This window comes from Achroia grisella, unplaced genomic scaffold, assembly GCF_030625045.1.
Source record: "Achroia grisella isolate CSIRO2021 unplaced genomic scaffold, CSIRO_AGI_Agris_v1 utg5850, whole genome shotgun sequence".
NCBI lineage: Eukaryota > Metazoa > Arthropoda > Insecta > Lepidoptera > Pyralidae > Achroia > Achroia grisella.
In genome coordinates this window covers 58,257-180,152 of record NW_026712951.1, presented here as the reverse complement: position 1 = coordinate 180,152, position 121,896 = coordinate 58,257, and the positions used below count along the sequence as shown (strand labels likewise).

The 121,896-nt window shown below is 37.4% G+C and overlaps 8 protein-coding genes across 8 annotated transcripts in view; 5 read left to right on the top strand and 3 right to left on the bottom strand.

Moving 5' to 3' along the window:
* The first annotated feature begins 495 nt into the window (after positions 1-495).
* Positions 496-3,992, top strand: LOC131848743 (delta-1-pyrroline-5-carboxylate dehydrogenase, mitochondrial). Its single transcript, XM_059198678.1, has one exon. It carries the CDS (start codon positions 948-950, stop codon positions 2,646-2,648), a length of 1,701 nt encoding a protein of 566 aa, XP_059054661.1. The 5' UTR covers positions 496-947; the 3' UTR covers positions 2,649-3,992.
* A 7,398-nt stretch (positions 3,993-11,390) lies between these two features.
* LOC131848745 (protein OPI10 homolog) lies at positions 11,391-16,166 on the top strand. The gene is made up of 4 exons (XM_059198680.1): positions 11,391-11,575; positions 11,671-11,923; positions 12,926-13,035; positions 15,496-16,166. The coding sequence occupies exons 1-4, from the start codon at positions 11,537-11,539 to the stop codon at positions 15,694-15,696; spliced, it is 603 nt and encodes a 200-aa protein (XP_059054663.1). The 5' UTR covers positions 11,391-11,536; the 3' UTR covers positions 15,697-16,166.
* A 5,093-nt stretch (positions 16,167-21,259) lies between these two features.
* On the bottom strand, positions 21,260-33,725 carry LOC131848744 (cell division cycle 7-related protein kinase-like). Its single transcript, XM_059198679.1, has 8 exons — positions 33,401-33,725; positions 32,648-32,873; positions 32,022-32,115; positions 31,025-31,167; positions 25,837-25,969; positions 24,211-24,580; positions 22,622-22,812; positions 21,260-21,824 (listed from the first exon to the last, which is right to left on the bottom strand). The coding sequence occupies exons 1-8, from the start codon at positions 33,525-33,527 to the stop codon at positions 21,681-21,683; spliced, it is 1,428 nt and encodes a 475-aa protein (XP_059054662.1). The 5' UTR covers positions 33,528-33,725; the 3' UTR covers positions 21,260-21,680.
* Positions 33,726-33,892: 167 nt separating this feature from the next.
* LOC131848746 (CDGSH iron-sulfur domain-containing protein 3, mitochondrial) lies at positions 33,893-35,009 on the top strand. Its single transcript, XM_059198681.1, has 3 exons — positions 33,893-34,022; positions 34,152-34,378; positions 34,774-35,009. The coding sequence occupies exons 1-3, from the start codon at positions 33,960-33,962 to the stop codon at positions 34,904-34,906; spliced, it is 423 nt and encodes a 140-aa protein (XP_059054664.1). The 5' UTR covers positions 33,893-33,959; the 3' UTR covers positions 34,907-35,009.
* Positions 35,010-35,533: 524 nt separating this feature from the next.
* Positions 35,534-56,915, top strand: LOC131848747 (cytochrome b5-like). The gene is made up of 4 exons (XM_059198682.1): positions 35,534-35,924; positions 46,581-46,669; positions 49,812-49,919; positions 56,768-56,915. The coding sequence occupies exons 1-4, from the start codon at positions 35,808-35,810 to the stop codon at positions 56,841-56,843; spliced, it is 390 nt and encodes a 129-aa protein (XP_059054665.1). The 5' UTR covers positions 35,534-35,807; the 3' UTR covers positions 56,844-56,915.
* A 7,214-nt stretch (positions 56,916-64,129) lies between these two features.
* Positions 64,130-67,123, bottom strand: LOC131848754 (apoptosis regulatory protein Siva-like). The gene is made up of 4 exons (XM_059198688.1): positions 66,859-67,123; positions 66,633-66,778; positions 65,691-65,842; positions 64,130-64,400 (listed from the first exon to the last, which is right to left on the bottom strand). The coding sequence occupies exons 1-4, from the start codon at positions 66,965-66,967 to the stop codon at positions 64,361-64,363; spliced, it is 447 nt and encodes a 148-aa protein (XP_059054671.1). The 5' UTR covers positions 66,968-67,123; the 3' UTR covers positions 64,130-64,360.
* Positions 67,124-67,438: 315 nt separating this feature from the next.
* On the top strand, positions 67,439-115,666 carry LOC131848756 (uncharacterized). The gene is made up of 31 exons (XM_059198689.1): positions 67,439-67,828; positions 68,774-71,403; positions 72,581-72,882; positions 74,222-74,602; positions 76,557-76,721; positions 77,186-77,273; positions 80,513-80,569; positions 84,936-85,035; positions 86,404-86,557; positions 86,900-87,027; positions 88,458-88,548; positions 89,672-89,794; positions 90,914-91,006; positions 91,685-91,854; positions 92,714-92,764; positions 93,471-93,776; positions 94,384-95,051; positions 95,132-95,410; positions 95,476-95,619; positions 95,689-96,109; positions 96,157-96,482; positions 96,574-96,702; positions 97,079-97,214; positions 98,484-98,612; positions 99,803-100,030; positions 109,169-109,297; positions 110,970-111,143; positions 112,590-112,708; positions 113,643-113,740; positions 114,454-114,602; positions 115,585-115,666. The coding sequence occupies exons 1-31, from the start codon at positions 67,736-67,738 to the stop codon at positions 115,639-115,641; spliced, it is 8,118 nt and encodes a 2,705-aa protein (XP_059054672.1). The 5' UTR covers positions 67,439-67,735; the 3' UTR covers positions 115,642-115,666.
* A 5,114-nt stretch (positions 115,667-120,780) lies between these two features.
* The window catches only part of LOC131848752 (trypsin, alkaline C-like), a 2,177-nt gene continuing 1,061 nt past the window's right edge, over positions 120,781-121,896 (bottom strand). The window contains exon 2 of the mRNA XM_059198686.1: positions 120,781-121,054. Coding sequence (XP_059054669.1) covers positions 120,781-121,054 — 274 coding nt within the window. The remainder of the gene's footprint in view (positions 121,055-121,896) is intronic.

The following is a 121,896-nucleotide window of genomic DNA, read 5'->3' as shown; positions in this document are numbered from 1 at the left end:
CATTTATAGTATTTATAGCATCGACTGTAACAATTACAGTTTTTAACCATTATCCTGAGAATATACTAATAAATGAAATGAAAATTACCTACCTACTTCGATATAGTATCAATAATAATTATTGTCAATTATACCAAGAAATGTTTAATATCTTCATGAATTAGGGCATAATGAAAATTTTTATAATGTGTAGTTCCCGAATGAAGAGAAAGAGTCTGCAATTACGTAGTCTGTCCAATTTCATAAATACAGTAGACAAAATCACAATTAGATAAAATGCGAATCTCTTTATTACCTGTAAAGTAATAGTTTTTTATGCAATCATTGTCATATAGAGATTAGAGATAGCATGACTAGTACGTAATCTAATTATATTTAATTTAAACATTACGTAGAAAAGTCTGCGACAGTCAGTTACGTGAGATCGTTTTAAGAGAACTGCATCTTAAAGTGTCTATGGTTCATTTGGAGGTGATCAAGTGACGAAACAAAATGACAGACGTCAGTCAGCTGAGCGGAGCCAATATAGATTCTGAAAAAAATAGCCTACCTGCACCGAGGTCACAGTAAAAATACATCAAAACAAAGAAATTTACGTAATTCTGACCCGCCGTGAGTTGGATTATTGATAAAATTATTATGTGCTGCGTCAAGTAGCGGAAAGAACACGATCAGAAATAATTTAAATCTCTGAGACATTGCGTTGGGCAGTTTTTTCGCTTCGATTCAACAGAAAATGTGAACAAGTGTGAAGGTCATTGTTTGTCGCTTTGTTGCCAATTATTACTAATACTAGCCACTGGTGCGAGTGTCTCGCTCGCTCTAGCGGTCGACGTCGGTAGGGTCGCCCGTTTACGTAACACAATTCACGAACAGCTGTTCCTTGCAACAGTGAAATCCAATAGAGTTATATTCTTGCGAACGAAACTTGTCAAGCATCCAGCGACATGTTGAACGCGTGCACCATGTCGTTGCGCAGCGCGCGCTCCCTCGAGCGCTGCATGTCCAGTGTAGTGGAACTTCCCAAGTTCCAGGACTTCGGCGTCAAGAATGAACCGATCCTCGGGTACAAACAAGGCAGCAAGGAGCGCACCGAGCTCGCCAACGAGCTGCAGCGCGCCTCCGGAGTCACCGAGGAAGTGCCGATCGTTATTGGAGATGAGAACATCAGAGATGGTGAGCCGCGCTTTCAGGTGATGCCCCATGATCACTCCCGTAAAATCGCCAAGTATTACTACGCTAGTGAGAGCACAATCAAGAAGGCCATTGATGTGTCGGTCCGGGCCCAAAAAACTTGGGACAAAACACCATTTGAAGAAAGGGTTCGCATTTGGAACAAGGCTGCCGACTTGATGGCAGGAGCGTACCGCCAGTCTCTTAATGCTGCAACAATGCTGGGCCAGTCCAAGTCAGTGATACAGGCTGAGATAGATTCGGCAGCAGAGCTCATTGATTTTTACCGATTCAACATATTCTTTTTGAAAGAAAATAGCAAGTATCAGCCAATTTCTGAGGACCCCTCGGTGACCCGCAACTCTCTTAGATTCCGTGGCATAGATGGCTTCATCGCGGCCATCAGTCCATTCAACTTTACTGCTATTGGTGGTAACTTAGCATACACCCCTGCTCTAATGGGAAATGGAGTACTGTGGAAACCATCAGATACTGCAGTTCTGTCCAACTGGCGTATCTTCAACATTATGCGAGAAGCTGGACTGCCTCCTGGCATTGTTAACTTTGTTCCTGCAGATGGCCCTACTTTTGGACGTACAATCACAGCTTCTCCCCATTTGGCAGGAGTAAACTTCACCGGCTCCGTTCCTACATTTAATTGGATTTGGAATGAAGTAGGTAAAAATCTGCAAGTGTACCGTAACTACCCCAGATTAATTGGAGAATGTGGAGGCAAGAATTATCATTTCATTCATCCATCAGCAGATGTGGAATCAGTTGTATCGGGAACTATTCGATCAGCATTTGAATACTGTGGACAAAAATGCTCTGCATGCTCCAGAATGTATGTTCCTAAATCTTTGTATGAACCCATCAAGGAAGGTTTGCTGCGAGAAAGGGCAAAACTTAAAATTGGTGACCCATCCGACTTTAGCATCTTTACAGGTGCTGTGATTGATGACAAAGCATTTGCTAGAATAACAGGATACATCAAGAACGCTAAAAATAATCCCAAGAACACAATCATTGGTGGAGGAGACTTTGATGGCAGCAAGGGGTACTTCGTTCAGCCCACTATCATTGTGACAACGGATCCTCTTGACAAACTGATGACAGAAGAAATTTTTGGACCCGTTCTCACTATTTACGTGTATGAAGACAAAGACCTGCAGGAAACCCTATCTCTTGTAGGCTCATCTACTAAGTTTGCTTTGACAGGAGCTGTGTTTGCCCAAGACAAAGCTTTCCTTAAAACAGCACTGGAAGAACTAAAATCGACTGCGGGCAACTTCTACCTCAATGACAAGTCGACAGGCTCTGTTGTGGGCCAGCAGCCATTCGGAGGCGGCCGAATGTCGGGAACCAATGACAAAGCGGGTGGTCCCATCTATGTGATGAGATGGACCACACCGCAGTCCATCAAAGAGACCTTCGTCCCACTAAGAGACATCGACTACCCTTACATGAGGGAATAAACACCCGACATGTGCGGGACTGGTGACGAAAATTACAAGATCATATCTAATTATCCAGTTATTGGCAGTTGCATTGGAAACATCACTTCATAAATTTATGAGTACAATAATAGTTAATTAGTAAATAGTATACTATAAGTTATTATAAATTATTGTAGTACATATTTGCTTGTTTGTCTAGAATGTTGTGTTGTGTTGGTAGAGAGATGACAGTAGTCAGTGTGGACACAATACCATTGTTTATCTGGATTGTAAAGTTAATTCACTGCTACACTAAATGTATATCTGTCACAGAAATGTTTACTATTTCAGTTTATGAAATAAGCTATAAACATTGTGAGACAATCTGTTTTTGTACACAATAATGTCAATGTATGATTATCTAACCATATTGTCGAATATTATTTCCACTACAACTTGTAACAACATTTATTATTTAATAATCTGACACTGACTACTTTCGGATGTAACGCAGTTGAAAATTTTAAAATAATATTTAAGTGACGAAGATGTCAAAATTATTAGTATAATTGAAACTCGTACCTACATGCTAAAGTGATATGGATATGTTATGTAGATTGATTAATAAAATGATAAATATTGTTCACCTGCCCCGGCGGTGCAGTGCTGTAGTCGTTTTGTGCCCGTTATATTGCATAGATTTTCATTTTGTATTTATATAAGTGGATATCACTGCGCTGACCCGCGGCCCGTACCAATGGTTCATTCGGACTGGTTTATGTCAACTCGTTGCGTATTTGCTTTCCTCTTATCATTAAAACGGAATTCATATCTAACGCGGGTACGTTTATCTATTTATAGTTGGTTGGTTATCGCGCTGCTCTCTGAGTAATTGACTGCATTTATGCTTTTATTTATATACACTAGCAACTGCAAATGACACAATGTCTCATTCGAAATAGCCTAAGGCAAGAAGTGAGAAGAAAAATATGTACTATCTTAAAAGACATGTGTCGATATAATTATAAGTAAAACGTTTGATTTGACCTCATAAATGTGAAGCGACTGGTCGCTCTGTTCTCCTCCGCTCAAGATGTTCAGTTTTATAAACACGCTAGATTCCTTATCATTATAAGGACCTCTTCGGTACCTGTATGTCTTTACAGAGTTGGGCCTCGTGTTACATGCTCTTAGATAATAATTACTAAAACAATATACCTATTTTGATTTATATTTCGCTTTTTACACACATACATTGTTATTAACCATTTTTATGTTTTACTAATTTATTATGTTCCTGTTTACTGTTGTTAATCATTACACTTTATAGTAACTATTGGTGTAAAGATTTAAATTTAATTATAACTATATTTCAGCAGTCTACTTGTTGTGTGATTGCCGTTTACGGTGTGACCTCTGTTAGGTGTCCTGTTATCTTTAATCTTATCTATTGACGAGCTCGCCCCGATTTCGTCTTGGTAGTCAAGGATTATCGTAATATTAAATTTTACTAGCTACCCCTGGCTTCAGGTATACATGTATTATACTTTTTTTTTTATTTTATTTCCACGCTTACAGATACAGGTCTTAGCAGTCAGTACAGTAGTGTAGAAAACATTATTTTTTTAATTAGTTGTATTATAGATATAGTGACAGTATATAATTTTTTTCTAAATATATACTTTCAGTATGTTATCTTTTTTTTTATCTGTATTTATTAAAAAAAATATATAATATGAACGTGGATGGAGAGAAAGGGAGAGAACGCTCTAAAAAAAGATGGATGGATTGTGTGAAAGATGATATGAATAAAAGGAGAGTATGCTCAGATATGACGACCGATAGAGAGCAGTGGAAGAGAATGACATACTGCGCCGACCACAAGTAATGGGATAAAGGCAAGGCAATGCTGATGAATAGATTAAGCGATATTCGTGAACTCATTCAGAGAACAAGAAAACAGATCTATTTTCTCCGCTGTATGGTTTAATTTGCGATGCTTTGTCGTAAGAATCATAAACCTTCCTCTTCATCACTTTATCTGTTGCTAAAAACTACATTAAAATCCGTTTCGTAGTTTAAAATATCTAAGCGAACAGACAACGGAAGTTATTTTTTATTTTATACTTCGTAAAGAAAATATAGTAAGATTCTTATAGATCATACACCTTCACGGCTATTTACCCAAACGTTGTAGTCATAGGTAGGATTGTTATCGGTGCTTCCGTCAGTCGAAAATAAAATCGACGAAGTTTCTAATTTCGCCCTGATCGAACTTATTACTGAGAGCGTGAGACCACTACTTATGGTCTGATGGGACACTAGTGATGAATGATAGGATAAACATGAAGATAAGGGAACTGATTGCTAGTAATGTGGACTGTTAACCCTATTGCTGACAATGTAAGGTTTATCTCCATGCTGTTCCTCCTGGAAACCATCATGATAAATTCCTGATGAATTTGTCGCGATAACTGATCCGACGTCATGTTCATTTTATCATCCTCGGCTGATGCCCCGCCCGCGCCTATTGTTACTGTGTTATTGAACAGCATTCCATATGATCCATTAAAAAACACAAAATTGGTCAGTTTGCCCATAGGGGCGAATTCGCCAGAAAATATCCAGGATAATTCCCTAACATGATACAAAAATTATCATTGGGGATTCGGGTTGTCAGATGCACCTGTTTTCCCATTATAACCTTACGTAGTGTTTATAATTTAACCTATATGAAATCAAACATATAATTCAAGCATGTAAGACCTTTCGGCCTCTCAGGCATATAATGTTTTTTATTATCATCCTTATCGTACATTAGCTTAGGTACTTCAGTCAGTACAGAAAACTGAATACAGTATAAAAAATCTCGGTGTGCGTGATCGATTGCAGCTTACATTTTTTTGTAGTTTTATCTTGACGTTAGCATAGCACAAATCAGCAAGATTTTTTTTTAATAATGCTTTATTCATGACCACGGACAGAAGTCCTTCAGTCGAATACATTTTTTATATGCATAACATAAAAATTTAAACAAATTTAGAAATAAAGTATATAAACTTAGACAGTACAATTTGAGTAATAATACGTTAATATTATTTTTCCACAGTATGTACAATGTAGTTTTTTTTTTTTTTTTTTTTTTTTTTTTTTCTCTTCTTTGGCAAGAGGCTAGTGTTGCCTATTATGCCACTAAAAACAGGAAACGAGACGGGATAATGGAAAGGAACGGGTTAAATTTTGAATATACTCGGAATTAGTGATCATGGGTTTTAAAGTTTAATGTTATTATGGGAAATAAAAGACGCAAGAGATTTATAAATTATAGGATTAGGATGAGCTAATAGGCATACAATGGATGAAGGAAAAGGAATTTCTAATGAGATGAGTGTCTCTATAAATGAAGAACGATCGTAAGAGGAGCAGGAAAACACAATATGATTTAGATCACCCACATCTTCTCCACATTCACAGATATTATTGTCTTTTATACGTAGTTTTGTTAAATGTTCAGGGCTGCAAACATGACCAATTCGCATACGAATCAAAACACTAGTTGATCTTTTATCAAGATGTAATTTGAAAAACCACGGTTTAAGAGCTATAAACGGTTGGACTAAACAGTACTGTTTCCCTTTAATTTTGCTACTTATTGTCCAATCTTGACTCCATGAATCATGAAGACAAGACTTAGACAAGGCAGTCAGATCATGGCAAAAGTTTTTATAAGGAAATAGATCTCCAGATAATATAGCTTCATTCGCAAGCAAATCTGCTTTTTCGTTGCCCCGAATGCCACAGTGACCCGGAATCCAAACAAAAGATACAATATGTCCTTTGAGACGAATGCTATTCAACATATCTCGGATATCAAAAATTAGAGGATACTGTTTAGATGATTTGAATGGACATTTAATTAGAGCTTGAAGAGCACTTTTAGAGTCCGTAAATATAACAGTTTGCTTAAGATTAAAAATTTTAATATATTCTACTGCTTTAAAAATTCCATAGCATTCACCAGTAAAAACAGAGGTCTCTGGTGGAAATTTAATTTTCTGAATTATATGATATTGTGAGTGGTAAATTCCTACACCAACATTTCCTGTATGTGAGTGTTTCGATGCGTCACAATAAATTTGATGATGGCTTTCCCATTTAGAGTTTACTACTTGATTAAACATTGCATTTACATTAGGATGTTCTTTTTCTATGTTAATATCAAAATGAACATCAGGGGTAAAAGTTAAAGATTCATATGCTGAACTAAATAATGGAAGACAGGGAGATCGATGAGTGGGAGCTCGGATGGCAGTAAAAGTTCTGTAACTTTTTACTAAGCAAGGTAGAGATTTATGAGACCAATAGGATGACGAAGAAACAAGATCAGAGAGCGATTGCAATTTAGGGATCAGAGGATGATTAGAAAACTGTAAAATACGAAATAAAAATTTATCAGATAAATACTGACGCCTTAAATACAATGGAGGATCACAACATTCTACTTGCATCGCATTAATGGGACTAGATTTCATGGCGCCCAATATAATCCTTAGAGCTTTAGCTTGAATATTATCCAATTTTTTTAGGGCTGTAGCATTAGCAGGTTCCAAAATAAATGTACCATAATCCATAACACTCCTTATGAGAGCATTATATATTAGTTTTAATTGAAATGGATGGGATCCCCACCACACACCCGTAAGGCATCTTAGAATATTAAGAAGTCGTTCACATTTAGCTGAAACGTATTCACAATGTGGTAAACCAGATAATTTAGAATCGAGAATTATGCCTAAAAATTTTATTTTTGTCTTTACTGGGATACACTGATTATTGTAACAGATATTTATAGGGGTGGAACTCGCATTCTAGAAAACAGAACAACTGCACTCTTAGCCGCAGACAATTCAAGACCGTTACAATCCATCCAAAATTTTAATTTTTCTAAAGAAGTAAATTAAAGAACACGCTTTTTGAACAGAATGATCAATAAAATACATCAATAAATCATCCGCATATTGAAGTACAACGACTTTCTCACTGTTTTGATTTACATATGACTCTAAGTCGTATGTATAGATGTTATATAAAAGAGGACTGAGTGGTGATCCCTGCGGGAGACCTTCCATACAACTCGAGACAAAATATTAGAATCAGACAATATAACGCTAATGGATCTTTCCGTCAAAATATTAATAATAAAGTTAGAAAGTATGGGAGGAACATTCAAATCGCAAAGCTTTTTCCATAATATGTTAATATTGACATTGTCATACGCAGAGTTAATATCTAAGAAAACTGAAACTACCGACTGATTTTTAGAGAATGCCAAACGTATATCTGAAACGAACAGACTGATTCCATCTAATGTACTTTTACCCCTTCTAAACCCATACTGACTTTCAGCTAATAGTTTTTTACTTTCGACATACCACTCTAAACGAGTTTTTACTAAATTTTCAGCAATTTTTAAAAGAACTGTGGAAAGAGCTATAGGACGATATGAACTACTGTCATCGGAAGGTTTGTTGGGTTTTTTAACTGGCAATACCGTGTGATGTTTCCATGACGACGGAATATTCCCAGTTAACATTACTGAATTTATGAGATTAAGGTAATACAACATACATTCATCATTAATATTCGCTAAAAATGAATATGGAATGTGGTCATTTCCTGGAGATGAATCTTTCGTATGAGACAGAACGGTTTTAAGTTCCGTAAATGTAAAAGGACTGTCAAGAGCTGAAGAGTTTATATTTTTATTGGTGGAAAGTGGCCGCGTTATGGGATCCATATGAGATACGTAGGGTGGTGCTAAACGATCTAGAAACTCGTTAGCTGTAGTCTCTGATAATGTAAAAAAAGGAGAATCTTGGAAAGCAGATCTGTATCTTTTTATATTACGCCATACAAGGGAAGGATGAGTATGAGGCGAAATAGAAGAACAGAAACGTTTCCATCCTTCTGACTTCTTTTTCTTTAAAAGTTTCCGGGTGGAGGCTAGTAGGGCAGATAGATTGGTGAAGTTTTCTGAACTCATATCATTACAATATAATCTTTCTGCCAGTTTCCTGGATTTAATAGCTGTAGTACATTCATGGTCCCACCAAGGTGGAGAAGGAATTTTATTATTATTATGTTTGTTTACAGGAAAAACTTCATCAGCAACTTGTATCAAAATTTTGCTGAGGGCTTCAGAACAGTCCGATTCATTACCAGAAGTAATAGGAGGGAGAGATGATAATTTATTTTGTACACCAATTTGGAATTTATCCCAATTATTATTATTATTTAACTTATGTTTGTAAAAATAATTTCTTTTTCGAGGATGTTTTTTATGAATTGGTAATGAAATGATAATAGGAAAATGGTCACTCCCATATGCAGATGAAAGGATAGACCATGATAGAGAGGAAGATAAATTGGAAGAACAAATAGAGAGATCTACAGCACTATTTCTTTCAGTGGGAGCAGTAATACGAGTAGGTACTGGGTCATTTAAAACACACAGATTATGGGAATCAAGAAGGCCTAACAATTGCTCACCATGGTAATTAGAATAGGAGCTGCCCCAAGCTTGATGATGGCAATTAAAATCACCCATAATTAAAAAAGGTTTAGGAAGAATTGAAAATAACTCATTTAAATATGCAATAATTGAAGAGGAAGGACGAGGTATATAAAGGGAGACTAAACAAATATCGCTGACAACAGCAGCAACCATAGAAATATTGTTTTTGTCAAAAAGAGGTAAAGAAATAGAAGAAAAATGAGTAGCTTTATTGATGAGTAAGGCAGCCCCACCATACCCATCTGGCCTATCATCTCGAATACAAGAGTATTCTGATAATTTGAAATTATAATCAGGTTTAAGCCAAGTTTCAGTTAGTGCAATAACAAGTGGTTGTTGATATTTATTGATTAAATGAATTAAATCACTTTTTTTGCTAAGTACACTTCTGCAATTCCATTGGACTACTTGATCCATTATGGAGTAGATTTTTGAATATTTCTATAAATGGGGCAACGTGGGACGGTATTATATTAGAACTTACAAGTAAGTTGATTAATGAAATAATAACTTCTTTAATATTAGATTGACTTTCATTTTTATACTGACTGTTAAGCGCACAGCCATTAGAAGGGGAGGGCATATTAAAATCTTTTATAATATTCTCATGGGCAACTTTATCATACCCAACATAGGATGGATGAGGAGATTTAGGTTTTAAGAATACGGTTTTTTTATAAGATTGTTTAAAAGCAGTATCATTATAAGTTTTTGATTCAGATATATTTTTTAAAGTGCTGAATGATGTTCCATGTGCTGATGGCGTGGAAAGGACTTCAGCAAAAGACTTTGTAACAGCAGGGTGCAATTTTGAGGCCTCAGCATATGAAATACAATTTTCAGCCATATATAACTTTATTTGTTTTTGTCTATTGAATTCTGGACAAGATTTGCTAGTAGAAAAATGATTTCCTGAACATAAACAGCAAAAAGCATCTTCAACATCACATGTTTCTCCTGTATGATTTTGACCACATTTAAAACAACGTGGCTTTGACCTGCATTGAATTTTAGTGTGACCATAACGACAGCAATTGAAACATTGTATAGTTGGATAAGTGTATAATTCCACTGGTAATGCATTATAACACATGAATATTCTTTTTGGTAGTACCTGACCATCAAATGTGACTACTACTGTCTGAGAAGGTTTCCAAGTGGGAGAGCCATCAACAACAACTTTGTAATTTAGCCGTCTTACTTTAAGTATATTGCCACAACCAATAGGAACAGAAATATTTTATAATATCTCCTCTGGACTTCAATCACTCGGAACACCTCGTATCAAACCCATACGTGTAATATTAAATGTTGGTATAAAAGCCTGTAATTTGTGACCATTTAAACTGTAGTGGTTAATGAATGTATTAGCATCATGGTAAACTGAGAAAGATAATGCAATTTTATTTCGTCCAATGCGTTTTACACTTCCATTAATAATGTTTTTAAAATACTGTTTTTTGAGGAATTTACCAAATGTCACAGGGTGAAGTGTAGTACCGTCATTTGGAGACTTTTCTTGTCTTACTACATGAACTAAGTATGGGGCATGGTCTGTGGGTTCATACATTTTCCTTGCTACTGGTTCAGAAATATTATTATTTTCATTTGTTTCTTTAGATGTGGATGGATGAGGGGGATCTAAATTTACAGATTGTGGAGTGAAAATCACTTCCGTGAGAGGTTTTTGTGTTTCAATGCCATCATTTATGTCATCTGTACAGTGGCAATCTGTAATTTTATCTGAAGAATTTTTTCTTCTCCGTTTATTACAACTTTTACAAAATCTTTGTAACCGACTGCGTTTTATCGATCGGTTTGAACAAGACGTATCGGTTTCCATACCCGATTCGCATGAAATTGTAACATAGTTAGAAGCCGGAGGGACAAATCCCCCCGGGTCGGGGGGATCGTCCATAGAAATGAAAAAACGAAAAACTTACCAATAAAACAGCTAACTATTTATACTAACTACAATAAACAAACTAAATAATAGATATTAAAGAACTAAATACAGTATCACAATCACTAAATAATGAAAAATATGTATAAAATTTAAATCAAAAGAAAAAACGCGCCCGCCAAGTTTAACGTTTCCCGCCTTTTTTCTACAATGTAGTTATATACTGTCAGATTTTAATAAGAGTTGCCATCTTCGTCAAAAAATTAATTAGTCTGTGGTCGTTTACTAAGAGAACAGATAATAAATAAAATAAATAGGTTATGTTATGTTTATTTTGATTTGAACATTTTGTTGATTCTTTCAATAAGATATAATTATCTATAATTTAGTGTGATACATCTTGTATTCTTGTTCAAATTGTGATAATATTGTTAAGAATATATCTGTATAATGTCGAACGTGTTTGGATTAATAGTATCAGGCAGACTGGTAAGTAAATATAAGCATTTTCTTGAATATTCCATATTGCCCAATGGCCTATACTTGAGTTGTGATTACGAGAAGCCGGTGTGTTGGTCGCGCAGGTGCAAACAGACTTTACACCGTTGTCAGAGACGAGGTACCTCATAGTGATACCGGAGGTGGACTCTATTAACCATGCTGTGGTGTTCCTCACCGGCCTGGCGCCGTTGCCTCTCGGTACCGCCGCGATGGTCTACTGGAGCTGGCCGGACCCTGCCGCGCCGCCCAACTGGCAACTCCTCGGCCACATATCAAACAGCAAACCATCAGCTATTTTTAAAATATCCAATCTTAAGAAATTGCATGAATTATCAGGTAAGTTCTAGAACATTCTAATTCTATCAAAATAAAAAAAAGCCATTAACAACATAGTTTAATTGAGATTATTATTATATTAAAGTTAGGTTTCTAACCGACTATCAAACTTAAATGTAATTTTCTTATACTTTTCTCCACCATTTCGACAGTTAGGAATTTCACTTTTGTACTAAACATCAGATGTATTTATTAATGGATGAAAATAGTAAAACTGTTGTATTGTGCACCTGATTGTGCTAATGGTATAGCAGGGCACCAGTGGTGGGTGATAGGATGAGCAGAAGTCAACCAGTCAGCCAATTGCATGATTCCGTAATCGTTGTAGGTGCAACCACCTGGAGGTCAACCATACATTCTACATTGTGTGCCCATCGATCACTACTCCCATTACTAATAATCCCCTACTCTCATCATTATTATATTCCAATAATCTTATATAATTTATGATCATTTTGTCCTATTTATATTTCACTCCTGGGGCTGGTGGGTCATAGAAACAGGATAGCAGTATACGATATTATTTTGTATTTATTGAGTTCTGTTACTACTACTTATTCTCTTCCTTTCTCCCCTGATTACTACATTTCCAATAATCTTATATAATTTATGATCATTTTGTCCTATTTATATTTCATTCCTGTGTGACATAAAGACAGGATAGGAATCCATGTGGAATTAAACTTTAATTTTCTAAACTTAAAGTAGCTTAAGTTACTCCTTATTACATTAGCTACCTGTCAAAAAAAGTCACGTTAAAATCAGTCCAGCCATTTCAGAGATTAGCAGGAACAAACAGATAAAAATTGTAAAAATATTATTTCGGTGTATGTACCATATTCATATGCATGTAGTAAAAAACGGTTATCTCAATATTACAAACAGACACTCCAATTTTATTTATATATATAGATTTATTGAGTTCTGTTATTATTAGTTATCTCCCACCCTATACTAAATATGAAGTTAAGGAAATCTTAAAAAAATTGTTCTTGTTTTCAGATGAAAATAAGTTTATGAGTGCCTTTGGTCAGCAGAAGATCTGTCACGATGCTCAGCTCGGTATATCAATTGAACCGGAAACCAATATCCAGTTGCTTGCATCGTCAGTTGTAAGTATACACTGACTAGTTTGGTGGCACTAATAATAATATTTATTTACTGACTGATCCACATAACACACACACACACACACACACACATATTTGACATTTCGTCATAGTCGTAGAATACTGACTGATCTGACTATTAAATTAATAGTCAGATCCGTCAGTATTCTATGACTATGACGATATATCTTTATATGTCGCCTAATTTCCTTAATATCTTATTGAATTATAGCCTATATGTTATTCTGATATATAAGCTGTATTACTGACTTAATGACGACCTCGGTGGTCTAGCGGTCTAGCACACCGCTTTACGATGGTCGCGGGTTCGATTCCTCGCACGGCACAAGTATTTGTATTCATGACTTTGATTGTTTGTATCGGTCTGGTTGTTTTCTATGTATAATATGTATGTATTTACAAACAAAATATCTATGTATGTGTATCAGTTATCTAGTATTCATAACACAAGCTTTAGTTAGCTTAACTTGGGTCTAGATGGCGCTGTGTTAATTTTCCTGAGATTATTATTATTATTACTGTAAAGTTTCATCAAAATCCATTCAGTAGCTTTTGTATGAAAGATTAATAAACATCCATCCATACTTACAAACTTTCATGTTTATAATATAAACAAGATTTTAGGTGTTTTTTCCCATTTACAAAAATACAATTTTCTTACATTTAAAAGTTCTAAATGCTATCTGGTTACATCATCTCCAGATGATGCAAAATGGGGAAGAGGTGATAAGATTACTAAGATAAGCATCTATTTATATGCTATAAGAAGATTAAACTAATCTGTCCATAGGATGTAACTGATAGCAGATGCTGAGTACAAAATTAACACACTTTGATTCAAAATTCAAATTCAAAAATCATTTATTCATGTTGGACATTTTAGCCGCTTAAGAACGTCAAGTTTTTACAGTATCTTTTTTTTTTATTTTCCCTACCGACCAGTTCTGTATATAGATCCAATTGAGAACCGATTAACACTAGACTAGGTCACTTTCTCCCTACAAATGTAGGTGCAGTTAGATAGATGGATATTCACTTTATTTATACACATAGACACATATACCATCACATTTGTCAACATAATAATTTCTATGGTAAAAAGGATTTTAAAAAAAATTATAAGAAAGATCTTTAACATTTATATATGTTGTCATGATTAATGTACCAGAAACTAATATAGTTTTATATATATTATTCAAGATTATAGCTATTTTTTTAGTGTAAGTGAATGTAATATAATAAAGGTCTGACGACCTCGGTGGTCTAGCGGTCTAGTACACTGCTTTACGTCCGATGGTCGCGGGTTCGGATTCCTCGCACGGCACAAACATTTGTATTCATGAGTATGATTGTTTTTATCGGTCTGGGTGTTTTCTATGTATAATATGTATGTATTTACAAAAAAGAAAAAATATATCTATATATATGTGTCAGCTATCTAGTATCCATAACACAAGCTTTAGCTTAACTTGGGACTTGATGGCGCTGTGTGAATTGTCCTGAGATTAGTATTATTATTATTTTTTCTCTCGACTTTCGCCGGTAATCTTGGTATGTATGGGCCTAAACCAAGTACATAACAATGTTCTATTTTTAGGTGAATATACTATAATATAAATGTTGGCCTAATCTGTTTATTATTATTATTATTTAATATGTCTTATACATGTAGCAATATTTAGTGCATGATATCCCCTCCAATCGATCCCCCGTCCAATTCAAACGGGGATCGATATGACGACGGCCTAAGCCGAAGTTCGAACCCCAAGCGGTGCCCTTAGACTAAACTCGTATCCGTCAGGCAGGAGTTCTGAAACGAATCGGGCTGAAATGGCATGCAGGTAGATGTTATGACGTAGGCATCCGCTAAGAAAGGATTTTGATTAATTCTATCCCCAAGGGTATAAAATAGGGGATGAAAGTTTGTATGAAACTTTGTCAATTGCAAACCTTTCAGACTTTGCATGCATAATGTTACTATGACGTAGGCATCCCCTAAGAAATGATTTTGATAAATTCCACCCCTAAGTGGATAAATTAACACGAGCGAAGCCGCGGGCAAAAACTAGTATTACATGAAAACTAAAATATGTCATTTATATATTCGCTTACATTATAATTAGGGTTGCCAGTTTTTTTTCAACCTATAAGGAGCATACGCTTAAATAAGCAAAAGAATACCGGAATTTAGTATTTTACCCGTGACGAATTATTAATAGACAAATTGTCTAGAGTAGATCGATGGATTTAGTAATAAAAAACGGAGCACGATTCGAATATGGGACAGAGTCAGTCCCGCCGGGACATTTTATTTTACGCTAATTATAACACTGTTTTTAATATCCTTTATAAATATTTTATATTTATAAATACACTATTCTTATTCCAAATCCTTATAGAAGTTGTTACATAAATAAAAATACTTATTTATAATCGTTTCAGGCAGATCAAGCTAGTGATTATGTGACATTTGCTCAAAAAATGTTAGACAATTTAGTGAACTTTGTGGCGTCATTCTCGCTGACACAGGAACAAATGACGCCCACCCCGGGCATCTCGTACATCCCCCTCAACACCCTGCACACGTGGTATCAAAACTTCGAGCGGCGGCTACAGCAGAACCCTAACTTTTGGAGAAACTAACGCAAATTATACATTAGACTCAATTAATTGTTCTAAGTGACATATTTTCATAATGAAATACTATGATGTTATATTAAACCAATTTATATGATATATATAAAACATAAATGCAGTTCACATACAGTCTTTGTCTGGATATTCATAAATCAAAATCAATAATATCTGGATATTTGATATTAAGTATTATTAGTGCAAATTTCAATGCAAGTACTTCCTTCTAGAAGACAATGCGAGTATTTTGATAATGGTTTAGGTTGGTTTATTTTACTGTTAAAATTAACCAGAAGTATAGCAAATTGTCTCAATGTTGTGAATTAAATAATTTTACACTTGGGAATTTATTAATATTACAACGACCGTTGTAAAATATTCTTTATAATAGCGCTATTCATGTATACAGGTCAGATTGCAACGCATCAGAACCAATACCGGCACAGTTATACCTTGTAATTTCACTGCTATAATATATATATCTTTACTGGTACACCTGACCACGCGTTGCTGTGTCTAAGGTTCTTGAGTAAAATAATATTGCGACTATAAATTGAGATGTAAGCTATCCTTTCAAGTTGGATCAAATTTGCAATCGGTTCAGTAGTTTAGCGGACAAACTACGTGACACGTAATTTTTATATATAAAGATATATCCATGTTAAAATCAAATCAATAATTTGTAATATAAAGCTGCTGGCGGCAGTCGTAGGTTAGCTAAACTTAATATAATTGTGACAAAGTAGTAGCATTGTACATTGTGACTATATCATAGCTGACTTCGTGTACGGCACTCCTTTCTATATGTCGTCGGTTAAATAGAAAAATGGCATTCAAAATGTACATGTTTTACATCACAAGCATTTAAATTTATTTAAATTATTTTTTCCTTTAACGTTTTAAATTTACACAGAAGTAATTATATATCATTTTAAATGTATTTAGATAATGATTAAGACGGCGTGGTTAATTTAATTGACTTATATAAAAGGAGGCAATTCTAGCCTCTGAATTTTGAAAAATTACATTTTTCTATTTAATTGACTATGTGTAAAATGTTATGTTGTTGTTAAAGATTACATAATGGGTATACTCAGGAAGTTTTCACTAACTGTTGCAGGCTCTTACAGCTCGATGCTGTAACAAACGAAAAAGAATATTTGACAGATTGACTTTAAAGAAAAAAACTAGCAATAATAACTTAGCCTAACATAAGATCAATCTTTCAATCATTTTTTTTTTCATTCAAAGTTCTAATTGCTATATTTGCAAGTCTTAGCTTTTTTTGCCGCTTTTATGATACGGATGTAGCTCCATTCGATTGTACTATATATTTTAGTAGCAGACCCGCCACTCGTTGCTGTGGCTAAGGTTCTTGAATAAAATAATATTGCGACTATAAATTGAGACGTAAGCTATCCTACCTTTGGGACCGTTCAAGTATTACGTAAGCACTATTTGGGGGGGAGGGGGGGGGGTGGTCTTTGTTTTGCTTATTTTGGATGACATGGGGGGTGGGGGAGTCCAGATGATGAATACGTCATCGCTAGTTATTTACTTTTTTTTACACGAATGGCAACCCTCACATTGTCTTTGCTAAAAGAACAATACATTAATTGAAAAATGTTTACGTAAGCATGGGGGGAGGGGGTAAGAGTTTGCTTACTTTTGCTGACAAGGGGGATGGGGGGTAAATAATTGTAATAAGTCTGCTCACGTAACGTACTTGAACGGCCCCTTTCAAGTTGGATCAAATTGGACAGTGTGCAATTTTGCAATCGGTTCAGTAATTTAGGAATCCATCGCGAACAAACAACGTGACAGATAATTTTTATATAGAAGAATTATCTATGGTTAGGAGTGGCGCGCATGAAATTAAAAAGCTATATTACATAGTTACAGCTTTTATTGGTACACAACAGCTACGAAAGACTGCTTAATAAGAATATTTTTTAATAAAATAAAATTTAATTAAACTGTTGTATTATTTAATCGAATTAGGTGTTATATTGCGGAATTCCATTTCTTTTCGGAGTCGCGGTGGAATACTAAGGCGGCAATGCGTTCACAGTTACAGTGTGGTTGTTTAGTGCATAAGAATTCCACACATCCACTTGACACAAAATGACTTATTTAAAATTAGTGACGAGCACAAATTTTAAATAAGTCATCCTTCTGGAAAGAGGACGGTTTAGAAGATTTTCCACACGATAAAAGGTTTATTTATTTTTACAGTCGTGTGTGTACACGCTCTTTTAGGGTTAGGTATGTATTGTATGTGGCAACACTAGCAGTTTATTATATATCGTCTCGAGCCGAGCGTACACGGGCCACCGTGCTCAAGATGGGAGGGATTCCCTGCACAAGTGCCGCGGAGTAAAGACGTGTAGCTATGGCTAACGAGCCGATATTATGTCGATAACAACTTACATACTAGAAGACATAAATAACAAATAAGTGAACACTATAAGGTATATGACCTACTTGTTGAGAATTTGGGTATATGGTTTGACTTATTATTGTAAATAGTTTTTAGTAATCACACAATTTTTAACGATTATAGTAATTAATAGACTAAATAATTGAAAGACATATAGTAATATAATTTTAATAGTAATAAAATTACGGTATATTAGCTAAAAATATCCATTTGCAGGTATTTGGTCCGGCGATGTGCAATTTCTAAATTTATTTATTATTTAACATATAAACTTTTTCATTATCGAACATTTAAAAAAATTACACAATAGTAGTCACTTCAGTTTCTACGGTACAGGCCTACGAGTCTAATGTGTGTTTTAATTATCGTTACATAATATAAAATGAAGTCACTTCCGCTGTATCTTCGCTTAGATCTTTTAAACTACGCCATGGATTTTAATGGACATTTTAGCAATACTCGTAGGTAGAGTGATTCAAGAGGAAGGTTTATATGTATAATACATGGATACCCAATGACTCGACGGACAGAATAGAAGTGTGTTTTATTGTAAAAATTTTCGGGCCTTATATACCATTTTACACGTGTTGCTTTTAACCGTAGCTACAGGTAACAACGTACACATGCCGTGAGATAAGGATTCTAGGAAGTGGATGGTGGCACGTGTAGAAACTGTGTTGCTACATATTAATTAAAGAAAATCATACCTAATATTATAAATGTGAAATTATCTCGTCTGACACTAAGTCAAGATTTATATGAAATTTGGTATACATAGGTTTTTTAATTCGAAAAAAGGGTTGTAAGAAGAAATGAAATGCCCTAGCCCTACGAAAACTTCTGCTGTATCAAATCGCAGCTGAAGACAATATGTTAATAAAAACGAATAATGTCAGTGAAACAAATAAAGTAAAATAAAAAAAAGTGCAGCTGGTTTATATAACAAACGACGCTTAGTGCATGTGAACACGCACCTCGCGGACCTCGCTCCAACTCTACAAACAAATAACAATAAATTCTTGTAATTACTTCATTACATTAGCAACGTAGCTATTCAAAGAAAAGAAAATATAAATAAAACAATTATTTTGTTCGAACATTTCATTTAATTAACAACTAGGTAACAGAAAACATTGAACACATATAAAGGCACTTGTATGTTCTTAAAGATCTTGGTCTTCGGAAACCGTCCGTTTAGCCAACGTTTGAGATTCGTCGGTGGCGGCTCCTACTTCTACATATGAATTAAAACTAAATGCGGGGCCGGATTGTAAAGCATTGTAGGCATCGATTAAAGCTTGATGACCTCGATGGGTTACCTAGTAGTTTATACATTACATTATTTTCTATTAGCCCAGTAAAATTTTAAATTAAGCCATGATATGGCCAGTTTGAAGCCACATCTTGACCATAAACAACAGCATATAATGAAAAAGTGGAAAAGATCTGTTTTGTGCAGATTTTCTTACCGTTATCGAGTTGTTTAAAAAAAAAAGCTTTTTCAACCCAATTTTTTAATTTTTCATTCCTTTGCCGTCTACATAAATCAAAATTTCTTTGGGAATATTATTATTCACGTATTTGTATTTGTTTTTATATATTGTGCCAAAACTGTCCACAGCATGGTTTAATTCAAAATTTTACTGGACTGTATCGCTGGTTCGACCACAAACTTTTTAGTGTAGGTCAGTATCAGGGGCGGATCTACTTAAGGGCTTTTTGGGCTGCAGCTTAGGGCCCCGCAAATACAAAGGTGCCCGGTCCCCATTGAAACGATATTTAGAATATAAAAAATATTTAGAATGTTAAAAAAACCTATCATAAGGTTGGCAACCCTGAGATTAATCAACGGGGAATTTCTGGTCGCTTGTTTTTGGTCGGTGTATTTTTTTAGTTCGGTAATATAATTAGGTATGCCCCTTAGTAGATTTAGCCCAGGGCCCCACAAATTCACGATCCGCCCCTGCTCAGAATCAAATATGACCTGTATACAAACCTCTAAGCCACGACGCTTTCTAGTCTATTCCACGAGACTATATGTTTAACCCGGCCCGGCTTCTTTGTACTATACGAGTAACATAAGTATCGCTCTGAGATCCTAGTTGTATTCAGCGAGTCCCGTGGTGCGAGTGACACACACCTCGACAATTTAATTACAATAAAGAATGCAAGAGTGGAAGGCTCTTGGATATATTAAACGTCTACATGAAAAAGATCCATTATTATTTTGCCATTAAAAGCGTTACTATACATACTAGGTAATCCTAGCACTGTATTATTGAAATTAAATTATTCTTGAAATCATTTTTCATTTTCAATCCAATCTTGGTCGTATTACTTCTAGAGATTTGTTTTAAATACGAATAGAAATCAAAAACTATACTTAATATTATAAAGCTGAAGAGTTTGACTTTTTGAACGCGCTAATCTCAGGAACTACTGGTTCGAATTGAAAAATTCTTTATGTGTTGGATAGTCCATTTGTCGATAAGGCTATATAACATTACGTTACGACAAATAGAAGCGAAGCATTAGTAAAAATAGTTGCATAAGTTGCATTAGTAAAAGTAGTTTGCACCAATTATTACCCACTCAGTACCACATATCCCACTGTTTAAGGTTGACTGGAAGAGATCTCTTCTAGGGATAAGTCCACCTTTGCTCACATTGTCTCTAAATTATAATATCTTTTTATTATCTGTGCAATAAAGAATATATAAATAAATAGGGAAAATTATTCATATTTGAGCGCTTCCGTCGCGTGCGCTGCGTAAACGGTTCAAGTTACCCAAAAAATATGTGGACGAAGTCGCGGGCAATTAAAACATAATCGCGATAGTGTTTTTGATTTTGCGAACTGTTAGGCGGCTGACCCCGTTTGGGTTTTAAAAAAAACCTTTTTAAAACACAACACAAAAGTCACTTGATTTCAGATAGTTTATTTCGAAAATGTGTTTTCACAAGTTATTATATTAACAAACTTATCCCAAACTATGTAGGTGCAAGTGCAATGAGTTATCGACGCGGACTGGCTTGACTAACTGTCTAAACTGTTTTTATATAACGATGTAAATCGGGAATTATTCAGGCTCAGCATTTTCTTTGTACTGGGCTCGGGCATAATAGAACGAAGTCGCAGGCACAGTTAGTTCCCTATAAGAGTATAAAGAGGGTTCAAATTTGTTTTACAGATTTCATTGGAATTTTCCTTGCAATTTCTATTCAACGTTAGTAGTGAGCAGTATAATGAATCCTTTCAATGTACATTTACTAAAACATTACTTAATAACTACACAATCGTACGCGCGTCGCAATAATATCTCTTGCATTCTTTTAACAATAACAAAGTATCAACTCTTAAATAAAAAAGGGATTCCAAATAAGGATGCATCCCGTACAAGCATGTATATTCACAGCCGGCATTGGCCCCGGGAAGCGCGCGGTGTGCAATCAAAAAGGCACCTTATAGTCTACTTATTAAAACCTAACATAGCATGTTCTTTGTCACTTAATTTGATACGAACGGTAGAGACGAAAGGGGGTCGGGCTCCGGTCACGGCTCCCTCAGGAAGGGGTGCAGCAGCGCGTCGGAGGCGGAGATGCGGCGGCGCGGGTCGGGCTCCAGTAGCCGCGCCACCAGCGCGAACGCCGCGTCCGGGAACCCCGCCACCACCCGCGACCGCACCACCTCCTCCGCCTGCCACCGACCACACTTGAGGACTTCATGCTATCATATCATATCACAATAACCCCTCGGTGTTGTTATTTCTGTGGTCTATTTTCCCTTCTTTGATAAAAATTTTAAAATTGTAATTAATAATAATAATTTCCGGACAATTCACACAGCGCCATCTAGACCCAATTTAAGCTAGCTAAAAATTATGTTATGGGTACTAGACAACTGATACAAATACATAGATTTTTTTATCGTAAATACATATTATACATAGAAAACATTCAGACCGATACAAACAATCATACTCATGAATACAAATGTTCGTGTCTTGCGAGGAATCGAACCCGCAATCATCGGACGTTAAGCGGTGTGCTAAACCGCTAGACTACCGAGGACAATGTATTAAAAGCTGAAGTGATGTCCATGCTGTTGTTCATATATGTAAGCGACAGTAGCCACTTATACACACAAAATAAATGGTAAAACAAACTTCGTTAGAAGGCAAGTGGGAGAAAAAAATATAACTACTAAAAAATGCTCGACCGTAAAGATTTAATTAAATATAAGAGAATGGATAGAAATAGAAATAATCTTTATTCAAATAAACTCATTACAAGCACTTTTGAATAGTCATATTTTGATTCTACCTCTCATTCGGAATGCAGATTCATTACAAGAGAAAGAACAAAAATGATAACTGCACATACAAAGTGATTCAACTTCACCAACTGTTATGCTTATAAATGTGGAACTTAGTTTGGAGTCGTCGTCGATTCACTAACCTGCAGGTAAATAACATGTACAAATGTGTTCGGTACCTTGAACCCGTCGTCGAGACAGAGGCAGTGGTGCGGCGGCAGTCTGCAGCGCTCGCAAGGGGGCCCCGCGGGCCCCCCGGGCCCCGGCGTGTGAGGGCCCGCGGCCGGGGGCGGGGCCCCGCCGCGCAGTCTGGCGCACAGCTTGCGCAGACACAGGCCTCGTCGCCACGTCGACGTCACCAGTCGCCGCCCTGTGAACAGTCACCATATTTGTTGACGGTCGATTAAATAATTTCTACTACTTACGGTTTTCTCCGCCCAAATACAGTGGACCCTCGGTAGTCCGACAATCATTTTGCAGGGCAGTGTCGGACTATCGAATTTGTCGGATTATAGAGTACTGCCTAAGACCCCTTATAGTCCGAATTTTTTTACAAAAGAGTACCTTGTAATCCGACAAATTATAGATCTAATGATGATTCTTTATATTATATATGTACATATACAGTGGACCCCGGGTTATCCGACAAACGTTTTGCAGGGCAGTGTCGGACCATCGTATTTGTCGGATTATAGAGTGCTGCTTAAGGGTCCCCTGCTTATAGTGCGGAATTTTTTACAAAAGAGTATCTTGTAATCCGACAAATTACAGATCCAGTGACAAGATTGTATGTTATATATGCATGTATATGCACTCTGAAGTATATTGTCAAAGTAATATTCAATGACAAATAATAGACAATGTCGGATTACAAGGGGGGCCGGATTACCGCGGGTCCACTGTAGTAATTTAATTTTATTAAAGTAAAAAATGTTTTTCTATTTTAGAAAGCTATGCTTACAATTTTTTTTATTGGGTTGTTTGAGCTATTGACAGGTGACTGTAGCACCTGTAGCACTGCGACCTACATAGATCTATTGTGCTCGCCCTTTTTCAGAGTTCGCTACCTAGACCCGTCAGGAACAAGAATTGAAAGAATTTACAGTAAGTAACATGGTTTTAATTTTAAAAAAGTAGACGTCTCTACTGTTACCGAAATTAAGAAAAAATGTAATAGGTATAACATTTTTCTTAATTACGGATTAAACAATGTTATTTTTATGTTACTCATACATTATCAAAAATATATGTTCCTATATATATTCTGTATACATTTACAAAACAACATTTATGTATATGTTGATTATATTAAGTTTATTTTTAGTTTTCTTTGGGAGAAATGGAAGTTTTTATTTAATTTTAAATGAAACGACGATATCTCTCTACCGTTGTATTGGGATAACTGACTGAATTATATATAGCCGACCAGCCGTCCCGTATATATATCAGTTATCCAGCCATAACACAAGCTCTGCTTTATCTTGGTACTTGATGGTGTTACATAAATGCCTGTTATTAATCTTATATATAAAATTCTCGTGTCAGTTTTTGTTCCCATACTCCTCCGAAACGGCTCGACCGATTCTCATGAAATTTTGTGAGCGTATTGAGTAGGTCTGAGAATCGGCCTACATCTATTTTTCATCCCCCTAAATGTTAGGGGTGGTCCACCTGTAATTTTTTTTTTATTTTAAGGCAAAACAACGTTTGCCGGGAGAGCTAGTATTACTATAAATATTAAAAATAATGAACATGAACTGGGTGTCACCTAGAGCGGCGGCGGTCCGCTGCAGGGCGTGCGTGCCGAGCAGGTCCGCGAGCTCGGCCAGCGCGGACACGTCGTCCGCGGCGCGGAAGAACGGGTACCGCGCCGTCAGCGCGCTGGCCAGCACCACGCCGCCCGCCCACATGTCCACGGCCGTGGTCTGGTGCGGGTACTTCAGGAGCACCTCCGGCGGACGGAAGCCCTGCGTGCCCGCGCGCGCCGCCCGCGCCGCCGGACGAGCCCCGCACGCCCCGCACACCGCGCCCGCCCCCGCGCACGCGCACGCCGCCCCCACCGCCCCCGGCCCCGCCCCCGCCCGCGCGCCCACCCGCAGGTCCAGCGCCACACGCTTAGCCCCCGGCGGGGACTCGTCCTGTCGGCGAGATCGTCTCTACTCTAGTAGATAGCTTGGCACTTCGCTTCACTTCCGATGCTCGCTTCGTCGGATGATATTTATTTGTTAGCATACAAAACAGATTACAATGAATATAATAATCTAATTTGGAGCGTGTAGTTCGGTACGAAACTGAATTGTAATCCAACACTATGTATGACTAAAAGATAAATTATATAGACGCACACAATATACGCTAGATAAGGTTATATAATAAAAAGTAAACTAAATACAAAATAATATATAACTACGTAATGCTATGAATCATTATGTTAACAGAAATTTATTTATATTAAAAAAAATGATACAGTGTTCAATATAATTTGACTCTGTATGGTAGAAATTTAACTGTCTCCGTAACTGGACCAGTGCAGAATAGAAAATATCTATATATAGATAAATACAAGCATTTGTTTTCTGTGTATATTTTATGAAAATGATAACAGAATGGTGCACCCGCCTGCGGTAACGGTTTACGCTGGCGGGGCACCAGTGGAGGATGATAAAATGAGCATGAGGTCAGATGAGTTAACCCATTTTTGCAAATAACAATTTACCACGATGATTTCCAGGGAGAACCACGTGGCGGGCAACCTGACATTGAACATTGGGCTTATAAATCCCCTTTACTCACAATTCCCATCCCCCCTCTGTGTACATTATGTATGTATTAACAAAAAAATACCTAAATATTTATATCAGTTGTCTAGTACCCATAACACAAGCTCTGCTTAGCTCGGGACTAGATGGAATTGTGTGAATTGTCCAAGGGTATAAATTAAAACAGAAAATATTTATAAAATAGGTGGTGAATACATTTTACAGCATTGGGGACAACAAACTGGAAGTTTTTGAAATGTGATGCTGGAGAAGGATGGGAAGAATTCGCTGGTAAGAAATGAAGAAGTGTTGTAGAGGGTGAAAGAAAAAAGGCAGATATTGAATGCTATAGAAAGTAGAAGAGGAAAAATGTTGGGGCACTTGATACGGCACGATGAATTTATGAAACTAATTATTGAGGGAAAGATAGAAGGAAAGAGGGGGAGAGGAAGACCAAGGCACAGTTACATCAAACAAATTAAAGACAGAATTGGAGTCGTGTCGTATCAAGGCTTAGAGAGTATGACTGAAGATTCTAGAAAGTGGCAAGAGCTCCACAGACAAGAGCGTTGTCTCTATGTTTATGAATGAATGAATGAATGAATGATTACAAACGATCTTTTCGATATACATACCTCACACCTGACTCGTTTGCGGGTATTGTTGGAGTGCGCGGGCGGAGGCCCGAGCGGCGACGCGGGCTCCCGTTGCGGCTCGTCGGGCGGAGGACACAGGCGCTGAGCGAGACCGAAGTCGACTAGAAGATATCTGCAGGAGAATTACAGCTGTTTTATACCATACTAGCTTTTACCCGCGGCTTCGCTCGCATTCAATTTAATTGATTTTAACTTAACGAAATATCAAAATTAGATATTTTATTGATTTTCTTTTTTATAAAAAATATTTGATTTTATTTTTATATATCATACAAATAAAATTGGAGTGTATGTGTTCAAAATCAAAAGTTATATGTCTTCGTATATCTTGTCTTACACAAATGTAGTGTGTATTACAAAAAAATACATTCCTTATTATGTATCTATCGCAAAAAATATATACTGAACATAAGCTATATACTTGGATTATTTCATATATATATAAATAAAAATTGTATACTTGTTTTGCATAAATGTAGTATGTGTATCAAATATGTATATCAGTTATTATATATACTTAGTCAAAAAAATACGGCGATTATAAACTACATTCTTAAAATATTTTATGTGTGTGCTGATAAATACTTTTTACTTGTTCTGCTCAAATATATTAGAAAAATACATTACTTATTGTTCATATTTAGTAAGGAATATGTAGTGAATGTAAGCTATGTACTCGGGATATTTTATGTACGTACAAATAAATATTGCATACTTGTTTTGCATGGTTATAGAATGTATATAATAAAAAAAAAATTATATACATTTGGTAAAGAATGCATGGTGAGTTTAGGCTGTATATTTAAGTTATTTTATGTGTATACTTATGATTGTTTTGTATTTGTTCTGCATAAGTGTATCAGAAAAATATATTACTTACTAGTAATATTTAGTAACAAACATATAGTGAATGTAAGCTATATACTTAGGTTATATTATGTATGTACAAATAAATATTGCGAAAGAATCTCCAATTTTCTAAATAATACTGTATCATGGCATATCAGGTTTATTAAATATCTATCGGTAGTTTTCATAAGTTCCCACAAAAATGAATATTTAAAATATAATAGATTTTTAAATACAATTCTTAACCCTTAATAATTTATCGGTTTATTATCAGAACTGCCGAGGGATAAGAACAAAATTGCATACATTGTACATGAACATTCTATCACAAAATTATGAAGTTATAGTGTTAACCGAAACTTGGTTACATAGTGGAATATCGGATAATGAATTTATTGATTGTAGGTATCAAGTTTTTAGATGTGACCGTAATCGAGAGGTTAGCGGCCGGCGTGATGGTGGCGGCGTACTGATAGCGGTGTTGCGTTCCTTATGCACAAATGTGTTTCTGCCCCCCGCCGCTGACTTAACGTCCCTTCCCCCGCTTGTAGATTATTTAATGGTGCAGATAAATATTGCAAACTTCAAGTATATTATTAGTACTGTTTACATTCCACCGGGACAAAGTAGTGATACGTACAAAGCGTACTTTAATCTTCTTGAGAATGCACTATGTAATTATGATTCCGAATTTCTTATCACAGGAGACTTTAACTTACCGAAACTTCAATGGAAATGTAAAGAATCGTATCAGCAACCAATAATTGATGACATGAATCAATCGCATATAGTTTTATCCAACTTCTTGTCAATGTTGAACTGTTACCAGCATAATTCATACACAAATAAATCTAATAATATTCTTGACTTATGTATTAGTAATAAATTAAATATTGACATATCACTTATATCCTTACTTCTGATTCAACCAGACGATTATCACCCTCCATTACAGGTGAGAATTCCAACTACTAATAATTTTAAGCCGTTCCCAACAAAGTCATATGTTAAATATTGTTATGAGAGAGCAAATTATGTGACAATAAGTAATGAAATCTTAAATATTGAATGGAATAACCTCTTATCAAAATTAAATACAGAAGATGCTGTCAGTATGTTTTACGAAAAAATTTACGACATAATTAAGAAACATGTACCCACAAAAACTGTTAAACCCTTTAAATACCCTGTCTGGTTTACATCTGAACTTATTAGATTATATGAAAAAAAAAATCGTGCTTGGATAACCATGAAAAAATTCAACTCGGAATCTAATCATAATGTTTTTTCAATATACAGGAGACAATTCAAAATGAAGTCAGAACAATGTTATAATAAATATATGAAACATATTGAAGACAATATGAAAGTAAATAGTAAATATCTTTGGACCTATATTCGCAATCGTGAAAATAATTCAGACATACCCAATTCGGTCTTATATAATAACTCAGAGGCAAACACACCTGAAGAGGTATGTGCTTCTTTCTCCACATTTTTTCAATCTACATTTGAAAAGTCTGCTGTTCCTGAAAATTTTGATATGGATGACATCGCCATTGATGAACGTTTAACACCTGATAATGTTATCAACAATCTTGAAATCTTAGAGAAGGATGTACTTGTAGGTTTAAAGAGTATAGATATTAGTAAAGGTGTTGGAATAGATAGTGTTCATGGATATTTCTTAAAAAATACTGCCGCTGTTATTTGTAAACCTGTATGCCACATATTTAATAAATGTTTGCGTGATGGAATGTTCCCTAGGATATGGAAAACAGCTAGAATTGTACCTGTACACAAAGGTGGCTCAAAACAGAATGTAGAAAACTATAGGCCGATTTCCATTCTTCCCACTCTGTCAAAACTTTACGAAAGACTAGTTCATAAAGCAATATATCCCAGTCTCCATAATGTAATTTTGAACCAACAGCATGGTTTTGTTCAACGTCGATCTACAGTAACAAATTTACTTGTTTATACTAACTATTTATTTGATGGGCTGGACAATAACAAACAAATAGACTGCATATATACTGATTTTCGCAAAGCGTTTGACAGAATCGATCACAGAATGTTACTAGAAAAAATAGCCTTTTGTGGTATAAGAGGAAACCTCTGGAGATGGTTCAAGTCTTATATTTCTAATAGAACTCAAAAAGTTGTTATTAAGGGATTTGAATCTCAATGTGTACAAGTTACCTCAGGAGTTCCTCAAGGATCCATTCTTGGCCCCCTTTTATTTATACTATTTATAAATGACATTAATACATGTTTTCATCATTGCAATTTTCTTTTATATGCTGATGACTTAAAATTATATTATACTATTAACAATATAGAAGACCATGTTAAATTTCAAGAAGATTTAAATCGTTTTACAAATTACTGCAATAATAACAAACTTGAACTTAGTGTGAATAAATGTAAAGCCATCACATTTACAAAGAAAATAAAAATTAGCAACTACCCATATTCACTCTGTAATACAATACTAACTAAAGTTAACGACATCAAGGATCTTGGAATAATTCTTGATTCTAAACTACATCTTGATTTACACATAGAGAGTATAATTAATAAGGCTTATAAAATGTACGGGTTCATAATGAGATCAGGTACTAGGTTTAGAAACTGTTCTACATATATTCATCTGTTTCAGTCATTAGTAAGATCACAGTTAGAATACGCAGTGACCGTATGGAATCCCCATTATGATAAATATAAGAACAAATTAGAAATGGTTCAAAAGAAGTTCCTCAGACGTATACATTTTATGTTTTTTCGTAGAAGACTATCCTATAATGATCTACTTAAACATTATAAATTGCTGAGCTTGAGCTTAAGACGCTCTCAATTACAGTGTATGCTGCTTTATGATATCTGTAATAACAAATATGATTGTTTAGATATGTCATCAAGTATATATTACAACATACCCCCCAGAGTTGAAATGAGAACATCACGCCCCCATAGACTCTTTTCGATTAAAGCAAGTCGAACTAATGCAGGTATTCGTAAACCTATTACTCGCATTTTGCAGTCGTACAATGATAACTTTAATGAATTGGATATATTTAAATTGTCATATATAGGTTTTAGAAGGTCAGTAATTAATAAACTTAAAGCCTTATGTATACTATAATCACATAGAATCATAATATAATTCCTTCTTTTTACCTAGTCATACTGATGTACACACATACATACGCGCGCACCAACACACACACACACCCACACTACACTCATATGTACAAACACACATTCGCACATACAAATGATTTTTCCTCGTATCTTTAGTAACACACATATCTCATATCTCTTTTCCTCATTCAACCAACTACATATACACCATCATAATTATAAGTAGAAAATATACTAGCTTGTATGCGTTTAGTATGTATGCGACCCACATATCTTAATACTTTAATATAATTTGTGATCATGCATGTTGGGTTTACAATAACATAGTACGTAGAAAATGTAAAATAATTATAAGTTTCCTAATTGTGAACCTGTTTTTGATCCTAAATAAATAAATAAAAAAAAAAAAAAATCTACCCTGTATCATCGTAAGCACAGATTATTATATTAGATTCCGTTAGTTTGTGTTCCCGCGCTTTCTGTTCCCCTCCCTTACCTAGTACTGAACTGACCGTACAGCGGCCATGACGCGCGCGCGCATTGTCTTGTGAATTAAAATAAATTAGAACTGTGTTAAACCTACTGTGAAACCTATTGTGAAACTGGAAAGCTAGCGAAGATATCTTCGAGACCCTGAAGCCCAAGAAATCCGCAGAACCATACAGGTACGTGACAGACGCTTCCACACATACTTTTCCCTATATATATATACATAGTACTTTCCCTAACATTTTGGTAGCAGAGAGTATTTTCCCTAACAGTGTGTTTGTAATATTTAAATAACCGCTAGTTTATAATATTACTAACGGTATCCGCGACACCCGCGTGGAATTTAACTTTATTTATCTAAAATTAAAGAATTTTTATAAAATAAAAGTAGCCTAAGATACTCCTTATTCATCAGCTATCTGCCAGAAAAAATCCGGTCAAAATCGGTCCAGCCATTGCAGAGATTAGCCAGAACAAACAAACAGATAAACAGACAGACAGACAAAAATTGTAAATGTTATTTTGCTATATGTACTGTATTTATTACATATACATGTAATAAAAAACGGATATTTCAATATTACAAACAGACACTCCAATTTTATTTATATGTATAGATTAAGGAAGTAAGGATGTGGAAAGCAATATATGTAATGAAATTTCTGATCCTGAAACAAACATTTACCTTTGATTCTCTCGATCATAGAGAAAGTTACTTGGCTTTACGTCCCGATGTATCACACCAAACGAGTGGACCCTCTTCAGGGCTATCATTAGAGCGCGCATGTACCTCCGCAGTTCAGCAGCATCCATATCTCCAACATATTCCTGCTCATCAAATAGTTTATAATTACTTGTCGTAAATAATTGAGACCTACATACAGTTTTTTTTTATGATAATGAAATGGTGCACCCACCAGCGCTAACGGTTTACACTGGCGGGGCACCAGTGGAGGATGATAGGATGAACATGAAGTCAGGTCAGTTAGCCCATCGTGACAGATTCACTAGGAATTTATCACGATGGTTTCCAGAGGAAACCGCGTGGAGGTCGACGTAACATGGTACATTGCTAGCAATGCCTACAAACAGTTGGACCACTGTTTCTTCACATTTTTCATAGGAAAAGGCAGATATGTACATAAATCACTTGCAGGCCCCTCTTCCCCACTCGGCAGACAGGGCACGTGCCCAGGGCCCCACGTTGGACTGGGGCCCCCTAGTCTAATGTTATATGTAACCTGTAGCTATGTCATCATTATCATCAATTTGTATTGGAGAAGGACAAAAGTTATTTTTCATCCTGGACAATCATGTTACATAGATAACTAACTTAAATAACTGTACCCGCGACTTCATCCACATGGAATTTAACTTTATTTTTACTAACATAAAAGTAGCCTAAGTTACTTCTTATTATATCAGCTACCTGACATAAAAAGTCCCAACAAAATCGGTGAAGCAATACAGACAAAAAATTTTAAAAATGTTATTTTGGTGTATGTACCGTATTTATATTCATATGCATGTAGTAAAAAATGGTTATTTCAATATTACAAACAGACAGTTTTATTTATATGTATTGTAGATTATACTATATTACAGGTCACTTGTAACATATATTTCTATGTTTTTATCTATAATTCAGACTCATACACTGTGTGTATGACTAGTTAACTTACTGAGAACTTCCTGTGGGGTATGTAGGGCATCACAAACACTATAGTGTCCAAGTGACGCAGACAAAGCTCCACACCAATCACATGGTCTTTACCCCTGAAATGTTACATATTGTGAATTTGTTGTAGTTTTATTTTATACTAGCGGTTCCCGTGACTTCGTCCGCGTGAAATTTATTTTAATACATTATTTCATAAAATAAAAAAAAATCTAAAATAAAGATAGCCTAAGTTACTCCTTATTACATCGGCTACCAAAAATAGTCCCGTTAAAATAGGTCCAACCATTTCATTATTCACTCCATTTTATTTATATGTATAGATGTGACAGTAGGTATGTTTGTTACGCTTTTATGCAAAAACTACTGAACAGATCATCATGATTTCATGAACATTTGTTCTTGGAGGTATTACAATGAACATATGAACTTTTTAGCATCATTGAGGGATGAAATCATTTATCATATTAAGGAGGAACACACAAGTTCCTTGCTCATTCCTCCTGTGATGAGACAGCTATCCAAATGAGCGGTAGATTAAAAAAATTGTTATGACTATTCAGAAGTGCTTAAATTAAGTTTATTTGAATAAAGGATTTTCTATTCTATTTGTGTATATGCAATGCTCACCCCATATCCTGCAGACACCTAAGCTCATGCTCAACCCGTGCTGGGTGTGCGGTGGGCACCAGGTGTTTAATGGCAAACCATCGCTTCTGCGTAGCAGGCAGGTCTGCATGCTGTCGCAACGAGCCAAGGTACACCGAACTGAAAGTACCCTCCCCTATCTTGCGGTGTACTTCAAATATTTTATCCAATTTTGGTAACTTATGTAGCAACTCGTTGATTTGGCGCTCTGAAATACAAGATTTTTTTATGACAACTTTTTGAGACAAACTGGAAGCCTTTGAAATATGGTGTTGGAAAAGGATGGAAACAATTACCTGGAAAGATAAAATAAGGAATAAAGAAGTGTTTGAAAGGGTTAAAGACAAGAGGCAGATCATAGATATTATTGAGAATAGGCAGGGAAAAATATTGGGGCACTTGGAGTCGTGTCGTATCAACAGCTAAAAGGACTGATAGAAGATCGTGAAAGGTGGCGGTAGCTCCACCGACAAATGCCCTTAAATTATGAATGAAGGGCAAAAGACCCAGCAAACTACATAAGCATCACACACAGACAGCACCACGGACATGACGTTATCACATATGGCGTTCTCAAATCAAAGGTATAAAACTCTGTAATTACAATGTCGTATCTCACCATTAAAACAAATTACTTAACAATAGACATAACCTCAAAACGAGTGAATCGTAAACAATTTTTGTCGAAATGGGTAACGATTAAGTTTATTTTAATTCGATATTTCTATTACTCACTCTCATCTTTCGACGTGGTCGTCTGGTCTTCAGTTTTCTTTCTGATGGACCCATTTGTGCTAACATCTAAACGTGACTCTGATATTTTGTTTTGCGCTTTGGTTGCAATTTCCCTAATCCTAGACATTTCTTAGAACAATCTAAACCATTATTCCCATATAAAAAACTATTTTTAATACCCTGTTAATATTTTACTACTGCTGTCATTAAACAAATATATACATAAAATAAATGAAACAGCTGACTTAATCAAAATAAATTAGGTGCATTATCTATGGTTCGGATAGAAAAATGATGAAATTAGAAATATATATATTGAAATATTTACTGTCAAATTATAAGGTCTACATTTGTTTGACTTTTGATGACTTTTTAAATTTTATTTTTACTTTTTTTTTAGCGTATGTATTGAGAATTGTGGCAACACTGAAAGCGAACTGTCATTAAATGCCTGTTGTCAATTGTCCACAGATTAGCACTTTATCGTCCCTTGTTGATCTGTGATTTTATCCTTCAGTAAGAAAACAAGGATATTGTATAGGTTATATTTACAACAAAAATGAATACAGCTATGTTATTCAAAATATACGGCTTCAAAAATGTAACACCTTATGTTAGATCGGTATGTAATGTAAATGATGGATATTATTGACACAAAGTGCATTTACTAATAAAAAAGCTGAAGGCAGTATAAATATTTTTTTTGTCATTATAATGATTTCACACACAGTATTTTTTATTTAATTTTCAGTTGAGATATGTGAGCAAAGGACCTAAGCCTGAAATTCCAAATAACACCTTAGTATCAGTGTATTCTGCAGCACAACAGAAAGAAAATGGTATTGTATATGATAGAAAGCCATTCAAGCTGACCCTGGAAGCTGGCAAAACTTACCATTGGTGTCTGTGTGGACGCTCCAAGTCACAGCCCATGTGTGATGGGGTACATAAAGATGTTTTTTTGAAAATTACACAAAGGTGAATATTGTGATTTTGTATTAAGTTTCAGGTTATATTTTTATGGAAAGCCTATCTGATTTATACACTTTCTGGGTATGCACTTGTTAATGCCACTACAATCTTGAGGATGGAGTGAAATGGAATGAAGGTGGTATCTAAAAGTATTTATGAGGTGAAACGGCTTACTATAGTTGTGTAAAAGATATTAGTGGGAATTCAGTGTCTCGATAAGAGGATGAATATATATTTAGTTTGTGCAGAAACTACTCTCGTTACTAAATATCAAGTATTACATAAAAAATCATATTATGCTTACTTTCCCTTGTTTTATTGCTCTTTAACATAATTTTTATAATTATCCAAATAAATTTCTATTACAAAACATACACCTTAAAATGTATCATTATTTACAGACCCATAAGATTTAAAGTTGAAAAGACAAAAGATTACTGGCTGTGCAATTGCAAGCAGACGAAAAACAGACCATTCTGCGATGGAACACACAAACAAAAGGAAATACAGGAGGCTTCCACAATAAAAGTCTGATAAATTGCGAATAACTTATAATTAATGTTAGTCAACACTGTGTAATATATAAGTAAAATAAATAGTTTGTTAAATTGTAGAAAATAAATTATATTGTATCAAGTTTTTTATTCTTTTTCTTTTATATTCTGTTAATTGCTAATGTAGCAACAAAATGAAAATGTGGTCCAAATCTTGTGTTGTGGTTATTCATTTTATATTTTATCATCTTTCATGCTTGCTGCATGATTATATTAATACCTATTGGGTGTAAGGGATTATTAGTTATGGGACTATTGCCCAATAACTCTGAATTTATCCTTTCAGGTTGACCTCCACACGGTTCCCTCAGGAAACAATAGCGGTTACATCCAAATGAGTTCACTATGATGAGCTGACTGACCTCATTCTCAGTTTAATATCCTCTGCTAGTCCCTGATAGTATATAATGTTAGCACAGGCATGAGCACTGTCCATTTATCAATCATTAAAAAAATACTATTTATTATTAAATAATAATTTAGGTATAGGAATTGCTTCAATTCTTATTGCAGGAGGTAACACTGTTATGTCATGTCGACTGTTACTGTCAATGTCAAAACGAAATGTCACAATACACCAACACGGCACGGCCGAACATTGGTTGCATTGAATTGGAATTTGCCATTTTCCCGATATCGAATGGTACAATGTACAGTGAGTCGTGTTGACGTACTTTCGTATTATATCTAATACAAAATTATTCTTAAATAATTTTCTTCTCACACAACAACTACATAAAATATTGCAGAAATAATATCTAAAATTTAAAAGTGAATTTTAGTTGTTCTGTCCGAACACGCAGACAATTTTGTGATCGTACGCACTTAAGGTGTAGTCAGTGATCCATAAAAGCGCAGTTTAATTAAAGTTAAAAAAAATAATGGCCGAACAAGTTAAACTGTTCACACGCAAGGAGTTGGAGTCCAGGAAGAGCCGCAAGGATGCGGTACTCATCATACACAACGGTGTCTACGATGTTAGCAAATTCCTGGAAGAGGTAAGACAGCCCTGCCGGTCCCACCCGTCACTAGATATCAGCAACTTCAGACGACTATTTCTTTTAAATTTAGAATCACAATTGAATTCCTGTTTATAAAGAAGAATGTTTTTAAAAAACTTCAGATCTTGTTTATGTAATGTAAGTTATGAATTAAAAATATTGTGTAGCTTAGTTGTTACATCGATTTCAAGGCTAGTTGGTTGAAGTCTGGCTGATAAAAAATTCTTTAAAAAAAAGTTGAAAAAGAAAAATTAGTTATATCACTTTACTTAAGTTAGTTGTAATTTTAAAATTCTTCAGTGGTAAATATTGAGCAAAAAATTTTAAAGTTCTGAATTGTATGTAGAAGTGTAGTAAGTATTCAAACTGAATGATAAATATGAATTTTAAAGGGATAGAAATAATATTTAAGCACTTGAATAGTTAACAAGTTGATGTAATCAATATTTTTAATTCACTTCAAAATCAAATTTTACTATCAGGATCTTGCATATAACTAGACTTACTTTGGACATTATTGAATATAAATGAAATTATATCAAAGATATTTTAAAGAATATAAACTTACTTAAAACTCTATAATAAATTGTGGTTATTAAAAAAATTACAAAGAAAACAAAAAAAATTACACACATTACCATACAGAGTCAATGTTGACCACAACTCAATATTATAATAATAATCTCAGAACAATTCACATAGCGCCATCTAGACCCAAGTTAAGCTAGCTAAAGTTGTGTTATGTGTACTAGATAACTGATACAAATTCATAGATATTTTTTTTTTCGTGAATACATATTATACGTAGAAAACACCCAGACCGATACAAACAATCATACTCATGACTACAAATGTTTGTGCCGTGCGAGGAATGGAACTCACAACCATCGGACGTAAAGCGGTGTGCTTGACCGTTATACCACAGAGGCTGTAACATAATGTTGGAAACATAGTTTCCAGCGCTGTTTTTCAGTTAGAACTACATTCCGAACTAAAAACCAGCATATATTTATTCCAATTTCTTAAAGAAAGTCATTGAAATGTTAGTTTCATGACAAATGTTGTATTTACCACATCTCTACCATTTCTGAGATAAGAATGGTTGTATTTATGTTATTTTTTATAATTCATATAAATGTTTATTTCAAATAGTTGAACAGAAAGCTATTATATATATATAAACTAGCTGTTCCCGTGACTTTAATTTTATTTTTCTAAAATAAAAGTAGCCTATGTTACTCCTTATTACATCAGCTATCTGCCAAAAAGAGTCCCGTCAAAATTGGTCCAGCCATTTCACAGATTAGCTGGAACAAACAGATCGACAGACAGGCAGACAAAAATTGTAAATGTTATTTTGGTATATGTACCGTATTTATATTCATATGCATGTAGTAATAAATGGTTATTTCAATATTACAAACAGACACTTCAATTTTATATGTATAGATATGTAGTTCATAAAAATATTAGCTCTTATTTCTAAGCTAATTACATTAAAAATTAATATAAACAGGCACAGTCATTAGCTTCCAGTTCCTGTATTATTAGTGTCATATTGATAAATTATATTATATCTTGATGTACGATCAGTAAATGATACATGTTGTAATGTTCGTATCCGTATGTATGAGGTGTAATAAAACCAAGCTTATCCGTCAAGCGTATATTCCGGACTGACTCCATCTAACATATCGCCTTAAAAGTACCCGCCACCTAATTATATCTTATACACCCTATATTACACATGTTACAGTTATTATTATTTTATATAAAAACTAGAAGTAGTAATAGACCTACAGGAATAAGGATATTTTGGATTTCAATTTGAAAAACAATATAAGTGCGTTAACAGCAGTAATGTGTTGCCATTTTGCGAGATATTAAAATAATATAGCGACCATTACAGTAATTGCATCCCCACCAAGAAATAATGGGATAAGGGCGGATGACTCGCTATTTATAATAGAAATAGAAATAATCTTTATTCAAATAAACTCATTACAAGCACTTTTGATTCTACCACTCATTCGGAATGCAGATTCATCACAAGAAGAATGAGCAAGAAACTTGTGTGTTGCTCTTTTTAATAGATGTTTTTTTATATAAATAATTACAGTGTAACAAGTAAGAGGCATGCGATAATCAACATAGAAATCGCTACGCACTCATTATTAGTGTAATTAGATAATATTGTCAGTGCTATGTATTTAAATTTTTTCTACAAAAACATTATTATCGTTTACGAATTCTTCAATTTTATAGTATGCTTTTTTGCAAAGGAAGTGTTTTATTTGACGTTTAAATCTTTTTTCTGGCAGATTTATAACAGACTCTGGTATTTTATTGTAAAACCTTACGCAATTGCCATAAAACGAATTACTAACTTTAGCCAAACGACATAGGTAAAATCAGTTTGTTATTGTTACGTAAGCTTTTATTAGTGCAATCACTAACTCTTTTGAAAGTGTCTATATTCTTCCTGGCATACATGATATTTTCATAAATATATTGAGAAGCAACGGTGAGGATATTTGATTTCTTAAAGCACTCTCGTAAAGACTCCCTGGAACCCATGCTATAAATGGAGCGAATGGCCCTCTTTTGTAAAATAAATATTGTATTTATATCAGCTGCTTTGCCCCATAACAAAATACCATACGACATAATGCTATGGAAATAGCTAAAGTACACAAGTTTAGCCGTTGCCACGTCTGTTAATTGTTTAATTCTTCTTACCGCATAAGCGGCAGAACTAAGTCGACTCGCCAATTTAGTAATATGAGCACCCCATTGCAACTTGGAATCTAATGTGATACCTAGAAATACAGTATCGTCCACAAAATTAATAAGTTTATTGTCCGGCTCCGGTCCGAATCTACCGGCCTTACATTGGGGAGAGTAAATTTGATACATTTAGTTTTATTTGCATTTAGTAACATATTATTAGCCGTAAACCATTTTAAAACATAAGAGAGAGCACCGTTTACTTCGTCCAAATCATCGATATGTCGATTGACTTTGAATACTATTGAAGTATCATCAGCAAAAAGAACTATGTCACCTATCTTTTCTACCATATAAGGAAGATCATTTATGTAAACTAAAAATAAGAAAGGACCTAAAATAGAGCCCTGAGGAACACCCATTTTAATACTAGTTCCCTCAGACTTTACACCATTTATTTCAACAACTTGCATTCTATTATTTAGATAGGATTTCATCATGCTTTGTGCTTCATATCTAATACCGTAATGTTCAAGTTTGAGCAAAAGTGTTTCATGTTCAACGCAATCAAATGCTTTTGAAAGATCACATAATACATCGACTGCATCCTGAGACCTCTCCCAAGAATCAAATATATATTTAATGAGAGCTACACCGGCATTAGTAGTTATTAATACTAGATAATTAATACTAGATGAAAACCCGGCTTCGCTCGGGTGAAATGTGGGTAGATATTTCTGTAGTCATCGGTTCTCATGGAATATTAAAAGTAAGCAAGGCATAGATTTGTGAAGCTTCGTTCATTGTGTTTAATAAATATAGTAAATAAAAAGTGCAAAAGTTTTTATACAAATAATTTTTATTTTTTTGTAAAACTTTAAGTTGGGCTAAAAGAAACTTGTATCCAGAGCCGTAAAACAAATTAATAAAAAGAATTGCCAAATTTGTCTCGCGATCGGCCAATTTCAGGTTTAAAGAAAAAACACACACACACTCTTTTATCATAAAAAAAGTGTCAAAAACAATACTTCCGCGAAACGTCAACGCCCGAAGAAATGCGCACTTATATGTCATTAGATGTTAACGAAATTAATTAACGCACTTATATGTCATTAGATGTTAACGAAATACTCCATAATCCGAATTTTGCGGATATATGTTGTCGACTCGAAATCAATATTTTTTTATGTTTTGTTATTCACATAAGGTTTCGTTCGAGTCTCGATATAGACGAGTCGAATATAGACTAGCTGTCCCGGCAAACATTGCCATATAAATTAATAACGCTATAAAAAAATAGGGGTTGATGATAGAAGGGTGAAAATTTAAGATTGTATGTATTTTTGTATGTTGTATCATAAAAAAATAGAAACTAAAAATTTTAAAACAACACACGAATTTCTTGCTCGTTCTTCTTGTGATGAGACAGCTTTCCAAATGAGCGGTAGATTAAAAAAAACATTGTTATGACTATTCAAAAGTGCTTAAATTAAGTTTATTTGAATAAATGATTTTCTATTCTATGGAATCGGGTTAATAATCTGTGACGCACGGCACGCAGTAGGGGTGGGGGAGGGGAGGCGATGACACGACGGAATTTCTCATTTCATTCTTCAAACGAGAGCAGCTATAGACAAAGATCGCATACCGCTAGCCGACTGCATTCCGACATTACACCCCTATATTATTAAACGCCCTCAATGAACACCCTTCCTTGCATCTAATATCTTTATTTATAAACTAGAGGGTGCGTGTGTGCGCGGGCCTCAAGAGGCCCGCGAGGCGTTGTCGCTGATTTTTTTTGTGAAGACGGTTTTCTTTTCGAATAGACTTGGTTGGCAAGTAGAGTTGTCTGTTTTGATACGAAATCATTCATGTGACTTCAAATTGTAACAGTGTGGCAAAACTTTATGTTGTAATGTTCACAATACAAAACCTAACCTAACCTACCTTTCTGTATACTATATTAGTCTAGGGTCAAGTTTTTAATGTAGAGATTAACCTACCTTTTTGTTTACTATATTATTCTGAGGGCATAATTTCTACTGTAAGAGTCGCAATAGAAATCCTAACCAAACGTAACTTTCAGTATACCATTTCGACCTGTGGCTTTAATTTTTATTGCAATAGGCACAATACAAAACCTCACATTACCTACCTTTCTGTATACTATATTAATTTGGGTTCACAGTTTATAATGTAGAAATCATAATACAAAACCTAACCTAACCTACCTTTCTATATACCATTTCGACTTTTTATTTTTTTTTATTTTGGCTTAGCTACCCGGGTGACAAAAACATTTCGTCCATACATTGTCAACTCCTTCTAATAGTTTACTATGAAAACCGATGTATCAAACTTACATCGGTTTTCATAGTAAAGTTTTCCAAATAATTTTGATAAAAGCCTTAGGGTTATTATTTATCGTAGGTAAAGGACCTATGATAAATAATAACCACTCAACACTCTTTTAATTAAAATATCATAAATATTAAAATCGGAGAAAGTTTTTAGCGCTGGCAATACTAAGATTCAATGCCATCCCATAAAAGCGGACTCGCTGCATGGTTACAATGTACCAAAATAAAAAAATCTTCCAAATTTTGTTCAAAGCCAACCTCGGCGACCATCTTGGATTTTTCCATTTTGATACTTCTGACGTATATATTACATGACGACAGATATATTTCGTCCATATAATGTACAGAGACACGGTCCTTTTAAAATATTCGGTCGGTTCCTTAGTAAATATTACTTTCTACGAAAATCTATGCATGGTGTTGCCCCCTAATTTTACAAAAAATTGCATAAAACTATTAAGATGAGATTTATTATAGATACCCGTCACTTTTATGTTTAAATGTCGAAAAAAAATTCCCACATTTAAGGTTTGCAAAATTACCCAAAAATCGGGGAAAATTTGTAGCCTATATAATACTTCACGTCTTTGCTCCATAGAAGTAACTTGCTGTAAGAAATAAAATACTACCCCAAAAATGAGTTTTAAAACGTCCCTAAACTTGTCATCGGGAATAAAGTACCCTAACTCGGCCGCCATCTTGAATGATTCCATTTTAAATAGTTGTTTTAACATATACACCTTGGTGAGAAACATTTCGTCCATACATTGTACAGAGCCAAGGTAACTCCTTCTAGTAGTTCCTAAGTACTGTTTACAATGGAAATCTATATATGGTGTTGCCAGCTCATTTTAACAAAAAACACCTAAGACCCCTTGGGGATTATTTTTGACAGATCGTCATCATTGTTTGGTCTAAAATGATGAAACAAAAAATTCCACGTTTTTTTTTACTTCTCTCCGATATTACCCTAAAATCGGGGAAAATTTTTAGACCAGATAGTGCTTCGTACCCAGAGTTTCCACTGTTCCATAAAAGTCAACTCGCTGCAGTGACGATGGGTACCTGAAAATTGAATTTAAAAAAGTACCCTAACTCGGCCGCCATCTTGGATTTTTACTTCTTAATACTTTTGACGTATTCACCCTAATAACAGAAACATTTCGTCCATACATTATGTAGAGTCTCGGTGACTTCTTCTTGTACTATTCCCTAAGAAAACTGATCTAAGATGTTGCCAAATAATTGTGACAAAAACCAATAAGGGGATGATTTTTGACAGATATCCATCATTATTTTGTTTGAAATATCGAAAAAAAAATCCCACATTTTGGACTTGTCTTCTAAATTACCCAAAATCGGGGAAAATTTTCATACCATTTTTCCTTTTTCGTCCATATATTGTACAGAGACACGATCCTTCTAGTGGGTCCTTAGTAAATATTACTTTTTACGAAAATCGATGCATGGTGTTGCCACCTAATTTTACAAAAAATCGCATATAACTATTAAAATGATATTTATTATAGATCTCCGTTGCTCTTATATATAGTTTGTCGAAAAAAAAATCCCACATTTTGGGTTTGCAAAATTACCCAAAAAACGGGGAACATTTGTAACCTAGGTAATATTTCGAACCGAAATCTACCACGGCTCAATAAAGGTCGACTCGCTGCAGGGAAGCCAGGTAAATTTATCATCAGAGAAAAAATACTCAAACTCGGCCGCCACCTTGGATTTTTCCTTTTTTAAATACTTTTAACTTATCCACTTTGGTGACAGAAACATTTTGTCCATACATTGTACAGATGTAAGGTGACTCCTTCTAGTACTTCCTTAGTACTGTTTACTATGAAAATTAGTTAATACTTCGCACCGAGAGTTTCCATTCCTCAATAGAAGTCAGTTCGCTGCAGGGTTGATAGGTGCCACAAAACTGAATTTACTAAAAAGACCTTAAAATTGTCATAATAAATAAAGTATCCTAATTCGGCCGCCATCTTGGATTTTTCCTTTTTAAATACTTTTAACACATACATTTTGGTGACAGAAACACTTCATATATACATTGTACAGAGCCCAGGTTACACCTCTAGTTCCTTAGTACGGTTTACTATGAAAATCGATGTATGGTGCTGCCAGATGATTTTGACAAAAACCACCTAGGATCCTTTGGGGGATGATTTTGAACCAATGCTCATCACTGTTTTGTTCAAATTAACGAAAAAAAAAATTCCCACGTTTTTTTACTTTTCTCCGAAATTACCCCAAAATCGGGGAAAATTTTTAGACCAGGTAAAATTTTCCACCGAGAGTTTCCATTGCTCTATAGAAGTCAACTCGCGTCAGGGATTAATTGTACCCCAAAATTGAATTTTAAAAAGTCCCTAAAATTGTCAACATAAATTAAGTACCCTAACTCGGCCGCCATCTTAGATTTTTACTTTTTAATACTTTTGACATATTCACCCTAGTGACAGAAACATTTCGTTCATACATTGTATAGAGCCTCAGCGACTCCTTCTAGTTCTATTCTCTAAGAAAACTGATGTAAGGTGTTGCCAGATAATTCTGACAAAAAACACCTAAACTCAATAGGGGGATTGTTTTTGACAGATTTTCATCATTCTTTTGTTTGAAATGTCCAAAAAAAATTTTCCCACTTTTTAGGACCTATCTCAAAAATTACCCTAAAATCGGGGAAAATTTTTATACCAGGTAATACTTTGTGTTGAGACACATCATCTCTCCATAGTAGTCGACTGGCTGTGGGGTTGCCAAGTGTCCTAAAACTACATTTAAAAATATCCCAATTTTTCTCCGAAAAGCAAAACTCCCCTATCTCTGCCGCCATCTTGGATTTCTAAAATTTCATAATTTTCCCTAGAGGCCGAGTCCTTCGGCTATCCGACGCCGTACAGTGCGTTGAGCTAGCATACTCGTAGGTACCCTATCAATTTCAGTTTTTGAAGCTAGACCTCAATTTCAAAATTTGTCCGATGATGTATGGGTGTTGCCAGCAAATTCTGAAGAAATCCACCTAAAACCCTTCAGGGGACGATTTGTAGTAGACCAAAACGAGTTCTTCATTTAAAATGTCAAAAAAAAAATTTCCCACTTTATGGGACTTTTTTCCAAAATTAACCCAAAATCGGGGAAAAATTTTAGACCTGGCAAATCTTCTTACTCAGACTTACCCATGTCAGTAGGTGGCGTTTAGCTGCAGGGTTGCCATGTGCAGCAAAAACTCGATTGAAAATATCCCAAATTTTTTCCAAAAACTAAATCTCCCATAGCTTGGTCGCCATCTTGGATTTTTGAAATTTCATAATTTTCCCTAGAGGCCGGGTCTTTCAGCCTCCCAATGCCCTATAATAGGGATCGGTAGCTCCCCCGCAAGTACCCTAGGAATTTCAGTTTTTGGAGAGACACCCCAATTTCTATTTTGGTCAAACCATGTATGGGTGTTGCCAGCAAATTCCAACAAAACCCACCTAAAACCCTTTAGGGGATGTTTCTCGATAGGCCTTGATGCCTCTTTTGTCAAAAATGCCGAAAAAATTTTTTCCCACTTTTTGGGACATTTCTCCCAAATTACCCTAAATTCGGAAATTCTTTTTATCGCTGGCAATACTTCTTACCGAGACCCATCATCGCCCCATAGAAGCCGACTCGCTGCGGGGTTGCCCTGTACCTAAAAAATGATTTTGAAAATAATCCGGATTTTTAGGACCAAATTCACACGCCCCCAACTCGTCGGCCATCTTGGATTTTCGAAATTTCATAATTTTCCCTAGAGGTCGGGTCCTTCGAGTTTCCTATGCCCTACAACCGGTGTCGCCAGCACCCCCGCAACTACCCTGGGAATTTCGGTTTTTGAAACCCTAGAAAATTTTCAACCAGTTTTTGGCAATTTTTTCGCCGCCATCTTGGATTTTAATTTTTTGTTTTTACGCCATATTCTGGGTCCCGCCGAGACGTGCCAAATCACTCTTTGAACGGAATCGATCCGAGCGAAACTGTAAAAGTTAGCCGCCATCTTTGTCCGCCATCTTGGATTTTCCCAAATTTCGGAATTTTCTCGTGGTCACCCTAGCCAAAGGAACATTTCCCCCATACATCGTCTCGACCCCCGGACGCTCCTTCTGGGAGAACAACTATGTCAATCAGTGAGTGAGTCACCGTAATGCAGCTTTATATATTATAGAAATTACGTGTCAGATTCTTTGTCCGCGATGGACTCCTAAACTACTGAACTAATTGCAAATTTGATTTGGTCCAACTTGAAAGATAGGATAGCTTACATCTCAATTTATAGTTGCAATATTATTTTATTCAAAAACCTTAGCCACAGCTACCCGTGGCCGGGTCTAGTAGTTATAAGAAAAGTTATAAATTGGCCTTGGTGGTCTAGCGGTTCAGGACACAGCTATACTTCAGTTGGTAGCAGGTTCGATTCCTCGTACGGTGGAAATGTAAAGTTCTGTATTCATGACTATAATTGTTTGTATCTTTTTGCTTGTTTTCTATGTATTTTATTTATTTATATAAATTTAATGCACAAAATACCAAGGTAAAAGTACATATGGCGTACTTAACGCCTTACGGCATTTTCTACCAGTCAACCACAGGTTGTGCAGAGAAACTGTAGGCGGTGCAAATGTAATCAATATGAAAAATAATACCTATGTCATAAATAATATATATTTACTAATAGTAACATGTACAAACATGCATATACAAATACATACAATATATATAAAGCTATAGATATATATGAATATCCTATATATAAAATTCTCGAGTCACAGTTTTCGTTCCCATACTCCTCCGAAACGGCTTGACCGATTCTCATTTTTGTGAGCGTATTGAGTAGGTCTGAGAATCGGTCAACATCTATTTTTCATCCCCCTAAATGTTAGGGGTAGTCCACCCCAAATTTTTTTTTTTATTTTAAGGCAAAACAACGTTTGCCGGGACAGCTAGTATATATATATATAATAAGTACTTACCTAAATCAAATATACCATATAATTATTTATGTATGAAAAATAAAAAAACATAATCTCAATATTTCTATCAGTTGTCTAGTACCCTTAACACAAGCTCTGTTTAACTTGAGACTAGATAGCGCTGTGTGTATTGTTTTGAGATATTTTTATTTTTATTAATTGTTTTGGTTTTTTGTCATACTTTCACGGTTTAGTCAACTATCATGAAATTGAAGCATGAGCATGAATAAAGTATGTAAAAATAATATGTTTCTGATTGATTATTTAAATGTTATCCTGCCTGCTTCAAGCCGGCGAGCAGGTTCAATTTCCTGATATAGCAAATGTTATGATGACTCTGTTATATGACTATGACTCTGTTATAGTACCACTCATGATCTTTGTTTAAATATGAGAAATGATGACCTACAATTCTATTGTAATCGTTACCAAAGGGAGAAGCGACACTATTTCTAATCAGAATAATGTATCAAATAAAAAGGGAAAGTAAATAAATCGGACTAACTAAAATGTCTTTAAAAATAACGATTGTATTTATTATTTAACAACAGCACCCTGGTGGCGAGGAGGTGCTACTAGAGAAGGCGGGGCAGGACGCTACCGAGCCCTTCGAAGATGTCAGCCACAGTTCAGACGCCAGGTAACTATTTGAAAATGAATGAAATGGTCTTTGCGAGACCTCTGGGCCGTCGAGTACGGGCGTCGAGTCTACGCTCTTTACCCGGGTTTACTGCTGGGGTGAAACACCACAGCGTCATTGGTTTTCACCCCATTACTTAATTGACCGAAGCGGGCTGTCGTCAGGCAGCTTACTGAGGGCAATCAATTTAAAAGTTGAGATTAATAATCTAGCTCGCCGAGGCTGTCCTGGCTGTCGCCCTGTCCCGAATGACTTGGTGACGCTGGACAAACACAGCATGTCAGCCACAGTTGAGACGCCAGATAACTGTTTGAGAGTAATCTTGTTATTGCTCTGGACAGACGCTGCATCTCAGCCTCAGTTCAGACTCCAGTTAACTATTTGAGAGTAACCCCAACCCTACATTTAATAGAATTACGTGTTATTTTGCGTAAGTCCATTTCACAGTTTAATGTATTTATATTATTTTGTTTAATTCCGCTACAATTAGCATGTGTGAGACCACAAATATTCGGTGTGGAAACTTGACTACCGTTACGACCTTCTCTAATAGCGATTAAATTCCGACAGTTATTGAGTCTACACCCATATTGCAACACATGTTTCGCCTCTGAACGAGGCATGATCATCATCAAGCGTTGAATAAAGTTAGGATATACCTTGGAAGCCTAGTGTTGACTCTTCGGCGACTAAACCGCGTATTGATCTCCGAAGTCCATTAGGAAGTCACCCAACCCTGTTATACTGCGCCGATTTGCAATGCAAGTTCTCTATCTGAATAACACAAGAATGACGTCAATGAATAATGAATTGATCTATTCCGGTCAAAGTAACTGTAGAAACTTTATTCAAATTAAAGCACTTTTGAATAGTCATATATTTTTTATTCTACCACTCATTCAGAACGCAGACTCGTCACAAGAAGAATGAGCAATAAACTTGCGTGTTGCTCTTTTAAAGATATTTTGTTTAGAATGACATTTATAAGAAATTTGTTTAAATACTATCTACTGAAAACTAGGAAACTTGACATAAGTAAATAAATAGTTAATTGAGTAACATAATAAAAAATTGTCTATTAAACATTTAACACTTCAGTCTTAATAATGAAATATACAATTCTAGAATGTTCGGCAGCAACAGCGATCTTATTTTAGCGATGTGTATTTTTAGTAATTTTATTTCTTTTCTGCATACAACTAAAACTATTTTGCCAATACTATGTACAAGTCTTGCGTGGGCTGGGGCAATTTTTTTTATTTAATTTAAGACCTTTATTCTGATGGATAAATGAATTTTGTTTTTGTTAATTTCCATTTCCACACCTCTTTCCAATACTTTCCTTGTCCATGTAAGTTATTTTTCGTATTACTCTAATGCTGTCGACCGCAGCTGATCTTTACAGCTTCACCGGACGATACGGGATGATGGAGATGGCACTCCAAATCAAAGGAAGGACTTATGGAGTGCTCGGAAGCCAACTCCCGCCTGAAAGATACGACATTAGTCTGAGTGCTATGGGTTTAAACCTCGGCTCTAAATTCTCTCTTAAACTCTCTCTCTCGGCGTAAATTCTCGCAGTGTCTGAAGGCCAACTCCCGCCTGAAAGATACGACATTAGTCTGAGTGCTATGGCTTCAAAACTCGGCTCTAAATTCTCTCTTAAACTCTCTCTCTCGGCGTAAATTCTCGCAGTGCCGGAAGGCCAACTCCCGCCTGAAAGATACGATTTTAGTCTGAGTGCTAGGGATTCGAAGCTCGGCTCAGGCCGTCGTAAATTCGATGCAACTACTGGCCTTATATCATCGCCCCATCTCATTTTCTGTCGCCCCCGTTCCTTTTTTCACCTCTTACTCTTAAAGAAATATTATATGAATAATATTTTATATAGAGTCCGCAGAAATTATATAATCATTAAGTAGGAAAGGAGTTAATTATTGTCTGCATACCTACATATAATTAGTTAACTTTGCTCGATAACATAGATAATGTATCAAAGTTGATAACACGAAATCAATGAAACAGTTTGTGTTCGCCCCTTCCAGTACAGATAGCAACCGTGATGATGACGTGGCATTATGTGGAACTTTAAACAAACATAATACATTTGGTGCCAAAAAACAAACTGATCTTTATCGTACAGAATACAGGCAGTTTATTGAAACTATATTTGTGGGCACTTCATCAAAAATGATATGTTTTTTCCAGAGATTTTAATTTAATAACTAAATTACTCAATAGATTTTTAAGATTATAAGACTTTTGAGATTATAAGTTTTTTTTTATGGATAATAATGGAATGGTGCTCCCGCCTACGATAACGGTTTACGCTGGCGGGGCATCAGCGGAGGATGATAAGATGAGCATGAGGTCAGGTAACTTAGCCCATCGTGATAAATTCACCATAAATTTATCACGATGGTTACCAGGGGGAACCGCGTGGAGGTCAACGTGACATGGTACATTGCTAGCAATAAGATCATCAATCCACATTACTAACAATCCCCTTTCCCCTCTTATAAGACCAAGTTGAATCTTTATAATCATAAGTTTATCGTGTTTTATTATTATTTAGAATATTTCTCAAATATTTTTTTTTTCAAACGAAGATAAAGAACGTGTTTATGAGGTACAAACGTACTCGTAAATAACAATACAACTGAATTCGCTTCATTTCGTTATTAACATAATTAAATAGTCACTCCTGTTTCATTCAACACGAAACGATGCAAAAGTGATCAACACAATCAGTACAGTCAGCCCAATCTACAGGCTATCATTCAATATTCCGGATATTGTGAAGATACTCCACTTTCTATACTGTATCTAGAATACAGATTTTGTCTATGGGCATATATGTAGTTAATCTGCACATGGTCGTTAATACATCTTGTGAATTTGCCACCATGAATCCCAGGTAATTTCATCCGCATCCTATTTTTCCACAATACTTCGTCTATCTCTGTCCATTTATTTATAACTCTCCACTGGGACCCAGAGGTCCCATTCAGGAATGACTGAATGACAATGAATATGTTACACTCGCTAGAGCTAGCTGTTCTGGCGGGTGTAACTATATTCATTCATTGAGAATTCTTAAGGTTTCTCATTTCTCATTTAATTGAATATCATCTTCCATCAGGTCTATGATGAACAAGTACAAGATCGGCGAGTTGGTGGAGGCGGACCGGGACCAGACGAAGCCCGCGTACTCTCCCGACTGGAACGATCAGGCGCAGGAGCAGGGCAAGTGCGTTCTCGGCTAGTACCGTCACCACACCACACCACACCATCACACCATCATGAACATTTCAAATATTAGTTTTAAATTTCGCTAGCTTATAGTTGGACTACAGTATTTCTCTCATGCTGCTTAATTATATCAGTTTCGTGCTCACGTGTATGCAGTTGGTTTATATGATTCCTTCAATTTCTGAACGTATTTATAATTTATTTCTACCCCATATTAGGGGTTTTCTTTTTAATGGATGACAATGGAATAGTGCACCCGTCTGCGCTAACGGTTTACGCTGGCGGGCACCAGTTAAGGATGACAGGATGAACATAAGGTCAAGTTACAGTAACAGTTCCTAACAAGATCCTTCAATTCTTGACCCTGACGGGTCTAGGTAGCGAACTCTGAAAAGGTCGAGCACAATAGATCTATGTAGGTCGCAGTGCTACAGGTCCAAGCACCTGACAATAGTCCAAACAACCCAATGAAAAAATACAGTAACAGTTAGTCCATCGTGACAAATTCACCAGGAATTTATCATGATGGTTTTCAGGAAACAGCGTGGAGGTCCTTCTGATGTGGTACATAGTTTTTTTTTATGGATGATAATGGAATGGTGGCCGCCTGCGCTAACGGTTTACGCTGGCGGGGCACCAGTGCAGGATGATAAGATGAACATGAGGTCAGGTCAGTTAGCCCAACGTGACAAATTCACCAAGAATTTATCACGATGGTTTCCAGGGGAACCGCGTGGAGGTTAACCTGACATGGTGCATTGCTAGTAATGGGGTCATTAGTCACATTGCTAGCATTCCCCTAACCTTCATATTACTACCGGTCAAGGGTACATAGGTCAAAAGTATGTCCCACAAAGGAAACGGCAGATATCACTTTAAATAAAAAAAACACCAAGTGCGATGGTCGCCGCACTTGTTGTTTTTAAGTTTCGTGTCCCTATTTGGTATCGTCTTGAGGTAATTTTTTTTTATTTTCATTATCTATGGCCCTAGTACTTATAACTATTTTAAATTCGAAATCGATAGCATCAGTAGTTCCTACAACAAACATGCTACCCTGTATTGGCCGAGTGCCAAGATATGCTGACAAGTTGATAACAGCTATTGTAGTCGTTACTTTATCTCAATTATGTAGAAATCTAGTATCAGAAGCTAGTGCATGTTTAGGAGATCTGACCTCATTAGTTAACTCGACAATAACACCAAATATTCTCTTCGCATTATCAACGGTCACCGCAATATTTGTTAGTAGCCTGCCTTGCCGGGGTCTCGTATAAAAAATCGTTTGAGGGCCCTTTGAGGGTAGGGAGGGAGGGAGGGCCCTTTGAGGGTTCCCTTTGAGTGTAGGGAGATAGGGAGGGCCCTTGAGTAAAAAAATTGCATAAAATTAAAATTAATATTTATTCATCATAATTATCTACTGTCACTTTTTTCAAAACGTTTACAAACAATTCAAATTAAATAACCACTCTCCTTGCCTTTATTTCGGTAAACTGATTTATTAAATCATTTATAACTAATAAAAAATTACTTGTTTTGACTTTTGTTATTTATTTTACAAATGACAAAAGTCAAAACAAGTCATTTTTAATATATATATATATATAAACCTCCCTCTAGAATCAGTCTATCAAATTCAAATTCAAAATATCTTTATTCATGTAGGTCTATTACAGACTCTTATGATATGTCAAATCTACCGTCAGTTCGGAATGATATCGAGATGAGAAGAACTGACAAGAAACTCAGCTCGTATTTTTTTTCAAATAATAGTGGAACATGTTTATGATAAATACAGTTATTAAAATTCAAATTTGGGAGAATAGAGTGACCACCAGCATATGCTATCTATTAAAAAACCGCTTCAAAATCCGTTGCGTAGTTTTAAAGATTTGCATACATAGGGACAGACAGCGACAGCGACTTTATTTTATACTATGTAATGATGATATATCTTCTTAATCATTCTTTTAATTATTAATAGTTTCTTAAGGACTGTATATATTTTATATTATAATTTTAGTTTTAAGAGAAATTTACGGTCGCTGATGGTAAAAGACATATATTTCAAATTGACAATAAAAATCGAACCAAACATAAAATATTTAAATATATATATAAAAAAATATAATTATCATATAAAAAGGTGCGTTATGCACACATTCCAATGACATTATCCAAAATTAAAGGTATTATTTTTTGCTCAATTATTGACCTCGAGATTGCTCAGTGTTTTTTTAACATCTGCATCGAAACAGGGGCACGTACTGACATAGTTAGCGGCGAGGCACATGGATCTGTGTACTACTTATCGTGTATTGTTCAAGTAATTAATTCGCATATTTTATTGCTTAGTAGTCGCTGCTCGTTTGTGATGATTACTTTATTGGCAGCACCTGTACGCGCTAAGTTTGTTAAGGTCACACTATATAGGATGTACCTACACATCGCTCACTTATTGTTCTTAAAGTTGAACAAGTTGCTTGTTGAATTAACTAATTGAATTCAACATTGTCTATGACTAGCTGTTACCTGTGACTTTGTCCACGTGGGATTTACTTGTTTTATTTTTTAATAAATGTAGCCCAATTTATTGATTGTAATGTTAGCTAACTGCGACAAATAAAAGTCCCGTAGAAATCGGTCAGTTTCAGAGATTAGCAAGAACAGACAAAGATACTTGAAATATATTTTTTTGTAAGTATCGTATATATTTTATATGCATCTGGTGCTAGCTGCTTTTTTAAATTACAAACGGACAGTTTACTTACATTTAAATTTAATAATTACATTTATTTGTATAGATTTATTAAAAACCAACTGTACCCGCGATTCGTCCGCGTGGGATTGAACATTATTTTTCTAAAATAAAAGTAGCCTACATTCTCCTTATTACATCAGCTACCTGCCAAAAAAAGTCCCGTTAAAATCGGTCCAGCCATTTCAGATTAGCCGGGTCAAACAGACAGACAGACAAACAAAAATTGTAAAAAATGTTATTAAAAAAATGTTAACGGTACATACACCAAGTATGTACCGTTTTTATATATATATAATAAAAACGATTATTTCTGTTTTTATTAACCGACAAAAAAAAAAGGACGTTGTCAGTTCGGCGGTATTTTTTTAATGTTTGTTATTTCATACCTCTGTCATTTATATAGCTCAATGAGATCAGTCCACTCTTGATTTGTTGGCCCGGGCCAGACCCACCGGAAAGTGAAATAAAATAAAAAATAAGATAATTTATATAGCGGTTTGAAGGATTTTTTTTTATTTGAAAGTGTATACTTTGTTCTTAGATTCTATGGAAATAAACCTGAGCAAGTCGCATTTTATGGGTATTATAATAATTAAACACTCTTTGAATTTGTTACTCGGCCGACCATTGATACAAGAAGGAAGATGTCAAGACAGAACCGTACTTTATTCATTTTTACCATAGATAACAGCATTCCATAGACAACAATATTCCACAGATATATATATTTAGGAAACTTATCACTATAATTTAACAGATTGGTCCCATTTTTTTTTGAGCCGGTTTTTTGTTATGTATACAGTTTTGTAGATATATAAGTAAATTTAATTAATTTTTTATTAGATTTTTATAACGTAATAGTAAATATTTAGAGTTAGAACCGCTTGCCACGCTAAATAAGACCCTCTGCACAATGCATGACTATTTTGATGCACTGACCTACAATATTTGTGTTCTGATAAATAACTTATGCACGTAATATGCATAGTGATAATACACAATTCAAATTTCAATAATCCTTACTAATATTAGAAATACGTAGGTCTGTAACTCTGTCTGTCTGTCTGTTGCGTTTTCACGCCAGTTCTGGCGATTTAAATGAAATTTGTTATACAGACAGTCTACACCCTGATAAAAGACATAGTTGTATTAATGCGAAAAAGGGTTGTAAGGAGTTGAAAGGGGCGATGCAATATTATATGAAAGTATGGTCATTTTTAAAGCTAGAACCTTGAAACCTATTTTTTAGTCTGTTGATAAATATAAATAAGTTTGACATACAAAGTTTGTAAATTTTTATCCTTAAAGGTAATTAACCTTAAATAAAATAAGAGATGGAAGTTTGTATGGACATTCATAATTTTTTAAGATAAAAAGATATCTTGCATGTCTTTTTTTTTGTAAAATAATTAGTGTAAATAATTAAAAATGCTATCTCAGGACAGTATTTCACGCGGACGAAGTCGCAGGCACATCTAGTATAATTATATATAACGTTATATACTATACGGTGCTCATATACCTTGGTCTCAAGTACATATAAGTACATTGTTAGATCTCTAGCTTGTTTTATTGCACAGAGTATTTTTTATTATATAAATATACTATGTTAGTGTTAAGTTGACAGGTGCTTGTTGTAAACATTATATATTTTGTTGTAAACGTTGCTCAATAAACCGCATATTGCTGCAAGTAACGAGTAGTCATTTCATAACCTCTGTACATATTTAAACCCGTTTTTTTTTAATACACAGACCCATGTGCTTTTTTTTTTGTTTATAATCTGTTTTCATAGTATCTGTAGGCATACTAACCAAAGTAGTGCTCAAGGTTAGTCAGTTTTTTTTTTATCTCATTTGATATCTCTATGTTTGACAGCTTTTTACGATTTGGAAATAGTGTTGTGGTAGAATCGGAAATTAATAATATCAATTTATATTTGTTACACTAAATATTTGTGTGTTAATTATACATTAACACAAAATAATAAAGTTGTAAATCAGGACGCAAGGAAGCATCCTTCAGGCATACGCTGTCCTTTTGCATTTTGAATTAAGTATCCTTCAAATGTATTATCTTTCATGTGATTTCATTGGGAGCAATAAATGAAATGAAAGTATACGTTATATAAAGACATAGTTTTATTAATGCGAAAAAAGGGTTGCAAGGGGTTGAAACGTGAGACGAAAGGTTGTATAGAAGTATCGTCGTTTTAAAGCTAGAAGCTTCAAAGTTATTTTTTAGGCTGTTGATTAAATATAAATAAATATGACATACAAAGTTTGTAAATTTTTATCCTTAATTATTAAGTATTAATAAATATAGTGATATTGCATCCAATTAGATTTTTTTTACATATATTTCTCTAAAACAAAGACTGGAATATAAATGACCTTTCGTTTAGTGTTATATCTTATAAAACATACTAAATACATAAAACATACACCTATTTAAAATATATTTTTTATTTTTATTTATTAAAACTTTAATGCACAAATACAAAAAATAATAAAGGTGCAAATGGCAGACTTAACACCATAAGGCATTTTCTCCCAGTCGACCATGAGGTAAACAGATATTAGTGGGCGGTGCATTATTAAGAAAATAACATGAAAATAAATACAAGTAAGTAGGAATAAATAAAGTAAATATATATATCCAACTACATACATACTTATATATAATGCATAATATATAAAAACATAAATATATAAATTTATACACAAATACAGACATACTAAAAAATATATAGATGTTTTAAAGAAAAAAAAATAGATAAATATATAAAATAGATAAAAATAGACAATAGGTTTGTAGTTTAATACCATAAAAATAATTGAAACCTTTTCATCCATTTCTTCAAAGAGGATTCTTACCATGTATTTGTTCTATGAAGATACTGAGCACTAATTCGGTTAGGTCTAATGTTTTATAGGATCTTATTTCAACATCCACACTCCATCCACACATTACATACATTTTTTGCTCATTTTTGATGAAAATTCCATATCATAATGTAACAATTTAATGTAATGATTTGCTGTAAATATGCACAAGCTATCATTACAGTAAACAATGTTATATCTACTATACTTAAAATACGACTCATTGTACGTACAGATATAGCAACATAATTTTGTATATGTAATCACTCAGTACGAGGCAATTAAATCAAGATTCACGGTCCTTCACCATGCATTTAACGAGAAACTTTTTACCATGAAAACCACACTGGGAATCATCTTCCAGCCATAGTATAATAGTATATTGAAACCATCAAGGAAAGAGCTTATTCCTTCTTAAAAGGCCGGCAATGTATTTGCAATTCGTTTGGTATTGCGGGTGCTCATGGCCAGCGTAAACACTTACCATCAGGTGAGCCGCAAGCTCACTTGTCTCCTATGCTATATAAAAAAGATTTATGTATAAGCAGAGAGGTATATTTATTAACAATTTTTTTTTAATTATTATAATGGCTAACAAGATGGTCATCTGATGGACGCCTAGATATGAACAGTACTACGGACATCACGTCATCATGTTATACCATCCAATCGTTGCCATTTTGGAATATTACTTATGTATATTTGTATATATATCTACTTTTTCTAGATAAAAATTAGTCGAATTAGTCGATGTCTCGTGATAGAATCTATCGTTATATCAAATTTCATTAAAATTAATTTAGTAATGGAAAGGTAACAAGCAGATAGAGAATATCGTTATCATCTACTACTAATTTTTTTTTTATATACCACTATGGTGGTAAGCAAGCATACGGCATATCTGATAGTAAATGGATTACCGTAGCCTATGGACGCCTGAAACACCAGGGGTGTCACTTGCGCGTTGCCGACCCTTAATATTCAATATTCTCAGATATTATCCTCTGAGAATATTGAATATTATTATGTTTAAAACTTATACATTAGGTACAATAATATTCAATATTCTCACAGGTCAGCCTATGAGAATATTGAATATTATTGTCCAGAACCAATACATTACATATATGTAGGCAGTAGGTACTATGTAATGGCGAGCCGTGCCATTCAGATGCAATATATATAGTGTATTTGGCGCAGCGCGTGGAGCACGTGGCTGACACCGCTGCTGCTGGGGATCGCCGCCACCCTCGTGTACCGGTACCTGTTCGCGTAGTGCCGTCGCCTCATCACCAGTCGCTGTTGCAGTCATCACCGCCACCAGCACCTCGTCTCCGCTCAGCTGCAGTTTACATGATTAAGTGAAAATGTCATATTGCTATAATGTACTTCAAATAGCTGCTGGTAATGCTTAATATCAGTATCGGTACATTCAGGGTACTTGAGAACTGATTAGATCTTTTTAATGCATAATGCGGAAGTTGTCTTGAGTCATTATCGTTAATGCATAATGAATTCGCTGGCGATTATGACGAATTCGTCAGGCATTAACTGTTAAGGTTTCCACCGGGGAAAGTGAGGAAGATCTGATTGCTGGCAATGGGATTTCTAATCCCAATTACTGGTGATCCCCACCACCAGACTACATTTGGATCAGTTGTCAAGGGCCTATAGTACGAGCTCTGTTTAGTATGGAACTAGATGGCGCTGTGGGATATGTTTGGGATTAGGTGACATTTATTTAAAACTTATATCTGTGATCTACACTTTTACTAGTAACTTACAAATGTGTTTTATCTCTCTCTTTTAAAGGCAAAGCACAGTTCCAAAGACAAAGGCCAGATAATTTAGTAAATATGTTAAGTGTAATAACATTTCATTTTTCTATAAATAAGGTGGGTAGTGTACCTGTATAGAAAGCGGCGATAGGCGATAAATATGTTGTATGTTGAATCGATGGCTTCATTAGAACAGCTTTAGTATAATGTAATTATTTGGTATCTACACATTGTCTATGGTTGTAGACGAAGTGTTTATGAGCGCGCTGAATTATAAAATGCATCAATTTCAAATCTACAATTTTCAAATAATGAACTTTATTTTTTTAAGCTAAAAGACTATTTTTAAATATCTTTATGCATTTTATTGTTGAGCGTTGCGTGGTTTTGCTGATGTTAGAAAATGATGGTAGTGCCTTGGTGGCGTTACGTCCACTCATCGATGATGCATTTATAAGTGTGGCGTTTCGTCCCACTGTGTGTAATCCGTAATTGTGTGGACTTTCAACTCGTTGCGTTGGATGTTAGTCTCAACAATTTGCCATATAATCGCTATATCTATAAGATATCTGAGGAACATATTATGTTGGGCATGCGTAATGTGACCATTTATTCTTCGACTCAAAACAGGACACAATTAACAGACAGCCAATAAAAAAAACTCTTTTTTAAAATTATCTATTCAAAAAAAGTTATCAATTAAGAAATATATCCGATAAATATAATTAAACATTTTGTTTATTCATAGATAGTTTATATTTATCCGATAAAAATAAAATGTTTTGTTATCGGAGGAACAAATTTGACTTTTTAAGAAGTATTTAAGTAAGAATGACACTCTTGGCACATTTTTTTTATACTCACCTTAATTACCAACAACTAACAACCGGCTCGTCTACCCAAAATTTCGCACCGTTACCGAAAACGGGACAATTTTGCGTCCCAGAGTCCGTTTCGGGGACACCGGGACTCGTAATTATAAAAAGGGACTGTCCCGTTCATTACGGGACGTCTGGTCACATTAGGCATGCGTTAATTTTTTTTTCGGCTTCTACGAATATAATGTTCCTAATATATATTTAAGTATATAAATATTATATATGTATATATATACTTGCGGGTTCGATTCCTCGCACGTCATAAACATTTGTATTCATGAGTATGCTTGTTTGTATCGGTCTGGGTGTTTTCTATGTAATATGTATGTATTTACAAAAAAAAAATCCCTGTAATTATTTCAGTTCTCTTGTCAGTCATAACACAAGTTCTGCTTAGCTTGGGACTAGATGGCGTTGTGTGAATTGTCTTGAGATGTTATGTATTTATTTATGAGATATTTACCTAAAATTAACATAATAAAACGTGTTTAAAGAATTACCTTTAAAGTATTTCCCAATTATTTGTATACGCCAAAAGTTTGTTCTTATTTTATGCAGTTTATTATTAAGTGTGTAAAATATAAAAAAATACTCCTCGTTGTGACGAACTAAAACGTTAAGAATGAAAGAAAGAAATAATCATTATTCAAATAAACTCAGTACAAGCACTTTTGAATAGTCATATTTTGATTCTACCACTCATTCGGAACGCAGATTTATCACAAGAAGAATGAGCAAGAAACTTGTTTGTTGCTCTTTTGAATAGATGCTTTTTTTATATAATAATTACAGTATAACAAGTAAGAGGCTTGCGATAATCAACAGAAATCGCTACGCGCTCATTATTACATGATACAATATATGGAATATAATTATTTTATAATATGTTTGAAAAATATTACTATTTAATTACTTTGCAGCAATTAAAATCTCATTAAACTATCAACGAGATATTAAAATACAATTTTACGTTGATAGTAGATATAATGTGAATATTATTTCATGATTAACGCAGTTCGAACACTTAAGTAAGTAATCATAAATAAATAAATAAATCTTTACATAGTATAAAACAATCAGCGCTGCTATCTGTTCGCTTATATCTTTTAAATTTAGCAACGGATTTTAATGCAGTTTTCAGCAATAGATAGAGTGATTCAAGAGGAAGGTTTATATGTATATATATTGGTGTTATAGTAAAGAACAAGCCAAAAAAATCAAAGATTTGTAATGCATCAGTGCGAAACCGGGCGGGTCGCAAAATAATAAATAAATAAATAATAATAATAACAATGATATATTACCCCATCAAAGGGAGATATGTAATATATATATGTATATCTTATATATAAAATTCTCGTGTCACAGTTTTCGTTCCCATACTCCTCCGAAACGGCTTGATGATTCTCATGAAATTTTGTGAACTTATTGAGTAGGTCTGAGAATCGGCCAACATCTGTTTTTCATCCCCCTAAATGTTAGGGGTAGTCCCCCCTAAATTTTTATTTTATTTTAAGGTAAACAACGTTTGCCGGGACAGCTAGTAATATATACATATATGTATATGTATATATAAAAACAATAATAATAATATTTTTATTAATTTTTACACAATATCACTAATTTATAGGCCGTAACATCTGTGCTAGCGGATCCCTGTGTTACAGATGTTATTTCCTTAATCATAATATATATTGGTGATTGTTTCTGGATATCAAGTTACGGGACATTGGTAGTAAATTTTCCTAAATACATAGGTAGGCATTTATATACAGTACATCCGTCGTAGTAATCACTGGCATTATCTTTAATATTCAATTAATAATATATGATAACGATGAATTGACCTTATGAACGTGCAGGGTATGAAGCAACCTTGCCAACGACACGAGCCATTAACTAGCTATTTACTAATTTAAGCATAACTTTTATATAAACTGAAATAAAATAGTTGATTATTGTCACCAGTGAGATAACAGGCTGTATATAGAAAACGGTCAACCGTAATATTTTGTACATCCTGTATATTCTTTTACTTCTACCTGATTTTATAGTCTGTTTTTTAATCCCGGAGACACATCTGACATTTCCAATGTTGCCAGTTTTTTGCATTTTTAATAGGGTTGAGGCACTATCGGATATTAATATTAATTGCCCATTTTTATAGGTTATACAGACATAATGTGTGGGTGTTTATTTAAAACGCATTAATACTCAATTAATAAAGTATAGGTATTAATAAATATATGGTATTTGTATCAGAATAGATTTTTTTATTTTTCAAGGTCTCCGGGATTAAAAAACAGACTGTAGCTTAAAATCTTTGTACGCAGCTACATTTGTTGACCTGCTGTCTTATATATTTATACTGTTGTAATAAATTTATATTTATATAAATAGTTTGCCAATACAACTATTTTTTATTTCGAGTATGTTAACTAATGATATATATATATATAATACTTAAGAGATATTATATTAATTTTAAATATATATTTTATACTATATACTGGTCATAGAGCACAAGTATCCAATCAGTCAGTCTCAAACAAATAAACAGAGCACATTTGTAATTGATAGTACTGAAACTAGGTGTATATTACAATATATATATATCTTGTATACAGGGGCGGATCCTGAATTTATGGGGCCCTGAGCTATATATACTTAGGGGCACATATTTATATTACTCAACTAAAAAAAATGCAATTGTGCATGGCATTGATCTCAGGGTTGCCAAGGTTATGAGAGGTTTTTTTAAAACTCTAGACTTTTTTTTAATATTCTAAATATCGTTTCAGTCAGGGCGACAGGGGGGCCCCTTGTATACTCGGGACCCTGGTACAAAAAACCCTTGGTAGATCCGCCCCTCCTTATATATATACCAGTATAATATATATTTTTGAGACTAACTGCGCCTATGCTTTTTATATAAAGCTAATAGTAAAGTCACGCGATACGGGTAGGGAATGTGAGTTAATACATAATTATATTAATAATTAACGTAGGAAACTAACGGTGTTTGGGCTATGTTTTTATATATTGACAAGGCTTTATAGTTCGGTGTAAAATATGGGTTTTATTTTGTAAATCTACCGCACAAGTACATACGATCAGTTCATACGTCATACACGACTGATCGACTGACTGACGTGTAAGCAGAATTAAATACAATATTCTAAGAAGCGGTGTCAAATTGAATGAAGTAATTGTGAATGATGCTGTAATTCATCTCAATATTTCTATGGGCTTTTATATAATGTTACAATACAATGTATAATAAAATTAATTTATATTATGATCTATACTGTAATTATATATGAGAATTATAGATGAGTAATTCATAGTCTTTGTCCATTTTGCTAATTCATATTTACAGAGGTAAATGGTAGCAATTTTGTTGCATTATTGTGAATTTAAATGTAGTATACTGGGTGCTCATAATATATGAATGACTGACTATCTGTTCGGTTGTAAGTATGCATTTACAAGCGTTAACCAATTTATAAGTAACCAACTATGTACAGAATTAATATTTTTTATGCTGATTGAACATTTATAAATTATGACATACGATATTGTGGGGAGGTGGTCGACGTCGACATGGGACAGCAGTCAAAGTTTGAAACATAAAAATGTTTGATTTGATATTAATGTGATGTAAAAATTTATTTTAAATTTAAATAAAATTATTTAAGGAGTTGTTTTTTTTAATGTAGCAGATTCTGGATGTAAATTTCCAAAATTGTCACACTACGGTTAAAACTATATAGGAGCTGTTTTTTTAAATTAGTAATTGGATGCAATATTGCAAAATATATTGTTACACTTAGAACTGAGAAGAACAAGGAAGAAGTAAGAATAATAGGTACTGCGGAGATATAATTTATAGATGAATATTTATTCATAAACGTGGAAGGTATTCAATATTTATATCTATTAACATAACAATTCAATATACATTTCGTGTACACGCTAAATATAATTCGAAATATCTTTATTCATGTAGGTCATTTACAGACTTATGATATGTCAAATCTACTGTCAGTTCGGAATGATTTCGAGATGAGAACTGATAAGAAACTCAACTCGTATTCTTTATAAATAAATGTTATACATATTTGCAATAATACAGATTCATTATAAATACAATTTTGGGAGAATAGAATGACCACCAGATATGCTACTGCAAAAGCAGCAAGTCTAATCAGCGTTCGTAACCTGAAAAGACCAGTCCCCACAAATATACTAAATGTAACATCGGCTTCAAGTCATGTAGCGATAACCTTTTGAGATGTGCCCCACAATAATGGCGAGTCATTTGCACGACAAAATGTGAGATAATTAAAGCTAATGACATGTGAATAGAATTTCAAATCGGTACTATACCATGTGCGCTGAACCATGGAATGGTGACCGTTTAGTTTCTCTTGAAAATTGCCGCGATTTACAAATTATGACTTAGCATTTCACTTGTACCACATTCGTAATATATTAAATCATTAATGGCTGTAGTAACTTAAATTTAGCAACTGTTATTCGCACCATGTTATAGCGTACTTAGTATAATGTACATGAGTTGAGTGTAGGTACTAATGGTGAGGACATAAAAGACCGTAAAAAGTTTTGATAATAAATTCAGCAATGTAATGTGTACACGGTATAATAATGTTGATCCATACGCGACTAGCTTTTGGCTTTAGTGAGTGTAACGTATTTAACGAGAATTGTGGAATAATGTAAATATTTGGTGTCAGTCAAGGAATGACGCTAGTCGACAACATTTCGATATCTAAACTACTGTAAAATAATTTTTAATAGATAATAATAGTTTGCCCACCTGCGTTAATGGTTCACGCTGGCGGGGCACCAGTGGAGCATGAGTTTAGATCAGTTAGTCCATCGTGAGAAATTCACCATGAATTTATCACAATGGTTTCCAGGAGAACTGCGTGGAGGTCAACCTGACATGGTACATTGCTAGCTGGGTCTACAGTCCACATTATTTACAATTCCCTTCCTCCAAAAACAATATTATATTATGTCCCAAATTCACCATGACTTTATCACAATGGTTTCCAGGAGAACTGCGTGGAGGTCAACCTGACATGGTAGGGGGGAAGGGGATTGTTAGTAATGTGGACTAATGATCCCATTGCTAGCAATGTACCATGTCAGATCGACCTCCACGCGGTTCCCCCTGGAAACCATCGTGATACATTCCCGGCGAATTTGTCACGTTGGGCTAACTGATCTGACTTCATGTTCATCCTATCATCCTCCACTGGTGCCCCGCCAGCGTAAACCGTTAGCGCAGGCGAGTGTACCATTCCATTATCATCCTTAAAAAAAAAAACCTGACATGGTACATTTCTAGCAATGGGTACAGTCCATATTATTTACAATTCCCTCCAAAATACAATATTATATGTTGAATTGATAATGACACAGATGTGTTCAATCGGCCAAGATAATGATTAAAATACAACTGTATCATTGTACTGGCGCCATCTGTTGATTGGTTTCAGGCATCTACTACACGATAGGTTCTGCTGTAAATATAACTACAATCAATATTAAATCTGAGCGTGTAATGTGGTTGATAAATGTTAATATTCATACCTAATTATAACATTCCATCAATTTATACGTAATCATGACGTCACAACGATCCTCAGATAGCTCATGCTCATCAACAATTCTAAATAACCAGTTTAGGTTGGAGTTTAGTCAATTTACTCGATATATATCGCTCATGGATCAACATTCACTGGACAGATTGTTTTTTTTTTATGAAATATTAGCACTACATATTTTTGTGTAAAAGAAATTTCCCTTGGCACTTTGTGTTGGATGAAATGTTTAGTTTGTAAGTTTATTATATATTTTATATAAATAATAATACTATAATTGAAAAGTTTCTTTTATTTAATATCATTATTAGTTATATATTTTGTAACAATTAAAATAAGTCCTTAATATTAACTTCAGTCAATTATTAGCTCTGAGCCTTTAAATTACTAATAGTTCTAATTAGACTATTGCGTGTATTATTACAAATTCATCGTATTTACAAACAACTTCAATTGTAACTATATATGTACATGCATCAACGAAATAACTACGAATTTCTCTATTTAACCATAACAGGACACACATACTTCTGCGCCTTCCAATCTGAAAAGAAAATAAATAATATATGATACATTTTTTCATTCTTAATTTATAACAATATCATTTTTATGTATGTTTGTAAGTGTATGTAGTTTGCTAAAAATGTCATACACTATGATTAAAACAAAAATCTTATTATCAGGCATGTTATGGATATGAAGTTTCGGATACAGATAGGTTTCGGATATAGGAATGATTATTATACCAGATACGCATGCGGATATGTAATTATTTCGGATTATCCGTTAGTTTCGGATAATTTCAGTTATGGATATTAATTTTTTAAGGAATTTCAAGTCCATGTTAGTTCCCTTTGATCGATCCCCCGTCCAATTCAAACGGGGATCGAAATTATAACGGCCTGAGCCAAGGTTTGAAGCCCTAGCAGTGCCCAAGTAAATTACAAATAGCTAATGAAATTGTTACATAACGTGTCTCAATTAGGTTCCGCTCCCATCTGATATCCGTCACTTTCATTTCTGATTCCATTACTGTTACAGATTATTTTTTTTATGTCGGATATCCGATATATTCGGTTAAGGTTACCTACCGGAGTTACTACCAGTCAGCAGTACTACTAGTTACCTAGTTACTTACCGGAGCTTCCTAATATCCTTGACGATTATTTGAAAATAAAAATATTGGTATACTTTTACAGGCATTTAGGTAACTTTGATGTGTACCAAACTGACATTCTCACTATGGTTGTGGGTTCAATACCCACATACATGAACAGTATGACTGGTAAGTGTTTATAGAAAACACTATACACACATATGTAGGTAAGAAAAATGTATCTATAAATGTGTGATATTCAGGTTTATTATTTAAGTAGTGATCCCGCGAAACTTCGTCTGCATCACATTTGCTTGATATTTATCATTGTATTTCACCCAATTCACATAATTCACTGATTAAATTATAGACAATGTGCTATTTTGTATTATTATTAAATATTATCTGATTACAGTAATAATGAGTGCCTAGCGATTTCTATGTTGATTATCGCATGTCTCTTACTTGTTATACTGTAATTATTTATATAAAAAAAACATATTTAAAAGATCAACACACAAGTTTCTTGCTCATTCTTCTTGTGATAAATCTGCATTCCAAATGAGTGGTAATCAAAATATGACTATTCAATTGTAATGAGTTTATTTCTATTTCTGATATATAAGCTATATTACTATAAAGTTCCATCAAAATCCGTTCAGTAGTTTTTGCGTGAAAAAGTAACAAACATCCATCCATACTCACAAACTTTTGCATTAATAATATTAGTAAGATTACCCAATAAGTGAACACTGTGAGCAATATGGGTGTGCACACCGGGCGCAGTGATGCTGGCAGCACACACACAGCGACCTCTCGCAGTAAGCACAGCTGGACTCTGATTCCGATCCACAATTACATTGGACTGTGCTTCTACTCTTCTCCACCATCTGCAACATATAAACACTCATGTTTATCTTTCTTTATTGATAAAATCATATTAGAATATAAAATACATTAAAAACCATAACTAGAGCCCTGGTTCATACCAAAATGCAGATGTACGACTATATCTAGAAATGCTAACTGTCAAAGACTGTCAAAGAGATACAATCAGCCTGTTATAGATATTTTTTTAGAGGTTGATAATGGAATGGTGCGCCCGCCTGCGCTAATGGTTTACGCTGGTGGGGCACCAGTGGAGGATGATAAGATGAGAATGAGGTCAGGTCAGTTAGCCCATCGTGACAAATTCACTGGAAATTTATCACGATGGTTTCCAGGGGAAACCGCATGGAGATCGACCTGACATGATACATTGCTAGCAATGGTATTAATAGTTCACATTACTAACAATCCCCCCCTCCCATTGCAGATATTAACACATATTAGTCGGCAATATGAACCACCTACCTTTGAAGTTAATGCATACAAATAACTCTCCATCTGTACAGAGCTAGGCAAGCCTAGTCTAGACTAAAAAGGGCTAGCCCAGCCAGCATCTAAATAAATTAAATTGTAGTATATCCTGGCAGAACACAAGTGAAATATGGCAATAGGCCAGATCAGTTAGCACAACTTGACAAATTTACTAGGAAGTAACTACAATGGTTTCCAAGGTTGACCTAACATGGTAACAATATAATTGCCAGCAATGGGGTCACGTTGCTAACAATCCTATCCCCCGATACAGAGTGGTGTTATAGAACTTGGTAATTATGAGGACGTAATCATACTTACCACATTACCAGAGTGAAGGCAACCATCTTTCCCTATAACTAACTGTTTCATATTATCTTTCTTCTTTAGAACAGTGATGTTCGAGTCGATTAAATCGTGAGCGAGTGATTTTTTCGCGCCTTTGAATAGAAGATCTAAAGTTTTTTCTAGAACAAAATTAGTTATGTTACATAGAAGCAACAACATAGTATCAATTACAACAATAGTAAAATATATATGTACGTACCGTATACTTTCTGCAATCTATACTCATTGTTATTGAATTGTTTTAATCCAACATGAGTTTTACTTTGAGGAACAAAATCTTCTAAAAATGGATTCGCTCTTTTAGCCATTTTTATAAATGATCTACTGTCAGAAATTATTATAGGAACCTGTTTAAAGTTATATGTGAAAGGATAACATAAATACGTAGGTAGGTAGTAGAAATAAATAACTGTAAAAGTAATAAATAAATTAGCAATTTGTTTTATTATTGTGATTAATTTCCCGCTTTGACTTTATCTTAATCCATTTGACATTTTAGACATTGACAGTAATAATCACATACTCAAATCATTCATGATCATCGACATACCATAATGTTCCATTATCACTGCAACATGCAAATTAATAAATGATTTCACTCAGGGACAACACTTATTTTCTCTTTAAAATAAAGTATTATAAATAGTTACTAAGCATTGAATACAAATCGATTAAGACATTTTTTCTAAATTAATTTAAAGTAAAATTAAAAAGTAAAACACTTCAACGATGACATTTGGACTGGCATAAACAAAAAACATGACATGGCGACACTGCCAACAGGGCACCTTCGATCGATGTACTGCTGTCAAAAATCTCTTTGAAATATTTATAAAATAAAAGTAACATTATCACGTAGTTAATAAATTTATAAAATTTGAACCTCTCTTATATGCTATTCATCGTAATAGCTCTTTTAGATTAGAGTGTAGCGGGTGTGACGGTGGTGAGAGTGAAAGTGTCGGTGGGGTCCGGTTCCATGTAGTACGATCCACGACGAGTCGCTCGTCGCGATAGCATATGTGAGCAGGCCCGTGACGAATGTTACGTAAGCGTAATAGGTGGTAGCAGGCGGCATGTCGTGGATGAAGCGAGCCCCGGGCGCGCCTCCGCCCGCCGACCAGCCGCGCTACGCTGCGAACCAGCCGCCGCAGCCGCCGCAGGCTCAGGTGAGGAAACTCCGGCACAGCGACGTAAATAATGACGTGTACCAATTGCCGACATGCCAACAAAATCATATGATTGATAAACAATTATCATTGTAAACAAAATATTGTAGATTTTGTTTATATTATTGGAATTAATTGGTTAATTTAGAATAGTCCTTAAGTGACAATGACTTATTGTTAATGAGTAATGTTGATACATCTATCCAAATAAATTGTTGTTCTCTGTCAAAGTTCTTTATTAGACTATTCTGTATACAAGGACACAGAATATGATAAAATTTTTAATAAGAAAAAGTACAGTATGTGAACTATAAAAGCATGTACATATGGGCCGTATGTCAGCAACATATATTAGTTAAAAGTATCAGACACTGTCACATTGTTTTTTGTTTGAGTAATATTTCTACCTCACTGAGATACATATTATATTCTTGTTAACTTCCTACTAAATATTGCTCAATGCTTATAAATGGTATCAAATGGTCTTGCATGTGTCGATCACCAGTTTAATAAGTAAGAATTGAAAATAATTATGGCCTTTTAATTATGTACAGGTCAAATTATCTGCATTATCATAATTCATACTAACTATACATATGACTTTGTTATCATGGGATTTAACTCTATTTTTCTAAAATAAAGGTAGCCTAAGTAAAGCCTAAGTAACGGTAATATCTAGTACTCCTTAGCATCAGTTATTTACCAATAAAAGTCCCGTCAAAATCGATCCAGCCATTTCAGAGATTAGGCGGAACAAACAGATAGACAGATAGAAAATTGGTGTATGTATTTATATTTACATGCATGTAGTAAAAAATGGTTATTTCAATATTACAAACACACACTCCAATTTTATTTATACATATAGATGTATAGATGTGATTTAATATTTATGAGTTAAATTAATAATTTCAATATTTTTGAGTTGCATATTCTTCTTTTCAGGCATTTGGGAATCAGCAAAATATGTATCCAAATTATCCTCAAAGCAATACTCAACAACAGCAGTACTGGCCAACACAAGGTCAGCAGCAGCCCCAGTACAACCAGCAATATGAGCAGTCATACCAACAACGGGCAGACTATGGTGCTAATGCCAACCAATTTTATCAACAACAACCTACTCAATACACTCAGAATTATTCCGGCCAAACATTTGGCACTAACCTACCACCAGGTTTTCAACAAGGGTACTATCCAAATCAAAATCAAGGGATTCAACAACAAAATTATCCCCAGAACAAGGGGGCTCAAGGCACCGATGGTTGGGATGACAACTGGGATTGGGGTTGGGAAGATTCATCTAAGGGTCAAAGAGGTGTAATGCCGAATGCAGGTCAAATGCCTCCACAACAGCCACCACAACAACAACAGCAGCAAGCACAGCAGGTTTACAACAATGCTAATGTCATTGAAGAAAGTTTTGGTACAACTGACAGCTGGAACTGGGCAATGGAGGATAAGAAGGAGACTACAGAATCATCAGCACCTCCTCCTAATCAAAGTAAACAAGCAGCCTTGCCTGTTGACAATCCTTCCTTTGAAAATAATGTAGTCACTGATGCAAATAGCCGAAACTTTGGTGGCATACCTCCTCACACTACTGAGGAAGTGAGAACATTGAATGATAAGGATGTAGTCAAGGAACGTTTGCCTAATTTGGCACTTGGAAAGCGGTTCCATTTAGACAATCTCACACCTCAGTGGTCAATAGAATCACAGATGTCTCAAGAGTCTAGTGATGGACCACATACACATTCTGAAGGAACATATAGAAGTGAAAATCAATCTAGGAATTCTAATAAAAGTAGCCCAGGTCTAAATACAGATAATTCTAACTTTAATTATTCACAGCCGAGTCTTGATGAGGTTTATGCCCAAAACCCGGACTGGTCAAAGAATTCAGTAGAAGAGTCAACATTAGTAGAGAATACACTCAGTAACAGTAGACATGAGAGCAATGATGATCTCTCCACTTCTCTGCAAGAAATGAGTATAACTAATAGTGAAAATCCTGCACCAGCCGCTCAAATTAAAGAAATAAATGTTGATAATATTCCAGAAAATACATTGCAGCCACCTCCATCTGCTTCTCCTGCAACATCGCAACATAGTGCAGATATTAAACAACCATCTCCAGTACCACGACCATCATCAGCTTCATCTTCATCAAATGTGCCTCCAGTGACCTCATCACTGCCTCCTCCTCCACTTTCTTCTATATCTATGCCACCAACTAATTTTCCTCATACAGTAGCATCTCAGAATCCATTCAAAAATGCAGGACCTATATCTCACAAAAATGTGTCAAAAATGGCCCCTGGAAACTTATCAACAGGTCAGTCATTTTCTACTCCAATGACTAATACTAATCTAACATCGCCAACTGTTGTGAATAAAGTGGCACAACATAATAGAGTGCCAGTTGGTTTTAGTGCAAATCTAGAAACCACACCTGATAATTCTGAACGACCTGATCAACCACAAGTATTAGCTTTAAGGCCAATGCCTATTGCTCAAGAAATTCCTGAAAACTTGGAAGTGGCTCCACAAAATGATAGAAATGAATATCTTCAAACTGCACATTTATCAAGTGGTGAATATGGAGAAAACACAGATTTCAGCCACATTATGCCTCCACCTGGATTCCCGAGAATGGTATTAGGACAACAGGAATCTGAATATAATCAAAACACCAATGTGTCTACTGATGGACCACCACCTGGTTTTGAAAGAATGGTCCCTGGTCAACAAATTGAGGTATTCCCTAATGGCATAAGGCCTTATAGAGAAGCTATTGGTCAACCTTTAGACCGAATGGTCCCTGGTGAATCAAGAGACTTTGAATATTGTCAGTATGTAAGTCCTAATTATTCTAGCGCCAATGAACCAAGGGTAGTGACAGGTGTTGATCATGATTATCCAATCTTAACGGATGCAGGACCCTCAGATGTTAGAGAGCAAAATGTTGATGGTTCGGACTACACTGATCAAACTATAAGAAACCCTCCAAGGAATATCATAGGGGCTCGAGAGACAGACATGTCGGCAGATTTTAATGCAGTGTTAGAGGAACAACAAAGAGACATTGTTATGGAAGGCGAAAATTTACAAGACCTGAGTGTAATATCATCGACAGATCTGACATATTCAAGGGAACAAACTTTAGATGGTGCAGATGAGAATGTTACAGATAATGGTAATGATAGGAAAACTGATGCTTCAGATTCCATTGAAAACCCAGCAAGTAGCTCAAGAAGACAATCACTAAATCATGTGAATACTTCTGGTGATGATTCAGAGAGAGACCGAATGTTCAAATCGTCTCCGAGGCGAGATAGACATAAGTTATCCAGAGATAAGGAAGGGAGATATTCCAGAGGTGATAGAAAATATGATAGAGATGGAGACAGGAGGTCAACGCGTGATGATAGATGGACAGAGAAAGATAAGAGAGAAAGGGACAAGCAGCACGACAAGAGTCCAGATACTCGCCGTCATCGACGCGGCACCAGGAGTCACAGATATGAGACAGAAGATACCGATTACTACAGTGACAGAGAAAAAGAACGAAGGTAAGGTAACATTTAAAGTAGAATAGAATTTATTAACTTATTTTATACAGTAACTAGCTTTTGCCCGCGATTTCGCTCGCGTTAATTTATCCCCTTAGGGGTGGAATTTATCAAAATCCTTTCTTAGGGGATGCCTACATCATAGTAGCTTTATGCATGCAAAGTCTCAGCCCGATCGGTTTAAAATTGACAAAGTTTCATAAAAATTTTCATCCCCTATTTTACCCCTTTGGGGATAGAATTAATCAAAATCCTTTCTTAGCAGATGCCTACGTCATAACATCTACCTGCATGCTAAATTTCAGCGCGATCCGTCCAGTGGTTTGGGCTGTGCGTTTATAGATCACTACATCTGTCACCTTTGAGTTATATATATTTAGATAACATAAGAAGTACAAAAATAATTTACACATTAAAAAAACAGAGTCAATGTGGACCACAACTCAGCGTAATGCTGGAAACATAGTTTCCAGTGCTAATTTTCAGTTGGGCCCACAGTACGGACGCACATATATTACAATTAAAAAATACGTGTACATAAAATTTAATACAATTAAATTACATTTCAATTATTCTGTAAGTAGGCTTATATATTCTTAGATAAAAGTTAGATTTTATATGTTTGATCATTCTTAGCACATTATAGTATTAAATCTGCGAGGTCTCTATGACTCATTATCTAATCTACATCATGTTAAGTGATAGTGTTCCTATCTTAAATTGTATGTTGCTCTATTTTAGCTACAAAGTTACCAATTAGTATCCTGCCAGAATGTTTACTAGAAGTAAGATTCTTATAAAATCTTCAGTAATTTTAATGATAGTTTGAATAAATATATAAATTTATTCTAATGAGTAATCTTTAATATATAAATTTCTAATGTTTTAGTATTTGTAAGAAAACTCTTCAGTTGTTAGCGTACTCCTAGGTTGCGCACGATAAGAAAGAGCACGGTTGCCCGCTATGTTGCACATAGCTCGAGTACAATCTATAATTTAATTCCTTACTAGAGAGAACTTTAAATAGTTATTCAGAATTTATGTAATGTACTAAATGTAATGAAAGACTTATCCTTCAGTGGGATTAGAACGTACGTTAGTGGGTTAAACGTGACCTAGCACTCGCACCAGGTGTATAGGAAATGCCAAAAGAAGTGACCAGTTCGTTTTCATTTAGACGTTACAGAGAGGGTTCGTACACGTCGTCGAAGCCCCCGCGGCCGGACGACAAGGAGCGGCGCCACGACGAGCGCGAGCGCGGCCGGCGCTACAACACCATCGAGCGCGAGCGGCGCTACGACCACGACCGCGACCGCGACGCGACCGTCCGCCGCCGCGACCACCACCGCGACCACCGCGACCACCGCGACCACCGCGACCACCGCGACCACGACCGCGACCGCAGATACAGAGACATCGACCCCACCAGGAAGTACGGCAACCTCAAGAGAGAGCGGGACGAGGACGAGCGCAGAAGAGGTGAGCCTCACTCGACTCGTGGAGACTTGTGGAGACGACTCGCGGACGGACGGCTGATTTTGTATTTATTTTTCCAGTGGTGACGTTCTCGGGCGATGCCAAATCTAGTGGTAGGACGGAAGGTACCGATTCCTCAACGTGTTGTGTGTCATGCGATGTACTGTGATTGCACACATCACATATACATACTGGTGTAATATACATGCATGCCACTTGTTTGAACTTGACTCACCGATGGCTTACAAGATTTGCTCAAAAATTGTCGCTTACAACACAATAATGGTGCATCATTGTTCTGATTTTTTTATTAACTATATTTTCATCTGTTTTCTGAAATGTTTTCGATTACTAGTTGGCGATAGGTCTCAAGTACATTTTCTTGTCTAATTGTATAGATTAGAAATAGAGATTCATACGTATGTAATAATTAAATAATTTAATTTAAATTAAAAAGGATAATTAATTTAAAAATGAATCTGTATTTTTATAATCATCTACAAGCTCATTCGAAAAGGATAAGAATTTATTTTTTTATCAATTGTTCTTAGCTTGAAAGCACTCCGAAGTGACTGTAAATTTGATTTCATGATTTAGTGAGTGAGGAAAGGTTAAAATGGAATATTACTGATATAGTTTTAGGCACTTTTATATTACGAATGAGTACAATAGATGCACTGATCTATATTGATATTCAATGACTTTGTCGTAAGTTTACAAAATTCACATAGAGTTGCAATACCAGCTTTCTCTACGTATATTCTGTATTGGCACACTTACTCCATGGCTTGTGTGGGGACGCGCTAAATTTCTAATTAATATTTCAAACTCAACAATATAATACGAAGAAAATATAGGTTTAGTATAAGAAGTCGAAAGTCAGTCAACTGGAGTATTCTAACAAAGAAGTAAAGTGGAAGGGAGAAAATAATTTTATAATCATCACACTGTGAGATCACATCATTTTGTTTCATTGATTAATTTTAGGAAAAGTTCAAAACTTTATTTTGATATTTCCAATTCTTTTTTGGTGAATATGATCCAGTCCCCTAAGTGTTTTGACTGGCTTTCTATCTAGTTTATAGTAAAGATAGACATTTAGAGATTAGAGTACACTGCTCATTTTATTTATAGACTTTAGAGATATGAATATATTTGTATTGAATAATAATTGCGGATAGTGATCACTTTATATAAATATTAGACTTTATATACAGAATTTCAAGTCTTAAATTCGATATGTATAAATTGCGTGAATAGATGAAACATTTCATTGGATAGCATCTAATAATTGCAATGAAATAAATATGTGAGAATATACTGAAGTACACGTATGGTGCAGGTGAATACGAGTCACCGTCCCGTGCGGATTCTCGTGAGCAGCGAGCCGACGACGACCTCGACCGCGACCGTCGCTACCGTCGCTCGCGGCACGCACGCAACTACTACGACGGTAAGTGTCACCGTCTCGTGACCAGCGCCGACGACGACCTCGACCGCGACCGTCGCTCGCGTCACGCACGCAACTACTACGACGGTAAGTGTCACCGTCTCGTGACCAGCGCCGACGACGACCTCGACCGCGACCGTCGCTACCGTCGCTCGCGGCACGCACGCAACTACTACGACGGTAAGTGTCACCGTCTCGTGACCAGCGCCGACGACGACCTCGACCGCGACCGTCGCTACCGTCGCTCGCGGCACGCACGCAACTACTACGACGGTAAGTGTCACCGTCTCGTGACCAGCGCCGACGACTCATTCTCAGACGACTCTTCAATTATTTGATTTTGACAAAATGCAATAGCATATGCTAGTGGTGTTTACATTCTCTCTAATTTAAGGGGGTCTTCCTATGTGACGGCCTGTTTTTTAGGGATATTTTAGGATTTTTTTTCTACGACCAGTAAATATTTAGAGCTTCAAGTTTTTTATCATTTATTAACACATATTTGGACAGTATAAATATAAAATTTCAGCTAAAAATATTCAGTCAAACTAGAGTTACAGCGCTCTGAACACCCCCGCCTCGAAAAAAAGAGCTCCCACTTCCTCCACGATTCCGGCTGATCGGCTTATCTGAAAAAAAAAAAAAAACGGCGTTTTAATTTGTAGGCTTAAAAGCACGGAATGACCTATAATCAAATGAATATAAAAACAAATTGGATTTTTGATAGACATTTGAAATAAAAGTTGCAAATTAGCCGTTTTTTTTTTTGTTTTTTGCTATAAAAAAATCGAAGTTTTGAAAATTTTCGATTGATAATAGTTCATTCCATGCGTTTACATATATTGAGTGTGCCCTGTAAATTTCAAGTAATTCGGTCCAGCCGTTTCTGAGATACAATGGAGGAAAGTTTGAAAAACACAGTTTTGAGAAAAACGCGTTTAAAGTTTCAAGTCCGTTAAAAACTATTAAAATATCAACTTACTCTCAATCGGCGATGCCTGGTCCATAGAGTATTCCTTCCTCTTCCTCGTGAAACTCTTTTAAAGCAGATTGTTCAGCTCTTGAGTCAATCCTGGCTTGTTTAACGACATCACTTACGCGCCGCTCAGAGCGTAAGATTCGCTTTTCATCCCGTTTCTCAACATACGCTTGGGCTTCACGACCAACAGGGCATCCCATAATCGACATAACTTTTAAAATACCTTGAAAACCTTCATTAAAGATAATAACTGCTAAGTAGCTAGCAATTTCAACAACTTTGGGACCAGAATGAAGATGTTTAGGAGCGAAAGTCCAAATCAAAGAATTCAAAGATTCGTTATTGTTTTGTGTCTCTGCTCCTAAACAACGAATTAATAATTCGTCTTTCGATAAATCTTCGAAAACCGGTTTGATAGCTTCTTGGACTTGCGGAATTAGAGGTGGTTTATCGTGATGAAATTGGTCCAGTTCATTATTAGCTTCAGCCTTACGCCATTTACACCAACTGTCTTCGCCTTCTGGACAAAATTGATGCTGAGGGTTTTCATCAGAAGAACATTTGTGATAGTACGTTGCCCAAACTTCCTTTCTCATATCTTCAAGCTAATCTGGATGGCGTCGAATTGCTAATCCGTAGAATTTTGTAATTTCTTGGATAACTTTATCAGTAAGTTTACCTAAACGTGTCTAAACTTGTATAAACAAATATATTAATAAAAGGGAGGCCAGGTATAAAGCCGACGGTACACAATAGGCCCGGTCTCTAACTGCCAACTCACCGCTCCGAACCGCTCTTTCTTTTACCTGCTGTATCTTTAAAACGACTTCGAATTTTCTAAAATCGCTTTACTACCGTATTCTAGACATGTTAAGGGAGCAATTTATGAAAAAAAAAAAATCGATTTTTTCAACCCATCACATAGGAAAACCCCCTTAATTTCAAAATGAAAAGTATAAGAGTTGAATTTCTTGTCAATCGTTCTTAGCTCGAAAGTACTCCGAACTAACGGTAGATTTGTCCTATCATAAAAGTTTATTTATCTCCCACTACCGTAGTATAAAGAAAGCTGTAAAAAATCCTAAATAGATAACGATATTGTGCTTTGATTTCAAGAGCGAATATTAGTGTGTAAGATTGAACGTTGGCGTGTGTTAAAATAATAATAATAATGTATTCATGATCAGGCTTACTTGCCCATTTAGTTAGTATTACATTTTGTTTCTTATGTTATGACTGTCTGGTCAGGGTATGGTGCCAGCGCGTACGAGGACCCGTACCTGGTGCAGCGGCAGCAGTACCAGTACTACGACCACCTGCGGCACACCGACCCGGCCGCCTACATGCAGATCTACAAGCAGCTCATGGCTGGACAGCCGCCGCCTCAGCCCCCAGCGGACTACCAGCACAAAGGTCACTTGTACATGCCTACTCCTCTAACACACACATGATCATCCCCTCCGATCGACCTCCGTCCGATTCAAACAGGAATTGAGGTTCGAACCCCTAGCGGTACCCTTAGACTGAGCTCGTATCCATCAGGCACGGCTTAGCCAGCCGCTTAAATAAAATTGGAGTGTCTGTTTGTAATATTGAAATAACCGTTTTTTACTTATACATGCATATGTATATACATACGGTATATACACCAAAATAACATCTTTGACAATTTTTGTCTGTCTGTCTGTTATTAGCCGGAAGTATTTAGTCTGAAATGGCTGGACCGATTTTGACGCGACTTTTATTGGCAGGTAGCTGAAGTAATAATGAGTAACTTAGGCTACTTTTATTTTAGAAATATAAAGTTAAGTTCCACGCGGACGTAGTCGCGAGTACAGCTAGTATATGAATAATACCTAAGTATGAATGTACCGCAGGATTTATATCGCTGCGGGACTGCCGCCCGGAGGATCGCGGCAGCGTACACTCGGGCCGCTCCAGCGCCAACGACCTCAAGACGGACACGTGAGTTGCACTCGTACCCCCCTCACACACACACACACAGACACTCGATCTCTCCGCAATACACTATTGCCCTATCACATGGGCATGCACACTCTGCAATAATGCACACACACCCACTCGACCTCTCCGCAATACACTGTTGTCCTATCACATGTTCAGGTCGCTCCAGCGCCAACGACCTTGCAACGGACACATGAGTTGCATACGTACCCCCCTCACACACACACACACACACCCACACACCCACTCGACCTCTCCGCAATACACTATTGCCCTATCACATGGGCATGCACACTCTGCAATAATGCACACACACCCACTCGACCTCTCCGCAATACACTGTTGCCCTATCACATGCTCAGGCCGCTCCAGCGCCACGACCTCACGACGGACACGTGAGTTGCACTCGTACCCCCCTCACACACACACACACACACACACCCACTCGACCTCTCCGCAATACACCGTTGCCCTATCACAGGCTCAGGCCGCTCCAGCGCCACGACCTCACGACGGACACGTGTGTTGCATACGTATCCCCATCACATGCACACACACACACCCTCGATCTCTCCGCAATACACCGTTGTCCTATCACATGCTCAGGCCGCTCCAGCGCCACGACCTCACGACGGACACGTGAGTTGCATACGTATCCCCATCACATGCACACACACACCCCCTCGATCTCTCCGCAGTACACTGTTGCCGTATCACATGCGCATGCACACTCTTCTCAATACACTGTTGTTTGCAATCATACCTCGAGAATTTATATTTAAAATAGTACCAAATTCGATTAGCTTCCTGTTCCAAAATTGGATTTTCGTAAGCAGCATCACTTACCAGGGTAATTGTGAGTCTGAACTATAGATGCGACTGGTTATTAACGATATTAAACAAGCATAGACATAGACACCTACATAAGTACATAATGTAAATAAACTGATTTTAATTCAGTTGAGTGTCATGCCAGTTCTCCTCAATTGAATCTGTACACGGACGATCTGTGGACGGTAGAGAAAAAATATGAATGCTAAAAACTTGACGTTCATAAGCGGACAAAATGATTTTTTATTTATATACAAACATAATTATTACATTTCAGTTTTGGATTTTTTTTTCTTTTTTTTTTTTTATTTCTTGAAAATCCATCATGGAAAACCATTCTCTTAGGGAAGAATGGATACTGCGGGACTACTACCTGCTAAAAACCTGACGACTGTTCATTGTATTTATTATTAATATACAAACATATTTAATCATACGGTGTATTTAAGGAGGATACTACGATGATAATATTTATGAACTCCCGATATAAATAATTGATTTCATCCACTGCACATAAAGAATCTTGAATCTTGCCATCTCCACCTGACCTGGAATATTGTAGCAGCATCCAAATATTGGGAGCTCATAATTTTATTTCCCCATTTATAATTTGAGTGATATTCACAATGCTTCGCATATACAACACATTTGGTTTGGCAATTTTTTGGCGCTTTTGAAAAACCTGAATCCATTCTGAATAGATTACTATACTTTTTCTTTTATTTTTCTTTTTTTTTCATTTTTGAAATTTTAAATAAGATCTTTATCTGTTTGGCACATTGTTGACGCTGTTGTAATCCATTCTGAATAGACGATTGCACTTTTGCAATTAAAAAAATGTTGCATATTTATTCAAATATGGATCTTATAGAAATCAAGTAGATATTTTTTAACTTTTTATTTATTTATTCTGATTATTAACACATTATGAGCGGGGCACCCGCTCCGAGGATTGCCACTTATAAGTTACTAGAACTCGTTCCGCACATTGCCGTTTAAAAGCGTGGAAGGTTACCGATTAGGGGGAAGGTATAGGTAATTTTAAGTGACACAAGGGAAAAATACATATACATATAATATATCGCATATCTAGTACAATACTGGTGTAATTCAGAAAAATATATTTTTTTAAATTAGACTTTAATACGACAAATATAAAGTGGACTTTACAAATATTGTAATTTTTTAGTTAAGCCAGTATTAGAATAAGTGTGCGATATATATATGGGTATAAATGCCGGCCCGCTCATAATGTGTTAAAATTACTAGCATTAGTATTAAATGCAAAAACTTCATAAAATCTCTTGATTTCTAACATATCTTTGTTTTTAATTTGACACAAAGAAATCATGTCGCATTATCAGTCATTGCAAGCGAGTAACATCTCTCATTACATCTTAACAGTACATAACCTAAAATTATTTCATAAAGAAACTATTACTCAACGTAGAACTGTCTGTATTCTCATATTAATTGAGTTATACAGCTTGAATTTTACCTCTCTGATTGATCCCCCGTTTAATCCAAATGGGGATCGAAATTACGACGGCCTGAGCCGAGGTTCGAACCCCTAGTGGTGCCCTCAGACTAAAGTCGTATCCGTCAAGCAGGAGTTGACCTTCAGCCGCTCCATAAGTCCTTCCTTGGTTTAGAGTGCCATCTGCACTCGCCCCCTATCGTCCGATGAAGCTGTAAGGCCAGCTGCGGCCAACAGCATTAGAGTAGTCTGAAAAAAAAGCTTGATTTTGAAAAGTGCCTAGCTTCTTGCGCTTTCTTCTCGTGTAAACAGTTAGTGTTAGGCAGTAGAGTAAAAGATGACTAATAAAAGTAAATCTAAAGTTTGCTATCTCTCAGTTATTCTTTAACGACTAAATAAATAGTTATGAAATTGAATGTATTTATATTACAAAAAATTGCATATCTACTAAAGGTATATTACAGAGCTACCGCTAATAGCACTTATTGGCAGGAATTGTATATTTATATATCTTTACATATTATAAAATGAAGTCCTCTGTATGTTCGCTTGGATATTTTAAACTACTCAACGGATTTTAATACAGATTTTAGCAACAGATAGCGTGATTCAAGAGGAAGGTTTATATGTATAATACATGTATATGCGCGTGAAGCCGGGGCGAGCAGCTAACATATCAAATATGCTGTCTGCAATGCAAATAAATGATTTACCATACACATAGTTATTGCAAAGGGTTGCTTCTTATCCCGGTAATGCGATCTCCTTCGCGTTTAGAATCGAGTAAACAAACTAGGAGGTCATTGATAGTGTAGTATGTGTATGAGAGAGGTTGCTCGGTCGCGTGGCGCAGTACTGGCGCTATAGTGGTGTAATAGGGGTGCAATAGTGGCGCTATAGTGTCGCTGTAGTGACAGTTGTGTGCGCGTAGGTACGGGGGCAGCTCGCAGCGCGGCACGGCTTCCATCCGCACTGACTTCTCCGACAGGTATACAACAATCATTCCATCATATAATAATCATTTATTTCATCAACTAATCATACATCGTCTGTTTTTTAATCCCGGAGACTAAATTGACAGGTGCAAATGTCAAATTTTCAAATAATGTTACTAGTTAATGTTACAATGAGTAGTGGTGTACCTGCGATACTGATTTGTTTAATCGGAAACTTTTGTTTTAACATTAGTGTTAAAGCTTTAAATGACGTTTCCATAACAGATTTTTTAAATTTACATTCATATACTAGTGTTTCCATTACTGTAAGTATTATACAGCATAAAAATATATTTTTGTCGTTTCGTGTACAAATAGTAATTTTTACAGTATTAAGCTACAAACCAGCTTTTTTTTTTCTTTCTATCAGCTAAATATTTTATATAGGTGTTTGTTTTATGATATATGACAGTCTTTATTTTAGTAAAAAATGAAAAAATCTATTTTGATACAACAACCATATATTTATTAATACCTATACTTTATTAATTTAGTGTTAATGCGTTTTAAATAAACACCCACACATTATTTCTGAATAACCTACAAAAATGGGTCTAATTACCCACTTTTATAGGTTATTAAAAAATACTATGTTGATGTTTGTTTGAAACGCATTAACACAAAATTAATTTTCGATAGTGCCACAACTCTATTAAAAAAATGGGAAATCCTGGCAGCACAGGAAATGTCAATTATTTCTCTGGGATTAAAAAACATACTATACATACTAACGCTTACAACGTGTCCTACTAACTTGTGATCGTTTCCAATACTTCAGAAAGGTACAATGCTACTTTGTGAATGACTTTAGAACTCTTTTACAATTTTTTTACACTCAATTGCGCTAATGGTTTACGCTAGAAGCAGGGGCGTAGCTACTGCCGTATCTGTCGTATCGATTATACGGGGTCCCCGGCCACGGGCCCCAACGTGCGTAAGCAAAAATTACCTTTTTATTTATTTCACAAATGACAAAAGTAAAAAAAAGCTATTATTTTTTTCCCGCATCAGCTATAAATGATTTAATAAATCAGTTTCCCGAAAAAAAGGCATGGAGAGTGTATATTTAATTTGAATTGTTTGTAAACATTTTGGAAAAAGTGGCAGATAGATAATTATGATGAATAAATGTTTCTTTTAATTTTATACATTTTTTTTTCTTTTGTGAGAAATCTTTACCCTTCGTACGGGTCCTTTATAATAATGATAATATATTATTTGCTCAAAACATGGTACAAAAGATGATAATTGAAGCATAGTATCATATGTTTTGCCATAGCAATGTCATGCAAAATATTGATTTGTTTAAAAATTATACATAAATAATCTATACACAGAGAAAATAATAATAATAAAAAATAATAGTAAAATAACATCTCCAGTCAGTAATTATATATAGTCAAAAGATCTATCAAATTGTAAAATTCCTTATTGTTTAACCATTCTGGTAACCAAACAAATTTTTTAACTGAGCCCCGCCACGGCACGCTACGCTTCTAGCTAGAAAGGTACCAATGAGGAATTTTTTCGCGTTTTCGGAATACTATCCATTACTAATAGTCCTCTCCATTCATTTTACTGTTCTATATGATTCTAATATGACATATAAATTGTATATTAACAAAAATCAAGGCATTTTTTTCTTGCATCATCATCGCAGCTCGGAAGATGTCCACTGCTGGACATAGGCCTCCCCCAAAGATCTCCTTTCTCTCTTCTTTCTTGCATGTTGAATTGTAATTTAGGTCTAAAGCTTGCATGTTTTTTGTATGTATATATTATATGTTATTACTAGCTTTCGCTCGCGTTAATTTATCCTCTTAGGGGTGCATTTTATCAAAATTCTTTCTTAGAGGATGCCAACGTCATAGTAGCTTTATGCATGCAAAGTCTCAGCCCGATCGTTTTAAAATTGACAAAGTTTCCTACAAACTTTCATCCCCTATTTCATCCCCTTGAGGGTAGAATTAATCAAAATCCTTTCTTAGCGGATGCCTACGTCATAACATCTACCTGCTTGCCTAATTTCAGCCCGATCCGTCCAGTGGTTTGGGCTGTGCGTTGATAGATCACTATGTCAGTCACCTTTGAGTTATATATATTTAGATAATATAAAGACTCTATATCAGAATAGAATTCTATTCTGATATAGAGTCTTTATATTCATTAGAGTCATTATACGATATCAGAATAGAATAGAATTCTATTCTATTCTATTCTGATATCTAAAGTCTAAGATATCAGACGGTTTATTTCCGATAATCACGAATTCGACTCTTGTACGATACAATTTTTTTTATTCAGTATGTTTGTATTACTCTGGCTGTTATATTATATATATGCATTTAATATATTATTATATTTGTATTGTTTATTATATGTGTGTGATATTATTATATTATATGTGTATTATAATATTACATAAAAAGTGGATTAAGTTTTTATCTACTACCTGCAGTACTACAGTGACTAGATGGCGCTGTGTTAATTGTCACTGAGTGGGTCATAATGATTATATTTGGTTTTTGTAATGTCTGTGATGTCTTTAATACAGATAATTCAAATCTAAACAATATATATTTTTTTCTATTGTTTAGCTTAAATATTTTATTGTTTAGCTACTGAATTTCTTAATCTATACATCTAGACAGTTAAATAAAATTGGAGTGTCTGTTTGTAATGTTGAAATAACTGTTTTTTACTACATGCTTATGAATATAAATACGGTACATAGACCAAAATAACATTTTTTACAAGTTTTTTCTGTCTGTCTATCTATTTGTTTGTTCCGGCTAATCTCTGAAATGGCTGGACCGATTTTGTCGGGACTTTTATTGGCACGTAGCTGATGTAATAAGGAGTAACTTAGGCTACTTTTATTTTAGAAAAATAAAGTTAATTTCCAAGCGGACTATGTCGCGGGTACAGCTTGTAATACAATGGAAGTATATAATATATATATATATGTTTTTCAATTATATTAGATACAGAAGACATCCAACTCAATACAAACAACCATACTCATGAATAGGAATGATCGCATCGTGCGAGGAATCAAATGCGACCATCGGAAGTAAACCGTTGCGCTAAACAGCTAGTTTTAGTTAAATTATTAACCGAGTCTTAACACGAATAATTTTATAGAAATAGAAATAATCTTTATTCAAATAAACTTAATATGAGCACTTTTGAATAGTCAAGTTTTTATTTAAAATTGAAGAATTCGTTAACGATAATAATGTTTTTATAGAAAAACTTTAAATCCATAGCACTGACAATATTATCTGATTACATTAATAATGAGTGCGTAGCGACTTCTATGTTGATTATCGCATGCCTCTTACTTGTTATACTGTAATTATTTATATAAAAAAAAAGTATCTATTAAAAAGAGCAACACACAAGTTTCTTGCTCATTCTTCTTGTGATGAATCTGCATTCCGAATGAGTGGTAGAATCAAAATATGACTATTCAAAACTGCTTGTAATGAGTTTATTTGAATAAAGATTATTTCTATTTCTATTTCTATTATTCTTGCGCTCATTCGGAATGCAGACTCATCACAAGAAGAATGAGCAAGAAACTTATGTTGCTGTTTTAAATAAAAATTGATTTAATTATATTTGCATTAACAAGGATTAGCCATGCGAAAATAAACATAGAAACCGCTACGCACTTAGTCAATCAGATAACATTGTCAGCGTTGTGAATTTCTATGGCAAATAAAGGTATTTACCTATCTCGACGTTTCGACATGGTTGCACTAGCCGTGGTTGCGAGCTGACTGCTACCTTTATTTGCCATAAAATTATTCGTGTTAAGACCCGGTTAATAATTTAAATAATGTATATTAAACACGAAAGTTTTTATTAACTTCATAGCTTTTGCTATCCACTAAGCACTGTTGTTAAAATTTTAAATTATCTAACTTTGCAATATTGATCCTTATTATTTTTACTATTTTGTTTTGTTATAATTTATTTGTATTCTTTCTGTACGTAAGCTCTTTTACGACTTTTCTTGTGTATTATCTATATTTTCTCAATGATGCTGAAAAAACAATTTTTTTTCTTAGTTATCAATTGCGATTATATATATTTTATTAGGAAAATAATACAGTAATATATCTTACATAACTAACAATTTATGTGAATGTATACACATGTACTTATACTAGCTGTGCCCGCGATTTTTTGATTAATTTAAAAAAAAAATTCCTAAAAAAAAATTATTAAGTAAGGATGTATGATGATGATCAAAAAGCCGGGGCGAGTAGCTAATATTGTATATTATAATGATATATATTAGATAGTTCTAGCCAATGTATGTTGTAGTATTAATTTAGGGATTGTATTCAGGGACTTGAACACGGATGCCTCGCTCAATTTACACCTGGAGGAGTCGACCGTGCGCTCCGAACGTATGACGCCTTTCAAATTCTCTACTGCACATGTTAAGGTAATAATAATCTTACAATATTTAGCAACGTATCATTACATAGTATATAACAAAGTCGCTGTCGCTGTCTATCTCTATATATGCTTAAATCTTTAAAACTACGCAACGGATTCTGAAGCGGTTTTTTTAATAGATAGAGTGATATATGAATACATGTCTCCGTGCGAGTAGCTAGTAATTTATAAAACACGTAGATAGGTATCTAAGAGAACAAAAAAGAAAACGAGGGCGACAGAAAAAGAGGTGGGAGGATGATATAAGGACAGTGGCTGGACCAACCTGGAGAAGGAAAGTGTTGGACAGAGGAACAAGCCTCCGAGGACGACGAGCCTCCTCCAAAAGGCTCTATATTCCTGGAGTCTTTTGGAGGAGGCTCGTCTTATGACAAGCTGATGAACCTAGGCAGAGAAATAATAAATGAAAAATACCACCTCTAACTTTACCATCTATAAATCCATTATATATAAAAAAAATTATAACACATAAATTGTATTAAAGATTAGTTTTACTGGGGCTTATTTTTGGGACTTTTCTAATGCAGTCAGGCGCAGACTGCTTTTTTAACATCAACAGACTATAGGCGAGTGAAGGTGGCACTATAATCTCGCGGAACTTATGGAGTGGCTGAAGGCTAACTTCTGCCTGACGGATACGACTTTAGTCTGAGGGCACCGCTAGGACTTCGAATCTTTTCATTCAAAGCTTTCTGGAAGTCTGACACTTGAAGGCGGTTTCTCTACTGGAGAACGCGGCTGCGCTTCGGCCGAATGTTAAAGCGAACTCGAGTCGACGACTAGTCGTGCTTAGTGGAATATCAAGGGCTTTTAGTGGATAAGAATCTCACAGTATTCGTCCGTATGGCTTTATAAGCAATTCCCCTTGAAATAACGAGTGTTGTTAATGCAATCAAGTGAGTGTTCATAGGCTGGAGGCGTAGATACGTTGTCATGCAAATGTTCTACCTATATCTACGCGTCCGACCGAACCTAGGCACTCGCGCGGTCGCCCACGTTATTTCGAATTTTAAACCTTATGTATAATACTCTTAAGAAAACAATGACTGAGTACACGTCACCGAGGATACTCTGCTCTCCAGGCGCCTGCCGTTGTCCTCTCCTTCGTCACCAACCTTTCTGTTTTTTTCACAAGGCGATCTACCGTCTATTCCTTCCACGCGACTATACCGTATTTTCGTGATAGAAGAATATTAACGCCCTCTATGTATGAAAAATTCTAACACCCTCTATGTACGAAAAATCTTAACGCCGTCTGTATAGAAGTTTCACTTAGAGACTATATAGAGGATCGAACATCGGAGGCGGTGTACTCGTATGTAGTGTGTGTGTGTGTGTGTGCGTGTGCGTGCAGGGGAGCGTGAGTTCTGGCGACGTGGTGGTGGTCCGGCCCGCGTACCCGGTGGACGGGCGGCCGGCCACGGTGCGCGTGGTGGCGCTGGCCGCCGCCGCCGCCCGCCACCCGCACCGCGCACAGCTCGCAGCCTACCCCGGCCCGCTGCTCAAAGGTACTCTATTTACTATGCACGTCGTGTTCTCTGTATGCATTTATAAATAAAAGTTATCAAGTATTTCCAGCGGTTGTCTGGTACCCTGAGAGACACTGTAAATATGGATCTTTATGTTAAAAATTGACATTTACAGCTATCAATTTAGTCTATTAAAAAGAGCAACACACAAGTTTCTTGCTCGTTCTTCTTGTGATGAATCTGCATTCCGAATGAGTGGTAGAATCAAAATATGTGATATGTGTAATTCAAAAGTGCTTGTAATGAGTTTATTTGAATAAAGATTATTTCTATTTCTATTTCTGTTTCTCCGACATTAAAAACAAACTGGCGTGGTTGCAGGCGTGACGCACAAGGCGAGCGTGGTGGAGTACTGCGAGGGGCGAGTGCGAGGCGCGCGGCCCGCCCCCGACCGCGTCGGCTACGTGCTGCTGTGGCACCTGCTCGCGCTGCTGCTGCGGCACAACGGGGTAACTGAACTCACACACCACACATCCCACGCACTACACCAGCCTGGTGGAGTACTGCGAGGGGCGAGTGCGAGGCGCGCGGCCCGCCACCGACCGCGGCTACGTGCTGCTGTGGCACCTGCTCGCGCTGCTGCTGCGGCACAACGGGGTAACTGAACTCACACACCACACACCCCACGCACTACACCAGCCTGGTGGAGTACTGCGAGGGGCGAGTGCGAGGCGCGCGGCCCGCCCCCGACCGCGTCGGCTACGTGCTGCTGTGGCACCTGCTCGCGCTGCTGCTGCGGCACAACGGGGTAACTGAACTCACACACCACACACCCCACGCACTACACCAGCCTGGTGGAGTACTGCGAGGCGCGGCCCGCCCCCGACCGCGTCGGCTACGTGCGCGCGCTCGCGCCTGCTGCGGCCCGACCGCGTCGGCTACGCGCGGCCCGCCCCCGACCGCGTCGGCTACGGCTGTGGCACCTGCTCGCGCTGCTGCTGCGGCACAACGGGGTAACTGAACTCACACACCACACATCCCACGCACTACACCAGCCTGGTGGAGTACTGCGAGGGGCGAGTGCGAGGCGCGCGGCCCGCCCCCGACCGCGTCGGCTACGTGCTGCTGTGGCACCTGCTCGCGCTGCTGCTGCGGCACAACGGGGTAACTGAACTCACACACCACACACCCCACGCACTACACCAGCCTGGTGGAGTACTGCGAGGGGCGAGTGCGAGGCGCGCGCGGCCCGCCCCCGACCGCGTCGGCTACGTGCTGCTGTGGCACCTGCTCGCGCTGCTGCTGCGGCACAACGGGGTAACTGAACTCACACACCACACATCCCACGCACACCAGCCTGGTGGAGTACTGCAAGGGGCGAGTGCCAGCATCACGATCACGACGGGCAGATACATCCAACGCATGATGGCAGGCAACCAAAGGGCAGACTGGCCGAGGAGGTGGCCATGAAATCGAACAGGAAGTCAGACTACGTTCGCTATACCGTCTCATTCGCCAAACATCAATCGAACGGACGATTGAGGAATGGGACTTCAACCGACCCATAGCTATAACAAACTCGATTGTACTGTCCGAAACACGGGTGGAGAACACGAGCGAGCATCTCTCTTGACTCCCTATAAATTATTATTAATAATTACAGAACAGTTTCTATAATTTATACAAAAATACTGTATTATGTAGGCTTATGAGCCGAAATAAAATTGTTAAAACCACAAGATCCTAAGGGTACTATAAACCAAAACACTACACTCGTGTATATAAAGTTCGGTTTCAAATACGGATACAAAACATATTACAAATAATATATGACATTAGCGCGTTCTAATTTTGTTACAGCGCCATCTATTGGCGCTGTATGCAAACAATAGTATTTTATGGATTACTATCTACTACAATGACTACATTGCTTTCGCAGGTGGTTGTCGGTACCGACATTGCTGAGCTGCTGATGAAGAACAAACGAGAATACGAGTATAACACCACGGCCGATAGACCTGCGCATGACGGTATGTTGATCCTATTTAGATCGGATTTCACTAAAGAAACTGATCGCGTTTAGTTCGAACTGAACGCGATCAAAACGTTTAAACGTGTTCAAAGCTTCATTTTGCATTTCACCACTACAAATTTCGCTAAACACGTTTATAAATTCTGAACGTCTGATTTCCTACAGTTAACTCTTTAAACGTATTTAAAGCAGCTGTCAGTTGTCAAACAGTCATCAATAAGAATTTTGACAATATAATATCGGGAATAAAAAAATTGCCAGTAGTTTAAAAAGAATCCTCAGTAAAATAATGTTTTACCTTGTTTATAGGTAAAGGTCGTTGTTATATATTTTGTAGTCGACGGTACTTATTAAATTAAAAGCTAAAAAACTTATCCTAATTATCACATGATTGAATTACAAATATTTCTTAAAATTATTTTAGTTAAATTACCAATTACATCAAATATTATTTTATGAGCGTGTAACACTGAACGAATGAAAATCTAAACTTCATTTTGGTAAACGCGATCTGTATAACGCTGGTGAATTCCATTTAAAGTAAAACGAAATCAACGTCGTTTTTTTTGTACTAGTTTACACTGAACTCCGTTTCCTTGAACGTGTTTATACTAAGAGTGGTGTCTGAGCTAAAACGTTTAAACGTGTTCAAAGCTTCATTTTGCATTTCTCCACTACAAATTTAAATTCAATTTCAAATTCAAAAATCATTTATTCATGTAGGACATTTTAGCCGCTTATGAACGTCAAATTTTTACATTATAATTTTATTTTTTTCCCTACCGTCCAGTTCGGTATATAGATCCAATTGAGAAGAACTAGCAAGAAACTCAATTGAATTACTTTTTTTTTAAAAGCCAGTTTACAATGTATGTTTATATAGGTGTCTATGTCTAACATTAAATGAAAATCCCGTGCTTGAACAACTATTGCCATGCACGCTCGTCATTAAAAATATTTTATCCATATTTTTTTTTTTTTTTTTAAAGCCAGTTTACAAATTTCTATTATATACTAAATACTTATATTTTGTACAGTGTACAAGCACTCTTCAACTCTACTATTATATATACGCATGTAGAGTCATGAGTTGTGTCATATTAAATGTTACGCACGTGTAGGGAGACGTCGCGAGTCGTCGTTGTCGGGGTCCGCTCGCGAAGACGAGCGGGAGATCGAGCGGAACGAGCGACCCGAGCGATACGACCACGAAACTGAAAATTCGTCATACTCGGACAACACACGTATGTATCATTAAATACATTAAAAATCTGATGCTTTTTTCACCCATGCTTTTTTTATTATTATTGTTACTATGTAAACATTGTTTTGAGTTTACAACAATTGTAGGGCAAATCAAATAAAAAATCATTTATACATGTAAGACGTTTTAGGCGCTTTGAACATAATTGTTTTTGTCACTACCGTCCAGTTCAGTATTCGTCATACAAATTCAATTGAGACGAACTGGCTGGAAACACGACTAAATGTCTTTTTCTTAAAAGTCAGTGTGTGAGTAGTGTGTGTCCAGTTAAATATACAGATTCGATTGAGAAGAACTGGAAACAGGAAACACACACATCTGAATTTCCTTTTCTTAAAAGTCAAGTCGTCGCTAACTATGGGCCCCATCAACAAGCTCAGAGTCACTCAGAGGGCAATGGAGAGGACTATGCTCAGAGTTACACTGCGTGATTGAATCAGAAATGAGGAGATCCGCAGAAGAACCAGAGTGACCGAGAGAGCCCGAAGAATTGCGACTCTGAAGTGGCCATGGGCAGGGCACATAGCTCGTAGGACAGATGGCCGTTGGGGCAATTAAGTCCTCGAGTGGCGACCACGAACCGGAAGACGCAGCGTGGGAAGGCCTCCAGCAAGGTGGACCGACGATCTGGTCAATATCGCTGGAAAGCATTGGATGCGAGCAGCGCAGGACCGATCGTCGTAGAGATCTTTGGGGGAGGCCTATGTCCAGCAGTAGACAGCTTCCGGGCTGCGATGATGATGATGATGAAAAGTCAAGTTGTGTGAATAGTGTCCTTACGTCTCTTGTGACTAAACAAATATTGTTCAGTTCGAAAAAAACTATTTTTCACTATGAAAACATCAAAATATATATCATATTGTAAAACTTATACACAAATTCCTGATAGTCAAGCTTACGCTACGGTTATAATAAAAAGAATGTACGTAGTAAGATAGTAAGATAATACGTGCTACAGACAGGCCTCTTTGTCGAGGCTGCTTTGAAGTTTAAGAAATGGATGCTCACGTAACTTTAAAACATGTAGCAGTGGCTACTACCTCTTCTCTTATTAGTCATGAATATGCTTAATAAAAAGTGTGTGTGAATGTTTGTGCAGCAGCCCAGGAGAGTTCTCCAGCAGTGTCGGAGGAGGCGGCCCTGGACCGGCTGCGAGAGTTGCTCATCTACGGCAACCGACAGGAGGCTCTCGGTGAGTCTACATCCATATTATATAAATTCAAATTAAAAATGTAAAATAATTTATGCATGCAGGTCATTTTAGCCGCTTGTGAACGTCAAATTGTATTCTTTTATAATTTTTTCTCTATCATCGAGTTCAGTATATAATCCAATTGAGAACTGGCAAGAAACTCAATTGAATTACTTTTTTTTATAAGGCCAGTTTATTTATAATTTATATTTACATATATAGGTGTCTATGCAACATATATGTGCGATCTCACATGGGGACTAGCATGAACGTAATCATACATAATGTACATATAGTTTTCGACCCAGGGCCTAATGTCGTCAGTCAGCCAGCCATCCTGGCCCAAAACTTTTAAAATCTGATGTTATACATATATAGTGTGATAAAGTGTCGCTACATAATATATTTGTTTCCTATAGTATCTAGATAGTGAGTATACAGATGTAATAATTGAACTACATTAGTAAGTTTATTAGTGACGCGTCCATTCCACGCAGTCGTAACGTGGTCACTTTAAGCTGGAGTTAAATCTAAGCTATGTGGAGATGGAAATGAAAGGGTGTCGAGTGTCGACGGAAATATTACAAGTGTAGGCTCAGTTACGAGGACGAAGCGTGTGAACACGCAAAGTGCGATACTTTTATGATGTGAGGTGACGTGCGGTGGTGTGTCGTGCAGAGTGGGCGATGAGCAACTCGCTGTGGGGCCACGCGCTGCAGCTGGCGGCGCACTGCGAGCGACGCACGCGCGCCGCAGTCTCCGCGCGCTTCGTGGCCGCACTCGCACGGGCCGACCCCCTCCACACGCTGTACGCCGCGCTCGGGGGCCGCCTGCCGCCCGCCGCCACGGTACGTACCGCGCCGCCCCCTCCACACGCTGTACGCCGCGCTCGGGGGCCGCCTGCCGCCCGCCGCCACGGTACGTACCGCGCCGCCCCCTCCACACGCTGTACGCCGCGCTCGGGGGCCGCCTGCCGCCCGCCGCCACGGTACGTACCGCGCCGCCCCCTCCACACGCTGTACGCCGCGCTCGGGGCCGCCTGCCGCCCGCCGCCACGGTACGTACCGCGCCGCCCCCTCCACACGCTGTACGCCGCGCTCGGGGGCCGCCTGCCGCCCGCCGCCACGGTACGTACCGCGCCGCCCCCTCCACACGCTGTACGCCGCGCTCGGGGGCCGCCTGCCGCCCGCCGCCCACGGTACGTACCGCGCCGCCCCCTCCACACGCTGTACGCCGCGCTCGGGGGCCGCCTGCCGCCCGCCGCCACGGTACGTACCGCGCCGCCCCCTCCACACGCTGTACGCCGCGCTCGGGGGCCGCCTGCCGCCCGCCGCCACGGTACGTACCGCGCCGCCCCCTCCACACGCTGTACGCCGCGCTCGGGGGCCGCCTGCCGCCCGCCGCCACGGTACGTACCGCGCCGCCCCCTCCACACGCTGTACGCCGCGCTCGGGGGCCGCCTGCCGCCCGCCGCCACGGTACGTACCGCGCCGCCCCCTCCACACGCTGTACGCCGCGCTCGGGGGCCGCCTGCCGCCCGCCGCCACGGTACGTACCGCGCCGCCCCCTCCACACGCTGTACAGCGCCATCTAGTTCTATCTAGTCCAAGCTAAGCAGAGTTTGATGAGCTGAGCTTTATGGGTACTAGCAACTAATATAAATACATCAATACATTTTAGGTTTTAATGATTTGTTTGTGTTAACAGTGCGTGTCGGATGAGCGGTGCTTTGGCGACCGGGCGATCGTAGCTAGCAACTAATATAAATACATCAATACATTTTAGGTTTTAATGATTTGTTTGTGTTAATATATATATTCGGAATGAAATAGTGGGGCGACTTCAACGTATCGAGCGCTATCCCTTCGACTGTGTATTGCCAACGCTCCACTATGTCAATGGGCGCCAGACCATGTATTGACCGCCCACGCTCATACAACTCAGGTGTCCCCTGGACTGTGTATGCACAGCTCTCCCCTGGACGTATATATATATATTACGCTAATGGAAATGGTGGAGCGCTATACCTTCAACTATGTATCGAGCGCTATCCCTTCGACTGTGTATTGAACGCTCTCCCGTGGACTATGTCAATGGGCGCTCTCCGCTGGACTATGTATTGAGCCCTCTCCTCTGGACTATGTATTCAGCGCTGTCCCCTGGACTGTGTATTGAACGCTCTCCCCTGGACTATGTATTGAACATTCTCCCCTGGACTATGTATTGAGCGCTCTCCCCTGGACTATGTATTGAACGCTCTCCCCTGGACTATGTATTGAGCGCTGTCCCCTGGACTATGTATTGAAAGCTCTCCCCTGGACTATGTCAATGAGCGCTCTCCCCTGGACTATGTATTGAACGCTCTCCCCTGGACTATGTAATGAGCGCTGCTCCTGGACTATGTATTCAGCGCTGTCCCCTGGACTATGTATTGAACGCTTTCTCCTTGACTATATATTGAACGCTCTCCTCTGGACTATATATTGAGCGTATGACGGCGGTGTGTGCAGGAGACAGCTTGGCGGCGCGCGGGCTGCTGTACTCAGCTCAGTTCTGCTACCTGGCGGGCGGGCTGCAGCCGCAGCAGCATCCACTGGCTCCGCTGGCTGCAGCCGCCCCGCCTCCCGCACCCCCGCGCCTCTCCCTGCTGCTGGCCGACCCCCGTGCCCCCACGTTGCAGCTCTTCGCCACCAACGAGGCCATCTTCGCCACAGAGATCTACGAGTACGCCATGTCGCTCAACAGGGACTACGTCATCGAGGAGTTTCAGGTTAGCGTCGCATCAATAATAATCTCAGGACAATTCACACAGCGCCATCTAGACCCAAATTAAGCTAGCTAACGCTTGTGTTATGGGTACTAAATAACTGATACAAATACATAGAAATTTTTTCGTAAATACATACATATTATACATAGAAAACACGCAGACCGACAAACGACCGTCAAATACTATTTAATTGTACTTTTAAGGGGGTGTACAGTGTGTACACCTCCCTTTAGGTCTATGACCTATTTCGTCGAGAACCTGGGAGCTTGTAATGATAGATACGGCAGACAGAAAAGTGTTTTTATTTGTAGAAATGTTCCAGTCTTATATACAAAGATACACGTGTCGCGTACACGTGCTCCTGCACGTAGCAACGGCTTTTGTTACACGTGCACGTACACGTGTATAAGAGTTCTAGGAAGTTGCAAGGTGGCATGTGTAGAAAGTATGCTGCTACATCTATACTCCATACATGTAAATAAAATTTGAGTGTCTGTTTGTAATATTAAAATAATCTTTTTTGGCTACATGCTATGAATATAAATAGGGTACATACTTAGGCTACTTTTATTTTAGAAAAATAAAGTTATGTGGTGTGTGTATGTAGGTGTACAAGCTGTTGTTGGCGAGCCGACTGGTGGACGTGGGCGCGTACGAGCGCGCGCTCGCCTACACCGAGCATGCCGCGCGGGCCGTCGCCGCCGCCCCCCGGGACTACGCCCCCCGACTAGCGCGCGCCCTGGCGCTGCTCGCAGACAGGTACGTGGACACCGAGCACGCCCCCCGGGACTACGCCCCCCGACTAGCGCGCGCCCTGGCGCTGCTCGCAGACAGGTACGTGGACACCGAGCACGCCCCCCGGGACTACGCCCCCCGACTAGCGCGCGCCCTGGCGCTGCTCGCAGACAGGTACGTGGACACCGAGCACGCCCCCCGGGACTACGCAACCCGACTAGCGAGCTCACTGGAGCTGAACGCAGACAGAAACGTGGACACCGAGCACGCCCCCCGGGACTACGCCCCCCGACTAGCGCGCGCCCTGGCGCTGCTCGCAGGCGTGGACACCGAGCACGCCCCCGGGACTACGCCCCCCGACGCGCGCGCCCTGGCGCTGCTCGCAGACAGGTACGTGGACACCGAGCACGCCCCCCGGGACTACGCCCCCCGACTAGCGCGCGCCCTGGCGCTGCTCGCAGACAGGTACGTGGACACCGAGCACGCCCCCCGGGACTACGCCCCCCGACTAGCGCGCGCCCTGGCGCTGCTCGCAGACAGGTACGTGGACACCGAGCACGCCCCCGGGACTACGCCCCCGACTAGCGCGCGCCCTGGCGCTGCTCGCGGTGGACACCGAGCACGCCCCCGGGACTACGCCCCCGACTAGCGCGCGCCCTGGCGCTGCTCGCAGACAGGTACGTGGACACCGAGCACGCCCCCCGGGACTACGCCCCCCGACTAGCGCGCGCCCTGGCGCTGCTCGCAGACAGGTACGTGGACACCGAGCACGCCCCCTGGGACTACGCCCCCCGACTAGCGCGCGCCCTGGCGCTGCTCGCAGACAGGTACGTGGACACCGAGCACGCCCCCGGGACTACGCCCCCGACTAGCGCGCGCCCTGGCGCTGCTCGCAACAGGTAATTGGACACCGAGCATGTTTGTACAATACGTATAGCGCGCTCCCTCGCTATTTTTTTTTCAGACATAACGTGGACACCGAGCACGCCCCCCGGGACTACGCCCCCCGACTAGCGGCTTTATTTTTGCTCGCAGAAAAAACCGTTAGCACGCCCCCCGGGACTACGCCCCCCGACAGTAGCGGCGCCCTGGCGCTGCTCGCAGACAGGTACGTGGACACCGAGCACGCCCCCGGGACTACGCCCCCCGACTAGCGCGCTTTCTGCTCGAGAGACAGGTACGTGGACACCGAGCACGCCCCCGGGACTACGCCCCCCGACTGTCGCGAGCGCTGCTCGCAGACAGGTACGTGGACACCGAGCACGCCCCCGGGACTACGCCCCCGACTAGCGCGCGCCCTGGCGCTGCTCGCAGACAGGTACGTGGACACCGAGCACGCCCCCCGGGACTACGCCCCCCGACTAGCGCGCGCCCTGGCGCTGCTCGCAGACAGGTACGTGGACACCGAGCACGCCCCCCGGGACGACGCCACCCCTCTAGCGCGCGCCCTGGCGCTGCTCGCAGACAGGTCGTGGACACCGAGCACGCCCCCCGTGGACCCCGACTACCGACTAGCGCGCGCCCTGGCGCTGCTCGCACGCCACCGCCCCCGGGACTACGCCCCGACTAGCGCGCTCCCTGGCGCTGCTCGCAGACAGGTACGTGGACACCGAGCACGCCCCCCGGGACTACGCCCCCCGACTAGCGCGCGCCCTGGCGCTGCTCGCAGACAGGTACGTGGACACCGAGCACGCCCCCCGGACTACGCCCCCGACTAGCGCGCGCCCTGGCGCTGCTCGCAGACAGGTACGTGGACACCGAGCACGCCCCCCGGGACTACGCCCCCCGACTAGCGCGCGCCCTGGCGCTGCTCGCAGACAGGTACGTGGACACCGAGCACGCCCCCCGGGACTACGCCCCCCGACTAGCGCGCTCCCTGGCGCTGCTCGCAGACAGGTACGTGGACACCGAGCACGCCCCCCGGGACTACGCCCCCCGACTAGCGCGCTCCCTGGCGCTGCTCGCAGACAGGTACGTGGACACCGAGCACGCCCCCCGGGTCTAGTCTGCGGGTATTGCTGGCGAGCTGGCGGTTCTAGCTGACTGGTACGTGGACACCGAGCACGCCCCCGGGACTACGCCCCCGACTAGCGCGCTTGGCGCTGCTCGCAGACAGGTACGTGGACACCGAGCACGCCCCCCGGGACTACGCCCCCCGACTAGCGCGCGCCCTGGCGCTGCTCGCAGACAGGTACGTGGACACCGAGCACGCCCCCTGGGACTACGCCCCCCGACTAGCGCGCGCCCTTTAATTAATTTACACTGAGCGTATGTTTGTACAATGGCATGTATTAAACGCAAAAAAATCGATATTTTTTTTTCTAAATAACAATAGATATGAATTTTAAAGGTAAGGTCTATTTTTATATATAAAAAAAATGTTAGGAATCTGCTACAAAACTCAGCCTCTGAACAGTAGCTGGCTTTTACTAGGCTTCATAATGCAGTCGTTTTAGAAGTTTTCGGCCGAGAGGAAATAATTGACGAAATTAGGCTCTGGCTCGCGGACTGTCGTATAAATTGTGTAAGCGTATAAAGTATTGCACTCACGAGGCAGCGCCCCGCAGGCTGAAGTACCACGACCCGGCGCTGCAGGAGGAGGCCGCCGACGACGAGCCGCCCAGCGCCGAGCCCTCCCCGCGCCACCAGCAGTGGCTGCACCACATACAGCTGCTCGCCGACCACCACCACCGCGCCGCACAGGTCACTACTCTATATCTAATACGCCACACCACCGCCGACACCTCACCACACAGGTCACTACACTGTTTCTTTTACGGCAGACCACCGCCCGGACCACCACCGACACCTCACCACACAGGTCACTACACTGTTTCTTTTACGGCAGACCACCGCCCGGACCACCACCGACACCTCACCACACAGGTCACTACACTGTTTTACGGCAGACCACCACCGAAACCTCACCACACAGGTTACTACATTTTGATGCCGTCCAATATAGATAAATAGATAAACTCTTTATTCAACAATTACAGACATAACATACACGAGATACAGAAAAAACACGAATTAATCAAAGAAATGTAGGTGAGTTTATGTGCTGCAAAAGTGAGAAGACAGCCAACTCAGCATAATGCTGCAGATAACTCTGCAGTGCTGATATTAATAAGCTATTTTACATAAATGCCGTCTGCACAAAATCAGTAACTCATTCTATGGTAATTGCATAAGATTTTATAATAAACTGCCAGAATCTGCATTAAATCTGACAGAGAGGCAATTCAAATCTTATATTAAACAATCTTAGGGGATGCCTACGTGATAGTAGCTTTATGCATGCAAAGTCAGCCCGATCGGTTTAAAATTGACAAAGTTTCATACAAATTTCATCCCCTCTTTTGTCCCCTTGGGGGTAGAATTAATCAAAATCCTTTCTTAGCGGATGCCTTCGTCATAACATCTACCTGCATGCCAAATTTCAGCCCAATCCGTCTCCAGAGACTTCGTGTCTGATCGTCATTGGGTCTAAATTTTCACGCGTTAGGTCTTTTTTGATGGCGGCCCATGACATGACCAAGATAATCTGGACTCAGTCAATTTATCCTGGATAGGTCTTTGAATGTTCCTCGCAAGTAATGGTTTGACACCTTATGAAAGATATAATTAGTTCCTAGCAAAGTACTAATTATATCTTTGGAAAATGAATTAGGACTTTTAAAGAAAGTGAAGTGACATGAAACATACAGGTTATCGCGCGAAAGGGTGAACACAAAAAACAGTAAAATCGGTGTAACTCACGATTACGCGCTTTGCGCCGCTAAATTGGGCGTGATAGAGAGACCGTGTATACATACACGGTCTACAAAGGCAAACATAATATACATTTTACAGATTTAGAATGTACATGGTAAGAAATTTCCATCGGATCTCTTATTATGTGCATTTTGTACGATTATGTAACTCACCCATGTGTTTATGTATAATGTTTGTCTGTCGGTGCGTGTGCAGCAGACGGAGGAACCGTCGCTACAAACAACGCCGGTGCACCAGCCTCAACCGCAGGAACCGCAGCAGCTGGACCAGCAACAACAGCAGGCGGAGTACTACGCGCAGTACGGCTGGTCTCAGCCGGATCAGGTCCGTTCACACCCACATATTCAATATTAATTATCTATGTTAAATTAAATGTAATTAAATAAATTATGGTAACGGAGAATTGTATAGCATTGTAGCAGCACACGACATTTACGCAACACATCTGTACTCCAACTGCTGGTGTAACGCAATCGCCCCAGAGCAGGTCGTCGTCTTCGCCAGCGAGGACGGTGTCGTGTGTGTGTGTCGTGTAATCGGTACGGAACGGGTGGATCGAGTATATAAATCCGACAAAACTGAATCCTATGTGTTGAATCAAGAGTATAATCTATTTGTGTAGTAAATTTCAATTTAGCGCTGACAATATTATAATAAGTGGTGCGTAGCGGTTTCTAGATTGATTATCGCATGCTTCTTACTTGATATTGTGTAATTATTTATATAAAAAAAATCTATTCAAAAGAGCAACACACAAGTTTCTTGCTCATTCTTCTTGTGATGAATCTGCGTTCCGAATGAGTGGTAGAATAAAAAATATGACTATTCAAAAGTGCTTGTATTGAGCTTATTTGAATAAAGATTATTTCTATTTCTATTTCAAATCTGTTTACCAGTAGTGTAATGTGTTATAAAAAAAGCAATGTTAGTATACTAAAAATTAATTTATTGTTAATTAATTTCATATTCTCTGTTAACTTTATAATGTGTTGTTGCCTTTATACGTAGTGACGTAAATTTTTAGAATTAGTCTGTTGTTATTTATGAAAGCCTGTCAGTGGGTTAGTATGACGTTTACATTGATTTTATTTAAGACTAGCTTTTGTCCGCGGCTTCGCTCGCGTTAGTTTATCCCCTTAGGAGTGCAATTTATCAAAATTCTTAGTAGATGCCTACGTCATAGTAGCTTTATGTATGCAAAGTCTCAGCCCGATTGATTTAAAATTGACAAAGTTTCATACAAACTTTCATCCCTTATTTTATCCCCTTGGGGGAAGAATGAATCAAAATCCATTCTTAGCGGATGCCTACGTCATAACAATGCCAAATTTCAGCCCGATCCCTCCAGTGGTTTGGACTGTGCGTTGATAGATCACTATGTCAGTCACCTTTGAGTTATATATATTTATATATACTTAAATAGCCTTGGTTTTCCTTTAATAAATAAATAGATTTGTGTAAGTAATATCTGTGTGGAATACAAATAATATTAATTCTAATATTTCTACCCGTAGACATCACAGCTGCAGTACCAGCAACCGGCTCCGCCGTACCAAGAGCCAACGGAGCAAGTGGAGTACTCGCAGTACTACCAGCCGCCCGCGCCCGCGCCCGCGCCCGAGCCGCAGCCGGCGCCCGCCGCCCCGCCCGCCGCCGACGACTGGCAGCCGCGGCCCGCCGCCGACGCTCAGCACTACGACCCCGGATACTGGCAGACCGACTCGCCCTATGGCTACGCCGAGGTGAGTCCTACGCTGCGATATATTCGCAACGACAATTTTCAACGTGTCGCTTAAAAAGATCGAGTATAGTTAATATGATCTACTGTTATATATCTGGTAATAATGTCACGTCGAAATCGTCGCTTATAGATTTTATAGCTACATAAGTTTCTCGAGTATAGAGTTCATTTCGAGTAGGCTCAGCACGGGTTCAGTGATGGAATAGAATAGGAATTAGATATACGAGTAGGGTCCGCGTACTGGATGGAGCGCGTAGGTGTAGTGGCGGCGGCGCTAACGCTGTGTTGTGGTGCACGGCAGCGCGGGCCCGCGCTCCGGCGCCGCCTGGGGCCGCGCCCCGCCCCCCGCCCCGGCCCCGGCCCCGCCCCCCGCCCCGCCTCCGACCTGGACGTGCAGGTGGCGCGCGGCGTCCGGCCGGAGCCCGCGGCCGGCGGGGTGATCCGGCGCACGGTGGACTCGTGGTCGCGGGCGGGCGCGCGGCCGGCGGGGGGCGCGGGGAGCTCGGGGGGGGCGTTCCCCCCGCTTGTGTTCGGCGGCACGTTCCCCATCGACGCCCCCGAGGAGGCCCCGCGGGCCATGAGGCGGGACCTCGACCGCAGCGTGCTGAGGTTCGAGGCGGCGCTGGCGAGGCGATCGCACCCCCACCCCCGGACCTACCCCCTCGACGAGCCGGTGCCGCTCCAGTGACCGACGCGATCCTGTGATACTCGCATTGTATTGTAACTGACGATGATTATGTTGACTGGTTTTATGGGTCCGCTCTTTCGCGCGCGATTCGTGTTCACATAGAAAAGGATATGTATGTAAATGTAGACGAGAGGTTCCCAAACTTTTTTGTATCGTAGACACCTTGCCATATTTTTCGGTTTTGGATAGAGTAAAGTTGGTGTTGAAAACATATAGTAAAAACAACAAAATGACCGCTGTCGTAAACTTTGGAGTTTGTCATTGACCCCTGGTCGATATAGAACTTTGGGAATCACTGATATAGTCAAAGAGAAGGAAGAAAACTGGACGCGTTCTTCAATTGTTCACGCTTTAGCGTCTTTTTGTAATAATTCACGTATTTTACAAAGTATCCAGAATCCGTTTATAATGCAATGACATACGAAATTATTCATAAACCTTAAACGTCTTTGGAAAATATCATCATCATTGCCTTGCCTTTATCCCATTATTTGGGGTCGGCGCAGTATGTCATTCTCTTCCACTGCTCTCTATCAGTCGTCATATCTAATGGAATAATAATGGAAAATATAACCACAGATTATATTTTCCATTCCATTTAAAGAAAAAAAATAGAAACTGAAATAATATGAATCATACGCGTTGTCACGCGCGTAGCAATGAACACTAAAAATAGTAAAATAAAATCAAATCAAATAAAATCAAAGCAATCTCTCATGACTTTGCCGCTTGCAAAGCTCGCGGAATTTTGATCGCGCGTGAAAGAACGTATCGTGTAAAAGAAACTTTGATTACATTGTATAGTCTCTAAAGCATCGTAGATTTATGTACACGAAGCTGGATTGAAATAGTTACATATTGTCACAAACTGTATCTATGTTTAATTATGTTATTTAATCGCTTGTAATAATTTCAATGAGTGATTATTATATGTTTAGCAAATGATTATTAAATATTTACCTTATTTTCTTTGTTAACAATTTATAGTCTCATTTATATTGTTTAATTAATATTATCTTTATAATTATACGTTTAAAATTCAAATTTTGAAACGAAACGTTAATGAAAATGTCCGTCGTACCATCATACAGCGCACAAGGTATAAGTAATTGAAATAGAAATAGTCTTTATTATCATTACACTAGAGTATAATATTGTTCTCGTTACACTACACTACAATAATACAACTACCAGAGTCCACGTGTGACCCACACTGCTTTGTTTTTTTTTCAGATTTAGAATCAAGGACAAAATGTTTACTTTCAAAGTTTCAATAATAAAAACATTAATTATATTATTTTTTTTATACAAATTCTTTGTAATCAGAGTATAAGATTTTTGCTTCAAAACTACATTCTAGATGTTATATATACTTATATTAATAGACTTATGTACATGTACATTGCAATCAAATTGTCCAGTTTGTACGACATTGATTTCAATAAAATTTTTAGATGTAAAAATGAATGGTATGTACTGTTTTAGCAGGGATGTTACGGATATGAAATTTCGGATACGAATACGGATATGATATTATTTCAGATTATCCGTTAGTTTCGGATAATTTCGGTTACGGATATGAATTTTTTAATGTCAAAAGTAAAATACAGATAGCTCATAAAATGGTTACATATCGCGTCTCAATTAGGCTCCGCCCCTATCCGATGTTATCCGAAACGTTTATTTCGGATTCGGTTACGGTTACGAATATTTTTTTATATCGGATATCCGATAATTTCTGTTACGGAACTCCATAACATCCCTAGTTTTAAGTTTACTAAAATAACGTCGGGAACTCAATAAAAATAAAACATGGTAAGATCCCTTGATTTACTAACTATACTTATAAAATGAATGGTTTAAATAACCTGTGTTTTCAATTAATTATTTAGTACCTAGTAAAAATTTGTTAATCACGACTTTGATTTATAAACTGTATTTTCGCTACAACCCGTGCTGGCCTTTATAGAAATGAGCTCGCCCTAGAATATATCTAAATAAATCTTGTATAATAAGTAGTTACTAAAGCCAAGAGCAAAAGGTGGTATTCCGATCCGGGCGGCCGCGGGACATCCGATGCAATATAGAATCTAGAGCACAGACCGCGACACGACACGTGGTTGCAACAACTAGTTCTTTGTAATACAGTGGCCCCCGGGGTAATCCGGGCCGGATTAGCCCTTGTAATCCGACATGGTCGATAATGTATTATTTTTTTCACAATCTTCGCTAATAGCCCAAGAGCCCACCACGCCCAGACTTACGTTCTATTAGTAAATGTGAAAGTTCTTGTATGTGTGTCCCCAACACAGGTAAGAACGATCCCCAAACAGGAAACCTGGATTGTGGTTCCTTTGGCAGGTAACAGGTTACAAAGGTGTAAAAATATTCATATCAAATTCGTTATTTTAAGAAACTCCATTTTTTTTCATATATTGTTCGTAGTAGTATTATAACTTGCGCTGCTCATTGCCAGACACTTAGTGTGGTTCCAACCCCCCGCCGGACCCTCATAGAATCTTATCACTGGTTCTGTAATTTGTCGAATTATAAGGTACTCTTTTGTAAAAAATTCCGGACTATAGAGGACCCCTTAGGGTCCCTCTATAATCTGATAAATTCGTTTTTTTTTCATGGATGATAATGGAATGGTGCACCCGTCTGCGCTAACGGTATACGCTGGCGGGCACCAATGGAGGATGATAAGATGAGCATGAGGTCAGGTCAGTTAGCGCATCGTTACAAATTCATCAAGAATTTGTCACGATGGTTTCCAGGGGGAACCGCGTGGAGGTCAACGTGACATGGTAAATTGCAAGCATTATACCCCCGGTCATTAGACCCCATTACTAACAAATTCGATTGTCCGACACTGCCCAGCAAAACGTTTGTCGTATAACCGAGAGTTCACTGTACAATTATTCGTCGTTATCGCGTTCGACGCAGGAATGCCACCTTTTATTATAGAGTGTACACGCTCGCCAAACGTCATCGAACTCGATGGAGACTTTCGTCGTATTTCGTCGTCGATTTAACGCGTTCACGCATCGCGGACGGTCTAAATCAGCGGTTCTCAACTTTTATACCACTTTGATTTCATTGTTTTAAAAAAGAATTACATTGTTTAGTTGAACTTGCTACTGACCCCGGCTTCGCACGGGTGTACATGTATTATACATATAAACCTTCCTCTTGAATCGCTCTATCTATTAAAAAATACGCTTCAAAATCCGTTGCGTAGTTTTAAAGATTTGCATACGTAAGGACAGACAGCGACACCGATTTTGTTTTATACTATGTAATGATAATATAATATACTTTATTGCACTTGTTACATTAATAAATAAAGATAATTATACAAAGATGTGATTAAGGGTAGGCTTATCTCTGCAAGAGATCTCTTCCGGCCAACCTAACGATGTGACAGAGATGGTAGTTAGCGGGCAACGATAGTGCTTGAGTTTTTGTAATAACAATATTCTAATGTTTACTTAATAAAAAAAGATAATAGATGAGATAGATAGATAAATTCTTTATTTACAAACACATAGCATGTGTGAGATATATTGTATAATAAGAAATAAAGTTTACAAATTAAAAAATGGAGGTGGCTTTATGTGTCGCAATGATGAAGAGGCAACCAACGCGGCATGAAGCTGCAGATAAGTCTGCAGCGCTGATATTCTGTTGGCTCCTATAATTTAAAAAAATACTTCCAAACTACTAAAACATACACTTATTAAAATATATAAATAATCATATTAGAAAACGTTAATACAATATTTTATGTGCATACTAGCTGTTCCCGCGACTTCGTCCGCGTGTAATTTAACTTTATTTTTCTAAAATAGCATAGCAATTTTTATAAAATAGCATAGTAGCCTATGTTACTCGTTATTACATCAGCTACCTGCCAAAAAAAGTCCCGTTAAAATCGATCTAACCAATTCAGAGATTAGTCGAAACAAACTGACCGACAGACAGAGAGACAAAAATTGTAAAGTGTTTTTTTTTGTATATGTATCGTATTTATATTCATATGCATGTAGTAAAACGGTTATTTTAATATTACAAACAGACACTCCAATTTTATTTATATGTATAGATGTATAGATTGTATTATTAGCACTTGCATACCACTGTTTGGGAACCACTGATCTAATCTAGAATGCAAACGCTATGCGTTCCAACTGATTACGTTTGGCAGTCACCGTGTACGCTCGGCCCGTGTCGCCCACTCGTAACTCGTTTCACCTGCAAAAATCTATTATTTCTTCTATATTAATAATTTCGTCAAAGGGTACGGTAGACTCGAACGAAACCTTGTGTGAATAACAAAACATAAAAAAATATTGATTTCGAGTCGACAACATATATCCGCAAAATTCGGATTATGGTGTATTCCGTTAAATTCTAATTACAAACACTGACAAACAAACCGCAGTCGCCATCTTTTCATTTCACTAGCATTTTCTTCGGTCGTTGATGTTTCGCGGAAATAGTGTTTTTGAAACTTTTTTATGATAAAAGAGTATGTGTTTTTTCTTTATACCTGAAATTGTCCGATTGCGAGACGAATTTGGCAATTTTTTTAATTAATTTGTTTCACGGCTCTGGATACAAGTTCTTTTTAGCCCAACTTAAAGTTTTACAAAAAAATAAAAATTATTTGTATAAAAACTTTTGCACTTTTTATTTACTATATTTATTAAACACAATGAACGAAGCTTTACAAATCTATGCCTTGCTTACTTTTAATATTCCATGAGGACCGATGACTACAGAAATATCTACCCACATTTCACTCGAGCGAAGCCGTGTTTTCATCTAGTGTTAATATAAATAGCGAGCCATCCGCCCTTATCCAATTATTTCTTGGTGGGGATGCAATTACTGTAATGGTCGCTATATTATTTCAATATCGCGCAAAATGGCAACACATTACTGTTAACGCACTTATATTGTTTTTCAAATTGAAATCCAAAATATCCTTATTCGTGTAGGTCTATTACAGACTCTTATGATATGTCAAATATACCGTCAGGTCGGAATGATTTCGAAATGAGAACTGACAAGAAATTCAGCTCGTATTCAAAATCAAATTCAAAAATTTTGTCATATAGGACATTTTAGCCACTTATGAGCGTCGAATTTTTACACTATAATTTTATTTTTTTCCCTACCGTCCAGTTCTTTTAAAATTAATATGATACATGTTTACAATAATAATACAGTCATTGCCATATATATATAATGCGTTATAAGAACCTAGTGCAGGACGCACATATACATATATATTACAGCCCAAGATAATGTATATTTTTAAACTGAAAAAAAAATCAGTGAAATATATATTTTTTTCTTTTTAAATATTTATATAATCAGCGACCAGCAAGATATTATTGTCGATCCCATCATTCGTTGGCACTAGTGCAATTATTGTAATGCCTATTTTTACATATGCAGCCCATGATAGTGTAGATTCTTTATAGGTGAAAAATATTTAAAATCAGTAAAGTTGTTTTTTTTTTTAAGTTAAATTGTTTTTTTAATATTTATTACTATAATTGGCGACCAGCAAGAAATAATTGTGAATCCCATTATTATTTGGCACTAGTGCAATTATTGTAGTGATGCTGTTTTTTTTTAAATATGCAGCCCATGATAGTGTAGTTCTTTATAGGTGAAAAAATATTTAAAATCAGTAAAGTTGTTTTTTTTTTAAGTTAAATTGTAACTTTTTTTTAATATTTATTACTATAATTGGTGACCAGCAAGAAATAATTGTGAATCCCATTATTATTTGGCACGGGTCCAGTTTTTGTAGTGGTGCTGTTTTTCTTAAATATGCACCCCAATATAATGTAGATTCTATATAGGTGAAAAATATTTAAAATCAGTAAAGTTGTTTTTTTTTTTAAGTTAAATTGTAACTTTTTTTTTAATATTTATTACTATAATTGGTGACCAGCAAGAAATAATTGTGAATCCCATTATTATTTGGCACGGGTCCAGTTTTTGTAGTGGTGCTGTTTTTCTTAAATATGCACCCCAATATAATGTAGATTCTATATAGGTGAAAAATATTTAAAATCAGTAAAGTTGTTTTTTTTTTTAAGTTAAATTGTAACTTTTTTTTAATATTTATTACTATAATTGGTGACCAGCAAGAAATAATTGTGAATCCCATTATTATTTGGCACGGGTGCAGTTTTTGTAGTGATGCTGTTTTTTTTAAATATGCACCCCAAGATAATGTAGATTCTTTATAGGTGAAAAATATTTAAAATCAGTAAAGTTGTTTTTTTTTTCTAAGTTAAAATGTTAATTTTTTTTAATATTTATTACTATAATTGGTGACCAGCAAGAAATAATAGTGAATCCCATTATTATTTGGTACGGGTGCAGTTTTTGTAGTGATGCTGTTTTTTTTTAAATATGCACCCCAAGATAATGTAAATTTTATAGGTGAAAAAATATTTAAAATCAGCCAAGTTTTTTTGTCAAGTGTGATTGATCACCACTTATTATATCTTGGCATGGGTCTAATTATTGATCGTAATTTTTTTTTAGTTCTACCAACATGTTAATGTAGATTTTTACAGGTGATTTTTTTTTATTTTATAATTTTTATCAATTATAATAAAGAAATAATATGTTTTCTTTTTTAAATATTGGTTTGGATGATGATAATGATGTCAGAGAAACAGTTGTGTTTCGAGTTAAGTTTTGAGTGTATAGCGACCTTTTGTGCACGATGATCTTGGCTTTGGTAAGTACAGATATATATGTTCTTCTCATATGCAGAAACGTCTATACTCCTTACAATTCCTTTTATAATTACTTCCCTTCAATTGTTATTGAAACGAGTATACCGTTATAACTAGTATAACGACTACACTAACTAGTATTGCATCAGCTACCTGCCGAAAAAAGTCCCGTCAAAATCGGTCCAGACATTTAAGAGATTAGCCGGGACAAACAGACAGACAAAAATTGTAAAAAATGTTATTTTGGTGTATGTACCGTATTTATATTCATATGCCTGTAGTAAATAACGGTTATTTAAATATTACAAACAGACAGTCCAATTTTATTTATATGTATAGATAACGGTATACTAGTTGTAAATCCAGTGATAGTATTCATATATGAAACTGAATAATTGTGGAAACTAAACTAGATATTGTGTTAGTAGGAAATACACATTAATATCTGTAGCGCCAGGAATCAATTTTTGATGTCCTTAGTGCTGTTCTTCTCTGTATGGTGTTGCCACAGTGAATAAATGATTCTATGGAATTGTTCTTTTTTTATATTGCAGTTATATATTTTTTGTTTTAAATATTACTCTCAAGTCCTGAGGCTTTTTATATGACACTAATATAGGCAAATTATTTGAAAGTATAGGAAAAGAGGCATGATTCTTAGTACTCTGTAATGGCAACACATGATGAACATGATAAAGTGATATCCGTGATGCTGTTTATGTGTATAGGCCAAGGTTTGTAATTACATCATTCTTCATTCATTCATAATTTAAGAGCTACGCTCTTGTCGGTGGAGCTCTTGCCACTTTCCGCGATCTTCCATCATGCTCTTTAATTCTTGATACGACACGACTCCCATTTTGTCCTCAATTTGTTTGATGTAGCTATTCCTTGGTCTTCCCCTCCCCCTCTTTCCTTCTATTTTCCCCTCAATAATAATTTTCATGAACTCATCGTGCCGTATCAATCATGTAATTACATAAAAATATAAAAACAATATAATAATTGGGTCTTAAGACGAATAATTTTATGATAAATAAAAACCTCAGCTTCTCTCATCGTTACATTTCTTAACTTCTTAAAAATTACTGTAACCAACCCCAACCTAACACTAAACTCTGGACTACTTCAGCGTCATCTGGTGATGATAAATAAAACAACCAGCGATGTTGGTTTGTTGAAGTTTTTTTTCGGATTACTCTAATGCTGTTGGCCGCAGCTGGCCTTTACAGCTTCACCGGACGATAGGGGGCGAGTGCAGATGGGACTCCAAACCAAGGAAGGACTTATGGAGCGGCTGAAGGCCAACTCCCGCCTGACGGATACGACTTTAGTCTGAGGGCACCACTAGGGGTTCGAACCTCGGCTCAGATCGTCGTAACATCGATCCGTTGAATTGGACGGGGGATCGATCGGAGGGGGTTTTATTTGTATAAAATGGCGTACATATATACATTTAATAGAATGAAACAATATCGCCGTCTACTTTTAACCCAGCGCCATCTAGTATGTAGTTCGAGTACTAAAAGTTCTATATAAACTAACAAACTTATACAATTACTTATTTTTGTTCTTGTTTTCTAGTTTCATGAATTAATATTATCGGATTGTGAGTAAACCGGGGTGGAGTATGACGTTTGTGTAAGGGGGCGGTTGTTACTGTACGTGTGGTGTGGTGCAGGGGGCGGAGGGTGGTGCGGGTGCGGAGGGCGGGGCGGGCGCGCGGCCCATGATCACGATGCCGGGCTCCAGCGGCGGCAAGCCCGCACTCTACGCGCACTACGACGACGACCGACCGCCCAGCGCTGATGTGAGACTCATTCTATCATTGATCTTTTTAGTTATATATTTGACGACCGACCGACCTCGTTGGTCTAGCGGTCTAGCACACCGCTTTACGTCCGATGGTCGCTGGTTCGATTCCTCGCACGGCACAAACATTTGTATTCATGAGTATGATTGTTTGTATCGGTCTGGGTGTTTTCTATGTATAATATGTATGTATTTACGAAAAAAAATCTATGTACTTGTATCAGTAATCTAGTACCCATAACACAAGCTTTAGCTAGCTTATTTGGGTCCAGATGGTGCTGTGTGAATTGTCCTGAAATTATTATTATTTAATTTATGCAGGGTATTAAGTATGCAGGGGCGGACTAAGGCCTAAAACCCGTAATTTTCAAAACTACCAAAAGTATATATAATGTAAATGTCCGAATAAAAATGTTGTCTGGGGCCCAGTGGGGGCTAGTCTTAGTCCGCCACTGACTGTGTGATATTTCGCACTATATTGTTAACTATCGTGTGACGCACCATTAATTAAAAATGGTAGAGTCAATAATCATGTAAGCTGAAACGGAACGTCAGAGGCCAGAGCCAAAGTAATCTGTGTGACATTGACAAGTGGATGACGGATGATTGAACGTAGGCAGCGGGAGTTTTGGAGCGAAAACGTTGGAGTGGTTATATTATTATAAAAACAAATAAGAGATAGGTAATTGTGAATATTGTAGGCATTGAGGTGTTTCTCTCCCTGACTAACCGGTATTACGCCTAAGTCGTCAGGATACTAGTGACTTTAAAAATATAAACTAGAATTAAAACTTAATAAATACCCTCAATAATTAATATCAAAATGAACATAAATTAATCAATTCAAAATCAGATTAATATCAAAGTGAAAGTTAAAATTACGTTACACTTATAAAATTCATAATTCTTTTGTAATATAGCTTTGTACTTTATCAAATGGTAATGATAGAGGGCGAGTGCAGATAACACTCCAAACCCGCGGAAGGACGTATGGAGCGGCTGAAGGACAACTCCCGCCTGACGGATATGAAATTATTGTAGTACCTACAAAGCTATCATTCCTTTATTCAAATTCAAATTCAAATTCAAAATATCTTTATTCATGTAGGTCTATTACAGACTCTTATGATATGTCAAATCTACCGTCAGTTCGGAATGATTTCGAGATGAGAAGAACTGACAAGAAACTCAACTCGTATTTTTTTTTAATGTTGTACATATTTACAATAATACTATTTCATTTAAATTCAAATTTGGGAGAATTCGAAAACCTGTCTATAGTTTATTTTGTTTTATTGTTTCCATTTATATATATTTCGCTGTCGTAGGGGCCGTATTACGTAAGCAGATTTATTACAATTATTAACCCCCAACCCCCTTGTCAGCAAAAGTAAGCAAATCTCTTACCCCCTTCCCCCATGCATACGTAAACATTTTTCAATTAATGTATTGTTTTTTAGCAAAGACAATGTGAGGGTTGACATTCGTGTTAAAAAGTAAATGACCACCGATGACGTAATCATCTAGATTCCCCCACCCCCCATCTCATCCAAAATAAGCAGAGCAAAGACCCCCCCCGCCCCCTATAGTGCTTACGTAATACTTCAATGCCATATTCCTCTATAAGATCAATTAACTTTAACTAAAGAAATGTGTAAAATAATTACCAGCAACTGGAGCGCGAGACGGACACGCCGCTGTCCACCAAGAAGCCAGATAAAGCGAAGGAGGACACCAAGTCGGAGGGCAAGGGCAAGGGCGGGGGCTGGCTGGGCGGCATCCTCACCAAACTGTCGCTGCGGCCGCCCAACCAGATGATCCTACCCGACGACAGCAACCCCACGGTGAGTCGCGCGCCGCTAGCGCACCTGCCTACACCCACGCTCTTGTAGACACCACCTCGGCTTCGCACACCGATGGTCGCGGGTTCGATTCCTCGCACAGTACAGATTTTATATTCAGGAGTATGATTGTTTATGTTTTGGTGGTTGATATGTATCTGTGTATTAATATCAGTTGTTTAATATTCATAACACAAGTTCTGCAGAACACACTACACTTATTTAAATATATTTATTTATATATTGTTTTTTAATTTATGTATCTCGATTTTATGCTATCTTTCTATTATATGTTTGTTCTTATATATTTTCCTCTATTGTGTAATATTAGTTTATATATATAATATAGTACAGTAGTGTATATTTTATTAGTATATTCAGAAACAGTTTAAAATTTACTTTAATTTACAGCGTTGTGTTAACAAATAATAAATTTATTTATATTTTTATTGCATATTTATATTACAACTAAATGTTATATACGTTTTATGATATTTCAATAGTGAATTTGTATATATATTTGTTTATTTTTTATTTTAAATATTATGTATTTTATTGTTTGAACTAGTTTCATTTTATTGTGAGTTGTTTTATTAAACAGTGTAATATTGAGTCGTGCTTTTTATTTATTTGAAATACTAAAGCTACACATAGATATTATTGTGTATATAGGTTAGGAACAGAGATTGGTAACTGAGAGATTGCATATACCTATTCTGTTTACAATATTTTATAGTAATATTTTCAAATACTTTAAAAATATATTGTAATAAGAAATATTTATCTTTTATTTATGTTTTCTACAAATAGGAAAACAAGAGACTGATCTGCTCTGATAAATATGAATATTTATGACGACCTCGGTGGTCTAGCGGTCTAGAACACCGCTTTACGGCCGATGGTCGCGGGTCCGATTCCTCGCACGGCACAAACATTTGTATTCATGAGTATGATTGTTTGTATCGGTCTGGGTGTTTTCTGTGTGTAATATGTATGTATTTTCAAAAAAAATATCTATGTATTTGTATCAGTTATCTAGTATCCATAACACAAGCACTAGCTTAACTTGGGACTAGATGGCGCTGTGTGAATTGTCCTGAGATTATTATTATTATATTATTTGGACTTTCATTGGCAGGTAGCTGATGTAATAAGGACTAACTTAGGCTACTTTTATTTTAGAAAAAATCTCTTATTATTGAATTCCATGCGAACGAAGTCGCGAGTACAGCTAGTATTGAATAAACGTATATTTTCTATTAACTATTCAAAGTGGGGCACCTGAAAAAAGTGTTTACATCTGACTGTATAAATTGTATGACAACAGTAATGTTGTTATACGAGTCGGTTGTGTCACCGTAAAACGTGCACTCAGAGATTTTCAACGTCACGTACTGTGTGGCGGGGCCCCGGGCCCAGTACGATATTGCATGTTGTGTGTGTGCGCAGATCGTGTGGGACGACGAGCACAAGTGCTGGCGGGACACCGCCGAGGGGGGCGAGCCCCGGACGCACGCGCCGCCCCCGCCGCCCCCCTCACACGCGCCGCACGCCCTCACCAACGCGCAGTGAGTAGCACTCTACCCTCATATGTCACTTATACATAATTGCTATTATTGAACACATTTGGTCAGGGCATCGTCTCGATCGAATCAAAGGCTTTTTCATAGTCCACAAACGCCAAGCAAAGTGGCAGGTTGTATTCTTCGGTCTTCTGAATTACCTGCCGCAGCGTATGAATGTGGTCTATGGTACTGAAGCCTTTTCGGAACCCGGCTTGTTCGGGAGGCTGGAAGTCGTCAAACCTGCGCGCGAGACGATTCGATATACTAGAGAGTAAGAGTATGTAACTGTATATCTATGTTTGACATCTTATTAGCTGCTTTTATACGTACGCTCTTGAATGTCCGAATCGGCTTTCAAGATGGAAAGATGATGATGAGCCTGTAAATGTAGACAGAGAACGAACAATATCGCATGCTGGGGACAGTGAGCGCAATCTAATGTTTTTTTAATCGTGCGTGCTTTAGCGCCTTCTTGTAATAATTAATTATCATTTTAAAATGACAAACATCTGACTATGGAGCAAAGATATCATTATAGAGTTATTGATAATTTATTAATCTTAAAATCCTTTAAATATCTGTGGAATAGAAAGTGAACTTTTAAAAGTAGGTAAGTGAAATGACATGACTACTGAGCGAGGCCATCACTTGCGATAGACAAAATATAGTAAAATGCAATCACTTACAATTGCGCGTGCTGGATTTCCAGTGTTAGAATATGCGCCCTCTCGAAAGCGAGTTAGAGACCGTGAAGACCTGTGAAGGCAGCTCACCATAACCCTTTCATACATTCTTTTTTTTAATCTGGTTCTAAATATTTTTTTCAAATAATGTACTCTATATAAATGTCACAAAATTGCTATTATTATATGTTTTGTGCTCTTATGATGTAGTAGGTAATTTGAGTTACATAGTATAAAATTGCTTTAACTGTAAGTTATGTAAATAGGACTCCTCCGCTGGCGGCCCCGGCGGCAGGCGGAGCGCCGCCCAACGCGCCCGTCGCTAACATATTCAAAATGCAGAAAGGAAGACGTAAGTACTTGTAGTTAAAACTAATACCTATATGCATAGAGTTTGTCCACTTAGGTATCAAACTCGTCCTATTATTATAATTGTAAAAAATAGTGCCTTATATCGCCTTACCGCACTATAAGTTGTTACCACTTAGAATTTGTCGTATTTTTTTTTTGTAACGGTTATAATGTTATTTGAATCTTTATAATATGCTTTTTCAAATACTACTAGTTGTTTCGAAGATCAACACGTTCAAATCAAGTCAAATATAAGTGCAGTGTAAATGTGTTCAAAATCTACCCTGTATCATCGTAAGCACAGATATTATATTATATTAGAGTCCGTTAGTTTTCTGTTCCCGCGCGTTCCCTTCTCCTCCCTAACTAGTAACAAACGGACTGTACAGCGGCCTTGACGCGCGCGCGCATTGTGTTGTGAATTAAAATAAATTAGAACTGTGTTAACCTACTGTGAAGCTGGAAAGCTAGCGAAGATACCTTCGAGACCCTGAAGCCCAAGAAATCCGCAGAACCATAAAGGTAAATGACTGACGCTTCCCTAACATTTTGGTAGCAGAGTAGTTTCCTAAACAAAATGTGTTCTTGCAATAAAAATTTTTTGAATTTATTGAAATTTGGATATCACTATAGTTGGTATTAGATGATAAGATGTGACATGTATTTCTCACACGATACTGTATAATGCGAAGTTATATGGGTCGTTGTTTGCAGACATAAAGAAGTCGTACGTGGACGTGTTCAACCCGGGCGGCGCGGCGCGGCCCCTGCCCCCCGCCGCCGAAGTGCTGGGCCCCGCGGGCCCCGCGGGCCCCGTGGGCCCCGCCGCGCACACGCACAACTACTTGGTGCCCACCGCACAGGTACCACTCTTTTGAGGGTACATTTGTTCGTAGCAAGCCTACCTGCGATCCATTCATAAATCATACCAAAATTGTTTTTTTTTTTTTGTAAAATAATATACGATCATTTATTGTACATTCTCAACTATTCCCACATATCCTTTGCATGTCGCAGGTAGTGACGTTGTCGATGCCCTCCTCCCCCCGCGCCCCGTCCCCACCACCCCCCACACCGCCACCCTCTGAGGTATACTAAATTATACTCCTCACTATTTACATTTTACTTACTACGTTGTTATGTCGCATGCACTCAGGAAGCTGACAATATACCAAATGGCCACTAGCAGGTAAAATATTTACTACTTTAGATGTTATTTACTACAAAATATAATCATTGTGACATAGAATACGGTTCACGAGAACTTTACTATTTTTTGACCTGTTAGTGCCTAGCCTAGTGACATGGTCACATTTCTAAAGCCCCTCCTAGTATTGTGGCTTGCTATACAAATTTAGAGCTATAAATTATAAAATGTAACATCACAAAACTTGACTCTCATACCTTGTCATAAAATGTCAAAATTTGACAAAAATTTTATGCTTTAACAATACAATAAATCAAAATAATTCAAATTGTAATATAGAACTATTCAACCAATACAGTCTAGTTTTGAGCCACCCATATACTGTTGACATCCCTGCTTCTCGTACCGACCGATTTGCATCATCTTCCCTTATACGAGCAGCTAAGGAATGGAACTCTCTCCTAGTCTGTTTCCTGCCTCTTACAACATTGGGTCTTTCAAACCAAGAGTGATAAGGCACTATTTGACTTTGCTTGCGTATAACAGCTTAAACTGCATCATCACATCAGGTGAGATTGCAGTCAAATGCGCTCAAATTTAGAAGGAAAAAAGCTCGAACACGGGAGGTGAACCTCAATAGTAATAATAGACTATAAATAAAATGAAAAATAACTACATAATTGCAATTAATGTTTCAGAGCGGAATCTACGACCCGACGCAAGCAGCTGACGGCAACTACCAGAGCGGGATATAACGGCCCGGCTCCACACACGCGGCTACTTGTACCATAACACGATCACACACCGGTCGTAGCCTAAGTGTGGTCCTAAAAAAAACATAGTAAGAGCTTCTGAGATTATTTTAAAAGAGGTAGAGTTTACAGAGATAAAATAACTTTCTCATCTACTTCTACAGCCAAGCAGCTTCACTTGTAACCAAAATTTCAGTTAAAAGCAAAGTGGTCCTACAGAATGCATAGTAAGACGATCTGAGACTATCTAAAACGAAGTAGAGAGACAAGGTAACTCTCTAATCTACTTCTGCAGTCAAGCAGCTTCTCTTGTAAGCTATATTTCAGTTAAAAGCGTATATGTCAGTGAAATTACAGTTTTAATCTGTCAAACTTAAGATTGCTTTTCGTTAGTCATGATAAACCTATTTGTAATGATGTGTAATTAATTTAATGAAATAAATCTAAATATTTAATAGATAGAAGTATTCAATACAATTATTGATTTTTTAATCGTAGTTTATCGACATTACTAGACCGTGTAGAGCCGAATTACTGACGTATTTGTTTTATATTGTTAGTTAGTTGCCATATATATCTGTGGTCTGATGTGTGTCCTATATATGGCAACACATGAGGCCATGGGCGTAGCGTGATGACATTATCTGTACTGGTCATGTATATAGTTGACAGTTGGCAGTTTTTTTTTTAATCATGTGAGACGCCAATTTGGTGCTCTTCCAGTTCCGTAAAAATCTGTGCATTCTGTATCTTACGCTACCACTCGTGTGTGACGTCACGTATATTGCGTCGCAAAACTAATATATAATCGAGAATTTTTTTTGTAAATCAATTGATATTATAATAATGTATTATGGGTATGATTATATGAGACAATAGTCACTATAATTTAAGGATTCCACAACGTATAACTTTTTGCATTTTGCGTCAATTCACGATTCTTTTTTTATTGTATTGATATTACCGAGATATTTAGTCCTTAGTAATGGCAACACATGTAAAGTATCACGGGCGCCACAACTTTATTTAGCGTCTGTGGTCGTCTGTTCAGGTAATCCATAAAAAAAAAGGTATATAAATTTTCCGAAACCGGTTGTATGTAATTATGAAAAAAAAATTAACTAGAAAGTGGAAGAAAGATGACCCTTTTGGGGATGGTTTTCATTTAACAATTGATTTTTACAAATATCTTTATTCGTCTTTATAGATACATCATAGATAGGTCATCTAAAGTTATTATAAGAAACATATAGCATAGTATCTCTATGTGTTACTCCAAGAGCACACATATATGTCAGAAAAATTGTTAAAAAATTATATATGTCCCCAATGTATTCAGAAAATAATGAAAAACATGTTTTTTTTAACTTAGAGATTTTTCACATTTCCATGGAACCTATAATGCAACCAATAAAAAAGGCATCATTGAAATTAGAGCACACTGCAAAAAATTGTACTGACTTATGTATCTGGACGACGTCTGTAAGAACTTCTCTGAACCCTGGATTCCTCTGAAGCAACTCCTTCAAGAGACGCGACCGTCACGCACGGGAGCTCGTCCACGATGCATTGTAACTGACGTTATGAATAATTATTTATTAATTATATTACCATTTTTGTTTTAAATCTGTCAAACTTATTGGATTGTTGTAATAATTTGAGAAACATTTTTAAATGACTCAATGGATTAGTCGAATAAATTTACATATATTTTATTTATATAATAATTATGTGGCAATTTTCAATTTATTTTACAATTAGTTAATTTGCTTTATCTTCCTAATGATCGGTGTCAATTGTAATGAATGAATTTCGGAATTAAATATGAATTTTAATATACAAATTTGTATCACGTACAGTTGGCGTCAGGTTTCCTTCGCTTTATTTGGGTGCAATAGAACTCTCTGTCGCTACTTGTAGAGAAATAAACTATTTTCGATTTCCACAGATCTATATTATATTATTGTAGCATTACTTATCCTTTTTTGTCCAATGTTGTGTATATTAAGCTGTATGTACAGATAGTAATGTATGTATCCAGATATATGTAGGTATATAGGAAGGACAGGTTGTATAATATATTAAATGCCTTAGTAAAGTAACTGGGTCGGCGGAGGTTGTGCGGCGCGGTCTATTTGTATATTTGAAGCGACGGCGACGGCCGGCTCGCCCCACTTGCATGTATTCGGAATTGTATTATAATAACATTCAAATTCATGGAAGATATTTAAATAAACTGTTTATGTTAATGCTTATCGTATTGCGTATTATTTCTACCAATATACCCAAAAAAAATTATTTTTCAAAAAGACGATGTTCAGTCGATTGAATTAAACAATAAGGAGATGAGATTGTAATGTGGACAGTGGACCACATTACTACCAATAATGGTCAGGTTGACTCTATGGTAACAAATTCCTGGTGAATTTGTCACGATGGGCTAACTAATCTAATTGCCCGCCAGCGTATACTGTTAAGCAAGCGGGTGCACTGTTCCGTTATCTAAATATAACTCAAAGGTGACTGACTGACATAGTTAGTTAGTATTTTTATATATTTGCATCTGTATATATATGTATTATTTTTATGTATCTATTTGTTATAATTTTTGTTTTTTTTTTTCTTTCAATTAATTATTAAAGTGCACCGCCTTATTATCTCTGATCAACGCGACTGTTGACTGGTAGAGAATGCCATCAGGCATTAAGTCCGCCATGTATACATTTTCGTGTGCAAAAGAATAAATAAATAAATAAATAAATAGTGATCTATCTACGTACAGCCCAAACCACTGAACGGATAGGGCTGAAATTTGGCATGCAGGTAGATGTTATGACGTAGGCATCCGTTAAGAAAGGATTTTGATCAATTCTACCCCCAAGGTGATAAAATATGGGATGAAAGTTTGTATGAAACTTCGTCAATTTTAAACCGATCGGGCTGAGACTTTGCATACATAAAGCTAGTATGACGCAGGCATCCCCTAAGAAAGGATTTTGATAAATTCCACCCCTAAGAGGATAAATTAACGCGAGCGAAGCCGCGGGCATTGGCGGTCATTCATATAAGAATTAAAACTATTACTGAAAGTAATTTACTGAGTTCTTCGTGGTCAATATAACTTCAGAATTATATGTGCAATAAACTGCCAGAATATGGAATATGCCAACTGCGTTGTATGATACATTTGAAAAGAAAGAAAGAGCGTAAGATGTCCAAATTGTAAAAATTATGAATAACTAAATTGTACAAGTAAGAACTTAAAATTAAAAACCTTAAAAATATAATATAATAACTAAAATATATTATCAAAAGGAGTCCCTTTAGGCAAGGTTCCGAAGATACTGGCAGCGTTCCCTCTTTGAATGGCTAGACTAATTCTTTGTCCGAGGTAGCTGCCAGCTCTTCGGTCTTCTGTGATGTCGATTAATCAATATAATCTTGTAGAAGGAGATTTATTTTTGTGACGATAAACGTGTAAGCTTCTAATTGGACCTCTAAAATATGTTTATAATTATAAAAACGTAGATAGAAGGACTTTATTGACTTATAATATAATAATAGAGATACGGTCTTCGATTCCATAATAAGAATGAACATACTCCATAATTAAGCCTGCTTATTTTGTGTGTATGAATATACACACAAACTCGTTCTCTACTTGTATATCGGGTGCTAATGACCTCACATATAGTGTATATTAAAGAAAAACAATAATATATATACGAAACTTTATTTGAAAACCACAAAAACGCATCGTTATTTAGACGTAGTCATTAGTAGCGAGATCCTGCGCGGCCACGAACTGCAGGACGGCAACAGTAATGGTGGCCACCACGAACAGCGCCATTAGCAACGAGCACACCAACACCGCCTTGTTCATTTAACATCAGCTGTACATCCACCTTCGCAGCATATTCCCGTTTGATTTTCAGCTTTGGCATGTCAAATATAGACATATGGCAACACCGCCAATTTTGACAGAAAGTAGGTTCCCGCGAAAAGGCCGGTGACAAAAAATTATGTTGGTCATTAACTATAATATTATAAGAATCGCTAATTATTATGTATCATTTATAAATATATATTGAACGGAACTGCGAGTTTTTCCGTCCGGCAGACGATTAGACGACTCCAAATGCACGACCTCAACCCAAAGGTTGAATGGACAAGGGCCTTCACGTCGAAAGGACTGACGCATGCCCTTACTCCAAAGACAAAGTAATTTATGATTTATTTTATAGTTTTTAATGTTTTTAGTATTATTTTTTTATTTATTATATCTCTGAATGTCTAATGGAGATTGTAGGTTCCGTTTATTCTTTTATTTCAATATCTTGTCATTTGATAGAATCCTTTTTCATACACTAATACTCAAATGATATTGTTCGCGCCATTTTTATTCTAGCATTTGACGGGTATGGCACTTTCTTTTCTCTATATCCTATTCTTTTCCGCACATTGCGCGTGGAATTTAAAGAAAGGGACGGCAATATGAATGCTGCGCACGAGTGACCGAGGTTTGCCGAAGTCGCACTATCGTGCTTCCGTTGCTAGGAATAATTATGGTGACATTTCGTCCGACGATCCTAAAACTGTAATACAAGAAAATATTGCTTGTGTGTGCTTGAGGTAGTAATTACTTAGTGTCCATTCAGCGAGTCTACAGGTGTCCATGATTCCAGCGCTACGATCGTAAGTACGTGTTGTGCTTTCCTTACTTCTACCCGAAGTCCTTTACTTTACGAGGCAAGGATTGCGTAGTAGTCCTTCCCTACTCTACATAAGTCGGGTAACCCACTTTATGAACCAGCATTCCATACAGTTCACTTAACCTACAACAGATGTTCATCGTCGTTCCAGTTTTACTGAACTGTGTGGTAGAGTGAAAATACCAGAAATCTATGCGTATGAGAGAATCCCCCCCCTGGATCCGCCGTTGAACTCACTCCATACTAACACAGATCCTCACGCCCATAGTGTTTTATCGTAGTATAATAAGTAGAAAATTATAAGTATTGTTTAAAAATAAAACCATTTTAATTTAATATAATTAAATATGCTTCCTTATTAACATGTAATCATAAAATGGATACATAAGTTTCGTTAATTTCGTTTGTGAGCACACCCGGGGGGGGGCCACTAATCGGGACCGACGACAGCCTGGAGCCAGTCCCCTAGTAGCGGCAGGTTGACGTACCGTGCGGGGGGGCAGGCGGCGCGGCAGCGGGGGGCGGCGGGCAGCAGCGCCAGCAGGCGCGCCCCCCGCAGCAGAGGCGCGCCCGCGCACCGCCCGCACGGGGGCCGCCCCGCGCACACCTCGCGGCCGCCACCCCGCACCGAGCATCGCCGCGACGGCAGCACCGCCACCTCCACCCTGCGCAGCCCGCGCCCCTGCTGGCTCTCATTACTTCTCCTGTAATCGTATACTACGATCTTATACACGAGGCAGATATATAAAAATCTAGGGCCAACCAAAACAAGAAAACAAATTAAGGTCAGTTTTGTTAATAAATGATAATGGAATGTTCTAGTAGCCAGCGCTAACGGTATACGCTGGCGGGGCACTAGTCCACATCACTAACAAATACCTGCCCCCCAATATCCCAAGATCCATTAAGCAGCGAAATTGTCTTCCGCAATATAACACCTAATTTTAATAAAATATGTACTTTTTTTTAATATTGGATATCTCTAGATCAAGCATGCTATGATTAAATCTTTCTTACATAATATTTATCTTAATCTAATTTAATTACTTGACACCGGTAGGAGTCGATTGGAGATATAAATAATATCTTGCCATTCATACTGGGACACAGCTTGGCACACAACCTGGCAGTAGTGCAAGATGATAAGATGAGCATGAGGTTAGGTTACTTTGCCCATTATGATTAATTTACCAGTAATTAACCACGATGATTTCCAAGGGAAGCTGTGTGGAAGTGGACCTAAAATGGTACATTGCTAGCAATGGAGTCACTAATATTTGTGAGTATGTTTGATACTCTTTCTTGATAAAACTTTACAGTAATATAGCTTACATCAAAATAACATATCTTATATACAAAATTCTCGTGTCACAGTTTTCGTTCCCATACTCCTCCGAAACGGCTTGACCGATTCTCATGAAATTTTGTGAGCGTATTGAGTAGGTCTGAGAATCGGCCAACATCTATTTTTCATCCCCCTAAATGTTAGGGGTAGTCCTCCCCTAAATTTTTATTTATTTATTAGAAAAATTCTTAGTTTCTATTT

Excerpts from the sequence above, each read along its gene's own strand:
- LOC131848743 (XM_059198678.1), top strand. The coding sequence starts at position 948 with ATGTTGAACGCGTGCACCATGTCGTTGCGCAGCGCGCGCTCCCTCGAG.
- LOC131848745 (XM_059198680.1), top strand. The coding sequence starts at position 11,537 with ATGTCGAACGTGTTTGGATTAATAGTATCAGGCAGACTG. Across the intron at positions 11,576-11,670 it reads TAATAGTATCAGGCAGACTG|GTGCAAACAGACTTTACACC; the intron begins GTAAGTAAATAT and ends TTGGTCGCGCAG. Across the intron at positions 11,924-12,925 it reads GAAATTGCATGAATTATCAG|ATGAAAATAAGTTTATGAGT; the intron begins GTAAGTTCTAGA and ends TCTTGTTTTCAG.
- LOC131848744 (XM_059198679.1), bottom strand. The coding sequence starts at position 33,527 with ATGTCTAGGATTAGGGAAATTGCAACCAAAGCGCAAAACAAAATATCA. Across the intron at positions 25,970-31,024 it reads TATGATCGAGAGAATCAAAG|ATATCTTCTAGTCGACTTCG; the intron begins GTAAATGTTTGT and ends ATTCTCCTGCAG. Across the intron at positions 21,825-22,621 it reads GTCTCGACGACGGGTTCAAG|GCGGAGGAGGTGGTGCGGTC; the intron begins GTACCGAACACA and ends GGTCGGTGGCAG.
- LOC131848746 (XM_059198681.1), top strand. The coding sequence starts at position 33,960 with ATGAATACAGCTATGTTATTCAAAATATACGGCTTCAAAAATGTAACA. Across the intron at positions 34,023-34,151 it reads TAACACCTTATGTTAGATCG|TTGAGATATGTGAGCAAAGG; the intron begins GTATGTAATGTA and ends TTTAATTTTCAG. Across the intron at positions 34,379-34,773 it reads TTTTTGAAAATTACACAAAG|ACCCATAAGATTTAAAGTTG; the intron begins GTGAATATTGTG and ends CATTATTTACAG.
- LOC131848747 (XM_059198682.1), top strand. The coding sequence starts at position 35,808 with ATGGCCGAACAAGTTAAACTGTTCACACGCAAGGAGTTGGAGTCCAGG. Across the intron at positions 35,925-46,580 it reads TTAGCAAATTCCTGGAAGAG|CACCCTGGTGGCGAGGAGGT; the intron begins GTAAGACAGCCC and ends ATTTAACAACAG. Across the intron at positions 49,920-56,767 it reads CAGGCGCAGGAGCAGGGCAA|CGCGTGGAGCACGTGGCTGA; the intron begins GTGCGTTCTCGG and ends TATTTGGCGCAG.
- LOC131848754 (XM_059198688.1), bottom strand. The coding sequence starts at position 66,967 with ATGGCTAAAAGAGCGAATCCATTTTTAGAAGATTTTGTTCCTCAAAGT. Across the intron at positions 65,843-66,632 it reads GCCTTCACTCTGGTAATGTG|ATGGTGGAGAAGAGTAGAAG; the intron begins GTAAGTATGATT and ends TATATGTTGCAG. Across the intron at positions 64,401-65,690 it reads TCACAGTGTTCACTTATTGG|ATTGGAAGGCGCAGAAGTAT; the intron begins GTAATCTTACTA and ends TTTTCTTTTCAG.
- LOC131848756 (XM_059198689.1), top strand. The coding sequence starts at position 67,736 with ATGTCGTGGATGAAGCGAGCCCCGGGCGCGCCTCCGCCCGCCGACCAG. Across the intron at positions 97,215-98,483 it reads ACCACCACCGCGCCGCACAG|CAGACGGAGGAACCGTCGCT; the intron begins GTCACTACTCTA and ends GTGCGTGTGCAG. Across the intron at positions 109,298-110,969 it reads ACCGACCGCCCAGCGCTGAT|CAACTGGAGCGCGAGACGGA; the intron begins GTGAGACTCATT and ends AATAATTACCAG.